The sequence below is a fragment of the Dendropsophus ebraccatus genome, chromosome 11, assembly GCF_027789765.1.
Source record: "Dendropsophus ebraccatus isolate aDenEbr1 chromosome 11, aDenEbr1.pat, whole genome shotgun sequence".
In the NCBI taxonomy this organism is placed as follows: domain Eukaryota; kingdom Metazoa; phylum Chordata; class Amphibia; order Anura; family Hylidae; genus Dendropsophus; species Dendropsophus ebraccatus.
This window is the reverse complement of record NC_091464.1, coordinates 9,375,046-9,519,224: the sequence shown is the minus strand read 5'-3', so window position 1 is coordinate 9,519,224 and position 144,179 is coordinate 9,375,046. Positions and strand designations below refer to the sequence as shown.

At 45.5% G+C, this 144,179-nt stretch overlaps 1 protein-coding gene and 1 long non-coding RNA gene across 4 annotated transcripts; both read right to left on the bottom strand.

Annotated features, from left to right (window-relative positions):
- Positions 1 to 3,560: 3,560 nt before the first annotated feature.
- Positions 3,561 to 31,430, bottom strand: LOC138767898 (uncharacterized). 3 transcript variants are annotated; one of them, XR_011358875.1, is made up of 4 exons: positions 31,361 to 31,430; positions 23,374 to 23,496; positions 23,143 to 23,222; positions 3,561 to 3,635 (listed from the first exon to the last, which is right to left on the bottom strand). It is a non-coding gene; the product is annotated as an uncharacterized lncRNA (long non-coding RNA). The 3 variants fall into 3 exon arrangements; XR_011358873.1 differs by lacking the exon at positions 31,361 to 31,430 and adding an exon at positions 31,144 to 31,323; XR_011358874.1 differs by lacking the exon at positions 31,361 to 31,430 and adding an exon at positions 31,057 to 31,082.
- Positions 31,431 to 65,899: 34,469 nt separating this feature from the next.
- Positions 65,900 to 118,969, bottom strand: CD34 (CD34 molecule). The gene is made up of 8 exons (XM_069945110.1): positions 118,800 to 118,969; positions 88,293 to 88,484; positions 85,782 to 86,245; positions 83,599 to 83,673; positions 78,864 to 79,002; positions 77,817 to 77,857; positions 72,151 to 72,312; positions 65,900 to 66,243 (listed from the first exon to the last, which is right to left on the bottom strand). Exons 1-8 carry the CDS (start codon positions 118,873 to 118,875, stop codon positions 66,061 to 66,063), a joined length of 1,332 nt encoding a protein of 443 aa, XP_069801211.1. The 5' UTR covers positions 118,876 to 118,969; the 3' UTR covers positions 65,900 to 66,060.
- Between the last annotated feature and the right edge of the window lie 25,210 nt (positions 118,970 to 144,179).

The following is a 144,179-nucleotide window of genomic DNA, read 5'->3' as shown; positions in this document are numbered from 1 at the left end:
AGGGAGAAGGGGAAAGCCGCCGATACAGGGGAGCGTGTGGCAGGTCTTTGTTTTTATTTATTTGTTTTGGATAGTTCACACAACACCACCGAGGACAGACCCTCCCACACCGCCACCACTGAGAAGCCCAGCCCCTCTGACCCCATCGCCAGCAAGGACCCCATCTCCCCACAGGCACCTCCAGCATCGAGCTCCTCTTCACATGATAGGTAAAATAATATGTGATACAGATTGAATTTCTTTCTAGAAAACATCGGCTAATTTGCGCTTTTATTTTTTAGCTCCGACCCTCGGGGACTGTCTGGGGCGTTTTTCCCCAGAGCCAACGGAAGCAAGGCCCTTACCAGCAAGCGGTAAGAACCTTCCCCTAATCCTCCAAACTCCTCTAGCATATAGTAAAGGCAGAAACTTGAGAAACTACAGGATGAAAATGATCGTTTTTCATCACCTGTATAAGTTTTCTAATCATCACATAACTCTTTTCTACCTCAACAGTAATAGAGACCCTCAACCAGCTGGCGGAGGGGACAGACAACCTCTCTAGGAGGGCATATGGGGCAATGTGCACCTTAAGGCTGGGGCTGAGAAATCTGAAGGGCCAGATCGACAAGTTGCGCCAAAGGCGTTGATGTCTTTTTTTTTTCTGTTAATTTCTGTTCTTCGGTTTTTGTTTTCCTAATTATATAATTAAAATTTGTTATTATTTAGATCTCTATGCAGTGTTTGTATTGAATTCTTGCATTCGTTTTTGAATACACTATGCTCAAAGGCAGGCACTTCAGATCAGCCTTCCAAGAACTAGGTAACAGGCAGGCACTTCAGCTCAGCCTTCCAAAAATTAGGTTGAGGACCATCAAGCAAGTCGTGGATAAATGAGGTTGAAGCCCATCAGGTGAGCCCTGGAAAAATCAGGTTGAAGCCCATCGGGTGCGCCCTGGAAAAATTAGGTTGAAGTCCATTGGGTGAGCCCTGGAAAAGTTAGGTTGAGGCCCATCAGGTGAGCCCTGGAAAAAATTAGGTTGAAGCCCATCTGGTGCGCCCTGGAAAAATTAGGTTGAAGCCCATCAGGTGAGCCCTGGAAAAAATATATGGAGGCCCATCAGTTGAGCCCTGGAAAAATTAGAAGGGGGGGGGGGCTTGAGTTGAGCCACCGAAAACATTGCCCATAGTAGGCCCAAAAGGTTTCTCCTTTGAAAAATCAATTGGGGGATCTTAAAGCGAACCCCCGGAAAAATTGGGTCTAGTAGGCCCTACAGGTGTAGTCAGGGGTTAAGGAGGAAGTAGGAGGTTGAGGAGGTAATGTGATAGGGAAGTGCACAAGGCATTTCCCTGTTGGCTGCTTTGCTGTGGTGGACAAGTTCGGAACTCTAGGTCTATCCAGTTGTTGTTCATCTTTATGAGTGTGTCAGGCAGTCAGCACTGTCCATGGACAGCCAGCTGCGCTTATCGGTTCGAACACCCCCGGCTGGGCTGAAGACCCTCTCTGATAGCACACTGGCAGCAGGGCAGGCCAGCACCTCCAAAACACATAGAGACAACTCCAGCCATGTGTCCAACTTGTTCACCCGTGCCTTTACTGGGCTTCTGGAACAGTATGTAACACATGCCTACTACTGGGCTACTGGAGCAATATGTGTCAGGTGCCTTTTACTGGGCTACTGAAACAATATGCATGAGGTTCCTATTACTGGGCTACTGGCACAATATGCATCAGGTGCCTATTACTGGGCTACTGGCACAATATGCATCAGGTGCCTATTACTGGGCTACTGGCACAATATGCATCAGGTGCCTATTACTGGGCTACTGGCACAATATACAGGAGGTGCCTATTACTGGGCTACTGGAACAATAACTATGAGGAGCCCTAACTGGGCTACTGGAACATTATGTATAACATGCCCTTAGTGGCCTAAACCAGAGACACTATAAGTCACTTGTACAAACAGGGTACACCTGCTGCTGCTATCATCTATGTCTTAGCACTGAGAAGTGCTTTGGATTCAGAGATGACCTTTTTTCGCTGTATCTTAGCCCTGAAAAGGACTTTTGGGTTCAGTAGTAAGCCTGCCTAACCAAAACGCTACTGCTCCCTGCTCCAAAATCTTTCCCTGGCTAGGTTGAAAGTGCATCTGCGTCGAGAGGCGGAAGTCAATATTCAGGGTCATGTGGTTCAGCTATCCAATGAGGGTATACGCCGTTTTTGCGCTGCGTGCGTACTCCCAGGGTCCCTCACGGCCTCCCTGCATGGTAATTGGATTTAAAAAAGTGCCAAGTGCGATGGGAGGGCTTTCCAATGTTTGCCGCGCATTCGTCACACTACTTGATTGAATTTGAATCTTTCGAATACCGCAATCTTCAATCGAATACCATCTTGATCGAATCGTATTCGCTCATCTCTAGAAAGGAACTCTTCCACCACAATACAGTAACAATGCAGTTACATAACAAGAATCTGCAGAGCTAGGCTTATGCTAAATAGTTGCAAGTCAAATTTATGCGTGAAACAACCAAGATGATTGTTTATAAAATGATTGTAAAAGCTGTAGGGGATGGTGACATACAGTATGGAGCCTTAAAGTCAAAAGCTCAAAACATTGTTACTAGAGACGAGTGAAATTACAGTATTAACAAGCGATGCTATGCGTTAGCTCAGCAGTTGGCTTATCAGCCAGCTGCCTTTGAACTCCGCGTCACTCCTCCCCGGGTGGCTGGAAAAGCTAGATCAAGTCCTGGGAAATTTTTTACCAGTTTCTTAGGACTACATCCAGCTCTTCCTCGCCCTGGAGCAGCAAGGAGATCAAAGGCAGCCGGCTGATAACGGAGCACCTCGCTTGTTAATACTGTATCTCTAATCGTTACACTTGCTAGTCAGTGTAAATAGAGAACAACGCGAGTCCATTGGGTGGTACATTATGCCAATCTTTCAGAGGACACCCCGCTGGGCAGCAGAGGTCTGGGGTCAGTAGGCAGGTTGATCAGCTGAGCTTGTAGTTGACAGAGATTGACCATGCTATGTAAATCCCTTTCCCACATGGCCCCCCTTTTCCTATTTTTTCATCCTATGGGAACTCTTATGATGCCAGCACATTTGTACCATCAGGTTAAAAGTTTGATTATCAGTCTTCTCTTTGTGATTAATACTGCAATGAGACTTTATTGCTTTAACTTTGTATGGTTTTATATGAAAAACTTTATAAAAATAATAAAATGTTAAAAAAAAAAAAAACGTAGTTAGAATAAACAACAAAGCTAAAACAAAATTTAGTAACCAGTTTCTGAACCAGGGAAAGTGGGGTCAAATGCAGTAAGACGCAGGCAAAAGGAGGTTAAACAAACCAAGGTCAATGCCAGTAAGACAAGTAAGGGTTTATCCAGAAGAACAGTCAGTAGCTGGGTCACAATAAGGAAATCTACACATGCATCAAGCAGTATACAAAACACAATAAACAGCAAGAAGGAATGAACAGAGCGAATTAAAATAAGGACTGCCAGGAGTCTGCAGGTCTGTCATCAAAGCACAAGGGGGCTGCGTCGAAGAATCTAAAATATAAAACATATTCAACTTTGCTTAAGATTTTTACTACTTAATTCCATATGTGTTCCTTCATAGTTTCCATGTCTTCAATATGAATCTACAATATAGAAAAAAGGGGGAAAAAACAACAACAATAAAAACCATGGAATATAAAGGCGTGACAAAACTTCTGACTGGTGCTGTACATTCAGAAACTATATGGGCAATGTATAGATGTGTAATCTGAATTTTAGTTTAATGTCTATATGGGCACCGATAATTCATAGAGAAGATGCCCCCCAAAAATAGGGCAAAAAAGTTTTAAAACTTAACTTTTACTATTCTGTTAAACGTACGGGTTCGGACAACACATAACATTAAATCAATGATAGTGCAAACATAATAGTGGGGAAATACTACCTGAAATGAAATACAACACTATAAAGTTGCCCACTAGGTGTCTCAATTACTGGAAAACTGCAGTCGAGGCTCCGTCACTAAGGACATTTGGTCTTTACTTTAACAGCAAAATTAGAGACCAAATGCAGGAAGTGATGTTGTGCCAATGCGCTGCATGGGCCGACCCAGTGAAGATGAATGCTGATTGGCCAGAGGCTGAAACACCCCTGTACACGCCCCGTGTACTGAGGAAGCTGAGTAAACTAAATGCTAAAAAAGTCTCCGCCCACCAGCTCACAGTGAACGGCAGAAACGGCAAAAAAGGACGGCATTCATATGGAAAGCATTAATTATATATCGTCAGGTTTTGGTTTTTCTTACTACGTCATGACATTTTATGTGTGTATATCAGTGTAAAAATTGTTAACATAACTGACAACTTATAACTGAGGAAACATGGTAACATGTACATGCTTCCCGACAATTTTCAAGAGTAAAAAAAATGGCAGAAACTGTCTATTTGTAAGGTTAGGTTCACACTGCATTTTTGCAATCCGTTATTAAAAAAAAAATAATAGGATCAAAACGGATCTGTTTTTTTGGACGGACACAAAAGTAGTGTCAAAACATCCGTTTTTAATCCGTTTTTTTTTTATAATGGAAGTCAACGGAAAAACGGATGCATACAAATGCATCAGGTTTTTTCATTCATTTTTCATCCGTTTTTTGCAAAAAACAGGTTGCAAAAATGCAGTGTGAACCTAACCTAAAAGCCCTATTCCACCAAAAGATCTGCCGACAGATTATCTGCCAAAGATTTGAAGCCAAACCCAGGAGTGGATTTGAAAAAAAGGAGAAATCCAGTCTTTCCTTTATGACCTGTTCCCTGTTTATAGTCTGTTCCTGGGTTTGGCTTCAAATCTTTGGCAGATAATCTGTCGTTAGATCTGTTGGTGGAATAGGGCCTTAAAGGGGTATTCCCCCCCAAAGTATTTTTTAATACGTCCCCCACCCGTAGCTTTCCGTCTTTCCAATATCAAGGTATTAAAGATTCTGCACAGTTTTGCTGTTATCTAGGTACATTCACCCCCACCAAATGCATAGAATCATCAGACCTCAGTCCAACCCCACACGCTCCCTGCTCCTGGCCCGCACCCTCCGAGACGGCAACACGTGTCTTCCTTCTCTCCTTCTCTTCAATGGGCCGGGTTAGCGCTTCTAACCCAGCCAATCTGAAGTGAAGGAGGACTCGGGGTGGCTGATAGAAAGGAAGACAGTGATCAGTGCAGCTGTCACTGTCTCCCTCTCTAACTGCAGCCACACCACTCACCTGTACCCTGTGCCCCCCGTCACCCCTGTAACTCGCGCCCCTCGCCCACAACACCCCCCCCCCCCATGCTCATCCGCGGCACCTCACCTTCCTTACCGGCGGCACCCCTGAACCCCCCCCCCGCCCGTTGGGCTCATCGGCGGCGCTTACCGGCATCCCCCCCCGTCCCCCCCCCCCGGCTGGGTCACCCATGGCTCAATGGCTCACTGTTAACCCCAGCTCCCTCGTGCCGCCCGCTCACCACCGGCAACATCTTCCCTCCGCTGGCCTCTTCCGCTGCACCTCCCGTGACCTGCGGCAGCGCTAACCGGCACCCTTCTTTTCTTCTGGGCTCAATCGCGGCACCCCTCCCCCCTTGTGACCCGCGGCTCACTGTCAGCCGCGGCTCACTCGTGCCGCCCGCTCACCACCCCAGCTTACCGGCGGCATTCCCCCCCCCCCCCCCACTAGGCCCATTCGCGGCACCTCCCATGCCGTCCGCTCACCGTCCCAGTATACCAGCTGCATTCCCCCGAACCCCCCCATGCTGGGCTCAATCACGGCACCCCCCCCCCCCTCACCCGCGGCTCACTTGTGCTGCTCGCCCGCGGCACCCCCATCACCCTCACCATTCCAGCTTACCGGCGGCACCCCCTCCCCCTGGGCTCAACAGATCGGTCTCACCCGTCCACCCACCTATCTCAGCTCAGATGCACCATGTCACCGTCTCAGCTCAGCTGCACCGTGTCACCGTCTCAGCTCAGCTGCACTGTGTCACCGTCTCAGCTCAGCTGCACCGTGTCACCGTCTCAGCTCTGCTGCACCGTGTCACCGTCTCAGCTCTGCTGCACCGTGTCCCCGTCTCAGCTCTGCTGCACCGTGTCCCCGTCTCAGCTCTGCTGCACCATGTCACCATCTCAGCTCTGCTGCACCATGTCACCATCTCAGCTATGCTACGCGATTATCACTATCTCAGCTCTGCTACTTCACCATCATCAGGCATAAGCATTGCATGATGGGAAATGTAGTTTCCTATCTTGATAATAGACCATCTTTTTAAAGTGTAACTCAGGAACGGCAGCAGCTAGAAAGATGGGAGATGTCTCAAAATACTCAGGGGGGTACTCAGCCAGCTAGGTTTGGGAGCATTACATTTTTTTTGCTCTTTGGGGGAATACCCCTTTAAGGGGCAGTCAAATCACGATTTTTGCAGCAAAAGTATCATAGATAAAGAGCAAATTTTTATTTTATGTTCAAATATGTTACTGAGACGTTTTTTAGACATAGTCTTCTGTACCCCGTGCATAGCTGTTTATTACTATTTTAGAAACAGCGACCCCCTACTGGCTGTAAGTATATGATCAATTTAAACATCAGGACAAAAAGATATTATGAAAAGTAGTTTACAAAGATCATTATTAGCACATATTAGGTGGTTTAGGGGAGGGGAAAAAAAATAAAATATATATATATATATATATATATATATATATATATATATATATAGTGACAGTGACCATTTGAACCTAAGACAAGCCTGTGTGAAAAGGCTGTATGTTTCCTTTTTATGCAAAAAAAAGAGCAGGATCTCTGTTTCTTGAATTAAACATCTGTGTCTCTGACTCTCTCTCTAGTCTCTGACTGCAGCTGGATGCTTCTTGTCTGCGTCTATGACTCTCTCTAGTCTCTGACTGCAGCTGGATGCTTCTTGTCTGCGTCTCTGACTCTCTCTAGTCTCTGACTGCAGCTGGATGCTTCTTGTCTGCGTCTCTGACTCTCTCTAGTCTCTGACTGCAGCTGGAGGCTTCTTGTCTGCGTATCTGACTCTCTCTATAGTCTCTGACTGCAGCTGGATGCTTCTTGTCTGCGTCTCTTGACTCTCTCTCTAGTCTCTGACTGCAGCTGGATGCTTCTTGTCTGTGTCTCTGACTCTCTCTCTAGTCTCTGACTGCAGCTGGGTGCTTCTTGTCTGTGTCTCTGACTCTCTCTCTAGTCTCTGACTGCAGCTGGATGCTTCTTGTCTGCATCTCTGACTCTCTCTCTAGTCTTTGACTGCAGCTGAATGCTTCTTGTCTGCGTCTCTGACTCTCTAGTCTCTGACTGCAGCTGGATGCTTCTTGTCCGTGTCTCTGACTCTCTCTCTAGTCTCTGACTGCAGCTGGATGCTTCTTGTCTGCGTCTCTGACTCTCTCTCTAGTCTTTGACTGCAGCTGAATGCTTCTTGTCTGCGTCTCTGACTCTAGTCTCTGACTGCAGCTGGATGCTTCTTGTCTGTGTCTCTGACTCTCTCTCTAGTCTCTGACTGCAGCTGGATGCTTCTTGTCTGTGTCTCTGACTCTCTCTAGTCTCTGACTGCAGCTGGAGGCTTCTTGTCTGTCTCTTTGACTCTCTTTCTAGTCTCTGACTGCAGCTGGAGGCTTCTTGTCTGTCTCTTTGACTCTCTCTCTAGTCTCTGACTGCAGCTGGATACTTCTTGTCTGTGTCTGACTCTCTCTCTAGTCTCTGACTGCAGCTGGATGCTTCTTGTCTGTGTCTCTGACTCTCTCTCTAGTCTCTGACTGCAGCTGGATGCTTCTTGTCTGCGTCTCTGACTCTCTCTCTAGTCTCTGACTGCAGCTGGATGCTTCTTGTCTGCGTCTCTGACTCTCTCTAGTCTCTGACTGCAGCTGGAGGCTTCTTGTCTGCGTCTCTGACTCTCTCTCTAGTCTCTGACTGCAGCTGGGTGCTTCTTGTCTGTGTCTCTGACTCTCTCTCTAGTCTCTGACTGCAGCTGGAGGCTTCTTGTCTGTCTCTTTGACTCTCTTTCTAGTCTCTGACTGCAGCTGGATGCTTCTTGTCTGCGTCTCTGACTCTCTCTAGTCTCTGACTGCAGCTGGATGCTTCTTGTCTGTGTCTCTGACTCTCTCTAGTCTCTGACTGCAGCTGGATGCTTCTTGTCTGTGTCTCTGACTCAGGGCCGTTTCTAGCACCGGGCGGGCCGGGCCACCGCACGGGGCGCCGAGAGCTAGGGGGCGCCCGGCGGCGCCCGACCCCCCGCACTCACCAAATTCACAGCGCCTCCTGCACCGCATCAGAGTGCCCCCCGCCAGGCCCCCTCCTCCCAATCCACCCCCCCTCCTCCCAATCCACCCCCCTTCCCTGAGGTCGGATCCCACGGACCTCCGTGTTGATGATTGCATCAGCCAGCGCGACGTACCGCACGCTGGGCACGTCAGCCGGCACGTCATTCCTTCATTGATTGGACGCCAAGGGCGCCACGCTCCTGCGGCGCCTCTCTCCTGCCTCACTTCACACGGCGGTTGTTCAGTGCCCCGGCGATAGCGGCACCAAGCTTGGATCACGGGCAAGTATTACAACTGGGGTGATGGCGGGGATGGCGACCGGCAGGTAGTGTATGTGTGGGGATCGCAGCGGGGGCATTGGTCTGTTGTTATGGCGGCCAGGTGCTGTTGTGTGTGTGTGTGTATGTATGTAGAGGGAGATATAGTGTGTGTGTAAGTGGGGGGCAGGAGAGAGATATAGTGTGTGTGTAAGTGGGGGGCAGGAGAGAGATATAGTGTGTGTGTAAGTGGGGGGCAGGAGAGAGATATAGTGTGTGTGTAAGTGGGGGGCAGGAGAGAGATATAGTGTGTGTGTAAGGGGGCAGGAGAGAGATATAGAGTGTGTGTGTGTAAGGGGGGCAGGAGAGAGATATAGTGTGTGTGTATGTGTGTGTAAGGGGGGCAGAAGAGAGATATATAGTGTGTGTAAGGGGGGGGCAGGAGAGAGATATAGTGTGTGTGTAAGTGGGGGGCAGGAGAGAGATATAGAGTGTGTGTGTGTAAGGGGGGCAGGAGAGAGATATAGTGTGTGTGTGTATGTGTGTGTAAGGGGGGCAGAAGAGAGATATATAGTGTGTGTAAGGGGGGGCAGGAGAGAGATATAGTGTGTGTGTGTGTATGTGTGTGTAAGGGGGGGCAGGAGAGAGATATATAGTGTGAGTGTGTGTAAGGTTGGTGGTGGCAGGAGAGAGATATAGAGTGTGTGTGAAAGGGGGGCAGAAGAGAGATATAGAGTGTGTGTGTGTGTGTGTGTGTGTGTGTGTGTGTGAGGGGGGGCAGGAGAGAGAAATAGAGTGTGTGTAAGGGGGGGCAGGAGAGAGATATAGTGTGTGTGTGTGTGTAAGGGGGGGCAGGAGAGAGACATAGAGTGTGTGTAAGGGGGGGCAGGAGAGAGACATAGAGTGTGTGTAAGGGGGGGCAGGAGAGAGATATAAAGTGTGTGTAAGGGGGGGCAGGAGAGAGATATAGAGTGTGTGTGTGTAAGGGGGCAGGAGAGAGATATAGAGTGTGTGTAAGGGGGGGGGGGCAGGAGAGAAATATAGTGTGTGTGTGTGTGTGTGTGTAAGGGGGGGGCAGGAGAGAGATATATAGTGTGTGTAAGGGGGGGGGGCAGGAGAGAGATATAGAGTGTGTGGGGCAGGTTTATTGCAGGCAGAGGGGGAAACTTTATTACTATGGTGGCTACAGCAGGTGCATTATTACTATGGTGGCTACAGCAGGTGCATTATTACTATATGGTGGCACAGCAAGGGACATTATTACTATATGGTGGCACAGCAGGGGACATTATTACTATATGGTGGCACAGCAGGGGACATTATTACTATATGGTGGCACAGCAGGGGACATTATTACTATATGGGTGCACAGCAGGGGACATAACTATATGGAGACACAGCAGGGGGACATTATTGTTATATACAGGCACAGCAGGGGGACATTATTGTTATATACAGGCACAGCAGGTGATCCTACATACAAGGGGCACCCACATACCTACTGACTATACTGCACCTAACAGCACAGTTACTACAGTTTGGAGTCTATAAGGTGGAAAAGGGAATGAAGTTGCTGGAAATGTGCAGAGCCTAAGATGTTTGTCTGGCAGGTTGGGAAGAGACGAATTGTAGCTGGAAGAAATCATCACGGTGGTCCGGGCAAGAGGAAGAGGAAAAGGAAAGTGACACCTCAGATCAAAGAAGACGTCACCTGTGAGTCACTGAATGACACTTTTATATTAAGTAGAACATTATTTGGTAGGGGTGCAACACTGTTCTATGCCATAATACTCACACTGCTTCTTCCTAGTAACCCAAGTAACCCCCCTTCCTTCCCCAGGGCTGAATTGACCGGGGGGGGGGGGGGGGGGGGGGGGGGGGCGCTTTTATCAAGATTCGCCCTGTTGCCAAAATGACCTAGAAACTGCCCTGCTCTGACTCTCTCTAGTCTCTGGCTGCAGCTACATGCTTCTTGTCTGTGTCTCTGACTCTCTCTAGTCTCTGACTGCAGCTGGATGCTTCTTGTCTGCGTCTCTGACTCTCTCTAGTCTCTGACTGCAGCTGGAGGCTTCTTGTCTGCGTCTCTGACTCTCTCTCTAGTCTCTGACTGCAGCTGGAGGCTTCTTGTCTGCGTCTCTGACTCTCTCTCTAGTCTCTGACTGCAGCTGGGTGCTTCTTGTCTGCGTCTCTGACTCTCTCTCTAGTCTCTGACTGCAGCTGGATACTTCTTGTCTGCGTCTCTGACTCTCTCTCTAGTCTCTGACTGCAGCTGGATACTTCTTGTCTGCGTCTCTGACTCTCTCTCTAGTCTCTGACTGCAGCTGGATGCTTCTTGTCTGCGTCTCTGACTCTCTCTCTAGTCTCTGACTGCAGCTGGATGCTTCTTGTCTGTGTCTCTGACTCTCTCTAGTCTCTGACTGCAGCTGGATGCTTCTTGTCTGCGTCTCTGACTCTCTCTAGTCTCTGACTGCAGCTGGATGCTTCTTGTCTGTGTCTCTGACTCTCTCTAGTCTCTGACTGCAGCTACATGCTTCTTGTCTGTGTCTCTGACTCTCTCTAGTCTCTGACTGCAGCTGGATGCTTCTTGTCTGTGTCTCTGACTCTCTCAAGTCTCTGACTGCAGCTGGATGCTTCTTGTCTGTGTCTCTGACTTTCTGTAGTCTCTGACTGCAGCTACATGCTTCTTGTCTGTGTCTCTGACTCTCTCTAGTCTCTGACTGCAGCTGGATGCTTCTTGTCTGTGTCTCTGACTCTCTCTAGTCTCTGACTGCAGCTGGATGCTTCTTGTCTGTGTCTCTGACTCTCTCTAGTCTCTGACTGCAGCTGGATGCTTCTTGTCTGTGTCTGACTCTCTCTAGTCTCTGACTGCAGCTGGATGCTTCTTGTCTGTGTCTCTGACTCTCTCTAGTCTCTGACTGCAGCTGGATGCTTCTTGTCTGTGTCTCTGACTCTTTCTAGTCTCTGACTGCAGCTGGATGCTTCTTGTCTGTGTCTCTGACTCTTTCTAGTCTCTGACTGCAGCTGGATGCTTCTTGTCTGTGTCTCTGACTCTCTCTAGTCTCTGACTGCAGCTGGATGCTTCTTGTCTGTGTCTCTGACTCTCTCTAGTCTCTGACTGCAGCTGGATGCTTCTTGTCTGTGTCTCTGACTCTCTCTAGTCTCTGACTGCAGCTGGATGCTTCTTGTCTGTGTCTCTGACTCTTTCTAGTCTCTGACTGCAGCTGGATGCTTCTTGTCTGTGTCTCTGACTCTTTCTAGTCTCTGACTGCAGCTGGATGCTTCTTGTCTGTGTCTCTGACTCTCTCTAGTCTCTGACTGCAGCTGGATGCTTCTTGTCTGTGTCTCTGACTCTCTCTAGTCTCTGACTGCAGCTGGATGCTTCTTGTCTGCGTCTGTCTCTATAGTCTCTGACTGCAGCTGGATGCTTCTTGTCTGCGTCTCTGACTCTCTCTAGTCTCTGACTGCAGCTGGATGCTTCTTGTCTGCGTCTCTGACTCTCTCTCTAGTCTCTGACTGCAGCTGGATGCTTCTTGTCTGCGTCTATGAAATAAATCTCCCACACGCTTTAAATAGTTTGACCTGTAGGGATAGCCTAACCCTCTATTAAAGGCTTTGTATATCAGGGTCAGTACCGTGTCACTGATGTTAGAGCTGTGTGTATGTGTTCTGTGCTTTTACAATCCACACTATTTCACTATATGTATAATGCACTATGCCATCTACTTTACCTACACAGCATTTCGATTTGCACTGTTGACGTTTAATTTTCATTAGGCCTTCTTATTATCAGTGGCAAAGCATGTATAAGATTAATCTCTGTGCACAGTGACCGGGAATAGACCAGCACCGTGCACAGTGACCGGGAATAGACCAGCACCGTGCACAGTGACCGGGAATAGACCAGCACTGTGCACAGTGACCAGGAATAGACCAGCACCATGCGCAGTGACCGGGAATAGACCAGTGCCGCGCATAGTGACTGGGAATAGACCAGCACCGTGCCCTGGAATCGGGAATAGACCAGCACCATGCACAGTGACCGGGAATAGACCAGCACCGTGCCCTGGAACCGGGAATAGACCAGCACCATGCACAGTGACCGGGAATAGACCAGCACCGTGCCCTGGAACCGGGAATAGACCAGCACCGTGCACAATGACCGGGAATAGACCAGCACAGTGACTGGGAATAGACCAGCACCATGCATGGTGACCGGGAATAGACTAGCACCGTGCACGGGAAGCGGGAATAGACCAGCACCGTGCACAGGAATCGGGCCGCGGTTCAAAAAAAAGGACCGCAGCACCGGCATCCCAGCAGCGGCACTGGTCTATTGATGTAAAAATCTTCAAGCGATGTACCTGCTGGTAAATTCACTTTTAGCGTTGTAGCTGTAATGGCTGATTTAGGTTAGACAAAACATTGTTACTATTTTCAGAGTTTTTCCCTTTAAATATAAATACAGCCAGGAAGCATGAAGCTCTAGTACACAGTGACACCTGGGCAGATTTCTCTAGTGACGTGAGCAATGTGTGAAGACTCGGGCTGTATGCGTAAAGTCCACTAATCTTCTTACAGATTATAGATCCTAATATAAACCTTCATTCAGATGAGAGAAACTGGGTCAGAGCAACAAAAGAGCAGGGAGGATTGTGCTCCTTCTCAGCCCCCAGGATCTGTTTGTTTAAACAAAGTTATTCCATGTAATGAAGAACATACCGGGTAGTCAGGAAGAATAATGAGAAAATAATAAACTATCCACTATTATAAATGAAAGAGACGCTATAGGTACTGACTGATAATGGACACTAATAGATAAACCACTGTCATCTTATCCCATTCGTGGCTTTTAACTCCTAACATAAAAGTAACCATATATTACATGTTGTTTCGATAAACTACAAATATAACAAACATACACGTCCAGGAGCACGATTCTGATAGGAGAGTTCTCAATATCAAGGACTGATTCCAGTAGCCCGCCCCCGTGGTCACATAATCATTCACTATTCTGAGGACAGGTGGTAAACGCTGCCAGTTGGGATAAATAAATCTAGAAAATAGCTCAAATCATCTGTGGGATCAGGTTACATGCTGTCCAAAGAAATCTATGGAGAGGGAAGTGATTTGATGACAGAAGAAGACAGAGTGACTGCAAAGAGGTTGTATTAAAGGGGTTATCCAGCATTAGAAAAATATAGCCACTTTCCTCCAGAGACAGCACCGCTCTTTGGGTTTGGGTGCAAGTTTTGCAATTTAGTTCCATTGAAGTGAATGGAATTTAATTGCAAACCACACCTGATCTGAAGACAACAACGTTGCTGTCTCTGGAAGAAAGTGGCCATGTTTTTCTAAAGCTGGATAACCCCTTAAATTCTCAACCCAGTGTGGCTTAGACTGCTCAGCCCTGCTCTATAATGTCCTCCATGCTGCTGCTGAGGGTGAGCTATAGAGATATAGAGGGGACAGGATTTTCTGTTGTGAGTGTGCACTGTAAGGGATAATTATTAAATAATACATAGAGTAACAGGGCTGCAGGATATAGGCCGAGGCAGCTTTGGTTTGGAACTGTGCTTATCTTGTTACATTATACCAAGGGCACAACTCCCACAGGAGTCTTTCTCAGAGTTATCTCTAGGAATAAGGCCACATTCACATATCTGTAGTCTTACCTGCAGCCGCCAACCCACATATGGACGGGACTACAGATGTGAATCCACAGCAACCTGTCTGTGATGTGTGTATGGGGCCACACAATTAACCGATGTGTGGAAGGGGGGTTAAAATAAAATCTTTCTAGGGCTTACCCAGGTGTCTTTCTGGTGACTGTTTAGGAACCACACATAGAAGGAAGAAGCATAAAAACAGGCATATGGATATAAATTTTATTTTGTGAATAAACAGTAAATTTTAAAGGAATCAATCACCCAAAAAATCGATATAAAACTACGAAATGTTGCTAATACTTCTCCGCATACACCGCACAAACATAAATCTATTCCCTGTGACTTTGCTTGATGTGCCCAGCAAATGTGGCCAAACTAGGCATCAGGCTGGTCACAGAGGCCTAACTTGATGACGGCCCTGGGGCTGTAATTACGCCTCTCTAGGCACGATTCACGTGGCTTTATCCTCAGGCCTGCCTCTTTGTGACACAAGGATGCATCAATGTAACTCACACCTGGAGAGACGTTATTACAGAAGGACCATGACAAGTTAGGCCTCTGGGACCACCCCGATGCCTCGTTCAGACACATTTATATACTGTGCAGGAGTTAATTAAAGTACTTATGAAGGGACACAGGATATATATATATATATATATATATATATACACACACACACACACATATATATGTGTATATATGTATGCTGAGTATTTACACATCCTGAAAAGTTACAGGTTACTTTATCCCTTCAGCTTTGAACACCGAAGACTAGATCCTCGTAACCGGCTCTGGAACCTGAAAACTCAGATAGTAAGGGCTTCTTGCACTCCTGTGCAATGGCGGGCACATGAAATGCACTTCTCTGAAGACACATGGCACACTGGCAACTTTTACTCTCTGGGGGACCCCTCCATATAAGCCTAACCCAAGAAAACACTTGCCTTCCTCAATGAGACTGCTGGCAACAAGATAAACACAAATCCTCAGCTGAAAACCGTCCACCTGAACGTCCCCACAACATCTCTTCTTTCTCCTTTCAGTCTGGTGAGGGCTTCTACCACTGTATAGCTGGACAGCAGCTCCATAGCTACCATTGCCCCATATAGGTTCTGTTCACACTGAGCAAAACTGGCAGAATTCGGCGGCGGAGAACCCGCCAGCCTCCATGTCATAATGACAGCCTATAGGCGCCTCCTCTCTCTGCATTAAGGATGCGAGCCTTCCATAGACTGTAATTATGAGATGGAGGCTTGCCGGAAGAATAGTAGGAAACCGGGGAGCGTGAAGAGGTAAAGTATTGCCTTATTATTTTCTATATATGCAGCAAGGGCTGCATGGACATCACTAATAATATACGGTATATAGAGCCCTTGCTGCATGATCGTTTGCATGAGCCCTTGCTGCTCGATGCAGTATAGTAGGCTTGGTATGCGAGCACCAATCTAGTAGATTGGCGATCGCTTACATAAAATATCGGCCTAAGGGCCGTATTACACCAGTCGGTTATCGGTTCGTTATCACTTGGTGTAATAGATCATGTTAAAAGGCAACGGTTTCCAATTTCCTACCGCACCCAAATCATACAAATAGGTGAATTTAGATAGTAAGGGACATAGACCAACACTGACAAACTATGTAAAGTGCTGTGGAATCAGTTGGCACCATACAAATAAAAGCAAAATAATAATAATAATAATAATAATAATAATAATACATAATGTCGTCTGATCGTTGTCTTAAAACGTGAGCTATCAAAACGAAAACGATAGTGATAGTTTGCTGGCTGCTGCTCCATGTAACAGGTTTGACGGCAGCAGTCCACCACTACCTTCTATAGGCCACCTGGACCATGTAAGGACCATCCAGGCAGCCCTTCCCACAGCTCCCTGCTCGACGTCGGTGCGTCTAATAGCGAGCGGGTAAGGAGAAGCAAGCTAGCAATGATCTGACAGGTCAGCACTCCATTGCTCCTTAATATCGGGCTGTGTGATACGGCCCTAAAAGAAACTATGAGTGCAATAATAAAAGAGCTTGAAATGTTAGCTGAGTTACATAAACTACACTGAGGTTTGGTGTTTGTTTTTTTTTGGAGAGGTTCCTTATCCAACAAGTTCTATTAAATATTATGCACACAGCTCATAAATGTCCTGTTTGGTAGAATATTCAAGATGTTTTAGCTACTAAATTAAAACCGATACCAGCAGGGAAAAGTGAAGAGCTGCAGTAACCCAAGTCTCCTCCGACCGTCTCTGGACTGAAATGAATATGGTTCCTTACTCGCAAACTTTCAGACTTAAATGGGCTCACTGCCATTTCAGATGACTAAAGCTGCTTTACCCATATTGATGGATGAGGATAAGGCTGCATTCACACGTCCGGAGATTTTGCCGATGGTGAATGCATGCAGCGGTTCAAATAGTTTCCCTGCTGCCAATATTGATACATCATGGGGGGCAGGGAAACAACCCATTGCATGCATTCACCGTCCGTAGGTCCACAAAATCTACAGACGTGTCAATGCAGCCTAAGGGTTTTTACACATTCACAACCCCCCATTTATCCCTAGTCATAAGCACCAATATAGCTACAGTATTGCACTGCTAAACATGCTAGCACATTTTCCCTTGAAATCAGTCAAATTAGCGCAACCCGTGTTTTGGCATTTTACAAAGCACTGGGTGGTAGAGATGAGCGAACCGGGTTCGGGTTCGAGTCGATCCGAACCCGAACGATCGGCATTTGATTAGCGGGGGCTGCTGAACTTGGATAAAGCTCTAAGGTTGTCTGGAAAAAATGCATACAGCCAATGACTATATCCATGATTTCCACATAGCCTTACGGCTTTATCCAAGTTCAGCAGCCACCGCTAATCAAATGCCGAAAGTTCGGGTTCGGATCGACTCGAGCATGCTCCAGGTTCACTCATCTCTACTGGGGGGTCTTCAGTCAACTGGCTGACAGTGATATCCTGACCTCTATATGAAAGGTTTGGTAGAATTAAAGGGGTACTCTGGGCCGGGGGGGTATTTTGGAGGATCGCCGGGGAGGAGGTGGAAATTGAAGCCGGCAGTCACTTACCTCCCCCGTTCCAGCGCCGGCGGGAGTCCTGCTTCGGCAGATAAATGGCAGAGCTGCCTTTAGACTTCACGTCTCATGCGGCAGCTCTGACCAGGAAGCAGCCGCAGGACGGGAGTACCAGGCGACGCAATCCGGTCACCCCCTCCCCGGCGATCCTCCAAAATACCCCCCGACCCAGAGTACCCCTTTAATCTGGTGTTTCCTTTCGGGCAGCTAGTGATCCCTGCTTTGCCTCTCACTTGTCACCCCCTCCCTCCAATCTGGACTTTGAGAGGCCGTTCAGTGGGTGTTAAGCCATTATATATACATATACACACACACACACACACACACACATACACATACACACACACACACACAAATATACACTCGAACTGTTTTATCATCCAACCATTAGTTGCAAATTATATGCAAAATGTGATGGTTGATACCAGCCAAACAGTGTGTAAGATCATCCACCACTTTTCACAGGCTGTGTTATTTCCTCTGATCTGCTAGTTTTATGGTCCGTTTACACAAAGCGATAATTCACCCAATAAATCGTTAGAAAAATCGTTTTTAAGATCGCTTAAGCCCATCTCACAAATAGGATGAATCGGTGAAAGACTGTTTACACAAAGCGATCTGCGAATTTTTAGCGAACGACCAGCGGCGATTTGAGAACATGTTGAAAGATCATAATGAACAATTTCTCACTCGTCGCTTGATTGTTCGCTGTGTTTACACAAGCCGATTATCGCTCAAATGCCATCGTTATTGCGAAAATTCTGACAATAATCGTTCCGTGTAAACGCACCATTAGTCTGGCATGTTGCAGGTGAGATCACTTGTATTAGTGTAATGTACTAGTAATCACACAGATCACAGTCAAAGAGCCTGTGCACACAGAGCGAGACAGAAATTTCAAGCGGAGCCCACACCGCAGAAACCGCTTGAAATTCTGCCTATCCTATTGACTCCATTGGATTTCTCGTGCACCTTCGCTGAAGGAAATTACTTGTCCGACATGAGCAGAGAGCGGAGGCGCACAAGAAATCTGATTGAATCAATGGGACAGGCAGAATTTCAAGCGGTTTCTGCGGTGTGCGCTCCACTTGAAGTTTCCGCCTCTTTTGCTCTGTGTGCACGGACTCTTATATCAACTCACAAAAAGTTATGGATATTTGAGGGTAGGATTGTTGGAAAATGTAAGAAGTCACTGCTCCAGCGACAGTATATCATGAAAGTAGTGCATTGAGGTAGAAACCGCAATGGGAATTTCCTCAACTCAAACAATCGATTGTAACAAAAGCCTAAAAGCACATTGATAAAATAGAACAGGTCCAAAGATGGCTACAAAAATGTTGGAGGGTGTAAGGCATAAAATATATCAGGACTTAGACTTGGGAATTTAAATCTGTATAGTCTGGATGAAGGAAGGGAAAGGGGGGAGATGATGGAAACCTTTATATATGTTACAGGATGAAGATGGGAAGGGAGAAGATGATAGAAACCTTTAATATATGTTACAGGAGGAAGACGGGAAAGGGAGAAGATGATAGAAACCTTTATATATGTTACAGGAGGAAGACGGGAAAGGGAGAAGATGATAGAAACCTTTATATATGTTATAGGAGGAAGAAGGGAAAGGGAGAAGATGATAGAAACCTTTATATATGTTACAGGAGGAAGACGGGAAAGGGAGAAGATGATAGAAACCTTTATATATGTTACAGGAGGAAGACGGGAAAGGGAGAAGATGATAGAAACCTTTATATATGTTACAGGAGGAAGACGGGAAAGGGAGAAGATGATAGAAACCTTTATATATGTTACAGGAGGAAGACGGGAAAGGGAGAAGATGATAGAAACCTTTATATATGTTACAGGAGGAAGACGGGAAAGGGAGAAGATGATAGAAACCTTTATATATGTTACAGGAGGAAGAAGGGAAAGGGGGAAGATGATGAAAACCTTTATATTTGTTACAGGAGGAAGACGGGAAAGGGAGAAGATGATAGAAACCTTTATATATGTTACAGGAGGAAGAAGGGAAAGGGGGAAGATGATGAAAACCTTTATTTGTAACAGGAGGAAGAAGGGAAAGGGGGACATGATTGAAACCTTTATATATGTTACAGGAGGAAGAAGGGAAAAGGGGAAGATGATGAAAACCTTTATATATGTTACAGGAGGAAGAGGGGAAGGGGGGAGATGATGGAAACCTTTATATATGTTACAGGAGGAAGAAGGGAAAGGAGGGAGATGATGGAAACATTTATATATGTTACAGGACTAAATAAGGGTCAGGAGGGAAGTGTTTTTAAAAAAAAACTGAACTCAAGAACAAGAGGACACAGTGAGAGGTTACTGGGGGAAAGATCAGAAGCTATGTGAGAAAATATTACTTTACTTAAAGAGTAGTAGATGCTTGGAACAAACTTCCAGCAGATGTGGTTGGTAAATCTACAATAACATAATTTAAACCTGCCTGGTATATATATATATTCTATCCTAAGATAATAAGAAGGGGAACACTAAAAGGGAGGACTAGATGGACCCAGTGGTCTTTTTCTGCCGACAATCTTTTATGTTTCTAAAAGCTAACACCAGTGGTAGGTATGCATACCCTAACAAAAATGTCAATGTCCCAATAACTTGTCCTGTGCCCTTGAGCATCAATTCCAGCTGACAAGGATGTCGCCTTATTGTCTGCTGAGGCATGGAATCCCACTTTTCTTAAAAGCGTCCCTCAGGTCACTGAGGTTCTGGGGTACAGAGTTATGGGCCTCCACACAGCAAATCAGCCGATCCCATATGTTTTCTATGGCAGCGCTTCTCAATTCCAGTCCTCAGGCCTCACCAACAGGCCATGTTTTGAGGATTTCCTTAGTATTTTACAGGTGATATAATTATAATCAGTGCATAAGGTTTCTCACAGGTGTTCTTTGTATGGGATATCCGCAAACCATGACCTGTTGGTGGGGCCTGAGGACTGGAATTGAGAAGTACTGGTCTATGGGATTCAGGTCTGGCGAAAGTGCAGGTTACTCCATTTCAGGTTCCCCAGTCTCCAGCATTTGTTCCCTAATGATGTTACCTTGATGAGTTGGATGATATTACACCTGTGTTGTTCATATGCAGGCACAATGACTAGATTACCGATGGCATTCAGATAGTATGGGCCTGTCGCTCTACCATTTACACAGTATAGAGAAGTTCTGTATTGGTTGGACACACCATCTTCATGGACAACAATGCTCCAGCTCATTGAGATCACATCATTAGGAAACAGCTGCTGGAGACTGGGGGATCACAGACCTGAATCCCATGGGATCAGCTGAGTTGCCGTGTAGAAGCTGTGTAACTCTTTACCCCCCCCCCCCTTGCAGTGAGACGTTACCGCAGAACACCTTTATAATTATTCACTGCCGCAGCGGGTGAGCACAGCACTGGGACACTAGAAGAGGGCTACCGCCCTCCCCCCCAGTGCACCCCACAGCCTCATTTACATATGAAAAAAATAAAGTTGTCGGTAACGGAACAGTGGACTTTCTAAATAAAACTATTGCCACACTCCCTGTCCCCGGCCGTATTAAAACCTAGCAGCAGGGTAACTTGCTACAAGAGTCACTTTAAAGGGATAAAATAACACAAGTAGTAGTCTCGCACATAATTCAATTTTAGAAAAAGGAAATCCTACATGTTTCTAGCACTTGAGACTATGTTCATGCAGCGTATAAATGATGGCCGTTTATTTGGCACTAAAAAGTTATGTTGTTTTGAGTATTAAACAACGGTCACTGTTCTAAATTAAAATTGCACTGAAGTCTATGGACAACGTCCAGAAATACTTGACGTGATCATAATTTCAATATTTCAACGGCCATTGCTTGTATTGACTTCAATGCAAATTATTGCATTATGAAAAGAATGGTCGTTGTATAATTTGAAAACAACGGCCGTCATTTTCATAAAAAGTACGTTGTGTGAACAGAGCCTAAAAGGTTATTCTGACAATGAAAACTTATAATGACCTATCCACAAGCGCCCAAGTATTAGGAGACCGATGCAAATAAAAAGAGACGCCAGGGAGAGGGCCACGCCATTCCCCACTAAAGTTATGGAAACAACAAAGCTATTTAAATTAACTAAAATAATAATAATACCCCTTTAAATTCAACAGTATGACAAAGAATTATTCTTAGATATAAATGACAAACATTAATTATAACTGGTAATTATGTGAAAGTCTGCAAGTGGTCCGCAATGGTATCAGAAGCTGTGCACAGTCAGTAGTCGTCAATGGAATGACAGAAAGTAAAGAAGCTCTAACATATTCATGATAAAAACTTATAACGTCTTGGAACATGGATTACTTTACTATAAAAGATGATAATAATGCTTAAAGGGGTTATCCAGTGCTACAAAAACATGGCCACTTTCCACCTACTGTTGTCTCCAGATTGGGTGGGGTTTTGAAACTCAGTTCCATTGAAGTAAATGGAGCGTAATTGCAAACTGCACCTGAACTGGAGACAACAGTAGGGGAAAAGTGGCCATGTTTTTGTAGCGCTGGATAACCCCTTTAAAACCAGTCCAAGAGACTATTGAGACGTTTCCATCAGCAGACACAGCTTATTCACAGGGTTTCATTCCCACTTGGGGTGGGGCCGTGGTACAGACCTATGTAATACACAGCTGGCTCACGAGTAATCGATCAATCAATATATATTGATATGATTATCCTGTGACAAAGACATTACGTCTAATACATGAAAAGGGGTCGGTGTTTGCAGACAATAGAAATAAAAGCTAACAGCTCTTTCTGTATGCAAAGTCTACACGTCAAGCATGAGAAAATTAAGTGGCAATGGATTGTTCCAGTTCTAAGTCCTAGGCGTGAGCTCAACATGGCGACCGAGCCTTGTGTCTGACGCAGCATAGTCCACACCTGATTCAGTTTCTGTAACTGTTTCCTAGCCTCCATACATACATGCCTCACTAGGAATGATGGCGCTAACTACCTACCTGGCCCGGAATCCGATCGATTACTAATATGCAGACGTTTACAATGATGTCTGCAGATCCCGGCCCTGGTATAGCTCTATGCATTTGTATATACGTATATTGAAAAAATAGCCTGTAATTTTCCCTTTCAGTGACACACTAGACAGGACTATAGAAATTAAGCAACAAACATATTTAGGTCTAATTTCGAGGTCTATACTAAGTAGCTTTATTGTTGCTTTTAAAGCCCATCGGACCAATGTCACAGGCATCGTACGTAGCACATTGCCAAATGGGGTTAATGTTTAGTATAAACCTCTGGCACTAGTAGATGAGAAGACTGCGCAATACCATAAAAATATTACCCATAGCCCAACAGTTCAGCTCCACCCCTCCCCGATGGGGATTTTATGGTACACACAGCTCTTTTGTTACACAAATAAAAATCATCCTGAAACCCCTGGCTATATAGAAAACACACAATTACAGTAAAATATAGGTGCACATTCCCTAGAACGAGCTAGAGAAGAGGGGGATAAGCAGCAGACTGGTTCTCTGTCTAGGAACATCATCCAGGCATCGTTCCTCGAAAGCCGCCCAATATAAGAACGGTTGAGCTATACAACTTGAGGTTCAACAGCTGTCAATGCCAAATCTTCCCACAGCCGACATGTTATTTTCTGATCACATACGCAGTATTTTTCATGCTGATTGCTGCAATATTCTCACAAACAGGATTTTTTTTTTTTTTTTTTTTTAGCACGGCTGTAATGTGAACACACGATCAGACAATATATAAAGGCTACGAGTGCGAAGGTGACGCTTTACTCTTGACACTTTAAATAGTTAACCGTTTACTTGCCTGAGATTAACGGAGGAGAGATTGCTCTTCTCTCTTCGTTGCCGCAGCGTGTTTATGGAAGCTCAGTTCAGAATCAGCTTCTACAGTAAAAGACATAATCATTTATTGAGTTTCCTCCCGTAATACTGCAGAACATCAAGACTTTTCAGTCCGAGTGTCTACACAGAAGCTGCTTCAAAGTAACACTTGGGAGATTTAGAGAGAGCGATGAAACCTGCAGCATCTTCCTACCTCTTTTCACTGTGTATCCACCACTCCCTCACTGTGTGACAAGGAAATGCTGCAGAGGACTCTCACAATGGGATTGGCTCGGAGAGAAACACCTCTGCGCTCTCATTGGCTGGCCCCATTCTCCTGTTCAAAACAAACCACAAAAAAAAGAAGATCACTGAACATGATCGAAGGAAACAAAACAGGTCAAAATCTCTGCCTAATAGTTTGACGTTTCGACACAGATCACCGGTATAAAGAATGACAGAGAGATCCAGAGACTAGAGAGAACTGCTGCATAGCAACAGCACCAAAGAGAGAGGGGAAAAACATACACAATACACACACGCCTATGAAGCTAGAAAGTCCTAATATATAGACGTTATCTATGAAGGTGTATCAGGTGATATTAGATTTCCTGAAGTATTCTTCTGAGCAAAGGTGCAATAGCTGCCTCAGCCTAGTTAAAGGGAATCTGTCACTAGGTTTATGTCGCCTTAAATGAAAGCAGCATAAACTAGTGACAGATATGCTGAACAGATCGGTGCATTACTTACATCATTCTGTTCAGCCGTTCTCCTAATATGCAGGAGAATAGGATGCTTGCAGCCCTCCAGCTGCTGATTGACAGGTGATTGCCTATACACTGCATGGATAGATAACTGCCAATCAGCAGCTGGAGGGCGGAGTTTTCTGCTTCTCAAGAATATCCAGGAGTCAGGACTACTGGATATTTCACATTCATCTCAAGGGGACAGACAATGTATATTTTCTTCTATGTCCATGAGTCTTGCTGTAAAGCATGTCACTACTCTTGCTGTTAAGAAACACTCAGGCAAGATTGCTCCCATAACAATGTACAAAAAGTGAAATAAAAAAATAGTAAAGTCAAAAAATAGAAACAAATTCGAATAAAAGAACAATTTTGAGTATATGATTCTAATCAGTAAAAAAAATTTAGGCGATACATTCCCTTTAAAAAAAAACACACGTTGGACTTGGAAGTGGAGCCATGCTGAGGACAAGGACCGAGATGAGAAGCAATGTTGGGGGTGTCATGTTGAGGTCTAGGAATGAGATAAGAGCCATGCTAAAAAATGGTAATGAAATGGAAAGCTATGCTTGCAATCAGAGTGACATGATGAGTTGATATGCCAAGGACTAGGAATGGGATAGGAACCCATGCTAAAGACAAGAAATGGAACAGAGAGCCATGAGGAGAAGAGGAAATGAGATGAGGAGCCATAAATTAAATAAGAAGCTATGTTGGGGACAAGAAATGAGATGGAATAACATCAGTAATGTGTATAGATCGCTGCTTACTCAACCCCAGCCCCACACACACACCAATCTTCCCTGACACCTGCTGGGAGATCAGCTGTTCGGGCCACACTACACAGCGAATGGAGTTTGTCTCCATTCCATGTGTAGCAGTGGCAATGTGTAACTTCAGCTGAGCAGCAGTTACACATCCATACCACTACTCAGTGAACAGAGAAAAACTTCTTTCACTGTGTAGTGCAGTCCCAAACAACTAATCGGCACGCTCACTATGCAGTGCGGTGCTAAACAGCTTATCAGTCTGGGTGCCGGAACCCCGCAATTAGTTAATTGGATAGTTGTGGACAGATCCTGTGGATAGCTCATTAGTACATTTTGCCTAGAATTTCCTTTTAAGTGGGGATGCAAAGGATTTCTACTTAACTCTCTGGGTGCCAGTGAGCAAGCCGTGATCTAGAGGAGTAGAAAACCTGTATTTACAGGCTTAATATTGGTGGCCATTTATCGAACTGTTTCCACTACTAAGCTGGAACTAAGTGTAACAGCCTTGTTACACGGAGAGATAATCGGCCGAATCGGGCCTATTATCGCTCTGTGTAATAGAGATAACAATCTGATCGTTGATTTAGGTTTGGACCTAAAATCGTTGGGCGCCGAACGCACACTGTTACATGTAATAGCAATGTGCGGCCAACAGCTAACAATTGCCCAAACACCTGACACCTTACCTCTCCCCACTCCTCTCTCCTGTGCTCTGCAGCTTTCTGGTCCTGACAGGCCGCTCAGCCGCTGCAGCCGCCGGAAAGCTGCGTAGCACAGGAGAGAAGACCAGGAGCGGGGAGAGGTAAGGTGTCAAGTGTTTGGTCAAGGGCTGCATGGACATCGCTAATGATTTCCATGCAGCTCTTATTGCCCGATTATCGGGCTGTGTAATAGGTCAAGTAAACAAGTGCTGATCTAGCAGATTTGCACTCATTTGCTAAAATAATCAGGCTGTAGTCAGGCCGTGTAATAGGACCCTTAGACCTTAAACAGCTAACCTAATTCCCGCATTATTATCCCAGCACCCACTGGCACAGGAGTACTGGGAAGAGACAGCTGCCATAAGAGTGGTAGGAGGCTAGTATATTAGGTTGGGAATGGCCAAAATAAATAACAAGGTGCTTATTATATGATGGTGCCGTTCTGCGCTATGTAACAATTGGTTTAGATCACCGGGCACTCCAGGTGTCGGCTAGAGGGGCTACAATGGTGAACAGGGAGCAATGTACTGCAATGCTAATATAGTCTATGATATTGTAGCAATGGAAGATACAGGTGGATTGTATCACAATTACGAAGTAGTGGTATGGTATCAAACAGACAGACCTGCTCCGTAATGAGGATGATTTATGTTGAAGATGATTTGTGTGGTAGCTATGTCCCTAACCAGGATCCGTTGCTACTGCTGTGACGTCACGCAGTCTGTCAGTGACTGAACTCACCGCTCGGTAGGAGTGAGCTCGCTACCAACCAGAGCGCGCCATCTGCCAGAAGAAAATACTTGCACTACAATTTGTTCTCTTTGGGATAATTTACTGGAACTACCAAATTGGATGTTATAGACTAATCACTTACCTGCTGATCCCTATTTTAACATAGCTACCACACATATCATCTTCAACATAAATCATCCTCATTACGGAGCAGGTCTGTCTGTTTGATACCATACCACTACTTATCGTAATTGTGATACAATCCACCTGTATCTTCCATTGCTACAATATCATAGACTGTATTAGCATTGCAGTACATTGCTCCCTGTTCACCGTTGTAGCTGCTCTAGCCGACACCTGGAGCGCCCAGCGATCTAAACCAATTGTTACATAGCGCAGAACGGCACCAGTTGGTGCGCAGATAGCCATATTGCCCAATACGCTGCTTCACACATCTTTCCCAGGGTTCTGAACTGCAGCGCTGGTATCTATTTTTAATTTTACTAAAATAAAAAACAAAAAATAAATAAATAATATACCAAATATTTTTTTTATTTGAAATAAAAACACCCCACACCCCTTGTGAACCATTTAAATAAAAAAAAAATATTTGATCATAACTGCGAATAAAAAAAATGTTCAATCATACGCTGCAGAATCTGTTTGCGCAATACAAATTAATATTATTATTATCATCATCAGCCCACCGAATACGATATAGTCCTCAGGATAAACATATCTAAAAAGCAAAAAAGACAGAAGGAAAAAAAAAGAAAAAAGACATTAGCAAATAAAGTGTACTCACTAGCGGCTGTGGCTACTACAAGCAGGTGAGAACTGCAGGTAGGACCTGGACTTGGAAGAACGCCCACAAAAAGTTGAAAGGCTGTGCTTCCATATTGTGTTTTTAACATAAATGCAAAGTGGGAACCCAGCCTAATACTTACCCTCCTCCGCTCCTGTCTGTATGGCCAGGCATCCGATGGTTACTTACAGGGGTTATCCAGCGCTACAAAAACATGGCCACTTTCCTCCAGAGACAGCACTACTCTTGTCTCCAGTTTGATGGTGCTTTGTAACTCAGCTCCATTGAAGTGAATGGAGCTTAATTGCAAACCACACGTTAAAGCGACTATATACCCACAATCTGACCCCCCCCCCTTCCCCCCCCAAACCACTTGTACCTTCGGATAGCTGCTTTAAATCCTAGATCTGTCCTGGGGTCCGTTCGGCAGGTGTGCCCTAACTTTGCACCACCCCTCCGTCCCTCCTCATCATTAGGAATGCCAGTGAAACATTGACATTTTCTCCTGTCTGAACATTGCACATGTGTATGTCTGAGAGTGAGTTGGTAAACTCCCCTTCCCCAGTAAAACTTTAATCCCCCCCAGACACACAAACAAACACTTTCCCATTTTAAATAAAGAACACATAAAATAAGTAAAATATAACAATATTATTCCTGTATGGTGAATGACATAAATGCCAGGATTGCAGATTGTTGTCAGGGTGAGGGTGTACACTTGGAAGGAAGAAATGAGATACCAAGAGCACTACCCTGGGTAATGTGGTCACTGGTTTTAGTAGATTGTGATACATTGGGACTCATGTCAGCTGCAGGGTGGCGCTATGGGAATATGATTAGAGATAGGACTAGAAATAGTGGCACATTGTTCATTTCTGGATGAATCTTGGGCAGGATTTGTACTGTGTAAGTGGCTGCCATCCTGCAGGTGTTCAATGCTTTCCAGAAGTATCTTGAGCTTTCCAGTTAGATTTAGTTGCACTGTCAGCCTGAAGTACAGCAATAGTTTCAACTTTTATGCAAGTCTGGTTGTGCTTAAAGGGAATGTGTCACCTAAATTTTCTTTTACCTATTAGAATCAGATACTAAAAGTTGTTATTTTTTATTCTAATCTGTTTCTATTTTCTCACTGTAATTTTTTTATTTCACTATTTGTGCATTGTTTTGAGGGCGGCCATCTTGTCTGAGCAGTTTTTAACAGCATTTAGTGACATGCTCTACAGCAAGACTCATGGACATAGACGACAATAGGCTGTAGTCTGGAGAGAAGTCTAATGTTTTTAAACATGCTGTGTGTCACACCACTGACAGTAGGATTGAGTGGTCACCAACTGGCCTGGGTCCATTATACTTATACATACAAGTGTCAACTTTCTGTGTAATCCGGCCTATGCGGATAATGAGATGACTGCTGAATAGGAAGTGTCAACTTACTATTAGGCTTAGGAGCCAGACTAAAAGCTGCAAGATTCAATACAGGGACCATGGGGAATATGAAAATATCATATTGTTACCAGGGATGGGGATCCTTCGGCCCTCTAGCTGTGGCAAAACTACAATCCCATCATGCCTGGACAGCCAAAGCTTTGTCACGCTTAAATCATCATCCCAGTGGTCTGCCTCCCCATCCTGCATTGGAGCTGTCATCATCCGGTAAGAGGATATAAGGGGCAGTGCAGTGACCGCAGTCACCAGCATCAGCAGCGAGCCTGTGAGAAGTGCCATGTGGAGTCAGGTGACAAGCAATACACTGCTGGAGTGGATAGAGAGCAGGACGGGGAGCAGCCAAGTGTTCTTCGCATCCTGCTCTTATATCCCCTTACTGGATGATGACAGCTCCGGTGCAGGGAGGGGAGACAGACCACCGGGATAATGATAAACGTGTCGCATCATCCCGCTGGTCTCTCTCCCATCCCGCACCAGAGCTGTTACCCCCAGCCCTCACCTCTATGTAAGACAGCGGGTCGTGATGTCACCATTTTTGTTGGAAATGAAGACTGCGTGCTTTAGTAAATGCAGGAAAAAAGCAATGTATATATATATATATATATATATATATATATATATATATATATGTTATACACACACACTCAAAATTAATGTATGCTGAGAAGCTGTATAACTTTTGTTAGGCTATGACATAATTCAGAATAGGTTTTGCCTGGACTTTTCCTATAACATGATATCCTAATATCCTGTCATTGGTGGGGGCCCAGGTGCCGTGACCTCGCCAATCTCTAGAACAAAGGGGAAGAAGCGCTCAGCAGTGCATGCACTACCTCCTCATCTCCATCTCACTTGTACAGTATCGTTGGACAGAATTATTACGAAGCCTATCGAGGTTATGGTAATCACGTCTCCCGGCAGTTCCATAGGCTCCATTATAATACCGCCTCCAGGTCATTATAATACCGCCTCCTGGTAGTGTACGAGTGAGTGCGGAGATGAAGGGGTAGAGCGTGTTCTGCTGAGCACTTCTGTCTCTTTGTTCTAGCGATCGGTGGGGGTCTCAGCACTCCGACCCCGACCAATACAAACCTCTCACATGTCAGAAGTTTGTTTAAGTGATAAGTGCGCTTTCTGGCCCGTTCACACAGAGTAAAAGTGCCCTCCCACTCCCTGTACCTCGTCCTGTCACTCATCTTATGTCATAGTCTTGTGGCAGAGACACATACAGGAGCTGAGGGGATCTGCGGCCCATGTCAGGCACCTCATCCTCCTCCTCCTCCTCATACATCTCCAGGTCTGTGCTGAGGGGATCTACGACCCATGTCAGGCACCTCCTCCTCCTCATACATCTGTCTGTGTGGTGGAGCTGAGGGGATGTGCGGCCCATGTCAGGCACCTCATCCTCCTCCTCCTCATACATCTGTCTGTGTGGTGGAGCTGAGGGGATGTGCGGCCCATGTCAGGCACCTCCTCCTCCTCATACATCTGTCTGTGTATTGGAGCTGAGGTGATGTGCGGCCATGTCAAGCACCTCATCCTCCTCCTCCTCATACATCTGTCTGTTTGGTGGAACTGAGGGGATGTGCGGCCCATGTCAGGCACCTCCTCCTCCTCCTCATACATCTGTCTGTGTGGTGGAGCTGAGGGGATGTGCGGCCCATGTCAGGCACCTCCTCCTCCTCCTCATACATCTGTCTGTGTGGTGGAGCTGAGGGGAGGTGCGGCCCATGTCAGGCACCTCCTCCTCCTCCATCTGTCTGTGTGGTGGAGCTGAGGGGAGGTGCGGCCCATGTCAGGCACCTCATCCTCCTCCTCATACATCTGTCTGTGTGGTGGAGCTGAGGGGAGGTGCGGCCCATGTCAGGCACCTCATCCTCCTCCTCATACATCTGTCTGTGTGGTGGAGCTGAGGGGATGTGCGGCCCATGTCAGGCACCTCATCCTCCTCCTCATACATCTGTCTGTGTGGTGGAGCTGAGGGGAGGTGCGGCCCATGTCAGGCACCTCATCCTCCTCCTCATACATCTGTCTGTGTGGTGGAGCTGAGGGGATGTGCGGCCCATGTCAGGCACCTCCTCCTCCTCATACATCTGTCTGTGTGGTGGAGCTGAGGGGATGTGCGGCCCATGTCAGGCACCTCCTCCTCCTCCTCATACATCTGTCTGTGTGGTGGAGCTGAGGGGATGTGCGGCCCATGTCAGGCACCTCCTCCTCCTCCTCCATCTGTCTGTGTGGTGGAGCTGAGGGGATGTGCGGCCCATGTCAGGCACCTCCTCCTCCTCCTCCGTCTGTCTGTGTGGTGGAGCTGAGGGGATCTGCGGCCCATGTCAGGCACCTCATCCTCCTCCTCCTCATACATCTGTCTGTGTGGTGGAGCTGAGGGGATGTGCGGCCCATGTCAGGCACCTCATCCTCCTCCTCATACATCTGTCTGTGTGGTGGAGCTGAGGGGAGCTGCGGCCCATGTCAGGCACCTCCTCCTCCTCCTCATACATCTCCAGGTCCGTGCTGGGCGGTCACACTGTATCACCTCACACATCCCTCAGCATGGAGCCACACCTGCTCCTCCCTATTATATATACACCTATAGGAGGCTGCAAAGCACCCTGGGAGCTCATAGGCCACATACATCGTTTGCTGACAGTGCAGGAAACTGGGCGGATTGTGTCAGGAATGTCAGAACCAGCAACCAACCTCCGCAGTGTCAGGGCCTACCACTGGGCCCTCCATCTTGTCACGTGTCCGGCGCTACCCGCCATCTCTTCTACGTCATTACTTTACCTCACACATCGCTCGCTGTCACCCTTGTCCTCTTTCCTCTGTCTGGCCCGTCATTGGCTGATTCAGACGTCAGTCAGTTTTTGTCACGACGCAGCGGCTCTTGTGATTGGCTTCTTTACACATCAATCATTAAAATTATAAAGCCGCTCAGTTTCCTGGGCGTCACCTTAGCTATTCTTGTATCGCACTGGCTTTTTTCCGTTGTCAGTCAGCGTACCGTCTTCTGTTATTGGGCCGAGCGGCTGTCAATCAAGCGTGTGCCCTCAGCTCGTATCACGTGGCCCTGTGACGCTTGTTTACAAACATTGAAGGCTGATCACGAGGTGCTGCACGTGGAACGCAAGGTTCAGCACGTGACTGTGACTGGTGTCGCAGATGGGAGGAGAGCGGCTGAGTCACGTGGGAGAGGAGGTTCACATCATGACGGACACTGGCGTCACTTTACGGCACGCTGCTCTGATCCTTCCTGCTGGATCTTTAATAATATTAAGGGATATATATCAGTCTTATAGAGGGACTGTAACCCATAGCAACCAATCACTGCTCAGTTTCCAAGTATCCATGAGCTCTGGGAAGATGAAAGAGCTGAGCTGTGATTGGTCGCTGTGATCAACAAGAAACATTCCTACTAGAGATGAGAGCGACTCCAGTCTGTCTGAACCCGGACGTCTCGGCATGATTAATGGCAGCTGGAGAAGCTGGATGCAGCCTATGGCTATGTTCACACAGAGTAGTAAGTTCCGCGGTAATCACGGCCGTAGTTACACCAGCCGTGATTTCTGAGGTACTTACATGGCGCTGCAGGCTGAGGGAATCCCGGCCGGAGTGTATACCCTAACGGTGCTGCGAAAAACCGCGAGGATATCGGCCGCAGAAAACCCTGCCAGTGCACAGTGTGGAGCGAGCGGCTTGCTCCATTGTGGGCAGTGGAGAGATCAGAACTCAGCGGCCCTAAAGATCATCCGGCCAGTACTGCAGTAACGGCCAGGATGATCTTTGCTGAGACCGGCCGCTCTCTTACAAGGTGTGAACATGGCCTATGGCTGTATCCATGTTTTTCATGACTCCCACCAGTAATCAAATGCCAAGACTTCCAGGTTTCCGACAGTCTTAGGTTGCGCTCATTTCTAGCTCTTACTATAAGACTGCTTGATAAATCTCCATTGTCATATCTTGCCAACCACCTTTTATATACACTGGGCACAGGTATCTGATATCTGATAGATGAGAGTTTCCCAGACCCTCAATACAACTGAATGAGACTTACACACTAGAGGGGCCACCCTGGTATTTCCCTACTTGTGTCCCAATACTATGTATCAGGGTGGTTTGGTGATCTCCCCCTTGGCATCAGGTTACCTTCCCTGGAGGGATATCTGGCTATTCCCATGTTTTGAGACTCACAACCGAGGCTTCACAGACGCCTTTCTTGCATGTATCAATGGAGACTCTTCAGTGAGCTCTCCACTGACATTTTTTTTTGCTGATCTCCCCGAGCTCAGTGATTATTGTGTTTTGTTGTTCCACTTTCCATTGCCTGTTAGTGGCCTCTCTGCCCATCAATCATCTGTGCACTGACAGAGACCTGTGACTAGTTATGGGCAACTCCCCGCCCAGATGACTAGTTGCCACCCCTTTCCCAGACAATTAAAGGAGAAGTCCGGCGAAAATTATTTTTTTATATGTTATTACTGATGGAACTTTATACAATTTTCTAATGTACATTAATTATGGGAAATGCTCCTATACTGCTATTTCCCTTAATTTAGTGTATCAGGAAGTGTTAGAATTCTCTCAGAAGCAGTGACGTCACGACGAAAGGTCTGTTCATGTATTATAATCCAAGAGAGCAAGTAAATTGCTGGCACAACTTCTACAGGTAAGCACTATTCATGGGGTGCTCTGCTGGTCCATAGAGACCATAACGGTCAGGTCATAATGGTTTTATTTGTATAGCACCCATTGATTCAGCAGCACTTTAAATAGTCTGTCAATTTTGCTTCCTGTCCCCATTAGGGCTCACAATCTAAATTGTATGTTTTGGGAGGAAATCTGCACAAACACAGAGAGAACATACAAACTACATTTCCCTTGGTGGGATTTGAACTCAGGACCCCAGCGTTGCAAGGCCATAGTGCTAACCACTGAGTAGGTTTGTGGCACTCACCAGCTGAATAAAACAATGCTTTATTAAAGGGGTTATCAAGAGCCACAAAAACATGGCCACTTTCCCCCTTCTGTTGTCTCCAGTTTGGGTGGGGTTTTGAAACTCAGTTCCATTGAAGTAAATTGAGTTTAATTGCAAACCACACCTGAACTGGAGACAACAGTAGGGGGGAAAGTGGCCATGTTTTTGTAGCACTGAATAACCCCTTTAAGCTCCATTCACTTCAATGGAACTGAGCAGCAAAACCTGCACCCAAACTGGAGACAAGAGCGGTGCTGTCTCTGAAAGAAAGTGGCCATGTTTTTGTAGCGCTGGATTAACCCTTTAAGGACACAATGGCACGGCATAAATGTGTGTTCAACAGAACATGAGTCGAGACTGCCCAATTAATTGATTTCAGAAAAATGGCAGTGAGATTAAAAGTTAAGAAAAGTTTGTCCTTGATGTCTCCTATTCTATGGGAAGGTTAGAGTCTTCTGTGGTGTACTTTACTGATCACTATTCAGCGCCCAAACTACACAGTGAAAGGGGCCAAAAGCTGTTTCTCTCTATCGCCTGTGTAATGATAGTGGCCTGTAACTGTGGCTCAGCTCCTGTTATAGTCCACAGAGGCCGAGCTGCAGTCAGGGTCCTATTAGACCGGCCGATGGTGGCCTTTAATAATGTACAAGAGTGCTGATCTGCTAGAACGACACTTGTTTACTGAGCCTATTACAAGGCTCGATGATCATTTCGCATGTACTATATATATATATATACACACACACATATACATACTGTATGTATGTATCATTAGTGATGTTCATGCAGCCCTTGCCCTAAACTGTATACATTACCGCTCCATGCGCCTGGTCTTCTCCTGCTGCTTCAGAGCAGCCTGTTTGAGCTGACAGGCCACTCAGCCAATCACTAGCTGGAACCGGCAGTGATCGGGAAGCAAGCAGAGGGCAAGAGTAGACCGGGAGTGTGGAGAGGTAATGTATACAGTTTATTCAACCGTCAGTCGCCGGCCAATTATCGCTCCATGTAATAGGGCCACAGTGAACGGAGAAAAAATCTTCACTTTTTAGTGCCGGTGCCAAACAGCTGATCAGTGTGCATTGCGGGTGCCAGATATTTTGCTCATAAGCCCCATTTAAGCCCAGCTACCACTCATGTCAGTCCTTGCCTTAGTACAGGACCAGGACCAGTTCAGGTGGATTCCAGTTTTGGGACAGGCATCTATCAAACAAATTTTTGCACATCCTGGGGATATGCCACAAAATGTCTAGGGAGGCTGCCTATGTGTCACTATTGAGAGCCTTCCCATCTTGCAAAGAGAGCCCCCCAGGCCTGCTTGATGCTGCCAGAGGTAGCCAGGAGGCCACAAAAAGCTGCTGTTTTAAAGGGGTTTATTTATTTTTTAAAGCACCCAAACCAGACCCGAGGTGCTTACAGTGTAGTGTAGGTATCTGGCCCCTTGTGTGTACGGTCCCCATATTAAATGCGTCTGTGCAGTAGACTTTGTGCAGTCTTGCCAAACCCACTGTAACCAAGAGTCAAAGCAGGGCCGTCTTAACAGCATTATGGGCCCCTGGGCAGAGGTGCGAATTGGGCCCCACGCCCCCCGCGGCCGCCGCCATCAAAACCCCCCCATCTTTGCAACCCCGCCCCTAGCCAGTACAATTACGTACAATAAAAAATACAAATTATTGTTAACATAAACTTTAATTCACAACACAGTCTCTCAGCAGCGCAAAAACAAAAAAATAACCGTGCGTGCCGCTCCAAACCAGACCAGTTTGGCTTCAAAGTATCCAAAAAACGCAATGGAGACAGCACTTCCAACAGCAATCTGCAGGGTTTATTGTCCCACCAGTGCAACATGTCTCATATATACAGAGGGGCAACAACATGACTATTATATATGAGAACCATGTTGTTTCCCTGTATACAGAATACAGGGAAACAACATGGTTCATATATAATATAATAGTCATGTTGTTGCTCCTCTGTCTATATGAGACATGTTGTTTTGCCCTTCTCTATATATATGCCATGTTGTTTCCCTGTATATTGTATTATACAGTATACATACAGGGAGACAACATGGTTCTCATATATAATAGTCATGTTGTTGCCCCTCTGTATATATGAGACATGTTATTTTGCCCTTCTCTCTCTCTCTCTATATATATATATATGCCAGATAACAAGCAACAAATATTACCACCGCATACTGACTAACACCACCGCTGCTACTGACTAATCCACTGTACACAGATCACTATCACCTCATCCAGTCATATAGAGGTACCCAGCTCTACACAGGTTCTGTACACCATATACATTACAGTGCAGATACATCAAGTGACTCACAGGGGGCGTCTTCTCTGATCGGAGTTCTTCCCTTTTCATCTTCTTTTCCATTTGCCCTGTGCCGTTATGAGAACTTCTCCGAGCCACGAATCCACAGAATCTGCCAGACAGACATATTAGGCTCCACACTCTGTCACCATCCTCATCTCTCTAAACACTGCACATCTGTATTGGCCCCTTTTAGATGGCTCCCCCTGTATTACCCCCTTATAGATGGCTCCCCCCTGTATCCCCCCCTTATAGATGGCTCCCCCCTGTGTCCCCCCCTTATAGATGGCTCCCCCTGTATCCCCCCGTATAGATGGCTCCCCCCTGTATTACCCCCTTATAGATGGCTCCCCCTGTATCCCCCCGTATAGATGGCTCCCCCCTGTATCCCCCCCCGTATAGATGGCTCCCCCCTGTATCCCCCCCCGTATAGATGGCTCCCCCGTATTCCCCCCTTATAGATGGCTCCCCCCTGTATTACCCCCTTATAGATGGCTCCCCCCTGTATCCCCCCCGTATAGATGGCTCCCCCGTATTCCCCCCTTATAGATGGCTCCCCCTGTATTACCCCCTTATAGATGGCTCCCCCTGTATTACCCCCTTATATATGGCTCCCCCCTGTATTACCCCCTTATAGATGGCTCCCCCCTGTATTACCCCCTTATAGATGGCTCCCCCTGTATTACCCCCTTATAGATGGCTCCCCCCCTGTATTACCCCCTTATAGATTGCTCCCCCTGTATTACCCCCTTATAGATGGCTCCCCCTGTATTACCCCCTTATAGATGGCTCCCCCCTGTATTACCCCCTTATAGATGGCTCCCCCCTGTATCCCCCCCGTATAGATGGCTCCCCCTGTATCCCCCCCTATAGATGGCTCCCCCCTGTATCCCCCCCTATAGATGGCTCCCCCCTGTATCCCCCCCTCATATAGATGGCTCCCACCTGTATCCCCCCTATAGATGGCTCCCCCCTGTATCCCCCCCTCGTATAGATGGCTCCCCCTGTATCCCCCCCATAGATGGCTCCCCCCTGTATCCCCCCTCTCTTGTATAGATGTCTCCCCCCTGTATCCCCCCCTATAGATGGCTCCCCCTGTATCCCCCCCCACGTATAGATGGCTCCCCCCCTGTATCCCCCCCCATAGATGGCTCCCCCCTGTATCCCCCTATAGATGGCTCTCCCCTGTATCCCCCCTATAGATGGCTCCCCCTGTATCCCCCCTATAGATGGCTCCCCCCTGTATCCCCCCCTATAGATGACTCCCCCCTGTATCCTCCCCCTATAGATGGCTCCCCCCTGTATCCCCCCCTATAGATGGCTCCCCCCTGTATCCCCCCCTATAGATGGCTCCCCCCTGTATCCCCCCCTATAGATGGCTCCCCCCTGTATCCCCCCCTATAGATGGCTCCCCCCTGTATCCCCCCCTTATAGATGGCTCCCCCCTGCACAGCAGATAAAAAAAACAAACACCCAACTCACCTACCAGCGCTCCCCCGTCGCTGCTTCCTCTCCTCTTCCGCCCCCGGCTGATGCGTCGCTCCCTGGGGGATTCTCCGGGAGCGCACACATCCGGAAGCTCAGTGTGCGCCCAGGCCGGGACTTCCGGTACAGGAAGCCCCAGCGACGCGCACTGAGGTTCCTGATGCGTGCGCTCCCTGAGAATCCCCCGGGGAGCGACGCATCAGCCGGGGCCGGATTTCCTCTTGCGACCGCAAGCAAGAAAGTGCTTGCAGTCGCAAGAGAAGGGGAAGGGGGGGGGGGCGCACAGGGCCGTCTTACCCATTGGGCATGGGAGGCGGCTGCCCGGGCAGGGGCCCCCTAGGGGCCCCCAGCGGGCAGGGGCCCCCTAGGACGCAAGGGCCCCCGGGCAGCCGCCTACCATGCCCAATGGGTAAGACGGCCCTGAGTCAAAGAGTAGTGGTTTGGTGTTTGTGCCACACTTCAGCGCACCTCACCAGTACTTCACCCTTATATTTACTGCATATTTACCGCTGGCTCCATGCACGCACCAAGATGGCGGCAGCATGGAACAGGATACCGGCCAACGGTTAATATGCAGTAAAAAGAGAAAGTAGTGGTAAGGTGCGCCGAAGTGTGGCACAAATGCCAAGCCACCACTCCTCTTTGACTCTTGGTTATGTGGCGGTTGCTCAACCGGTCACTTGCTAAATTGTACTGTACTGCCACTACTGTGGTGGTTGGTCGTTGGAATATAGTTCAGCCACTTAGGAGGTTGTCATGATGCCAGTGCTAACTCAGCAAACAGGTGTCATGGTATACCTGCTTCTTGTGTGTGGCTGTCTATACCCTTCCCCAATGGCCACTGTCCTGCCGGGTTGTGATGGTTCCCTTGGGCTCTTATCACGGTAGTCCGGAGTGGAGTTATGACCCACCCGGATTGTCAGTACCACCACCGACAGAAAGGGGAATCGACCCAAGGATGGAGTTCCAGTAGAATAAATAAACTTTTATTTACTCGCAAGTTTCTGGTAATACAGGATAAATAGTGACTGTGGAGGTACAGATTTGCGTTCACTGAATCTGTGCTGAGATACACCGAGGTAGTGAGTAGTATAGCAGTGCGGACTTGGTTACGTGCTGAGAATAGTAGAGAGTTCAGAGTAGTGGAGAGGAGTTTGTCTTGAGAGTCCCAACCCAGTGTACTACTGTTTTCTGCCTTAACATTAGAAAAAGGAGAATAATACTTGAAAGAAGAAGAATACTAGTGCCCGTGTTTCGACCTTTCTTGCTATAGTACCTGGTGCCCTGCAATGTCCTGAGTTGCACTAAGTGTCCAAAATTTTCCAGTGTCACCTGCTCTGCTAGATAGAATACGTAGGTTCTTGGCTCCTTTGCTCTATCTGGATCAGTTCCTCTGCTTTAGGATACTATCCTGCACTGTGTTGAGATGTTCACTGCGTGGGTTAGGGTGATCCCTGACTTGTCCTCTCTTTAGGTGTTTAGCACTTGCAGGTAGAAGTGTTGCTTTAGAAAAGAAAGTCTCTGTGCTCTCCATAAGTGTACACTGCAGCTGGTCTGTCCAGGACAGGGAACCTGGCAGAGCCAGGCTCCTGGCTAAGCTCAGCAGGGATGCCTGATCTATGTTTCTTGCTCCTCAGAGAATCAAAGAAGAACTCCCTTGCACTTCCTCTCCACATGTGACTACTTCCTACAGGGTGTATGCAACAGCTCCTGTGAGTGGTGGAGAAGAGAGTGCGAGAAGAAAGGAGGATAGAGATTGGTAGAAGAAAAGAGTCTCTCTCATTGGCGCACAGAATCATAAGATAAAATACAGTAACCCTTACATGACTACAGCTGTGCAATATACGAACATAAATATACATAGTGACATCTAGTGTCAAAACTTATACAATACTTCATAACCACTTTACTTTTGAGGTACCAGGCTTTTGTGAGGGGTGTTCAAAGTAGAAACACCCATGGTGGGACACCACAGTATCAGTGAGTTTGGCAAGACTGTACAAAATCTACTGCACAGACGCATTTGATACAGGTACTATGCACACAAGGGGCCAGATACCTACACTACACTGTCAGCACTTAGGTAGGTCTTGGTAGTCACAGATTCCATTTAATGCCTTTAATACACTTGCTCTGCCCTTCTAAATTCTTTATTGGCTTCTATTGCTAACTCAGTCTTGTTTGGGGTTCCCCAGGTTGGTCACATGACGTAGTGATGTCACTGATCCGGCAACCTTCTGTTAAACTGCAGTCTCCAGGAAGTACTGACAGCTGGTCTCCACTTGGCTAGCAAGCAAAAAGGATTGTGTGAATGTATCTTCATTGTTGCATGGCAAAAGCAGGGTGACAGGTCAGAGATGAAACCATAAAGTGATTAGAACCAGTGGTGTAGCGACCACGGTCGCCGCCGCGACCGGGCCGCTAACAAGGGGGGCCTTGCCACCGCACTGCCCCCCTCCAACTCCCTCTTGTGACCACAAGCAGTATTTTGCTTGCGGTCACAAGAGGCTGTCCCCCGGCTGACGTGTGGCTCCCGGCTCTGTCCTCGTCCCGATGGTACTTCCGGCACAGAGAGCGTCTATAACAAGCGCCCCCCTGTGCCAGAAGTAACATCCCCGGCACACACAGAGCTCAGTGTGTGCTGCTGGGGACGGGACAGAGCCAGAGAGCCGCACGTCAGCCGGGGACCGGACTGCAGAAGAGAAGATCCACGGCGGGGGAGCAAGTTGTCAGGTGAGTTGTGTGTTTTGTTTTTTTTCTTATCTGCTTTGCAACATAAGGGGGCTAACATGGGGGACAACATAAGGTGCCCATCTATAAGGGGGACAACACAAGGGGGCCATCTATAAGGAGGACAACTTGGGGACATCTATAATGGGGAAACAATACAGATGTGCAGTTTGTAGAGAGAGGAGTATGGTAACAGTGAGGAGCCTAATATGTCTGTCTGGCAGATTCTGTGGATTCGTGGCTGGGAGAAGTTGTCATAATGGCCCAGGGGAGAAGAAGAAGATGAAAAAGGGGAGAACTCTGATCAGAGAAGACGTCCCCTGTGAGTCACTGGATATAACTGCACTGTAATGTATATGGTGTACAGAGCCTGTGTAGAGCTGGGGCTACCTCTATATGACTGGATGAGGTGATAGTGAGCTGTGTACAGTGGATTATTTAGTAGCAGCGGTGGTGTTAGTCAGTATGTGGTGGGGTTAGTCAGTATGTGGTAATATTTGTTACTTGTAATCTGGCGCAGTGTTTTATTGGATTTAGTATACTGGATAATAATATGGTGATGATGGTAGTGGTTGTGGTGGTAATATTTGCCCCTTGTGTACTGGTATTAATGGTAATATTGGTCTCAGTACACAGGATTTGATTAGTAACAGTATGGCGGTAATGTGTATGGTGATAATATTCCCTATATACTGGTATTATAGGTAATATCAGTCTTGCAATATACCAATAGCATCGCTTGGTCAAGGAAGGGGGGGCCCAAGTTGACCTCTTGCACCAGGGCCCAAGAGACATTAGCTATGCCCCGATTAGATTCATGGGGGTAGCTACAGGGATTTAAGCAACTTTACTAAAAAAACAGCACATTTCTACACTTTTACAGATATGTATGTGCTACTCATCTGATTTACCTACTTTGCTTCATGGCAGAATCGCTTTGAAGGGGTACTCCGGGGAAAATCTTTTTTTTTTTCGGATCAGCCGATAATAGAAAGTTATATAGGTTTGTAATTTACTTCTATTTAAAAATCTCTAGTCTTCCAGTACTTATCAGCTGCTGTATGTCCTGCAGGAAGTGGTTTATTCTTTCCAGGAAGTGGTGTATTCTTTCCAGTCAGACAGTGCTCGCTGCTGCCACATCTGTCCATGTCAGGAACTGTCCAGAGCAGCAGCAAATCCTCATGGATAACCTCTCCTGTACTAGTCAGTTCCTGACATGGACAGAGGTGGCAGCAGAGAGCACTGTGTCAGACTGGAAAGAATACACCACTTCCTGCAGGACATACAGCAGCTGATAAGTACTGGAAGGCTGGAGATTTTGAGGGGTCCTCAACTGGCGAACCCGGACCGTGGAGGCCAGCTGTCCAGACCCCAGACCTCCCAACCACCCGGATCCGGCAGGACAATAATGTCCCGATGTATCGGGACGGCCCCCATGTGTCCCGCTCCCCACCGCACTGCATCCAGCCCCATAGGCATACTGTCCTTAGATTGCAGTACGCCTGTGGGGCTGGGGGCAGTGTCGGCCCAGTCCTCGGCTAATACGCGCTCTCTGGGGACGTCCCGGGGATTCCCCAGCAGAGCCAGGTCATGTCCAGGTGACATGTACAAGGGGGCCATCTATAGGGGGAGAGCACACAGGAGGGCTATATACTACAGGGGGGCTATATGGGAGGGGGAGAGTACACAGGGGGGCTGTATACTACAGGGGGGCTATGTGGGAGGGGGAGAGCACACAGGGGGGCTATATACTACGGGGGAGAGCACACAGGGGGGCTATATGGGAGGGGTAGAGCACACAGGGGGGCTGTATACTACGGGGGAGAGCACACAGAGGGGCTAAATGGAAGGGGGAGAGCACAGGGGGGGCTATATACTACGGGGAGAGCACACAGAGTTATATGGGAGGGGGAAAGCACACTGGGGGGGCTATATACTACAGGGGGAGAGCACACAGGGCGCTATATACTACAGGGGGAGAGCACACAGGGGGGCTATGAACTACTGGGGGAGAGCACACAGGAAGGCTATATACTACAAGCGGAGAGCACACGGGGGCTATATGGGAGGGGGAGAGCACGAGGGGGGCTATATACTACTGGGGGAGAGCACACGGGGGCTATATACTACAGGGGGAGAGCACACAGGGGGGGCTATATACTACAGGGGGCTATATGGGAGGGGGAGAGCACACAGGGGGGCTATATACTACAGGGAGAGCACACAGGGGGGCTACATAATACAGGGGGGCTATAATGGAGGGGGAGAGCACACAGCGGGGCTGTATACTACAGGGGGGCTATATGGGAGGGGGAGAGCACACAGGGGGGCTATATACTACAGGGAACAGCGCACAGGGGGGCTATATACTTCAGGAGGGAGCAACAGGGGGGCTAAATACTACTAGGGCAGTCACCCCCTTTGTACCTAATTTGAAAGGGCTGATGAGAGAGAGAAAATCCTAGCTTTCCCACTAATGAGCATCAATTCTGTATGTAAATAGTTGAACAACGTTTGTGAAAAGTAACAAAACACGTTTCCTACTGATGTTCAGCTCGGACTTTCACCTAACAATAGACCCCGGTAAGTGGACCCTCACTAAAAGTTGTTGAGTACCCCTGCTCTAGAGTGACGTTAATGCAGAGCACGAGCTGAATATCCATCAGTGCGGCTAAAGGACCCCCAGTACACAGAGCACCCTCATTTATATACCTACAAAACGGAAGGTTACTCAGTATTGCCACGGCGCACCAATAGAATAAAAGTTGCATGCAGCCTCCCCGTCCCCCGCCATATTACGGTCTATTAGCAGGTTTAGGTTCCCGCAGGGGATCTGAATTCTGCTGTAAGAATAACACGCTATAGAGCTGTAAAAATGAACAACTTAGCTCCCGACATCGTGCTTACCTGTCTGCGTTCCACCGCTTCGCTCCTGCATGCTTCACCGGGTCCCCGCACACTGACAGCCCACTCAGCCAATCACTGCTCTTTCCTGCCGCAGCCAGTGATTGGCCAAGCGGCCCGTCAATAAGCAGGGACCTAGAGAAGCATGCAGGAGCGTAGCGTTGGAACGCAGACAGGTAAGCACGATGTCGGGAGCTAAGTTGTTTATCTCTACAACTCTATGGAACAATACATCCTCACAGTTGGATGAAAATCTGCTGCGAGAATAAAGTGCCATGGACTTTAATAAAAATCAGTATCGCATCGGATTTCACGGTTTCGAGAAATCCTCTGCATATGCGGCACATGTGAAGGCACCATAGACAGGAATGTATGACGTCTCTGGCCCTCTGGTGGTCAACTGTATAATTACTAGTGTCTACTTAGTAGCAGCTTTTAATATGAGATGGAAAGTAATCCAGGAGGGCCAGGGTTTTTATTACACACTATTATAAGTCATTGGCATTTTTCACTATTCATAGGAATCCATTCAAAATTGAATCTATTATGGCTAAGTCATCAGAGAGGGTACAGCTGGTACACTGCTGTCAGGAGCAGGGCCTCAGATGAGAAAAGGCCTGCTCCAATCTGCTTTGGGGAAGAAATAATATTACCTGGTAAAAGGAGTGAGCCCTATTACATTGTCATTTATTACAGGGTGGACTATAGGGGCCATGTGGGAGCAGTGGGGCGGCCCTGTCTTCTCCTCACCTCCTCACATGCTCAGGTACCACAACATTTTAAAGGCTTGAGTCCCACTAGAAAAAAAGTCACATAAAGGCTGCATAATATTTATTGAAAATAATTCCTATACAAAAAATAAAAAAGGAGCAGATAGAAAGGAGACAAGCTTGCTATCAAAGGTAATAGAAAAGAATACTATGTAAAAAAAAAAGTTAAGGGGTTCGGTGGGGGATCTGTGCATATTTAGCACAGATTCAACACTATATGCATTTGCAGTGTGCCCCCTGTGGGACCAGTACAGTACTACATCAGGGAACCCATCTCTGCAATACACTGGGCCTCCTGAGCTGTCATCATACTACCAAGGAAGATGCCTACCATGGGAGACACTATGTGCAGGAAGAGAAAGGGGGGGGGGGGTAGGATGCTAGGGGAGACCCTATGTACATGGGAGATACAAGATGAGATGCCTACCACGGGGGACACTAGGGGAGATGTCTACCACGGGGGACACTAGGGGAGATGTCTACCACGGGGGACACTAGGGGAGATGTCTACCATGGGGGGGGCACTATCTACTGCAGGGGATACCAGGCGAGAAGCCTACCACGGAGGACACTAGGGGAGATGTCTACCACGGGGGACACTAGGGGAGATGTCTACCATGGGGGGGGGGCCACTATCTACTGCAGGGGATACCAGGGGAGATGCCTAATATATACTATCTACTGCATGGAGGGCTAACAAAAAGCGGGATTACCTACATTGGGATGGGGAAAAGTAGGGGGGGCCCAATCAAAAGTTTGCTATGGGGCCCTGCCCCTTCTAGTTATGCCCCTGGGTCGGTTGTCATTAAGAGGGTAAATAAAAATATTTTTTTATTTTTTTACTTTTTTACATCGACTAACCTGACACGGTTACATATTGCGCAGTTGTGTTATGTCGGAGGATCGGCCGGTCACTTGCTAGATGGTGAAGTGTGATTCCACTCAGGTGGTGGTTGGCTGAGATACAGCTTGGCCTTGAGATGTTATATTGTGACGCCAGTGCCGGTTTGGCACACAGGTGTGATGGCACGCCTATTTAATTTTATAAGGCCAGTTGTACCTTTTTCCCCTGTGGTCAGTGTCCTGCCGGGCTGCTATGTGGTCCCTTGGGATAGTGTAGTCACGGTTGGCCAAAGCTATGTGTGACCCTCCCGGAGTATTGGACCACCCAAAGAAAGGAGAAGTGTCCCAAGGTTGCGGTGTGTGCAGTGTCGGTGTGACGTGAATGATCACAGAGTCTTTTTACCATAAATAAGCTTGTTTTTACTATAGAAGTACGTGCTTGCAGCAGGTTACACAATTAGGCTATGTTCACACTACGTATATGTACGGCCGTAGTGCGAGCCGCGAATATTCGCCCGTAGTTTTGAGGTTGATGCGTAAGCTGGAAAGCATACAATATACGGCTGCACAGTGCACACTACGTATGAGCCTACGGCCCGATCGTACACTGACCCGTTAAAAATAAACAAGACCATTGTTTGCGGCCGGAACTGTGCAAATTCATGGCCGTGGATTGACAGGCGGTCCGTACGGAGTACTTAAAAAATAGCCGGCAATGATGCCGAATGCCGATGCCTCTAATAGTTAATATATTAAATTAATAAAACACATTTTCTTTGTAATAAAGTCCCTTTCGTTGTTCAATAATTTAATTCTAACAAATCCATCATTGTGCAATTAAATATACTGTTAAAATAAATATATAAATAAATGTATATTTATATATATATTTATTTTTTGACAGTATATTTAATTGCACAATGATGGATTCATTTAAATTAAATTATTGAACAACGAACAACGATTTTATTACAACAAAAATGTGTTTTATTAATTAAATATTAATTAGTACAGGAAGCTCCATTAAGCCGTTAATTCATATTCCCGGTAAATAGAGCAAACTGTACTAATCAATACTTGACTTTATTTAAAACATCAATTATGTTATCACAATAGCATTATTAGAAGAAACATTTTGAATTATATGTGCGCTCAGCTGATTGGCTGATCGGCTGAGCGCACATATAAAGAGCCGGTCCGCAGTACAGTGACTTCATTGTGCTGCGGACCAGCGAAGAGGACACATCAGGACATCGGATGGTGAGTATAGAGCTCTCCCCACCCCCTCCCCAGCACTGCACCCATCCCAGTAAGGAAGGGGGGTCACTTAACCCCTTCCTTGCTGGGATGGGTGCAGTCTGACATCAGTCTGGCCCCCAAGGGGTTAAGGGGGATGCAATACATCCTCCCTTAACCCCTTGGGGGCCAGACTGTAAGCAGCGATCTGTAAAGATGCTGTATACTGTAAGGTGCATAACACCGCTCACAATGATGGGTGTTGTGCTCCTGTTTGTGTGTTTTTTGTGTGTTTCTCCCTTTTTGTTTTTCAGATATCGGTATCCAGTGGATTACGTCGGATTCGGTGGACTACGACGATGACCAGCGGTTGTTTGTTTTTTTGTTTTTTTTTAATAAAATGGTCAATGAGGGGTGTGGGGGTGTTTTTATTTGAATAAAAAAAAATTTTTCACTTGTGTCTTGTCTTTATTTCTTTACTTTATAGACTTAGTAGTGGAAGCCGTCTAATAGACGGAATCCATTACTAAGTTGGGGCCTAGTGTTAGCCGGTATAAAATGGCTAACACTAACCCCCCATTATTACCCCAGTACCCAATGCCACCAGGGGTACTGGGAAGAGCCGGGTGCCAGTGGTCCTGGAGCGTCAAAATTGGCGCTCCTGGACTGGGCGGCAGCAGGCTGGTAAGATTTAGGCTGGGGAGAATTTAAACGAATCCATTATTGTGCAATTAAATATACTGTCAAAAAATAAATATATATATAAATACACATTTATTTATATATATATTTATTTTAACAGTATATTTAATTGCACAATGATGGATTCGGTAGAATTAAATTATTGAACAACGAAAGGGACTTTATTACAAAGAAAATGTGTTTTATTAATTTAATATATTAACCATGAGAGGCATCGGCATCGGCATACTGCAGAGGATCGCAAACCCCGGTAATAGCGATTCATGTAAACTGTGTTCCCTGCTTTCCCAGATGCATCCAGAGGTGTTTGCATCACTTTCTAAAGATTTTATTTGTTATTTTTAGTTGAACCAGATTTCCAAGTAAATGACCGAATGTTTTCAGCCGCATGTCTATTTTTTCCCACGGCCGGAGTTTCAGCCGCACATTTCCGGCCGCGTAAAAACTTCGGCCGGAAATATACGTAGTGTGAACATAGCCTTATGATGTTTCTCTTGATAAAGCACTTGATAATACACTTGATAACACTTGTAGACAAATACTTGACAATACAGCAACTGAATCTGCGATAGGAATGCAGTGTAGAGCAGGGTTTCTCAACCTGTGGTACGCGTACCCCAGGGGGTACGCGGCGCAGGTTGAGGGGGTACGCGGGGAAGGGGGGAAAAAAAAAATTTAGTTTTCAGTGGCGGGGCACTGCTATCACTCAGCAGTGTCCCGGCACCGATGCCCGCAGCGGCTCCGATCTCCCTCCCAGCTGCAGCAGCTCTGTACACTGGTGATGCTGCTAAGAGGAAGAAGAGTAGTGAGAGCAGTTCCATTTAGCCGGCGACCACGCGATGCGCCGGCAGTGACATCCCCCGGACTCCGCTCAGCCCTTGATAGGATCCCGACTTCCCTTCCCTCCCGGACCACACTCTGCGGATAGCGGCAGGCCGCCCTCCCCCTGGCTCATTATCGATCGGGTCCCGGGATGGAGGGCGCCGGTGTTATGCGCCCTCTGTGTCAGGGGCGCAATCACCGAGCGCCGCATAGCACGTCCGGCGCCCTCCATCCCGGGACCCGATCGATAATGAGCCAGGGGGAGGGCGGCCTGCCGCTATCCGCAGAGTGTGGTCCGGGAGGGAAGGGGAGTCGGGATCCTATCAAGGGCTGAGTGGGGTCCGGGGAATGTCACTGCCAGCGTCTTCCGTGGTCGCCGGCTGAAAGGAACTGCTCTCACTACTATGTATCGACCAGTATCAACAGTATCAACCACTCGCGGGTGCTATGGGGCGATTGCGCCTCCAACAAACCCTCTCTTCTCCCTCCCCCACTCCCTCCTTCACCTCCTCTCTCCCCCCTCTCCTCTTCTCTCCCCCTTTCTCCTCCCCTTCTCTTCTCTCCCCCCTTCTCCTCCTCTCCCCCCCTCCTCTTCTCTCCCCCCTTCTCCTCCTCTCGCCCCCTCCTCTTCTCTCCCCCCTTCTCCTCCTCTCGCCCCCTCCTCTTCTCTCCCCCCTTCTCCTCCTCTCACCCCCTCCTCTTCTTTCCCCCCTTCTCCTCCTCTCTCCCCCCCTTCTCCTCTTCTCTCCCCCCTCTCCTCTTCTCTCTCCCCTTCTCCTCCCCTTCTCTTCTCTCCCCCTTCTCCTCCTCTTGCCCCCTCCTCTTCTCTCCACCTTCTCTACTCTCCCCCCCTTCTCCTCCTCTCTTCCCCCTTCTCCTCTTCTCTCCCCCCCCCCCTTCTCCTCCTCTCTTCCCCCTTCTCCTCTTCTCTTCCCCCTTCTCTTTCTTTTCTCTCCCCCCTTCTCCTCCTCTCTCCCCCTCTCCTCTTCTCTCCCCCTTCTCCTCCCCTTCTCCTCCTCTCGCCCCCGACTCTTCTCTCCCCCTTCTCCTCTTCTCTCCCCCCTTCTCCTCCTCTCCCCCCTTCTCCTCTTCTCTCCCCCCTTCTCTTCCCCCCTTCTCCTACTCTCTCCCCCCTTCTCCTCCTCTCTCTCCCCTTCTCCTCCTCTCTCCCCCCTTCTTCTCCTCCTCTCTCCCCCCTTCTCCTCCTCTCTCCCCCCTTCTCCTCTTTCCCCTTCTCCTCTTCTTTACCGCTTCTCCTCCTTTCTCCCCCTTCTCCTCCTCTCTCCCCCCTTCTCCTCCTCTCTCCCCCCTTCTCCTCCTCTCTCCCCCTTCTCCTCTTTCTCTTCTCTTCCCCCTTCTCTTTCTTCTCTCTTCCCCCTTCTCTTCTCCTCTACTTTACCGCTTCTCCTCCTTTCTCCCCCTTCTCCTCCTCTCTCCCCCTTCTCCTCCTCTCTCCCCTCCTTCTCCTCCTCTCTCCCTCCCCCCTTCTCCTCTTTCTCTTCTCTTCCCCCTTCTCTTTCTTTTCTCTTCCCCCTTCTCCTCTTCTTTACCCGTTCTCCTCTTCTCTCCCCCTTCTCCTCCTTCTCTTTCCACCTTCTCCTCTCTCCCCCCTTCTCCTCTTCTCCCCCACTTCTCCTCCTTCTACTCTCCCCCCTTCTCTCCCTCCTTCTCCTTTCTCCCCCCTTCTCCCCCCCTTCTCCTCCTTCTATTCTCCCCCCTCTACTTTCCCCTTTCTCCTCTTCTCTCCCTCCTTTTCCTTTCTCCCCCCTTCTCCTCTTCTTTCCCCACCCTCTCTTCCTTCTCCTCACAAGTGACCCCTCTACTCTCCCCCTTCTCCTCTTCTCTCCTCCTTCTCCTCTTCTCTCCCCCTTCTCCTCTTCTCTCCCCCCTCTCCTCTTCTCTCCTCCCTTCTCCTCTCTCCCCCTTACCCTCTTCTCTCCCTCCTTTTCCTTTCTCCCCCCCTTCTCCTCTTCTTTCCCCACCCTCTCCTCATTCTCCTCACAAGTGACCCCTGAGATGAAAAAAGACGTCACTTGTGAGTCACTAAATGATGTTTTTTTTTTTTCGTAGAAAGTTATTTAGTAGGGGTGCCCCAAGGTAAAAATAAATTTCCAAGGGGTGACCCCATCACAGACCTCTCTGTTCAGCATTAATCAATAGCAACATCAAATCAACCATCAAAACATCTGGCTACATAGCGAGGTATCTGACTACATGGGGGGGGGAGGTATCTGGCTACATGGGGAAGGTATCTTTTTTACATGGGGAGGTATCTGGCTACATGGGGGAGGTATCTGGCTACATGGGGGAGGTATCTGGCTACATTAAGAGGTTTCTGGCTATATGGGGGAGGAATCTGGCTATATGGGGAGGAATCTGGCTACATGGAGAGGTATCTGGCTACATGGGGAGGTATCTGGCTACATGGAGGAGGTATCTGACTACATGGGGGGAGGTATCTGGCTATATGGGGGAGGAATCTGGCTATATGGGGAGGAATCTGGCTACATGGGGAGGTATCTGGCTACATGGAGGAGGTATCTGACTACATGGGGGGAGGTATGTGGCTACATGGGGGAGGAATCTGGCTATATGGGGGAGGAATCTGGCTACATGGAGGAGGTATCTGACTACATGGGAGGAGGTATCTGACTACATGGGGGGAGGTATCTGACTACATGGGAGGGTATCTGACTACATGGGAGGTATCTGGCTACATGGGGCTGGTATCTGACTACATGGCGGAGGTATCTGGCTAAATGAGGAGGTATCTGACTACATGGAGGAGGTATCTGGCTACATGGGGGAGGTATCTGACTACATGGTGGAGGTATCTGACTACATGGGGGAGGTATCTGACTACATGGGGAAGGTATCTGACTACATGGGGGAGGTATCTGACTACATGGGGGAGGTATCTGACTACATGGTGGAGGTATCTGACTACATGGGGGAGGTATCTGACTACATGGGGAAGGTATCTGACTACATGGGGGAGGTATCTGGCTACATGGGGGAGGAATCTGGCTACATGGAGAGGTATCTGGCTACATGGGGGAGGTATCTGGCTACATGAAGAGGTTTCTGGCTATATGGGGAGGAATCTGGCTATATGGGGAGGAATCTAGCTACATGGAGAGGTATCTGGCTACATGGGGAGTGGTATGTGGCTACATGGAGGAGGTATGTGGCTACATGGGGGAGGAATCTGGCTATATGGGGGAGGAATCTGGCTATATGGGGGAGGAATCTGGCTACATGGAGAGGTATCTGGCTACATGGGGAGGTATCTGGCTACATGGGGGGAGGTATCTGACTACATGGGGGGAGGTATGTGGCTACATGGGGGAGGTATGTGGCTACATGGAGGAGGAATCTGGCTATATGGGGGAGGAATCTGGCTACATGGAGAGGTATCTGGCTACATGGGGAGGTATCTGGCGACATGGCGGAGGTATCTGGCTAAATGAGGAGGTATCTGACTACATGGGAGGGTATCTGACTACATGGGAGGTATCTGGCTACATGGGGCTGGTATCTGACTACATGGAGGAGGTATCTGGCTACATGGAGGAGGTATCTGACCAGGCCCGGACTGATAATCTGGCTACATGGGGGAGGTATCTGACTACATGGGGAAGGTATAATCTGACTACATGGGGGAGGTATATGACTACATGAAGAGGTTTCCGGCTACATGGGGGAGGAATCTGGCTAAATGGGGAGGTATCTGGCTTCATGCGGAAGTATCTGGCTTCATGGGGAGGTATCTGGCTTCATGGGGAGTTATCTGACCACATGGGGAGGTATCTGACTACATGGGGGATGTATCTGGCTCCATTAGGAGGTATCTGACTACATGGGGGATGTATCTGGCTCCATTAGGAGGTATCTGGATACACGTGGGAGGTATCTGACTACATGGGGAGGTATTTGGCTACATGGAGGAGGTATCTGACTACATGGGAGGAGGTATCTGACTACATGGGGGGAGGTATCTGACTACATGGGAGGGTATCTGACTACATGGGAGGTATCTGGCTACATGGGGCTGGTATCTGACTACATGGCGGAGGTATCTGGCTAAATGAGGAGGTATCTGACTACATGAGAAGGTATCTGACTACATGGAGGAGGTATCTCGCTACATGGGGGAGGTATCTGACTACATGGGGGAGGTATCTGACTACATGGGGGAGGTATCTGACTACATGGGGAAGGTATCTGACTACATGGGGGAGGTATCTGACTACATGGGGGAGGTATCTGACTACATGAGGGAGGTATCTGGCTACATGGGGGAGGTATCTGGCTACATGGGGGAGGAATCTGGCTACATGGAGAGGTTTCTGGCTACAAGGGGGAGGTATCTGGCTACATGAAGAGGTTTCTGGCTATATGGGGAGGAATCTGGCTATATGGGGAGGAATCTGGCTACATGGAGAGGTATCTGGCTACATGGGGAGTGGTATGTGGCTACATGGGGGAGGTATGTGGCTACATGGGGGAGGAATCTGGCTATATGGGGGAGGAATCTGGCTATATGGGGGAGGAATCTGGCTATATGGGGAGGAATCTGGCTACATGGAGAGGTATCTGGCTACATGGGGAGGTATCTGGCTACATGGCGGAGGTATCTGGCTAAATGAGGAGGTATCTGACTACATGGGAGGGTATCTGACTACATGGGAGGTATCTGGCTACATGGGGCTGGTATCTGACTACATGGAGGAGGTATCTGACCAGGCCCGGACTGATAATCTGGCTACATGGGGGAGGTATCTGACTACATGGGGAAGGTATAATCTGACTACATGGGGGAGGTATATGACTACATGAAGAGGTTTCCGGCTACATGGGGGAGGAATCTGGCTAAATGGGGAGGTATCTGGCTTCATGCGGAAGTATCTGGCTTCATGGGGAGGTATCTGGCTTCATGGGGAGTTATCTGACCACATGGGGAGGTATCTGACTACATGGGGGATGTATCTGGCTCCATTAGGAGGTATCTGACTACATGGGGGATGTATCTGGCTCCATTAGGAGGTATCTGGATACACGTGGGAGGTATCTGGCTACATGGGGGAGGTATCTGACTACATGGGGGAGGTATCTGACTACATGGGGAGGTATCTGACTACATGGGGGAGGTATCTGACTACATGGGGGAGGTATCTGGCTACATGGGAGGGTATCTGACTACAAGGGGGAAGTATCTGACTACATGGGGAGGTATCGGACTACATGGGGGAGGTATCTGGCTACATGGGAGGGTATCTGACTACATGGGGGAGGTATCTGACTACATGGGGGAGGTATCTGGCTACATGGGGGAGGTATCTGACTACATGGGGGAGGTATCTGACTACATGGGGAGGTATCTGACTACATGGGGGAGGTATCTGACTACATGGGGGAGGTATCTGGCTACATGGGAGGGTATCTGACTACATGGGGGAAGTATCTGACTACATGGGGAGGTATCGGACTACATGGGGGAGGTATCTGGCTACATGGAAGGGTATCTGACTACATGGGGAGGTATCTGGCTACATGGGGGGAGGTATCTGACTACATGGGAAGGTATCCGACTACATGGGGAGGTATCTGACTACATGGGAAGGTATCTGGCTACATGGAGGAGGTATCTGGCTACATGGGGGAGGTATGTGGCTACATGGGGAGGTATGTGGCTACATGGGGAAGGTATCTGGCTATGTTGGAGGTGTTATTTGGCTGCAGGGAGACATATCCAGCTCAATGGGACACATCTGGCTAGCGGCAAATCTGGCTCCATGGGACATACCTGGCTGCAAGAGGCATACCTAGCCAAAAGGGCATATGTGGCTGCAGGGACATACCTAGCTGAAAGGGGCATATTATTACTTGTCCAAGCTTCTGCCTGCTTCCCTAGCTCCCAACTTATTGACTGCCTGCTGCAGCCACTGATCTGTGACCTGCGAGACTGAGAAGCAGGTGGGAGCATTGTCAGGTAAGTATGAGCTGTAAGGCCAGGCAGCTAATACGTTAAATAGGCAGTGGCTACATTCTCGTAATGGAATGAAAATCTGCTGCAAAAATGCAAAACTATGGGCCACAACAGTACAGAGTATTGCAGTGGATTTTGCTGCAAAATGTATGGGTGTATCTTCCCTAGGGCAAAGATTATAATGAATCGTATCCTTGGGGGTACTCGGCTGGAGCTTCTTGTCGCATGGGGGTACTTGGCTTGAAAAGGTTGAGAAACACTGGTGTAGAGTACAGTCGTGCCGACTGAGTAGCGTGCTGAGTGATACAAAGAAGAAGAGTAGGATGAGAGGAGGATGTCGTGAGAGTCTCAACCCAAGTAGTGCTCCACCGGGATGTTGGAGGATGAGGTAGAAGAATACTTAGAAGAAGAAGAACACTACCCGTGTATTGACCTTTTGTTAGTCTTCACACCACCTTATGCCCACTAGATTTGGCCGAACCATCCTAGGGGGTGACACAAGCCCCAGACCTTGTTACCTGGGATGAGCGGAATGCTGAGGGTTCCCTGATGACAACAGCGCTGCGAGATAAGAGATAAGAGTTGCTAGGCTTTGCTCAACTTTGCTCTATCCGGATCAGTTCCTAGCTTACTGCTGTCTGTGGATATTGTCCTGATCTGTGACACTCCTAGTCCACTGCGTGGGTTGAGGTTGTCTCTGACTTGTCATCTCTAGAAAGGGGTTTAGCACTGCATAGTGTTGTGTAGCATTTCTGAGAAGAAAACTGTTAGGCGTGACCTGTCTGACATCCTACCCATAAGGGATTCTGACTAAGACTGAACTGTGTAGGGGACCTGGCAGAGGGCCAGGGCCCAGAGAGGACCACTGTAGAGAGCTGTCTAGCGTGTGTCCTTCCACTACAATGTCCAACACAAAAGACCCATGCACTTCCTCTACCCATGTGACTTCTTTCCTCAGCGTAACTAACGTGCGCTGTGAGTGGGTGAAGAGTGCAATAAAAGAAGTAAAGAGAGAGCTGATAGGAGAGAAGAAGAACAGATTCCTATTGGTTCGCAGATCCATGTGACATACAAAGAAACTATAACCCTTTATACACTTCAGCTGTGCAGCATCTGAACACACATATCTAAGGGCCCTTTTACACAGAAATATTATCTGACAGATTTTCTGCCAAAGATTTGAAGCCAAAACCAGGAACAGACTATAAACAGAGATCAGGTCATACAGGAAAGCCTGAGATTTCTCCTCTTTTCAAATCCAGTCCTGGCTTTGGCTTCAAATCTTTGGCAAATAATCTGTCAGATAATCTTTCTGTGTAAAAGGGCCCTAACACAGAGACATCTAGTGGCGCAAAGTGCTTAGTTTGATCTGTGCTCCGCTCATCAAGCCGCTGGGCTGTCAGTGCTGCTCTGCTTCATGCCGCTCCACCCGGGTGCTGGAGATAAGCTGAATCCAGTCCTGGGAAACTGGGAGAAGTTTCCCAGGATTGGATCCAGCTTTTCCCAGCTTTCTGGGGGGAGCGGCAGAGAGAGGAGCAGTGCTGACAGCCCAGCGGCTTGATGAGCGGAGGACAGATCAAAGTCCTTCACTTCGTTTAAATCTGTGATTTGCTCATCTCTAAAAGTTATATTATATAGTATAATATGATTTTAAAAAATTCCCCCTTTAAAGTTGTTGTTCAGTTGTCCCTAGCAACCAATCAGATTCCACCTTCATAACCCTATTACACACACACATATATATATACACACATATAAAAACCATGGCGTTGTTATTTCTATCATTGCTCACTAGATGTCGCTATGGCTCCTGCATTGAATTTCCGTTACGTACAGATTAGTCTGTGAGGCTTTTGTGCGCTTTTATAAAGTATGACATGTAGAGTACTCTGCAATTGTCCATAATACTGCACAGTAAGAACGCTTATAGTAGTGATAATAGTTTATTTTCATCCATTAATGAAATGCAAAGTAAATTAAGAAAAGAGAAAGCCAAATCAAATCAATACTTGGTGTGACCCCCCTTTCCCTGTAACACAGCGTGGAGTCTTCCAGGTTCACAGCTCTTACAGTCAGTGAGAGGTAAGTGCAGCTGGATCGCTTTTTTCTATCTGATGAGTTTTCCTAACACCCTGACATCCCCTTTACAGGGGAACTCCGGAGACTAAAAATCTATGTTTACTACATTGCTTTGATAACGTTATATTCCCTTGCGTCCCATTGGCATCACAACGATAGGGGTATTTTTGCCCCTGGGACGAAGGAATATTTAATGAAAACACATAAACTTTAATAAATTTTTCCAATAAACCCCTCCCACAGGAAGTATAAATAGATCCTCCTCCCTACAATCATCAGTCTTTTTTTCTTCGTCTCCTCTTAGTCCAAGTCTATGGCCTTATCAACAGCAGGTCGTCGTGCACTTTGGCTGAAACCTTGGGCTGGGGATGCCAACTCTAAATTCCAACTATGCAATATGGAATTTCAGCCAGGAAGAGTGGGTCCTACACAAGAAATCGTGGGTCCTTTCGTAGAGGAAGATCTCCTCAACGAAGTAAAGCCAGGTACCAGCTTAAAGGGAGAGGTAAATACTATAATAAAAGAGGGTCTGGAAAGCAACAAAATAAAGACGCAAATAAAAAGCCAGACTTCTGACGCCAGAGGTACTCCAGTAAAAGGGCGTCTTACCGATTTTCTCCCTGCCTGGATAAGATTAATAAAAGACCTTTGGGTCATCAGCATTATCCAGTATGGTTACGTGCTTCCTTTATCGACGTTTCCTCCCCCAAGATTTCTTCTCTCCCGTCTTCTAGGTTCAGCAAGACAGCCAATCTTAGAAGAAGAAGTCCTTCACCTCCTGGACATCAAGGCTCTGGAAGAAGTTCCTCCTGAAGAAGTCGGATTAGGGATCTACTCTCCGATATACAACTTTATTTTAAAAAAATGATAGTGTGTTTTTTTTATGTGTATAGATACACTTCTGTTTACTAGCAGCAGTAAGGGGCGACGCGGCCCCCTCTGACACCAACAACGTTTGTGCTGGAAACAAACGAGTCCTTACGTATTGCTGGGATCAAATCAGGGGAAATAAAAAGGGAACAACCACTGACCCCTGCAAATTGCCGTGCCAGACGGTCCAGGACCCCCACCGGAAGCCAATTTCCCCCGAGACGTGTCATCACAACTAGGGGGAAAATACTCTACCCTACTCGGGGGGGGGGGGGGGAATGCCCTACCCAGGTGATAGACTGGCCAATCAGCCAATCAGTCGTTGGAGTAGAGCCCCCCCCCCAGTCAAAGACTGGCTTAGCGGGCTGTCAATCAGCTGGGTCGTGGCATTGGCAGCAGAGGAGATCCTGGAGTCGGTGGGAGTCGTGGGACCGCTGAAATGATGGATTGCCGTCAAGGGGGGAGGTAGGTTTGCAGCATTTGTTGTTTTCCCCCTGTGCCCTGCTATTTCAACAATCCCTCCTGGGGCCGGACTTCTCCTTTAACAGAAGTATATACACATGCTTCTATATCATAGGATAAATGTATCCAGCTTTTTTCTTTAGCTTTTTTCTTAAGTGTCATAGACATGACACTTGAAGAAGAGGCCAGTGCGGCTGTGAAACCCGTCGTGTCTGAATAGATTATTTATCTTGTTAGTCGCTCCCCTTTGGATCTGCTTCTGACACTTATGCTTTAAAGCAGGGGAGTTAGTCTACGGTTTCAGATTCCGTAGTGAATCCATGGGAGCGGCGGCGAATCCATTACTAACATTTGTGCCTCTGGTTAGCACAGCACGCTCAGGTAAGAGTTTCCGCATTGTTTGCTTACCTTGTTGGTTTAATAGTCCACGCTATGGAGCGCTGTCTTACCCACACTCACCAGGTCCGCACCATATGGTCCTGATAGTTCCTAACACGGACCTTGTGGTTGCTGCCGGTGGGTCGGAGTTGTATATTGTTTGTAACATCCGTTACTACAGTAGGAGATGCGATGCTAGGCTCTACCAGACAGCTACTCTATTCTACTTATTATGCCACCTTCAGCCAAATTGCCTATGTGAACTTAAATCTATTTGGAAATCTATTCGGAAACGCCTGTTTTGCAATTAAATTTTCGCATCTGGCCCCTTTACGCCCGTTGCACCAGAGGGGGTGGAGAGGGGTTAAGCTCAGGTGTAGATTTCAGCGCCCGCCATACTGCAGGTGCAGGTCAGGCCGCGTGTGCCTCATAGTGAATCCGGAGGGGAAATTGGGGGCCGGGCAGTTTAAGACAATGGTTTTCATAAATGTCCCCCATGGTGTTCAGTTGATTCAATAGGAAATTTCCAAGTAGATTTGTAATTTGAACTTTTTTACGTAAAATCCATTTTTTAAGATTGGGAAATAGAATTGAGCGAATGCCGAGCATGATTAGGTTCATCCAAACCATTCGCATAAACCCGGACTTGCTCGAAGTTCGCTCGGATCTATTGTGCGAGCATGCAGCAGGAAAATCTACCAGAGTTCATAAGGTGGGTGAGTCAGTTGTTTAGTGCCAATGTGACCCACAGTAGACATCGCTCATGGTTTTATACATGATTTTGATCTGGAGCAAGCACACTGGACAGCAGATGTGACAGATGGTCCATAGATCTAGGGCTATGCCCCATTTTATCCTGTCTGATACCAGATCCAGCTAGTCACATTTAGAATTTCGATCTAGGAAAACACAGCCTAAAGGTCCTCATACACATGATACTCACAGCAGCCAAACCCGCTGCCCATAGCAGATTTGGGCATTAGTATAAGGGGTATACAGGTCTCCCAAGACTCCAGCGACAGATGATGTATGTAGAGGGGTCAAGCATTATGGAATTTCACTCCCCAGCCCCTATTTCTCGGATAGATAAACTGTCACAGGAACATTCGGGAAGGTTGTTGCTTCAGAAAATACTTCAGAATGGTGGACACTTGTGGCGGGGCATGGTCACATGCTCTTCCATATCGGCCATTTTATGGACACAGCCACCACAGAGCAGGACAGCATAGCCTGGAGGAAGGGAGTCTGATTTTAGCACTGAGGTACACAGGGAGCTGCTGTCAGTAACAGCTTTGAGTGCACCTACTTAGACCAAGTTCACACAATCTATATTTTTGCAGGTTTGCAACAACAGTCATTTAATCACAGTGGCTGATCGCATTAACCCTTATGGAATCCAGGCCGTAGTATATACACTCTGTATACACTACGGCCAGGATTCCATGCAGCCGCACAGAAAACTGCCATGTCTATTTTGTGTGGCCGCTATTCAGTGAACAGCAGCTGCATGAAATAGACTGTGCACACAATGTAAAGTGTGGCTCCGGCTGTACTTTATATTGTGTGATATGGCTAACTGGAGTGTCGGTACACCCGAATGTGCCTGCATTCCAGTTAAGTTGAAGTGATGTTCATCTCAGACAGTGGCCATTCCGGCAACTCTCCTCCATCTTCACAAAATTCATGTGGGCCCACAAGCCATTTTCTACCATCCCAAGACTCAGAGTGGGGTAAGCCTCCCCAATCTTCATCAATATTACATTTTGGCCCACTTTTCCAAGGTATTAGACTAGAATAGACATGCCCCATTCCAAATTTTGGGTGAACATTGAGGCCGCCCTCTCTCCTATCTCCCTTCTAGCTCCCTTCGGCCCACCTTCTAAACTCCCACCCTACAGTTGTCCCTACATTAAAGATCTGTTATAGATATCTCTGCTCAGGGATTCATCCCTATTGTTTCCTATATTGCGCAACTCAGCCTTTCCAGCAGATCTAGAACCTTAGGTTCCGGAGATGGTCTAAGGCATATAACTTTGGACCTTTCTTCAGGCCTCTTCCTGGCTGTCCTTCTTCTCCCTCAAGGATATCCCAGACTCTTGCCCCTTGAGATTCAGGAGAGCTCTAGAACTGCATTGTTTTCTTCTTTCTCTCCCTTCCCCCTCCCTCTTTGCTCGATCTCTTACTCCTTTCAAGTCACTCTGTCTGGGCTATGGCCCGCTTCGTCATTACCTCTCTCTCTTCTTTACGCCATGTTAGGCTCCCTGCCAGAGCAACCTAGACCCCCACCTAACTGCTTGGGAAGGAGACCTGGGCTTCTTCCTCTTGGCAGTTCAGGTTTCCAGTGAATTCATGTTCATCTGTTCGTCTTCAATTTCTTCCCACCTACAAGAAGCTGGGTACAAGGTGCTATCCCGATAGTACCATGTCCCCACACACATCCATGATGCCTTTCAAATATGTTGAAGGAACTATGGTGAACAGGACACTCTCCTGCATATGTTTTAGAGCTAAAGTGGTTTTCTTCTAGAAGGAAGAGTAGCGAATAGTATCTACCTTCACTGACTACCAGATACCATTCACATTCACCCCAGCTTACCTTCCCTTGTTAGTGCTGCCAGAGCTCGTATACCAGCCCTCAGGCATTGTCCAGACCCTACGCCTATCCCCAGCTGGAGTTGAGGATATCAGGCAAATGGAAGACCTCATTTATCTCAGTTGTGTGACCCCTCTTCCAGCTTTTTCCAAACTTGGCCATTCTTAAAATCCAGCAAAGTGTGTGTGTGTGTGTGTGTGGGGGTGATTACAAGTAGGAACTTACCTCTCTCCACACCCATGGTGAGTGGCGGAACCGGCCTTAGGGCCCCCAATTTCCCCCAAGTTGTGAAGACGTTACGAATTGGGGGGAAAAGGCCTTTCCCGGCTGATGGAACGGTCAGCCAATCAGTGACTGGAGCAGCGTCCCATCCCAGTCACTGACTGGCTGAGTGGCCATTCTATCAGCCAGGTCCTGACATGTGCAGTGCCAGAGGCCGTCAGCCTGTCAAAGAGGAGCCTCTATAGGTCATAACTATAAACCGGTTTATTTGGTCACCTCTTCCTGCTTATGTTGTTACATTGTGTACTGCAGCTCTGTGGCCCCTAATAAATGGCGGTAAAGCACTTCTACGTAAGATCCAAGTAAGATCAATATTAGAGACGAGCAGAACTCGAGCAATGTTCGGTGGCTGAAGAAGTTAGATGCAGCCCTAGTTGGGTACAGCCTTAGGCCCCCAAGTGTCCTATGGTTTGGTACTTCAGCATGTGATTTTTAATTGTTATATACAGTACCTGCCTCCTTGCATTCAAACCAGTGCAGGACTGTTATGTACATATTGGCTGATAGCAGTTCATTGCCACAAGATTGTGCAGATATGGGTCATTGCATGCTGGCATAGCTTCACCCACATGCAAAGATTGCCAGGGGGGTAACTAGAAAGGGCTGGGCTCTAAAGCAAACTTTTGATTTTGCCCCCCTCCCACTGTAGGTAATCCCCCTGTTTGTTATCCCTCTGCTCAGTAGATGGCAAATGTTAGGTATATCCCCTGGTATCCCCCCCTATGTAGGTAGTGCCCTTCCCCCTATAGTAGACATCTCCCCTGGTGCCCTCCATGGTAGGCATCTCCCCTGGCATCCCCCCATGTAGGTAGTGCCCCCCCCCCATAGTAGACATCTCCCCTGGTTCCCTCCATGGTAGGCATCTCCCCTGGCCTCCCCCCATGTAGGTAGTGCCCCCTCCCATTGTAGACATCTCCCCTGGTGCCCTCCATGGTAGGCATCTCCCCTGGCATCCCCCCGTGTAGGTAGTGCCCCCCCCCTATAGTAGACATCTCCCCTGGTGCCCTCCATGGTAGGCATCTCCCCTGGTATCCCCCCTATGTAGGTAGTGCCCCCCCTATAGTAGACATCTCCCCTGGTGCCCTCCATGGTAGGCATCTCCCCTGGTATCCCCCCTATGTAGGTAGTGCCCCCCCTATAGTAGACATCTCCCCTGGTGCCCTCCATGGTAGGCATCTCCCTTGGTGGTATGATGACAGCTCAGTAGGCCCAGTATATTACAGAGATGGGCCCCCCGATGTGGTGGGCCCCATAATGCCACAGCTGCTATGTTGGTAGTTACTACCCTGGCAATAACGTACCCACCCTTATCTCAAATGTTTATACTAAGGGCCCTATTCCACCCGACGATTATCGTTCGCATAATTGTTAACGATCGCGAAAGACCTGAAAACGTTCACTCATTTCCATGGAACGATAATCGTTACTTATGATCGTAATTGCGATTGTTTTTTCTTCGCTATTTCTTCGCTATTGCCTTCGTACCTACTGCGAACGACCGAACAACGTCTTATTCAATGCGAACAATTTGCGAACGTTTTGCAAACGAGCAACGATAAAAATAGGTCCAGGTCTTATAAAGCGATCAACGATATCTCGTTCGGTCGTTAATCGTTAACTGCATTTCAACCGAACGATTATCATTTAGATTCGAACGATTTAACGATAATCTGAACGATAATCGTCTGGCGGAATAGGGCCCTTAGACTATGTAGAGGAAGTGGAAAACTGGGAGTGAGAAAAAGTACTGCTTTTCCATCTTCTGGACGACTCGTGTAGTGTGAAAATTGAGATTTACTGAGACGGGTAACAGAATAGATATAATAAATAATAGACAACATACTTTGTATTTGAGTTTGTCCGTCATTTACTGGAAGAAGAAAAACACAACGTTACTAAGCTCCGACATGGCGAAAATCTCTTTAGAAATGTAAGAGAAGAATAACATCAAGTATGAACATTTAAACCATAAGCTCACGTGTTATCCCCACTTTACAGTTACAATATATAGACTGTGTATATATGTCATTTGCATGTAAAAGGGACACACCTGCACAGTGCACGACTTATCTGCTAGTGGTTTGGTCTTAAAGGGGTTATCCAGCACTACAAAAACATGGCCACTTTCCCCCTACTCTTGTCTCCAGTTTGGGTGGGGTTTTGAAACTCAGTTCCATTGAAGTAAATGGAGCTTAATTGCAAACCGCACCTGAACTGGAGACAACAGTAGGGGGAAAGTGGCCATGTTTGTGTCGCGCTGGATAACCCCTTTAATGAATTGTGTTATTCTCAAGAGTTTCTTACAGAAGTTTTCAGGCTCCAGAACTGATATTTTTAATATCTAGGTACATGTATAAAAGGACATTTACAGATGGACATATTCTTTATCTGTTTAGGACAAGAAAATAGAAAAAAGGCACCAATGACATTCCACATAGACATGTACATTGTAAAAGTTTACATAAAAGACGTTATACACCTTCACTACCACTTTAGTATAATCCAATAAATATAAAATGAGAAACAAAGCAATGTTACCATGGGAGTTAAAGGGGTACTCCGACAAAAATATTTTTCTTTCAAATCAGCTGGTTTCAGAAAGTTATATAGATTTGTCATTTACTTCTATTTTAGAATCTCCAGTCTTCCAGTACTTATCAGCTGCTGTATGTCCTGCAGGAAGTGGTGTATTCTCTCCAGTCTGACACACTGCTCTCTGCTGCCACCTCTGTCCATGTCAGGGACTGTCCAGAGCAGCAGCAAATCCTCATAGAAAACCTCTCCTGCTCTGGACAGTTCTTGAAAGAAGACGACTACATGATCTGTCTACACAGTTTGTTTGTAGTGTTGAGCAGAATTGCCAAACTGTTCCGGTTCGGTAATATTCTCTGAATCTTAACCCTTGGCATTTGACTCCCGGCACACGGAGAAGTTGGATGCTGCCATAGGCTATGTTCCCGCAATATCTTTTTTTGGGGGGGCAGTTTGAAGCCAAATAACGGCCATCATTTTATGACGGACATAGTTATGAAACAATGGCCGTTATTTGGCACCAAACTAACAAAGCAGACGTTGCGGAATATAACTAATGCCTGTTTCCATATTTTCCAGGACCTCCTAAGGCGGCATCCAACTTCTCCAGGCAGCAGGAGTTCAGGTTCAGAGAACGTTGCTGAACCCGAACAGTGCAGCAAGTCCTCCCAACACTGTTTGTTGTCTGTTACCATAGAGCTGCACGGACAGAAGACAAATCACAAAACAAACTCTGAATAAAGACCCATTGATATTTTATTTTCATTTTATATTTATTGGAATTTAATGAGTAGAAAAAAAAAATGTAAGGTGGAGATAAGCTTTGCCGTGTGTCTTGTAGCAATCACTTACTGTTTCGTATTCATCACAAACTGTGGCATAAAAATCCAACCTTATAATCACAACAAGGTAAATGTATAAAAAAATAACAACAATTTTTTCCTTTTTAATCAACTGGTGCCAGAAAGTGCCAGAGATTTGTAATGTACTTCTATTAGAAAATCTCCAGTCTCCCAGTACTTATCAGCTGCTGTATGTCTTGCAGGAAGTGGTATATTCTCTCCAGTCTGACACAGTGCTCTCTGCTGCCACCTCTGTCCATGTCAGGAACTGTCCAGAGCAGCAGCAAGACCCTATAGAAAACCTCTCCTGCTCTCCAGACTTGAGAGAATACACTGCTTCCTGCAGGACATACAGCAGCTGATAAGTGTCCCTGACACAAACGGCACTTTTTTTTTTTTTTTTTGCAGCACAGTATTGTTCCACAATATTTATAAACCTCTCTAGAAGTTTGTTTTAGGTTCGATCCTTAATCAGCACAATGGCAAATAGCAAATGTCCTAAAGATAATATGGTGTCTCCCTAACTTTATGACTATATACAGGTAGTGACATATTGGTAATATGTAAAAATAAATGAACAGGTTTAAAGAAGTTGTTGGATATTTTTTTTTTCTCTCGAATTTTTGTCCAGGAGTCCTCTGCTCTGTGTCACGTGATCAGTTGGACGTGAATGGAAGTCTATGGAGCCCGCCTGATTTTGTTGACACAGTTCGGGTAGAGGACATGCGGCAGCGCATCTTCTGCCGGCTGGTACTTCCAATTGGTACAGGGATAAAACTTTTGAGCTGTCGCTATGATGTCTCTGTGACACGTCAAAAGTTTTCTATAGTAAGAGTGACCCTTTGGGTCCTATTCCACAAAGCGATAATCGACCTGGTTTGGCCGATTATGGCTCCGTGTAATAGAGGCAACGATCGTTTATTTAGGTGCAAACCTAAAATCATCGGGCACCGACCGCGCATCGCTGCGTGGAATAGCGATGCATGGCGGGCGATCGTCGATTCCACAAGCACCATACTTTACCTAACCATGTTGCAGTTCTTCTCCTGCGCTCCTTCTTCCTCCCGATCCCGCGTGCAGCAGCAGCTTCAGTGCGGCCTGTCTTAGCTGACAGACTGCTCAGCCAATCACTGTCCAGGACCGCCACGGCCAGTGATTGGCTGAGCGAAGACAGGCCGCACCAAAGCTGCTGCTGTGTGCGGGATCGGGAGGAAGAGGGAGTGCAGGAGAAGCCCTGCAGCATGGATAGGTAATGTATGGTGTTTAAACAAGGGCTGCAAGAACATCGGTGATGATGTCCCTGCAGCCCTCGCTAAACGAGCACCGATCCAACACATCAGCACTCGTTTACATTAGTGATCGGGCCCCCATCGGCCCGTGGAATAGGACCCTTTAAGCCAGAGCTCATATAAACATTTTTTGGTCAACTGCACTCACTGTACACGCCACAGATATGCCTGAAAGGAATACACCTGGTAACATAACTATGTCCGTGAAAGGTCTGAGTTGTCTTGTCTTTGGGTTTTGCAAAAATGGAAGTTTCTTAATAAATACCATCTGAGAAAGGAAGACTTTGTATATACAGATGGGCAACCATTCACCCTACATACATGATCCAATGCGGGAATTGTCATCTGTTCAGTAAAATGTGGGCCGAGTGCAGAGTTACCATATACCGTAATGTGAGTCTATGGCGGTCTGTAGAGGAATACGCGGGGTCTCACTAAATGATGGATACATTGCATCAATGGCATAGTTTGGAGTTCCCCTTGTTTTCTCACTAATACTGTGACAGTATATAGGCCGAGCTTACACATTATATTATATGTACATAAATACAGACAAGGTTAAAGAACTTTATACAGGTATCAAACTTTTTGAATTAGTTACCAGGCTGAAAGATGATAATAAAGCTGCAGCCCCCCCCCCCCCCAGGCCACAGAGATGGTGGACAAACAATTATGGGGGTTTAAGTGTAAGAATAAAGACAATACAAAAATTGTGCCTGTTTTATACTACTTTGGTAACCACAAATTATCCATTCTACATATATGAAAATGTAGGTTAACAAATTAAATCTTTAGCTGTTTTTTATTATTAAAGAGGTATTCCGCTCAAACATAACTTTTGATATGTTGCTGCCCATGATGAGACTAACAATTTCTTCCATTCTTCCCCCAGTTCTCAGCTGCTGCTTTCTGCTGAAGACAGAAAAATCTGTGTGTGAGCTTTTCTCTCCGTCTCCCACTTCTCCTCCCTCCCTTCTTAGACAGCTGAGTCCCTGGCAGGCTGTATCTACAACATTGTAGCTTCTTTTTAATGCTGGGAGGGTTAATCTGAGGTCAAAAGCTGATGAGCTCACTGCAATTAACCCTCCAAATACTACAATGTTGCAGATACAGCCTGCCAGGGACTTGTTTATATCAGCCGTCTCAATAGGGAGGGGGAGGAGGGGAGACGGAGAGAAAAGCTCACACACAGATTTTTGTGTCCTCAACAGAAAGCAGGAGCTCAGAAGTGGGGGAAGGAGACTGAATGGATAATAAAGAGTCCAGAAGGAATTGTTAATCTCACTATGGGCAGCATTTTATCAAAAGTTATGTTTATGTGGAATACCCCTTTAAAACACATAGTTATTTTTGATAATAGAACATTGGTAAGGTAACAAAGGCACAAAAAAAAAAAAAAATAATAATAATATATATATATATATATATATATATATATATATATATATTAAATGGCCTTTTTCTCTGTGTTTCTAGATTGTAATAAATTTTTTTTTTTAGCAACCCATACCTACCATAATGAAGTAACAATTGGCATAGTCTGTATCTCCCTTGATGTGATGACCCAAGGAAACAGTATGTATTATTGTACCCATCTTATAGTTCAGTATCAGAAACAGTGTGTTTCTTAGTTGAATGCCCATTAGTTGCTGCAGGGAGAACTGTTTGACCTGTTCCGTTTTCCCGGGTCCCATTGTTCGGTTTGTCCTGAGCATGGGCAGATACAGACACCAGAGTGTTTCCTTGGCTATCCGTTTCGGTACAGTATGGGTCTTCACCCTATACAGACACACAAACAGCAAGCAGGGTTAGTATGGAAGACATCACAGCCAATCAGAATTCAAGCCATTCCGAGCATTAAAAAACAGAAAACATGATGGCTGTTAGAAACATTGTGTATCCAATGATCTACATATGACATGACATGCGTTAAGCTTTTACTCAGCAATATTAAAGGGGTACTCCAGAGAAAATATTTTTCTTTCAAATCAGCTGGTTTCAGAAAGTTATATAGATTTGCAATTTACTTCTATTTAAAAATTTCAAGTCTTCCAGTACTTATCAGCTGCTGTATGCCCTGCAGGAAGTGGTGTATTCTCACCAGTCTGACACAGTGCTCTCTGCTGCCACCTTTGTCCATGTCGGGAACTGTCCAGAGCAGGAGAGTTTTTTTTTATGGGGATTTGCTGCTGCTCTGGACAGTTCCTGACATGGACAGAGGTGGCAGCAGAGAGCACTGTGTCAGACTGGTGGGGTACACCACTTCCTGCAGCTGATAAGTACTGGAAGACTGGAGATTTTTAAATAGAAGTAAAACACAAATTTATATAACTTTCTGAAACCAGTCTTTGAAAGAAAAAGATTTTCGCTGGAGTACCCCTTTAAGCATAATAAAATGACAGAAAGCACAATAAGTGCTGCAAAATCAGTTTGTGGTGCACTGCAAGCGACATAGTAAACAGTAAGCTTCACTAAAATATCATCCTCCCGAGCACAGTGCAGATTCTGTTTGGTATGACGCGCTGACAAATCATGATATCACTATCTTCTTTAAGAAGGTTTTATTGCTTCCATATAACTGCATCATTCTCATATGTAGGAAGGGCCAAATTACATGGCACAATTTTCCTAGGGGAGGAGAACGCCGACCTCTCTGCACCTTAAAGTGTCCCTGTCCTTATAACTTTCAAAATTGAAATCCACAGTAGATGTGATATAAAGCAAGTTTGCAATTAACATTCATTATTTTATTTTTTTTTTAGTTATCATGGACAACACGGCACTTCCTGTTTTCTGACTCTTTTCTAAAAAAAAAAACAGGAAACAGTAAAAAAATAGGAAGTCCTGTGTATCCCAGGCCATCTGAGCGCTCACAGAGAGAAGGCAGTCATGTGATTGACAGACACATTGAGCTGTGACTCTCTGTATTGGCCCGAATTTGTGTTTTGTTTTTAACCAACTTATTTTTAAAAGTCTGTTTTTTTTTAACCAACAGGAGTCTGGACCTGGATATAGTAAGTATTGCAGTTATATAGCAGCCTTCAGGAGACTGGACCTGGATACAGTAAGTATAGCTGTTATATAGCTGCCTTCAGGTGACTGGACCTGGATACAGTAAGTATAGCTGTTATATAGCTGCCTTCAGGAGACTGGACCTGGATACAGTAAGTATAGATTATATACAGCTGCCTTCAGGAGACTGGACCTGGATACAGTAAGTATAGCTGTTATATAGCTGCCTTCAGGAGACTGGACCTGGATACAGTAAGTATAGCTGTTATATAGCTGCCTTCAGGAGACTGGACCTGGATATAGTAAGTATAGCTGTTATATAGCATCCTTCAGGAGACTGGACCTGGATACAGTAAGTATAGCTATTATATAGCAGCCTTCAGGAGAGTGGACCTGGATACAGTTGGTATAGCTGTTATATAGCTGCCTTCAGGAGACTGGACCTGGATACAGTAAGTATAGCTGTTATATAGCTGCCTTCAGGAGACCGGACCTGGATATAGTAAGTAGAGCTGTTATATAGCTGCCTTCAGGAGACTGGACCTGGATACAGTAAGTATAGCTGTTATATAGCAGCCTTCAGGAGACTGAACCTGGATACAGTAAGTATAGCTGTTATATAGCTGCCATTAGGGGACTGGATGTGGATATAGTAAGTATAGCTGTTATATAGCTGCCTTCAGGAGACTGGGCCTGGATACAGTAAGTATAGCTGTTATATAGCTGCCTTCAGGAGACTGGACCTGGATATAGTAAGTATAGCTGTTATATAGCATCCTTCAGGAGACTGGACCTGGATACAGTAAGTATAGCTGTTATATAGCTGCCTTCAGGAGAGTGGACCTGGATACAGTAGGTATAGCTGTTATATAGCTGCCTTCAGGAGACTGGACCTGGATACAGTAAGTATAGCTGTTATATAGCTGCCTTCAGGAGACTGGACCTGGATACAGTAAGTATAGCTGTTATATAGCTGCCTTCAGGAGACTGGACCTGGATACAGTAAGTATAGCTGTTATATAGCTGCCTTCAGGAGACTGGACCTGGATACAGTAAGTATAGCTGTTCTATAGCTGCCTTCAGGAGACTGGACCTGGATTTCTGGTAAGTTCAGTTTTTTCTTACAGCATGCTAACAACAAAGAAAATAATGAATGTATATTGCAAACTTGCTTCATTTTACATCCACTGTTGATTTAGATTTTGAAAGTTATAACGACAGTGACACTTTAAGTTATAAGGGGATGTGTTTTCTGGTATTTTTTTGATGCAATTATAGTGTTGCAGACTATGGTATTCTTCAAGAATATAGATACCCTTTATGTTACATATAGGAAGGTATATATATATATATTTTACATAACCTAGTGATACTGTATACGGAGAGGTGTTCTATAACAGAAAGGTTTTGTTCAGCTTCAGTTTAACCCCTTGCTTCCGCAGCCTGTTTTGGCCTTAATGCCCGGGGCCTATTTTGCAAATCTGACCTATGTCTCTTTATGTAGTGATAACTCTGCGATGCGCTTAACTATCGTGGTTATTCTGAGATTGTTTTTTCGTGACATATTCCTCTGTATGTTTGTGGTATACTTTGGTTGATACACTCAGTCATTTTTTTTTTAAAAAGACAACATTTGCCCCAAAAATTTGAAAAATGTACAATCCTTTATATTCAAAATTCTCTTTTCCTAAGAAAGATAGTCATGCCACATGAACTAATTATTACTGCAATATCTACAACATGTCTGCTTTATGGTGACGTCATTTGGTGAACGTCCTTTTACTTGTTAGAATGTTAGAGGACTTCAAAATTTTGCAGCGATTTTTCAAATATCAGGAAAATGTCAAATTCAGATTTTTTTAGGGACCAGTCCAGTTCTGAAGTGGATTTGTGGGGCCTGTATGTTAGTTATCCCCATAAATCCCTCCACTGTAAAAACTGCACCCCTCAAAGTATTCAAAGTAACATTTCATAAGTGTATTAACCCTTTGGGTGTTTTGCAGAAATTTAAGCAAGTTGGAGGAGAAATAATTTTTTTTTTATTTTTTTGGCAGACATTCTATGTTAATCTATTTTTTCCTCTAACACAGCAAATACTAACTGAGAAATACCACTCTCTATTTATTCCCCTTATTCCAGTGTTACTAGAAATCCCCCATATGTGGCCGCAGTGCGTCACCTGACTTAACCACAGGCCGCAGACATGACAGAGACCTGGTGAATTTTGGGGCCTTTTTTTTATTTCAGGTTTTTTTTTTAGCCATTATACCATGTCACAGGGCCTTGCGGTGACAAAATATTTGTGTAAGACAAGTTGACGTTTCCTTTGGTACCATTCTGAGGGACATTTGACACCCTGATCAATATTTATTTAATTTTTTATGAGGTGGTACGAATAAAAAACACAATTTAGCAGCTGTTTTTCACCATTTTTTTGTACGCCGTTTGCTATACATCACCTATGACATGTTATTGTTATTTGTCAGGTCGGTACGATTACAGTGATGTCCATTTTATATAGCTTCTGTTATAGTTTATGGCATTTATACTATAAATACTGTTTGTATCTTGCATATTGTAAGGGCAGTAATTTTTTTATTTTTTCGCCAATGGAGATATGTGAGGGCTTTTTTTTTTTTTTGCGGCATAAGATGACGTTTTTAGCAGTACACCTTTTGGGTACATGTGACGTTTTGATAGCTGTTCTCTATATTTTTTAGAGGGCGGGATTAACAAAAAATTGTCATTTTGGTTAGTTTTTTATTTATTTTTTGAGCGGTGTTAATCTGGCGGTATAATTAATGTAACAGGTTAATAGACGGGGTCATTACGGACGCAGCGATACCAAATATGTGTATCTTATTTATAGGGGAACATTTATAAAGGGAGGATGGGGAATGTGTATATTTATTTTAATTATTTATTTATGTATGTATTTATTTAATTATTTAATTTATTTGTTTTAATTATTTATTTATATATTTGTGTGTGTGTGTGTGTGGGTGGGTGTTTTTTTTTTTTTTACTTTTGCAGGTATATATATAATACATTACAGCACATAAGCTGTGCTGTAATGCATTATACAGTGAATGAGTGTCAGTGACACACACACTGACAGTCATTCAAACTATCAGTGCAGGGACCTGATCGTATAGCACGGGGGGGAGCCGTAGCCTGGGGGATGGGGACGGGGGACAAGGGGAGGGAGTGGATGGAACGGAGCACAGGGAGGTAAGCACGGGAGAGCACGAGCACGGGGGGGGGGGGGAGAGCACAGAGGGGAGCACGGGAGAGCACGAGCACGGGGGGGGAGAGCACGGGAGAGCACGAGCACGGGGGGGGGAGAGCACAGAGGGGAGCACGGGAGAGCACGAGCACGGGGGGGGGGGGAGAGCACAGAGGGGAGCACGGGAGAGCACGAGCACGGGGGGGGGGAGAGCACAGAGGGGAGCACGGGAGAGCACGAGCACGGGGAGAGCACAGAGGGGAGCACGGGAGAGAACGAGCACGGGGGGGGGAGAACACAGAGGGGAGGACAGGAGAGCACGGGGATGGGGGGGGAGAGCACAGGGGAGCACGGGAGAGAACGAGCATGGGGGGGGGGGGAGAGCACAGAGGGGAGCACGGGAGAGCACGGGGATGGGGGGGGGGGAGAGCACAGAGGGGAGCACAGGAGAGCACGGGGATGGGGGGGGGGAGAGCACAGAGGGGAGCACGGGAGAGCACGGGGATGGGGGGGGGGAGAGCACAGAGGGGAGCACGGGAGAGAACGAGCACGGGGGGGGGGGGAGAACACAGAGGGGAGCACGGGAGAGCAACGAGCACGGGGGGGGGGGGGGAGAGCACAGAGGGGAGCACGGGAGAGCACGGGGGAGCACGGGGGTGGGGAGGACGAGCACGGGGAGGGAGCCGAATCCGGAGGGGAGGGGGACAAGTAGAGGAAGGGAGAGGAGAACTGGGGAAGAGTAGAACGGGGGGAGCTGGATCGGGGCGGGGGGAGCCCGGACATTACAGGTTGAAGGAAGGGGGACCTGGGGAGAGCATTACAGCAGTGGCGACAGGAGGGGGCAACGTGCTGTAGCCTCCTCCTGCCTTCCCATCAACCTGCTGCACATAATCTCCCCATAGACGCTGTGGTCACACTGACCGCGGTGTTTATGGGGTTAACTGCCCGGGGGGGAGCACGGCTCCAGGGACGTCATGATGCATTCTGCCACTGCTTTTCATGACGTCCCTGGACGTCATATTGGGGGAAGGGGTTAACTGAGATTGCAAAAGTTTGAATTTGCTTATTTATACATTATTAGCTTTGTGAACAGTCACCTGATTCTGTATGATAGATGATGACATGGGGAACATCAAACGCTTTGACATTAAAGGGGTAATCCCATCATATAAACTTTTGTTAGGTTATGGGAAATGCAAAAAGAAAGGAAGTCTGAAGATGCAATGCATTAGCACAATGGCTTTCTTTCCACATTCGGTCCCTTTCCCTCCTAGTGGTTGCCTATAATCCCGACCATCGCTCTCTTAGCTATGAGAGTGGTGGCTGGGCAGTGCTGGCACCTGGTACATCCTTTGTCCCCCCACACTGAACCTGGAAGTGAGAGCCGGACACGACAGGGCCGAGCTGAACCCCCTTTAACTTCCACTTTGCCAGCTGTATGAACTAACCAGTCTTTGTCTTCCAGGACTCCAGCTCTCTCTGTTGGAAAGAAAGTATCCAGCCAGAATAAAAGCCGCCAACAAGACTCCACAAGTGACCAGGGCGATCATTGTCTTCTGGGATCTTGTCTGATGATCAGAAATTTGTCCCCAGACCATCTTGGCTCGTAACTGTAAACGAGAAACGATAGAACGTTGTTAAAGTCCGGCTGCACAGACCGGTGTCACTCTCCATGCTTCCAGAAGAATACAAATGGACATAATGGAAATGATTGGCACGGTGGCCTTGTACTCTGTAGATTATCCAATCTAGATGAATTACATGACTTATAATCAGTCAAAGTAGATATTAAAGAAGAAGTCCAGACATTTGTTTTTAATTCGGCAGCCGGCAGGAAGGAAATTGATTACAAGTAAGAACTTACCTCTCCCCGTGCCCCTGGTGAGCGGCAGGACCGGCCTCAGGACCCCTGCTGGTTCTTTATTGGACCCCTGCTGGGCTCCAATGGCCAAATGGCCAAACTTCTCCTTTAAAGTTACCTCCAGTTCTACCAGATTTTACCATTGTGAAAGTTTCCACAGTTTATATTTTATTATAAACAGACTGGAGAGGGATGGGAAACCATGAGATCACGAGATAGGAATACCCTGAAGCTTCTCACATGTGACACAGACACGTTAGAAGTTTAGATCAGTAGGGGGTCTAAGGGCCTTAGAGGAAAGGATCCTGGGGGCCCACCAATGAAGATCCAGTGAGAAACGACATGTCAGTCAGTGTTAGAGCAGGTCCTAAAGCCGGGGCCCAGTCCGATACTGGTTATAGCTTCATTAAAGACAATGATCAGCCGAAGAGTCTGTCATCATGTCTCTCAACATGTTAAAAAATCATTGGATGTGTAGCGATGAGTGACCGATGGCTAATGAAAATAATAAACATTATACTTACCTCTCCAGGCTCCTCTGGTCTCCTCCTGGCTTACTGCAGCCCCCACTGAAGCTTCTAAAACCTTCTCTGAAGTGACAGGCTGCTCGGTATATCACAGGCCGCGGCGCTGTCCTTTCTCAGCCAGTGATTGGCTAAGTGACCTATCACTGCAGAGACAAGTTAGCGGTGACAGCCGTGAGCGGGAGGAAGCCAGGAGGACCCTGGGGAGCCTGGAAAGGTAAGTATATACTTTATTATTTTCTATATACACAGCAAGGGCTGTTCGGCAGAGGTGGACATATCACTTGTTCAGCCTGTTTAGCTGCACAGGGGCCCAGGCCAATAGAAGGGCCCACCAGGCTCAGACTCTAAAGTGTCAGCTCAGTACTCTCATTCCCCACACAGCATCCAGTGTACAATGCACCTAGGACCCTCCAAGTACAACAGCTGCAAACACTACAACTCCCAGTCTGCAGCCCTCAGGATGTGCTGGGATTTGAAGTACAAATGAGTAGACATCTACAGAAGTTACTCAAAATACACTGTGGCAAAAACATAACTGTGCTAGATTGTCGCAGATCTTTTTTAAGGCCCTTTTAGATGGGTCATCTCTGTCCATGTCAGGAACTGTCCAGAGCAGCAGCAAATCCCCACAGACAGTTCCTGACATGGACAGAGGTGGCAGCAGAGTGCACTGTGTCAGACTGGAAAAAATACACCACTTCCTGTAGGACATACAACAGCTGATAAGTACTGGAGGGCTAGAGATTTTGAATTAGAAGTAAATTACAAACCTATATAACTTTATGAAATCAGTTGATTTTAAAGAAAAATATTTTTACCCCTTGAATAATAACCTCTCGTGTTATTATAGTAAAAATAAGAATGAACCCTAGGTTTAAAAGAAATGTCAGTAGGATGCCCCGAATTCTGTGTGAAATAAACAAAATGAATCTAGCAGAGTATATACGATAACAAGAATCCGCCCAAATGAAATGAAGTTATGAAAACATGAAGTACTCCGCTCGCAGCCAATGCAAATTGCTAGCAGATTCTCATGAGCTCATTGTTAGCGGTGTCCTTATTACTGTCAGTCCTTACTGCATTGTTCTGTTTGTCTAGCTTCTTGGATTCGTTTGCTCTTTGCACTACGGCCAAAGATGTTGGGTGGATCCATCACATTTAAAGGTTATTAAACTAGTCATACTGTGTCTAATAAAATGAACTGTGTATACAGATGGGATCCTCAGATACAGTGTGCTGACAGATCTCCTACGCTGCACTGACCTCACATGTCAGAAGTACTTTAAAGGGGTAATTCACCCCAAATTCTTTTCTTTCAGACCAACTGTTGTCAGAAAGTGTCAGAGATTTGTAATTTACTTGTAATAAAAAAATCTCCAGTCTTCCAGTACTTCTCAGCTGCTGTATGTCTCGCAGGAAGTGGTGTATTCTCTCCAGTCTGCCACAGTGCTCTCTGCTGCCACCTCTGTCCATGTCAGGAACTGTCCAGAGCAGGAGAGGTTTTCTATGGGGATTTGCTGCTGCTCTGGACAGTTCCTAACATGGACAGAGGTGGCAGCAGAGAGCACTGTGTTAGACTGGAGAGAATACACCACTTTCTGCAGGACATATGGCAGCTGATAAGTACTGGAAGACTGGAGATTTTTTAATAGAAGTAAATTACAAATCCCTGGCACGTTCTGGTATTGGTTGATTTGAAAGAAAAACATTTTTGGTGAACAACCCCTTTAATAGATAACCCCTTTGTCTTATTTTGTAGCCCTTGTTAGTGTTCATGAAGGCGGGCAGGTTTCATGCTGGCATTACGGCTTTAAAGGATATAACAGAGCCTTTTTACGTTAGATGGACAACTCAGGTAATACTGCACCATCACTATCAGCCTATGCTGTGTTACATATTGGCCCAGATTTAATAAAGCAAATTTGTGCTGCTGGAGAGCCCACAAACGGCCGATACTGTTTTGTCATCTTCATCAAGGTACGTCCGATCCCCGGGTCTTCCTGGATCCTGGGGCCGGTATTTGGACTAAAAACAACTTTTATTCCGGTGGCTCAGGTTGGCGTTGTGTCAATGAGGCGGGGCCTACAGCATCCTGAGGCGGGCCTACAGCATCCTGAGGCGGGGCCTACAGCATCCTGAGGCGGGGCCTACATCGTCCTGGGACCAGAACTGCCTTGCTGAAAATTACAAAAACAGTACTAGTAGCTGAAACCCACACAGCAACCAATCACAACTCAAGTTTTATAGCTTAACAAGTTCTGGTAAAATGAAACCTGAGCTGCGATTGGTTGTAGTGGGAAAAAACAAACGGGTTTCTATGATAATTTCAGTGGGAAAAAAAACAGAAGGGTTTCTCTGATAAATGCTGTGGGGAAAACCAGACGGGTTTCTATGATAATTGCCGTGGGAAAAAAACATACGGGTTTCTATGATAACAGTTTATATAATTATAGTAAATGGTCTTATTATAGGACATATAAAGTATACAGTAAACATATAACACCCGTATCATGACAAAGTCAGACTCTTCTATCTTTCGGGAATGAGATGGTACAGAACTCCACATAGAAAACAGAAACATTGCACTTGCTGAAGATTTGCATTCACCCAGAAGGAAGTTATTCTTAGGATAAGATCCAAGATTTCTTCGCGAGTCCCTTACTGAGAAACATTCTCCAACAATGAGTTACTTTTTGTTTATAGAGGGGAAGAGTGTTTTTATTTCCTCCGACCTGTTAGATGTTTTTGGTCTTTGAGAAACTTGGCGTGCGCTGCTGGACTAAAATCCAATACATTTTTCCGATACGTCAGACCTTGAAGAAACATTCTTACAAATGCAACGATAGGGGCTAAACAACCACATGACGGACAGGACAATGTTGTCCATCCTGAGCATGTGAGACTGACCCACTAGCCAAGTATTTTAAAGTGTTGTTATCAAACAAATTAACTTTTAAAAAGTAATATAAGGCAGGTGGTGGCGGCATGGTCGCTACACTTGACAGGGATGGGTGAGTGACATTTGGTTGTAGAACTTCCTGTTGCTAACCTTTTTTTTTTTTGTGCCTGGACAACCCCTTTAAGGCTATGTTCACGCAACGTCAGCGGCTGTTATTTTATGTACCGAAGAACGGCTGTTGTTTAACATACTTTGGCGGCCATCATTGCAATGATGGCCATTGGTCCATTATGTAAGTTTAGGTTGAATGATGGATGTGTTCAACTCCCTTTTGGGTGTGGCTATTTTTAAAGGTCCATTGAATTTTGTTGGAAAGATGGTAAAAGGAGTGAAAAAAAAATGTGTGAACTTAAAATCCGTTGTTTGCTAAATAAATAAAAAAACATTAATTTGACGATTGCTGTTCTGTGCATTGTGTGAACCAATGGCCGTTATTTCCATAGAATTCAATGGAAATCATTAAAGACTGAAAATAATGGCCGTTATTTTAATTAACCCCTTCCCTCCCCAGGACGTACCGGCAGGTCCTGCAGCGGGTGGGGAGGTTCTAAGAGGGGCCGCGCTGAGACCCCACTCTGAACCAGTGCGATCTCTGCTGCATTCTGCGGCTATTAGCGGGTGCTTTGCAGCCCCCTCTTCCTGGTGTCTAGTGGCCAGATCTCCGTTACACTGGCTGGACCGCCTCGGCAATCCATCTATCTGGTCTGCTGCAGACCAGAATAATAGAGCACTGATCTGATGGATCAGTGCTATATTATATATACAGCATTGATCTCAATAGGAGAGTGTGTGTATTTGGTTTTTACGCCTTTCACTTATTATAACTTATTTTAATTGTTTACAAATTTTGCATGTAGTGATACTAAACAAGTGTATGCTTTTTTTTTTGTTTGTTTACATCTTCCTTTTAAAATGAAAAAGTCACTTAAAGGGGAAGTCCGGTGTCAGGCATTTTTTTGTTGTTATGTTCAGCCACCTCCTCCCCGACTGTTTTGAAAAAAATGCCTGAAACTGGACTTCACTTTAACCGAATTTTTATAATAAAATATATTTTTTATCTAAAAAACAAAAAACAAAATTGTCTGTAAAAGATCAGTCACATAAGACACAAAATCTACATAAGGCCTTGAGCTGCCATGGTGGTCTTGGGTCATGGGGAGCAAGTCTAAACCCTGAATGACACGCGGCCATATTGTTGCCGCTGATATTTTTGACAGCAACATTTAAATAGTTAAAGTATCTGCTGGTATTGGCTGTTTCTGGGTAAAACTGGAAAGTGGCATAAAGTTAGGGGGTATTCTGGTATCAGACAATCACACCAATATATATAACTTATTAATATAATGCTATTACTAATAGTCCTGGCTTCAACTTGCTTCTGCGTTATTAACCTGACAGGAAAGTGAAAATAGTAGAGTACTCTCCCCAGCTCCTCCCTTTTGCTCTGTAGACAACGCATCATCCTCCGATGTCACAGGAGGCGTGGCTGGATCTTGTCTTTGAGCTCTAGCTCCACCCCCTTAGTGATGTCACAATCTGACCACCCCCCTCAGCCTACACCTCCCTGTTATATACACAGATACGTATCCTCATTGGGTGAATGAGGTGTGATAACAGGGAGTGAATGCAACAGGTGCTGCAACTTTACTGTTTATTTAGCTGATGTTGAAATACCCCTTCACAATGAGTTTTTAAAAAATGTTCTTAACGTGTCCCATATTTTTGTTTTGTCTACAGTATGCTACAATGTTTATAGCGTACACATACCTGGTTAACAGCGGTTTCATTTTCAAGCACGTCTTTTGCATCTGAAAGAATAACCGTATTGTTATGGTATTGCAGTAATTGTATATAGGAAAATTTCAATCAAAGTTAAATGCCTTTCTTATATGTTTAGTTTTCACTGTTGTCATTGCACAAAAAAATACTTAGTTTGATCAACAATGTTATCAGTTTCTAGTATCATCTACTACTTTAAATTGGGTATTGAAGTAAAGGAGCTAGCCTTAATTTGTATGTATGAAAGAATTATAGACAACAATTGTAGTTTTCATTATAAATTAAAGGGCTTATCATTCTGAAGCATCCCCCCTCCTGGAGACTAACTTTTCCTTCCATGCTTATTATATTTTCTGTCTCCTTCCCCCAGTTCTGAGCTGCTGCTTTCTGCTGAAGACACAGAAAACTGTGTGTGAGCTTTTCACTCTTTATTGGGAAATAACAGGGAAGTTTTTGCATACATTTTTATTAATCCTAAGGGTATGTGCACACAACTATTTTTCAGGTGATAATTACCGTCGAAAATTATGATTGTGATTATTATTTACGGTTGTAATTATGAAACTACGCCACAAAAAATGCTGTGTAAACGTGGCCTGATACCGTCATTAGAGATGATCGAACAGGAGAAAATCTTAGGTTCTACAGAACTCGAACCTTGTCGAACCTTCCGCATTTGATTCCCGATGCCCTCCCGGTCTGTGGAGAAGAAGTAGACTAGGTAATAGACTGAATCCCGGAATTCCAGGCGGTACCAGGGCTGTCTCCTACTTCCCCACGGACCGGGAAGACATCGGGAATCAAATGCGGAAGGTTCCACAAGGTTCGAGTTCTATATAACCTAAGATTTTCCGCTGTTCAATCATCTCTGACCATCATGGCAGGTTTAGGTGACATCTGAATACCAGACACACAGAGTTACGAGGACCATGGTCCCTATTTTTTTTATTAGCCATGCCTGGTTGGCTACACTTGTGGCTGGTAAATATTTATAGCAGCTGGTATATATTTTAGTCATTGTATTTTTGGTCTTACCTCTTGAAGTTGGAACCCAAAGGATACATTTTGGCTGTACCTCTGAGGAGTGGATGGTTATATTACACTGGGGGGTGGTGTTTATTACGTCACACAGAAGAGACTTTAATTCCTCTTTCTTTGTTTTATTGAGCGTTTCCTGCAAGAGAGATTGCATATACCATGTTATACTGACTGCCAGCACAACCATAGAACTAGACGAGGCCAGAAGATGACTAGTGGGATCCTACCTACAGGAAACCATCTGCATGGAGCATGTGAGTTCTCGCTGTACTTGAATGGGTTTCCTATGGGCGCTCTCATTATCGCTCATGTCCCAAAAATATATTTATAGCTAAATCTGCTCCATTCGACACTCGCCTAATCCGCGTGCGTGCCTGGATAACATTTAGAGCTCCATTGGTGACAAGAACGGATTCGTCCTCATTAAAGTTCACATCTAAATTCCGTATCACTCCGACACACGGATCTGCAATAATGATGTGGTCGTAATGTAAAGCAAATGTTTTCTCATTGAACTGTATGTGTTGTTGTTTGGCAGAGTTCTCCCACAGAGAGCCAGCCACTCCCACCAGAAATCCAGCCATCATTCTCTACCAGGGACTTTTCCTGCTCATATAACACAGTAGAGTAGTAATAGTTTTATTATAGTGTCAAGAAATGAAGAATAGCTTTTTTTCTTTTTTTTTTTGGCTCAGGCAGTTGAAGAAAATGATTGGTGAACCCAAGCTCTCCTGTATGAGGAACCTGGTTTTATAAGACTATTAGAGATAGGCCAGCTGAAGCTTATAAACCGAGATTCGTTTACAACTTTGCTAAAAGTTTGGAATTTCTTGTAAAGATGGCAGCAAAAACATCAACAAAAAAAAGGGTATACTCACCTGTCCGTGCTCCTCCAGTGTTTCTCCTCCAGGTCTCCGGTGTCCCCTGCTGATTGCAGCTGCCTCCAGCCTGTTCAGCCCACTCAGCCAGTTATTGGCTGAGCGTACTTGAGATGGGGGTCTGTGGGGAACGCTGAAGACCAGAGAAGGCGGACACCAGGGGAGCACTAAAACAGCGAAATGCCTATGAACATTAAGCTGTTTTAATGCAGTTCACTTATGGTTCTGCTTGGACGAATCCAAACTTTACTTTTGAAAAGTTTGCTCATCTCTATTGACTATTTAAGACATATTTACAGGAAATATTGTAAATGTCTGATATGGATTTCTACTGTGGTCTGGTTTCAGTGATTAGAAATGGCTAGAATGACAAACTATTTCTGTAATTCTCATTGATTTTAATGAGAAACAGCATAGCACCACATGCTGTGGGTAACGGAGAAGATTTATACTAATGGTATATCCACTGTACCATGAGCCCAAGATAAAAATCCCTTTAAAGGAGAAGTCCGGCCATTTTTAAAATCTGGCAGATGGAAGGGGACGGTGGGGAATCTGATAACGAGAACAAACTTACCATTCCCTGTGCCCGCGGTGAGCAGCAGGACCAGCCTTAGAAGCATCGTTGGGCTACGGGATCTCGGCGCTGCACATATTGCGGCCCGGCTAATGGACTGGCTGGTTAGCCAGTCGGTGACTGGGATGGGACGCCCATCAGCCGGCACAGGCATTTTACCACATCACAACTCGGAGGAATATGACATTCCGCAGGGGTTCTGAGGCTGGTAAGTTCCAACTCGTTTTCAAATTCTCCCCTGCCGGATTTTTAAAAATGTCCGGACTTCTCCTGTTACACCTGTTCTTGCTCAGCTCATTTCCAGCCTTTGTTCCACGAGTAAACAAATCATTTTAATGAGAACAAGAAATTGTTTTTATAAAATTTCTATAAAAAATGTTTTTTAAAGATTCTTTAACTCTCCTTTTGTTTGTTAGGATTCAATCTGTTAGGAAACAACACCACCGTGTGCACATAAGACGGCCCAGAACGCAGGAATGTCATTATGTTTCTTTACGAGGGTCTTGGCTTTCTTCCATGTCCTCGTGTCATTTATAGAACAATTATAGGAAGAAGGCAGCGACTGCCACCAGGGAATATTTAGTTGTGAAAAATTGCAAGCGAAAAAGAGCAAGGGAACTTGTGTTTACAATATGTCTGGCAGGACGAGGATCAGACGGTTTTCATTTTTCAATTACTAAATGGCGATCTATCCGAGAAATTACAGCCGGTGCTTTAGTGTAAATTAAAATGAGAGATGAGCGAATCGCCCTCTAAATGAAGCAGAGTGCCCCTGCCGCTCCACCCCTGGTGTAGGGAAAAGCTGGATCCAATCCTGGGAAACTGGGAGAAGTTTCCAGGACTGGATCCATCTTTTTCCGGCACACAAGGAGGAGCGGCAGGGAACTGAACAGAGTTGAAAGGCAGCCGGCTGATAAGCCGCTTGCTGATCAAATGAAGAGCTTCACTTATTTTAGACAGGCAATTCGCTCATCATTAATTAATAAGTGAAGACATTTTTAGTTGTTATAGGTAGTGTTTAGGATTGGGAGTGTCCAGGACTCCCTAGGGGCAGCATCTAGAGATGAGTGAACCTGGAGCATGCTCGAGTCCATCCGAACCCAATCATTCGGCATTTGATTAGCGGTGGCTGCTGAACTTGGATAAAGCCCTAAGGCTATGTGGGAAACCTGGATATAGTCATTGGCTGTATCCATGTTTTCCAGACAACCTTAGAGCTTTATCCAACTTCAGCAGCCCCAGCTAATTAAATGCCGAACGATCGGGTTCGGATCGAACCGGGGACGCTTACTTCATCACACTGGTGCGCACAGATTTATGTAGAGGCCGTGCGCCTCTACATAAATCTCCATAGTGTCGGCGCTGTGGGAACATTTTTAAGCCCGGCACAAAAAACGCTGGACTTAATAAATGTCCCCCCATGTGTATACACTCCGGCCAGGATCCTATACTTTCAATACAAGTGTCTGCTGTATAAATAATGTCCGTCGTTGCAACGGCCGGGATTTCTACAACACATACGTTGTGTTAACATAGCCTTAGTTTTTATTCTCACATTTGCATTCCGAATGTGCCTTAAACCGCTCCTCTATCGCTCCTTGTAATAGAAGGTGCCCGGTCAATGGTGCATATAGAAAAATAATATGTATACTTACCTGTCTGTACTCCCTGGTGTCCTCCTGCCTCATTCCCGCTGACCACAGCCCCTGTTGATGCCTCTACACTAGAGATGAACAAATGTACATAACAAACAAAGTGAAGCACTTTGTTTGCTCAGGAGTCGGCTTATACGCTGGCTGCCTTTGATCTCTGTGCCGCTCCCTGATTCTCCACCCTTGGTGCCTGGAAAAGCCAGATCCAATCCTGAGAAACCGGGAGACGTTTCACAGTACTGGATCCAGCTTTTCCCACCACCCTAAGAGGAGTGGCACAGAGCGGCAGTGAGTTAAAAGGCAGCCGGCTGATAAGCTGATCGACGAAATAACAAATCGCTTCACTTCACCATTACTGTAAATTTGCTCATCTCTATTCTACACCCGTCTTTGAAGCAACAGGCTGCTGAGCCAATCACTGACTGAGAGGGGACAACACCACGGCCAGTGATTGGCTGAGCGGCCTGTCACTTCAGAGGCGGCGGCGATCAGCAGGAAACAGACAGGAAGACACCAGGGAGTATGGAGAGGTAAGTAAAACTATTATTTTATATAAAACAAAAAGACTGTTAATGTAGTCATGTTCCACTAGCGATGAGCGAACGTCCCAATGTTCGGTTCAGATCCCGAACATGAACATATTAAAAAAAAACAAAAAAAAAACGTGATTGGTTTATGTTCGTGTTTGCCGAACATTCCCGAACAAATAAAGAACATATGGTAGAAGCATACGTTTCAGTCTACGGACATGCGTACAGATTATCAGGCGCAAAGCGTAAATTACACAGTTGCATACGTTCGCAAGTTCGAATATGTGTGTGAAAATGATCGTTGTAACTAGAGATGATCGAACAGCGCTTATGTTTAAGTTTGTGCGAACTCGAACCATCGTTATTTGACTCCCGCAGTCTTTCCGTTCCATAGGGAAGGTGGAGACAGCCCGAGTCCTGCCTAGAAAACAGGAATACAGCCTGGGCAATAGGCCGTATCCCTGTTTTCCAGACGGCACTCGGGCTGTCTCCACCTTCACCACGGAACGGGAAGACTGCGGGAGTCAAATATCTATGGTTCGAGTTCGTACAAACTTAAACATAAGTGCTGTTCGATCATCTCTAGTTATAACCATTCCTATCATCAAACAAATTGTTCATGATCGTTGAACGCAAACAATTAGCGCCATGTTTTTACCGACATACGAACATTTTAGGAACATGTTCGCTCATCACTTGCTGCCAGATGATACATTGATTTCTATTGAAACCCGACAAGATGTAACCCATTCCCTAACATTCTTCGTTAGATATCTTGCTAGTTACCATTTTCACGCTCGGAGGGTTGGGATGTTTTTTAGGTGACATTTTCTGGAAATATGCTTTTAATCTATAATAAGTTAATATAAAGAGGCTAACAATTGTACGGACATAGAAAACATATGGATTTACTTACAAACGGAAATCCACAGGAAAAGACGGATGAAAATGCTGCAGTTAATAGCAGTGCCGACAATCACCAAACGTTACCATCAGAACACATAAACACATTTCTAGTTTCATTAAAATAGTTTCCATGTTCTGATGATTTAGTATCAGGAGAGGAGCAGACATTAGCTAATGTAAAACACTCACACAAGCCGTTTCTTCTTCATACTGAAAGCAAACCACCTGGGAATTCGATGGGAAGTTACCGAGGCCAAGGCAAGTCTGTAAATTGAAAAAAGAAAAGGCACTTTATAATCAGTAAGGCTGGGTTCACACCGCGGTTTTGCAGTCCGTTCTTTTTTTTTTTAATCCACTTTATGCATAAAAAACGGATGCCTTTCTGTGCGTCCGTTTTTATGCATTTTTCCATTTACATCCATTGTAAAAAAAGAAAAATGGATGAAATGATTGTTAACGTTTCAGCCTGTTGAAAGGCAAAAATGCAACTAAAACACAGCGTGTAAACACAGCCCCGTAATTCATCAGATGTGCCCCCCCCACCCCACCTGTGCACAGTGATTGACAGGGTGAATGTACAGGGGGGGGGGGGTGCTTCTTTACAGACTATACCAGACTCCTATGTATGAACCTGTTGCTATCTTTACTACCTCCTAGTAGCCAAGTGGCTAATCTTTGTGTGATTTCAGCTAAGGGGATGTTCACACTGAGGAATAGGCAAGGAATTTTAGGCAGAATCCGCACTTAATTTTACGTGTATTCTGCTTGAAGTTCTGTAAAACATGCACAGAGCAATGTCCCATTGTGTTCAATTGGATTTCTGCTCTGTTGTGTACACAGCAGAATTTACATGTGAAATGTCCCACTGCCCTTTCCGTCCAAAAGAATTTCAATTCTTAGGTCAGATTCCGCTAGAGAAATCCTATAGAAGCCATTGGGGCTTTGAATTTCAGATTTTCGCTTGCATTCCACGCCTATTCTGCCAGAGATGAAAGGCCCCGTTCACACTGAGCAAGAACGTCGGAATCCCGCCGTGCTCGGTGTCTCACTGTGAGTGAAGGAGTGGGCGCGCGCCCTCTCCTACACTCAAAGCAGGACACTGAGCACGGTGGGATTCCGCGGCGGAGAGGTCTGCTGAAGAATTCCGACGTTCTTGCTCAGTGTGAACGGGGCCAAAAAGAGAAAATTTCAAGCAGAAAACTTTCCTCTTTGAATCCTCGCCTATTCCTCAGTGTGAACATACCCTAATAGTTTACCTATCCCCATACTATTTCCATGTCTGATTTAAAGGAGAAGTCTGTCGATTTATAAAATCTGGCAGTCGGCAGGGGGAAATTTGAACAGGAGTAGAAACTTACCTGTCTCCATGCCTGTGGTGAGCAGCAGGATCGGCCTCGAGACCCCCCGCTGGAAGGCTGGAAGGCTGAGATGACGTCTCGGCTGATGGACTGGCCACCCAGCCAATCAGTGACTGGAGCAGTGTCCCGCTCCAGTCCATCAGCCGAGTAGCGACGAGTCAGCGTCAAAGACCCCGGAACCCGGTAGGGGTCCCGAAGCCAGTCCCGATACTAACTGCAGATACAGGGAGAGGTAAGTTAGTACTTGTTATCAAACTCCCCCCGTTTCCTACCGGATTTTAAAAATTGCCGGACTTCTCCTTTAAGTAAAAAGACAAAACAAATATATAAAGTCAACAATCAATCATTTGATGGCCTATTCTCAATACATCCTCAGTTATCCAACGGAACCAGTGGTTTGGGGGGTTGGAGTTTGGGTACAGATTGGCTTTAAAGCCGACCTGTGTGCAAGAAAACTGGGGTGTAAAAGGGCCATTGGCAGATTGCTATACTTCTCATCAGGATTCTGGGCAGATCGTTTTACGACCAAAGTTCTTTCAAGTTGAGATATAAACTTTTTTCTTAATATGTAAAAAAAGGCTTAAAGAAGTCCGGACACTCTTAAAATTCGGCAGCCAGCAGGAACAAAGAGGACTTTGATAACCAGTAGGAACTTACCTCTCCCTGTGCCCGCGGTGAGCAGCAGGCCTGGCCTTGGGACCCCCTGCGGGCTTCAGGATCTCACGGCCCAGCTGATGGACTGGCCGTTCAGCTTGTCCGTGACTGGGGCGGGACGCTGCTGCAGTCACTGATTGGCTGAGCGGCCGGTCCATCACCCAGGACGTCATTACAACTCAGAAAATGACTTCCTTACATATAAAGTTTTCCTACCAATTAAGTAACTTTCATAGGTCACGAATGAAGGATTTTAGCATGTCAGGCATCACTGATCTGCTTATTGATCATTGTTTCATCACTGACTATAATTACCATGTAAAAACCATTGTTGTATATGAGGTTTCACCGTATACTCACAATGCTGCCTGGCACCGATGTCGTGTGGGAGGATAATACTTCTATTCGTGAACTGGTAGCCGGTAGCTCAGTTGCATTGTTCAGTGTTTGCACATTTTGAGTTGTGGCTTTGGGCTCTGTAACAGTGCTGGCACTGCTGGGCACACTGGGATGACTGCTGGGCACACTGGGATGACTGCTGGGCACACTGGGATGACTGCTGGGCACACTGGGATGACTGCTGGGCACACTGGGGTGACTGCTGGGCACACTGGGATGACTGCTGGGCACACTGGAATGACTGCTGGGCACACTGGGGTGACTGCTGGGCACACTGGGATGACTGCTGGGCATACTCGCATGACTGCTCTTAGCCGCTTCAGGTGACACTGTTGTGAAGGTTTCTTTAGGAGCCGGTACCGGGGTCGTGTTTCTGTTAGTTGGTGCATTTGTTTTGGGTAATGATGATAACATTTTTCCTGAATCTATGAAATTGCAGATATAAAGGAGCTGTTTAGAACTGCCAAACATACACTGTTATACATATTGCAGGATGTAATGCAACAGCAACATTAAAGGGGTAGTTCAGCCAAAAAACAAAAACAAAAAAAAACATTTAAATCAACTAGTGCCAGAAAGTGCCAGAGATTTGTAATTTACTTCTATTTAAAAATCTCCGGTTTTCCAGTACTAATCTGCTGAACTACCCCTTTAAGTCCGGCGTACCCTTATATGTCTAAACAAGGGAGCTGTAGTAGTGAAACTAAGCAGATTGTTTAGTAAAAACTTATTGAAAATACATTTCACTTGTTTGTTAGACAAATAATGCTGTGCACAATTTTTGATAAATTCCACAACACAACGAAGAATTCAAATGACTAAACCTAGATAGAAAAAAAAATTACAGCTATTCCACTCAACAATAAATTTACCCCATGTCTCTATCTTTTAAAGTTTCAGACTTCATTGGGGGCCTTAACATGTTATATCGGAATCAGTGGTCTGTAACCCAGACAACAAGCTGTAAACAATGGGAGGGAAAGGGAAGCATCAGGAGAAGGAGGCAAGATTGCTTAATTAATGTATTTGCAAAAATATTTTGCCTTGATGTGTCCTACAAGTTAAAAGGGGAACACCAGCTAGAAAGAATGTCTTCAAATCAGATTTGTAATTTATTTCTACTAAAAATCTTAAGTCTTGCCATACTTATCAGCTGCTGTATGTCCTGCAGGAAGTGGTGTACATTACCAGTATGACACAGTGCTCTCTGCTGCCACCTCTGTCCATGTCAGGAACTGTCCAGAGCAGCAGCAAATCCCCATAGAAAACCTCTCCTGCTCTGACCAGGGTACTCATTTAAAGGAGAAGTCTGGCGAAAATGTTTATTAAAGTATTGTATTGGCCCCCAAAAGTTATACAAATCCCCAATATGCACTTATTACAGGAAATGCACATAAAGTGCTTTTTTCCCTGCACTTACTACTGCATCAAGGCTGCACTTCCTGGATAACATGGTGATGTCACTTCCTGGATAACATAATGATGTCACTTCCTGGATAACATGGTGACGTAACTTCCTGGATAACATGTTGATGTCACTTCCTGGATAACATAATGATGTCACTTCCTGGATAACATGGTGATGTCACTTCCTGGATAACATGGTGATGTCACTTCCTGGATAACACGGCAATGTCACTTCCTGGATAACATGGTGATGTCACTTCCTGGATAACATGGTGATGTCACTTCCTGGATAATATGGTGATGTCACTTCCTGGATAACATGGTGATGTCACTTCCTGGATAACACGGCGATGTCACTTCCTGGACAACATGGTGATGTCACTTCCTGGATAACATGGTGATGTCACTTCCTGGATAACATGGCGAGGTCACTTCCTGGATAACATGGCGATGTCACTTCCTGGAAACATGGTGATGTCACTGCTTGGATAACATGGTGATGTCACTTCCTGGATAACATGGTGATGTCACTTCCTTGATAACATGGTGATGTCACTTCCTGGATAACATGGTGATGTCACTTCCTGGATAACATGGCGATGTCACTGCTTGGATAACATGGTGATGTCACTGCTTGGATAACATGGTGATGTCACTTCCTGGATAACTTGGTGATGTCACTTCCTTGATAACATGGTGATGTCACTTCCTGGATAACATGGTGATGACACTTCCTTGAAAACATGGTGATGTCACTTCCTAGATAATATGGTGATGTCGTGACATCACCATTTTATCTAGGAAGTGACATCACCATGTTATCCAGGAAGAGAAGCCTTGATGCAGTAGTAAGTGCAGGAAAAAAAGCACTTTATAAGCATTTTCCGTAATAAGTGTATATTGGGGATTTGTATAACTTTTGGGGGGCAATACAATACTTTAATAAAAATTTTCCCGGACTTCTCCTTTAACATATAGACACAGTAAATGGTTGATGTTCATTTTGTATATAACTACAGAAAGTATTGTGATGTATAAAGTACAATATATTCTGTGGCGGATTACCTGTCAGAGCCTGTGCTGTAGGTCCTGATGGGGAGGTAGCACTGGATTGTCTTATGCTGGTACTCTGGTCTGCCGCTACAGAAGGGGGGACTCCGGCGGAGCTCTGAGTGGAGATGCCATGACTAGGAGCAACTCCTGCAGGAAGTGGCGGAGATGTGTGAGGAGAGGTCTGTGTAGACACTGTGGTGGCATCTGCAAAGAAAAGGTTCCATAAAGATTAACATGAGTGAATTCAGCCTGTGTGTGTATATAAATATATCATGGACATATAACCAATGACTTCAAGTGTATATGTCATTTAATCTTTTTTTTGCTGAAATCAATAGTACAAGTGATTTAAAGAAGCTCTGTAATAGGTTTTATTAGGCAAAAAATTGTTTCAATTAAAACAATGGCCGTTCTTTTCATAGTGAAATGTGTTGCATTGGTCAATGCAAACAACGACCATTATTCACACAGTGTATTGAACAACGTTGAAATAATTGACATGTCCGTTATTTCCAGCAACAACGGCTGCTGTTTGACACTTAACACAACAAAGTTGTTTTTGAGTGCCAAACAATGGCCGTTGTCCATACCTTGTGTGAAAATAGGGGTATTCCACCCAAACATAAATTTTGATATGTTGCTGCCCATGGTGAGACTAACAATTCCTTACATATTTGTTATTATCTATTCAGTCTCCTTCCTAGTTCTCAGCTGCTGCTTTCTGCTAAAAACACAAAAATCTGTGTGTGTATCTTTCTCTCCGTCTCCCCTCCCCCTCCCTTTTGAGACGGCTGATGTAAACAAGTCCTTGGCTTGCTTTGTCTGCAACATTGTAGCTTCTTTTTAATGCTGGGAGTGTTAATCACAGTGCTGTCATTAGCAACTTTACCTCAGAATAAGTGTGTGTGTGTGTGTGTGTGTGTGTGTGTAATGAGTGTTTGTGTGTTTTTCATCATCCTCAATAAAGCAGTACGCAAAACGCGCGTCGGGTGAGTGGTGAGGTGGACTAATATACTGAGGACATGTATGGGTAATGTGCAATATCTCTTTGATGGTATTTATTTTTTCGATTTTCCACTGTGAAGTTTCTGTCTGTGATACGCCCAGTGCCCAGTATATATGGTTGTAGGCTACCAGCTAGTACTTATTTATTTAAAGGATTTGTCTTATCATGTAATGTAATCTACTCCCTTCCACCATATGTTGGGGATATGTATTAGCTTCTAGCTCTTATTATACAGTATGTATTTTAGTGAAATACATTCTTTTGCAATATACCTAATAAAAGACAATATTTTTTGTATATTTTGGTCTTGCATGTTTTTTCTCTCTTTTTTGGTTTTTGTTTATGAACTTTATATGCACTTAGACCTCATACATTGGAGCCTGATATAGGTATGTGCAATGTGTGTGGATTACACAAACAGACCGAAGGACGTCACCAAGCCTACATCCACAGAAGTACAGTGTTAAAGGGGTTATCCAGCGCTACAAAAACATGGCCACCTTTCCCCCTACTGTTGTCTCCAGTTCAGGTGCAGTTTGCAATTAAGCTCCATTTACTTCAATGGAACTGATTTTCAAAACCCCACCCAAACTGGAGACAACAGTAGGGGGAAAGTGGCCATGTTTTTTGTAGCACTGGATAACCCCTTTAAGTTCTCAAAGATGTTTGGAACAATCTCCCTGCTAAGTTCTTCCAAAAATTGCATGCAACTGTATCTAGAAAAATCGGTGATAATTTCAAGGCAAATGGTGGTGACCCCAAATATTGATTTGATTTCGGCTATGCTCACTGTCAAAATATGGTTGTTTTCATTAAACGTGCGCTAATTAAGGTAAATAACAACCGTTATTTTATAACAATGTGCGTTATTTTAGGAATAATGGCCGTTGTTATAACATGAGGGCAGTTATTTGTCAATAAATGACGTCTGTTTAACAAATACGGCTGTTTTTTTTAAGTGTGTGAACATAGGGCGAGATTTATCAACCATGGTGTAAAGTGAAACTGGCCCAGTTGCCCCTAGCAACCAATCAGATTCCACCTTTCATTCCTCACAGACTCTTTTGAAAATGAAAGGTGGGATCTGATTGGTTGCTAGGGGCGACTGAGCCAGTTTCACTTTACACCATGTTTGATAAATCTCCCCCATTGCCTTTCGATTATATTCTGTACGTTTGCATTTTAATGGATAACAAACTATTATATATTATTTTTTACAGCATTCTTCATTTGCAGCATTTCCTCCACCCTCATCTAAAATTTCTTCATAATACGACTGGGTTCAAACTCTGTTTTCACAGTGTTTTGCTGGTTTTTTTAAATCTATTTTATGCAGAAAAGGATGAAAAACTGATGTATTTATGTGCATATGTTTTTTTTACCATTGACTTCCATTACAAAAAAAAAGGATCAAAAAATTAATCAAAATGCATCAGTTTTCTGTTTTGCATAAAAAAAATTTAAATAAAAAAAATGGACTGCAAAAACCCAGTGTATGCCCAGCCTAATGTATATTAAATATATATATTCCACTATGCTTGTGCCAGAATCTCTCTCCATATAACCATAGTCTACCATTCATGTTAATCACTTCATAATGGCGACAACTACTCTCCCTCTCGCTCTCATGAAGGAGTGGTTGTCGCTGCCACATCATGGACTAGTAATACAATCTCGTTTAGAGTCCTGACCTGTAAAATTATATAGATGATTAAAGGATTATTCCACACAAACCCTATCTTTACCATCATGCTGATCTTTGCCAGATGTGTTCCTTCGACATACTCCAGATGCTATATAAACATAGGACCGGGCCTGCTCCATGGAATGCCATTAACCTTCCTCTGACCCACTTCATTGCTCTTTCTCCCCTCCCCCTTTTTTAATTTAATTTTTTTTCTGTTAACTAAGAACAACAATTACTGATCTGCAGCGGATACTGAGGTCGTATCCTGAAGTATAGCGGTATATATATATACTGCTCTGTATACCTTACACTGTTTATACACGATTCATTATATAGTGAAAGGGGAAAAGAAAGTGCAAATGGGGAATAGGAAGGTGTGTGATGGGGATAACGGGAAGAGCGGAGGAGGAGGGGGATGTGCCTGGTATCTCCGGCCCCTCCGATTATTTTTCATACTTTGCATGTTTGGAATCTCTTACATACTGATTTATATTTCTGTATCTATAAGCAGGGAGGTCTCCTCTTGTTCATTATGCAATCTAACGGGAGACAATTACTAAGGAATTCTACAACATAATAAATCATAATTATTTAGGCCCCGGGGGAGATTTATTAAAGGAGAAGTCCGACCATATTCGAAATCCGGCAGTGGGCTGGGGGGGATTTCATCAGGAGAACAAATTTACCTTTCCTCGTGCTGAGTGGCGGAATTGACTCCCGCTGGGCTCCGGGATCTCCGGTGCTCATACGTCATGACCCGGCTGATGGACTGGCTGCTCAGCTAGTCAGTGACTGGCTGGGACGGGACACCGCTCCAGTCACTGATTGGCTAAATAGTCAGTCAATCAGCTGGGACAGGAATTTTCCCCAGAGTCATGACGTCATCGCAACTCGGGGGTCCCGGGGCCGGTCCTGCCACTCACTGCGGGCATGGGGAGAAATAAGTTCCTACTCCTTGTGAAATTCTCCCCTGCCCTCCCCTAGGCGAGTTAATAATAAGGCTGCATTCACACGTTCCGTGAAGTTCATAGCCCATTGCTTTGTAGGGGACTATTCAGATGTTCAGTGTTTTCACAGATTCCCTATCAGTTCTGTAAAAAAACTGGACATGTCATGACTCCATACAACGATGCGGATTCCCCCATACAACAATGCGGATTCCCCCATACCATGGTGCGGATTCCCTCATACAACAGTGCAGATTCCCCCATACAACGGTGCGGATTCCCCCATACAACGGTGCGGATTCCCTCATACAACGGTGCGGATTCCCTCATACAACGGTGCAGATTCCCCCATACAACGGTGCGGATTCCCCCATACAACAGTGTCTGGACTTGTCCTTTTATACTGGTGTAGCATATACATATAGTGTATCGGTCTCCCAGTGCATCATCCCTGTTACTGTTCTGGAGGAGGCGGAAACAACCCATGGCTGGACCTGGATGTTTGGCCCTTCACACCATTAGGCTGGGTTCACACTACGTATATTTCAGTAAGTATTGTGGTCCTCATATTGCAACCAAAACCAGAAGTGGATTAAAAATAAAAGCAAATATTTGCCATTAAATGGCGGCCATCCACTCATCCAATTTCAACATTGTGTGGACAGAGCCTTTCTGTGTTTTTAATCCACTCCTGGTTTTGGTTGCAATATGAGGACCACAATACTGACTGAAATATACGTAGTGTGAACCCAGCCTTAAAGAGGTTACCTAGGCTTAGAAAAAAATGTCAACTTTCTACCAGAATTGTCCTCAGATTGGGCGTAGTTTTGCAGCTTAGCTGCATAGAAGTGAATGGAGCAGAACTGTAATATCACACACAACCTTAGGACAGGTGTGGCGCTGTTTTTGCAAGAAAGTAGCTCTGCCTTTTTTCTAATCCTGGATAACCCCTTTAAAACTAAGTAAGGAGTAGAGGAGGCATTATCACTGAGACACAGTAGGAAAAAAATACAAAAAGGGCAACAGCAACCCACAGGTGCAAGGGCTTACCGTATATACTCCTCCCAGTGGGATTAACACCTGCTCTGTAGATATTAAAAAGTGAGGATCTTAGCAAACTATTTGATCAAACAGAATGTACCATGTCGCCAACGTTAAGGTGTCCTCAGAGACATGGTCCCTACTCTAGCATTTTCACTGTAGCACACTAGATCATTTGGCTCAGTTGTAGGCTTGCCAGTTGTAGGCTTATTCAGCCCAGATCTGCCCAGTTGTAGGCTTATTCAGCCCAGGAGAGGCCATTGCTAATGTGAAAATGCTAAAGAAGGGACCATATCTCTGAGGACACCTTAACGTTGGCGACATGGTACATTCTGTTTGATTAAATAGTTCGCTAAGATCCTCACTTTTTAATATCTACAGAGCAGGTGTTAATCCCACTGGGAGGAGTATATACGGTAAGCCCTTGCACCTGTGGGTTGCTGTTGCCCTTTTTGTATTTTTGTCTGTAATTAAGCTACAAGCAGCGTGCAACCTGCAGTGTGAACAGAGTCATAGATGCGCTGCCAATTTTTTCCTTTCTTCTGTTGAGACACAGTAGGAACACGATAGGGTAATAATACTGAGAGGGGGTCACAAAGTGACAATATTGCTGAGTGAGGTGGCACTAGGCGAGTTAATAATAAGGCTGCATTCACGTGTTCCGTGAAGTTCATAGCCCATTGCTTTGTAGGGGACTATTCAGATGTTCAGTATTTTCACAGATTCCCAATCAGTTCTGTAAAAAAATTGGACATGTCATGACTCAGATTCCCCCATACAACGATGAGGATTCCCCCATACAACGGTGCGAATTCCCCCATACAACAATGCGGATTCCCCCATACAACAATGCGGATTCCCCCATACACCAACCCGCGCCCCCCCCCCCCCCCCCCCCGAGTCGTGAAGGTCGTGAAGTAATCACAACTCAGGGGAAAATGCCTTCAGGTGGGGTCCTGAGGCCGGTCCTAGCACTTACTGCGGGCACAGGGAGAGGTAAGTTCCTACATGTTATCGAATTCCCCCTGCCGGCTGCCAGATTTTACAAAATCTTAGGACTTCTCCTTTAATTTCTGCATCTGAGGCCTTTCATCTAGCATAGAATTTACTATGAAGTATCCAGGTCCCATTAAATGTCAGTCCCCCCCCCCCCCCCCCGGTATGTCCACAACTCGGGATAGGGTAATGAAACATGCCTCCCTCCGTTCACACTGAGGAACCGGAATGGAATTACAAGTGCATGTGAGACGTCCTATTAAATTAACGGGACAGGCGGAACCTCAAGCGGAGTCGGTGCCATGTGAAATTCTGCGCCGATTCCTCAGTGTGAACCGACTCTAACAGGATCATTTGCAAAAAAAACACCCTGGACATTAGTAAAGAATTTCAGATCTGAAAAAAAATTTTTAATTTCTGTGAACAGCGAAACAGAAACCAGCGACATTTCGAGCCGACTCCCTGTAATTTCCAGATAGTTTTAAGTTTCTACCCCTTTTTCTAGAACCTTCCTTGTAATCCAATTCCATCAGTAAAATAAGCCCCCCCCCCTTACATTCTGTGTGGTAACAGCGAAGACATAATAACAACCAGAGAGATTCCAACACTAATACACTACACACACGTTTATTTAATGATTTAATTGTTCTCCAATCCGGGACGTCAATCATATAATACACCAGTGACGTGCGGCACAATGCTTCACCGCTTCATCTACCCCATCCAGTGCTTGACTTATCCATGGTCATGGGGGGGGGCAGGAGGGCACAAGGCTGGGCGGCCCCCAATACTCAGCACCTGTCAGCAGCTATGCAACCTGTCAGTTGCTATGCAACGGACGCTGTTAAACGTTGTGTGACCATAGCCTAAGGGTGCGTTCACACATACAGGATCTACAGCAGCAGTGGCGTAGCTACCATGAAGGCAGGGAAGGCGACTGCTATGGGGCCCTTGCAGGAAAGGGGCCCCAGAAAGCCTTCTCTGCCTTCATGGTATATATGCCTCAGACAGCCGCCTACCACATCCCCCAGGGGCCCAGAGAGGAAGAGGGATCCGGCATTGTACTCTTCAGCCCGCTCACTGTAGTTCAGGGTGAGCGGGCTGCACATCAGGAGAGGAAAAGAGGAGCAGGCCTGCCAGGTCCTGCACCGCACAGAAGGAGAGGACGGAGGACATGGTCACATGACCCAAAGGTCCTCAATACTTCTGTGTGAAGATCAGCGACTACAGGAGGAGGAGGGGGGAAGCCTGGGAGCTGTAAGTGCTGAGTCTGTGTATGTGTATCAGTGAGTGTGTGTATGCATGTACTGTATCTGTGGCTATATATGTATATGTTAATGAGTGTATCTACTGTAGCTATGTATTTTTGTGTGTGTCAGTAGTGTCTGTGACTGGTGTATATGTGTGTATATGTAAGTAATGTCTGTAACACTGGTGTATATATGTGTGTATATGTAAGTAATGTCTGTAACACTGGTGTATATATGTGTGTATATGTAAGTAATGTCTGTAACACTGGTGTATATGTAAGTAATGTCTGTAACACTGGTGTATATGTGTGTATATGTAAGTAATGTCTGTAACACTGGTGTATATGTGTGTATATGTAAGTAATGTATGTAACACTGGTGTATATGTGTGTATATGTAAGTAATGTCTGTAACACTGGTGTATATGTGTGTGTATATGTAAGTAATGTCTGTAACACTGGTGTATATGTAAGTAATGTCTGTAACACTGGTGTATATGTGTGTATATGTAAGTAATGTCTGTAACACTGGTGTATATATGTGTGTATATGTAAGTAATGTCTGTAACACTGGTGTATATGTAAGTAATGTCTGTAACACTGGTGTATATGTGTGTATATGTAAGTAATGTATGTAACACTGGTGTATATGTGTGTATATGTAAGTAATGTATGTAACACTGGTGTATATGTGTGTGTATATGTAAGTAATGTCTGTAACACTGGTGTATATGTGTGTGTATATGTAAGTAATGTCTGTAACACTGGTGTATATGTGTGTAAATGTAAGTAATGTATGTAACACTGGTGTATATGTGTGTATATGTAAGTAATGTCTGTAACACTGGTGTATATGTGTGTATATGTAAGTAATGTCTGTAACACTGGTGTATATGTGTGTGTATGTAAGTAATGTCTGTAACACTGGTGTATATGTGTGTATATGTAAGTAATGTCTGTAACACTGGTGTATATGTGTGTATATGTAAGTAATGTCTGTAACACTGGTGTATATGTAAGTAATGTCTGTAACACTGGTGTATATATGTGTGTATATGTAAGTAAGGTCTGTAACACTGGTGTATATGTGTGTATATGTAAGTAATGTCTGTAACACTGGTGTATATGTGTGTATATGTAAGTAATGTCTGTAACACTGGTGTATATGTGTGTGTATGTAAGTAATGTCTGTAACACTGGTGTATATGTGTGTATATGTAAGTAATGTCTGTAACACTGGTGTATATGTGTGTATATGTAAGTAATGTCTGTAACACTGGTGTATATGTAAGTAATGTCTGTAACACTGGTGTATATATGTGTGTATATGTAAGTAAGGTCTGTAACACTGGTGTATATGTAAGTAATGTCTGTAACACTGGTGTATATATGTGTGTATATGTAAGTAAGGTCTGTAACACTGGTGTATATGTAAGTAATGTCTGTAACACTGGTGTATATGTGTGTATATGTAAGTAATGTCTGTAACACTGGTGTATATGTAAGTAATGTCTGTAACACTGGTGTATATGTAAGTAATGTCTGTAACACTGGTGTATATGTAAGTAATGTCTGTAACACTGGTGTATATGTGTGTATATGTAAGTAATGTCTGTAACACTGGTGTATATGTGTGTATATGTAAGTAATGTCTGTAACACTGGTGGTGTATATGTGTGTATATGTCAGTAGTGTCTGTGACTGGTGTATATGTGTGTATATGTAAGTAATGTCTGTAGCACTGGTGTATATGTAAGTAATGTCTGTAACACTGGTGTATATGTGTGTATATGTAAGTAATGTCTGTAACACTGGTGTATATGTGTGTGTATATGTAAGTAATGTCTGTAACACTGGTGTATATGTGTGTATATGTAAGTAATGTCTGTAACACTGGTGTATATGTGTGTGTATATGTAAGTAATGTCTGTAGCACTGGTGTTTATGTGTGTATATGTAAGTAATGTCTGTAACACTGGTGTATATGTGTGTATATGTAAGTAATGTCTGTAACACTGGTGTATATGTGTGTGTATATGTAAGTAATGTCTGTAACACTGGTGTATATGTGTGTATATGTAAGTAATGTCTGTAACACTGGTGTATATGTGTGTATATGTAAGTAATGTATGTAACACTGGTGTATATGTGTGTATATGTAAGTAATGTCTGTAACACTGGTGTATATGTAAGTAATGTCTGTAACACTGGTGTATATGTGTGTGTATATGTAAGTAATGTCTGTAACACTGGTGTATATGTGTGTATATGTAAGTAATGTATGTAACACTGGTGTATATGTGTGTATATGTAAGTAATGTCTGTAACACTGGTGTATATGTGTGTATATGTAAGTAATGTATGTAACACTGGTGTATATGTGTGTATATGTAAGTAATGTCTGTAACACTGGTGGTGTATATGTGTATATGTAAGTAATGTCTGTAACACTGGTGTATATGTGTGTGTATATGTAAGTAATGTCTGTAACACTGGTGTATATGTGTGTATATGTAAGTAATATCTGTAACACTGGTGTATATATGTGTGTATATGTCAGTAGTGTCTGTGACTGGTGTATATGTGTGTATATGTAAGTAGTGTCTGTGACACTGGTGTATGTGTGTGTTTGTGTATGTCAGTAGTGTCTCAAGTGATTGACAGGTTTGCTCCCAATAATGTTCTGCAGCAGATTCTATTAATGCTGGGCTCTAATAAAAGAACCCATCATTAAAAGAAAATACAGCAGATATTATTTCTGGTTGAGTATTTCTTATTACACTGAGATGATATTCCTGTGTACAGTCTATTCATGGAGTATACATCTGCACTAGTGTAATCACATTACAGCGTATATATGTGTGTATGTCAGTGGCGTATCTGTATATATGTTAATGGTGCCTCTGTGTGCAAATATTTGCATCATTGTGTGTGTTTGGGAGTTGGCCATAAATGGTGGGCGTACAGGATTCATGGGGCCCCATACAGTTTTTTGCTATGGGGCCCCATGAATCCTAGCTACGCCCCTGTGCAGCAGATTTGAAGTTGCAGATTCAAATCAAATCTGGGCCATCAAATCTGCTGCAGATCCTGTACGTGTGAATGCACCAGGGTATGTGCACACTGAGTAAATAGTAAATAGGACGGATCAAGTTCTATGGCACGGACGGAGACACGCGTGCCCACCGCTGTCCGTGAGCGGGTGCGAGCGTCACATTACGCGACAGACTTTCCGTCCTATTTACTCGGTGTGCACATTACCCTATGGCAGGGAAGGAATAGTTTGGCAGGGTCTCATGTGCCAGTTGCAGGACCAATACCATACCTCCCCCCCACACACACACACACACTTCGAAAAGACACCAGTTTACTGGTAAGTCTGAACAGGAGGTGAGAGACTGAAAAAATAAAAAAAAACAAAAAGTTGTTTCCTTCCCCCTGCTCCCTGGTGTTGCCTTAGGCACCGGACCACGGGTGCCTAGTGGTAAATACGGCCCTGACACACACACAGGGGGGTCCAAAAGTAGGTGGACAGTACAGCATATGTAATAGGGTTATGAAGGAGATTTATCAAACATGCTGTAAAGTGAGACTGGCTCAGTCGCCCCTAGCAACCAATCAGATTCCACCTTTCATTCCTCACAGACGCTTTGGAAAATGAAAGGTGGAATCTGATTGGTTGCCGGGGTCGACTGAGCCAGTTTCACTTTACACCATGTTTGATAATTCTCCCCCACTGTGTGTGAATAAGGAGGGTGGGGGCCATAGCCGGGAGGACACAGATTTCTCGTCCACAGAAACACATCCATACACGGACGTTGTTCTGCAGAATGACCCTCAGACCTCCCAGCATCATGATTAATTATATTATAATGACAGTGACACTTTAAGGCGAATGGACCTGTTTCAGTGGTGAATTTTGTAGCATAAAAAACAATAATCTTAAAGCAAATTTACCAGTTAAAGAAAATTCACTACTGGTACATTTGCTTTAAGATCATTGTTTTTTATACTTGTATTGTGTTTTATAGAATTCTCTCATTGACTTTTGTTACATTCTGATTGTTTTTATATAGCAAGTAGTGTGGTTTCTTTATATAAGATATAGTGGGGTAACAATGTGAAAAGAAGGTACAAAAAGTGTGAACTATAAAAAGAGGAAAGCCACATCAAGTAGTTAAGGGGTAGTTCCATTAAAGGGGTAGTTCACAATTTTTTTTTTTTTCTTCAAATCAACTGGTGCCAGAAAGGTATACAGATTTGTAATTTACTTATATTATAAAGTATTAGTAAAGTAATAATAAAGTAATATAAATATAAAAAAAATCTCCAGTCTTCCAGCACTTATCAGCTACAGGCAGTGGTGTATTCTTTCCAGTCTGAAGAGCAGGAAAGGTTTTCTGGTTCAATGTTTTAATTAGGTTTTTTGAAGAACAAATTACAAAAGAGAAAATCTATAAGCACTGACTTTAGTGCCAACAGTATAGTTAACGTTTAGAAACAACAGGAATAACATTCGGTATATTATATGCAGGAGAGGTTTTCTTAGGGGAATTTGCTGCTGCTCTGGACAGTTCCTGACAAGGACAGAGGTGGCAGCAGAGAGCACTGTGTCAGACTGGGAAGAATCCACCACTTTCTGCAGGATATACAGCAGCTGATAAGTACTGGAAGACTGGATTTTTTTTTTTTTTAATAGAAGTACATTACAAATCTCTGGCACTTGGCCGGGACCAGCTGATTTGAAAGAAGAATGACCCCTTTAAAGCTTCTGGCTAGACCCTGAGGGTGAGTTCATTTCTGCGGTCAGGAAGCTGGGTGTTACGGATGGTAAACTCTTATTCCGAATAATGAAAGTGCTGATCCGTGCTGTGGATACAGAGGACTTTGATGAGCAGTCCATGTGTCATATCACCCTGAATACAGTTATAGAGCAGAATAAGCACTTTCTCCGTGTTCTCCGGAGCTGATGGGCCCACATCGCAGCCATGGAGCTCGCCATCTAATCTTACACTTGTTTTTTTATGCACATTTGTTTTCTTAGCCGGGAGATTAAACTGAATCCGTAACAAAGCTGATAGTGAAGGCATGGCGGTGACGTGATGGAAGGAATGGAGCGCCAGGTCTGGGAGAGCTGCAGACTCAGCGCTCTCACAGTGACGGAGGGTGAAGGTGGAGGAGGGGAACAGGGACACCTGCACTCACCCTAATAATAGGGGCTCATTATCCTGCAGAGAGTCACATACAGTATCAGTCATCACTGCCGTAATAATACAAGAGCAGAAGGATGGACAGGATGGACGGATGGTAAATAATAATGGATTCAACCAGTGGGCAAACTCCTGCGTCACATATTTATATATATATACCTTATTACCTATGTAAGAAGTAACTGTGAGGCACTGGTCTGCGGCTGAGGATACACAGGGTGAAACCATGTATGATTTCTCTGTGCTGTAAATAGGGGACAGGTGACACCAGTATATAGATAACACAGACAGGAGTACAGTGACAGGTGACACCAGTATATAGATAACACAGACAGGAGTACAGTGACAGGTGACACCAGCATATAGATAACACAGACAGGAGTACAGTGACAGGTGACACCAGTTTATAGATAACACAGACAGGAGTACAGTGACAGATGACACCAGTATATAGATAACACAGACAGGAGTACAGTGACAGGTGACACCAGTATATAGATAACACAGACAGGAGTACAGTGACAGGTGACACCAGTATATAGATAACACAGACAGGAGTACAGTGACAGGTGACACCAGTATATAGATAACACAGACAGGAGCACAGTGACAGGTGACACTAGTATATAGATAACACAGACATGAATACAGTGACACCAGTATATAGATAACACAGACAGGAGTACAGTGACAGGTGACACCAGTATATAGATAACACAGACATGAGTACAGTGACAGGTGACACCAGTATATAGATAACACAGACATGAATACAGTGACAGAAGTATATAGATAACACAGACAGGAGCAGAGTGATAGGTGACACCAGTATAAAGATAACACAGACAACAAGAGAACAGTGACAGATGACACCAGTATATAGATAACACAGACAACAAGAGAACAGTGACAGATGACACCAGTATATATGTGGTGACCCCCGGATGGTGTTATAGCGGTGGGACAGCCAGTCACTTGCTAGATAGAAGTGTGACGCCACTTCTTGTGGTGGATGGCCGAGAGGTTTTGTCACGTGACGCCAGTGCCTGGCGTTGTACCCTTTTCCCCTGTGGTCGGTGTCCTGTCGGGTAGCTACCGGGTCCCTTGGGATAGTGTAGTCACGGATGATGTCGTTACAGGAGGCCAGAGCAGTGTAATGACCCTCCCGGATAATAGTAGTAGGACCCACCACCCACAGAAAGGGGAATTGTCCCAAGGTTGCGGTACAAATGCTGTGCAGGTGATAGTAAATTATCACACACTCCGTAGATAACGTTGACTTGATTTATTATTGGCAAATGTGCAGCAGGTAATACAGATGAGCTCGGATATACACTTGATAAAGTTCCAATAAATACTGAGGCAGAAAACCGCCAGATCTGCTTGATAAGTGCTGAGTAGGATGTAGTAGAGTTGGTAAAGTTGTACTGAGGTAGCGTAGTAGAGAGGAGGGTGCCGTGCGAGTCTCAACCCATGTAGTAATGTGCTCTGCCGGGATGTTGGAGTGTATAGAAGAATACTTGTAGAAGAAGAAGACAACCTGTGCCTGTGTATTGACCTTTCTATAGTCTTCACACCACCTTATGCTCACTAGCTTTGGCTGTACCGTACTAATGGGTGACACAGGCCCCAGACCTTGTTTCCTGGGATGAGCAGAGTGTTGAGGGTTTCCTGGCTGACACTCGTGCTGTGAGATGGAGTTCCTGGATTTTTTCAGTAACTTTGCTCCACTCAGATCAGTTCCTAACTCTTTGGCTCTTTAGTGGATAATGTCCTGAACTGTGCTGCGTCCTTTCTCCACAGAAGGTTGACTAAGACTCCTCCTTCACCCAAGGGACTAACTTCATATCCAGTGTGTAAGGTGCGCTGTGGTTGGGTGGAAAGAGTGCAAGAGAAGAGCAGAAAGAGAAGAGGTGATAGGACAGAAGAAAGTAAAGATCCTACTGGTCCACAGAATCTGGTACACATAAACACAATAACCCTTTGAGACACTTCCGCTGTGCAGCCTTCCCACTTCAATACATAACATAGCGACATCTAGTGGTCATCCCTTAATACTACTTTGGCTGCAATAAGACCACAAAAAGTACAGACTTTTGCGAAAGGTGTGAACAACAGTAACACCCCTAGTGGGACACCACATATAGATAACACAGACAGGAGCACAGTGACAGGTTACACCAGTATATAGATAACACAGACAGGAGTACAGTGACAGGTAACACCAGTATATAGATAACACAGACAGGAGTTCAGTGACATGTTACACCAGTATATAGATAACACAGGCAGGAGTACAGTGACATGTTACACCAGTATATAGATAACACAGACAGGAGCACAGTGACAGGTTACACCAGTATATAGATAACACAGACAGGAGTACAGTGACATGTTACACCAGTATATAGATAACACAGGCAGGAGTACAGTGACAGGTGACACCAGTATATAGATAACACAGACAGGAGTACAGTGGCAGGTGACATCAGTATATGGCCAAGTTCACAAAACGTCAAAAAAAAAAAAAAAAAAAATAGAAAAAGATGTCAGTTATTGCCGCTATGTAATTCCCACCCAATGCACACAGTGTATAAAATGACAGACATTGTCAGCGTGGACGTCAAAATAAAGATCATGATGATTATTTTCTGGCATCTTTTGCAAACAGCAAATGTTATTTTTTAGTTGTTCACACACAGTTTTGCTTTTTTCACCATTTTTACTATTAAATTCTGTGGACTTTTCAATTAAAGACAAAGGGCTCTCAGTCCGCCTGACTTAGAATAATGGACCAGCAGCCGTCACTGCACTGACGGGCGGCCAAACAGCCAAATGACGCACGTAATTTTAACCTTTAAAATGATGGATATTATTTTAAAAGGAGAGGGAAAAATGTTTTGTGAATATAGCTTATAAATAATAGAGGTATATATACAATAGCTGCTGCTTACAATTCCATCTCCTGTGGAATGAGCTCACAGAGCATGCTCACAAATGTGTCTTATCCAAACAATAGTGGTACATATACTGGTGTAATATGTATATGTATATGTGCTGGTGTAATATGTATATGTATATGTGCTGGTGTAATATGTATATGTGCTGATGTAATGTGTAATATGTATATGTGCTGGTGTAATATGTATATGTGCTGATGTAATATGTATATGTATATGTGCTGGTGTAATATGTATATGTATATGTGCTGGTGTAATGTGTAATATGTATATGTACTGGTGTAATATGTAAATGTATATGTGCTGGTGTAATATGTATATGTATATGTGCTGGTGTAATATGTATATGTGCTGATGTAATGTGTAATATGTATATGTGCTGGTGTAATATGTATATGTATATGTGCTGGTGTAATGTGTATATGTATATGTGCTGGTGTAATATGTATATGTATATGTGCTGGTGTAATATGTATATGTATATGTGCTGGTGTAATATGTATATGTATATGTGCTGATGTAATGTGTAATATGTATATGTACTGGTGTAATATGTATATGTATATGTGCTGATGTAATATGTATATGTACTGGTGTAATATGTATATGTGCTGATGTAATGTGTATATGTATATGTGCTGATGTAATGTGTAATATGTATATGTACTGGTGTAATATGTATATGTATATGTGCTGGTGTAATGTGTATATGTATATGTGCTGGTGTAATATGTATATGTATATGTGCTGATGTAATGTGTATATGTATATGTGCATATGTAATATGTAAATGTATATGTGCTGGTGTAATATGTATATGTGTATGTGATGGTGTAATATGTATATGTGCTGATGTAATGTGTAATATGTATATGTGCTGGTGTAATATGTATATGTATATGTGCTGATGTAATGTGTATATGTATATGTGCTGGTGTAATATGTATATGTATATGTGCTGCCTTCAGTTTGTGCAGCTTAGTGTGAGAATGTGATTCTCTACTCTGGGTATAGAGAAAGATATATAAATCAAGGTCGGGGAGGTGAGGGAAGCCAGTAGGGACCACCCAGATGAGTTGTGGTTAAGGCAGTGATTACAAGTTTCCATTAAAGGAGAAGTCCGGCCATTCTTAAAATCCAGCAGCCGGCAGGGGGGAATTGAATCAGGAGTAGGAACTTACCTCTTCCCGTGCCTGCAGTGAATGTAAGAACCGGCCTCGGGACCCTTGACAAGCTCTGGGACCTCCAGTGCTGACACTTCATGACCTGGCTGATGGACTGGCCGCTCAGCCAGTCAGGGGGCAGGACACTGCTCCAGTCACTGATTGGCTGAGCGGCCAGTCCATCAGCCAGGACAGGCCTCTTCCCACAGTGTTGATGTTATCGCAACTTACTTGGGGGAAAATGCCTTCCGGCAGGGGTTTTAGGGCCGGTCCGACCACTCTTTACAGCCACGGGGAGAGGTAAGTGCCTACTCTGAGTGATTAATATTGAAGACTGTATTGGTATATATATATATATATATATATGTTATTATAATATATTGGTATATATGTTACATATATTGTTTTAATGGAAAACAACGGATGTTCTTTTAAAAAATAGTACATTGTGTAAACATAGCCCAAAACAATTAATGTTTCCATTCACTGACAGCAAGAAAACGAGAAGCAGCGATCCTGGTAAGACAGTGGAAAACAAATCACACAGAAGCGACACTGTGTAACGTTCTATTATACAGCGATAAAGCGTTCTTTACAGACATCGGTGCATCTACTTCTATATGGTTTCTGACCGGACTGCAGGATTAGGTCAGACGTGTTATAGGGGAACAGGCATTAAAGGATAATTTGGTGACGATCATTCTACCTGTTAAACACAACCTACATTGTTTTTTCTTGCAAATATTTGCCGGGGTGGGGTGGGGGGGAGGTATGGAGTTTCCCCTATCTAATGACTAGCCTTATCCCTGCCGCTGCCATTAGTCTCCATCAGTCAGTGTGGGGGATGAATGGGCGGCAGATTTTCTGCTCTTAGTTTGGAGGCCGAGTACAACGCAGCTTTGAGGCCTTAGACGTATCTTGTTTAACGTTTAATATCCTGTAGGCCACCCATGTAAGGCCCAGGAGGTGTTTATTTAGTGTAGGTATCCCCTAATTAAACAGTGCACACATGCTGAACATTTCTGGTATCCAGCTGAAGCCGTCATAGGCCTCTATGTATGTATAAAGTGTAGAATTCACTGATATGGCTGGGTGGTGCAGTCACAGCTGGACGGGTAACAATGGTTCAGTCTTGTAGTACTGTTAGAAAGCTGAAACCACACCTATGGGCCCCCAGGGTTCTCTAGAGTTGTGCCCCAACCACTTTAGTTTTTAAAAGAACCGTGGGTCAGCACATGACCCGCAGCTAATTCTCCTTAAGGAGAGTCCTTCATAAAGACGTGTGGAGACTTAATGGCCATTCCTGCTCCATTGGGAATTCTGGGAAGAAAAGATACACAAAATAGCTCTCACACCACTTAGGCAAAGAGATGTCCCTTTAAAGGGGTAGTGCGGCGGTAAAAAATTATTCACAGACTAACACACATTACAAAGTTATACAACTTTGTAATGTATGTTACGTCTGTGAATGGCCCCCTTCCCCGTGTCCCACCACCCCCACCCGTGTACCCGGAAGTGTGGTGCGCTATACTCACCTGTCACGTGCCGACACCAGTCTTCTATCTTCATTCAGCGACATCTTCTTCGGGCGGACGGCGAACAGCTCCGACTGTTCCGAATGCCGGCCGCCCTCTGCAGCGTCATCTGATGCTCAGCCGCGATTGGCTGAGCATAACTGTGCTCAGCCAATCGCGGCTGAGCAGCTGATGACGCGGCCGCGTCATCAGCGACTGGCTGAGCACAGTTGTGACGCGGCCGAGGGGGGACGGGTGGCAGCGACTTGGCCGTCCGTCCGAAGATGACGTTTGGCACAAGATGGCGGACTGCTCTCGACACGGATCAGGTAATGTATAATGCACCACACTTCCGGGTACACGGGTGGGGGTGGGGGGACACGGGGAACGGGGCGATTCACAGACATAACATACATTACAAAGTTGTATAACTTTGTAATGTGTGTTATTCTGTGATAATTTCTGAGCGCCGCACTACCCCTTTAAGTCCATGTTTCACTTTATCTAGGAGTCCAAGAACACTGACTGGGGATATTTGCCAAACCAAACTATCTCTCTAAAAGGAGAGACTTCCCATCTGCAGACAGCTGTTTCTGGGTTATTTTCCCTTCATCAGGCACAGATTACCAGTCAGTCAATGTTCTAAGATACCTAGATGGAGTGAAACACCATCTTTGCCCAAGTAGTGTGAGAGCTATTTTGCATATCCTTTCATTCCAGAATTCCCAGTGGAAAAGAAATGGCCTTTAAGCCTCCACCCATCTATAGTGATGGACTCTCCTTAAAGGGGTACTCCGGGCTGGGGTTATTTTTATTGTATGGCCGGGGAAGGGGTGGATAAAGAGGCCGGCGGTCACTTACCTCCCCGGGTTCCAGGGTTAAGTCCCGCATTGCGCCACCCTGTTCTGAGCTGCGGCTTGAGACGTGACATCTCAAGGCAGCTCAGCTACTCAGCAGTTGTAGCGGGGTCCCACCTCGGCCGGTGAATCAAGCCTCAAGCCGCAGCTCAAACAGGAAGCGGCAGCAGGACGGGAGAACGGGGTGGCGTGATCTGGAACTTGGCGCTGGAACATGGGGAGGTAAGTGACCAGCGGCCTCTAGAACCACCCCTTCCCCATACAATAAAAATAACCCCAGCCCGGAGTACCCCTTTAAGGAGAACTAGTATCCCTTTAACTCACATCTATAGGCCTCTGAGTACTCAGCCAACACCCTGCTCTGCACTGATGAAGGGACAATAACACTGAAACAGCTGTCTGCAGGTGGGAAGTCTTTCCTTTCCGAGAGATAGTTATACAAATATCTCCAGTCAGGGTTATAAGACTCCAAGATGGAGTGAGACACTGATGTTAGGGGACATCACTTTGCCTAAGTGGTGTGAGAGCTATTTTGCATATTGATTTTTCATACATGATGTTATCCACACACACACAAAAAATCACAATAAATTACACAAATACAATAGATGTGTATAAAGTTTAAAAAAACCTCTATCCCTGGATAGAATAGATAGAAGCGCCTGCTGCTGTGGATTTTAAAATCTACAATGGTGTATTCTATCCAGTCTAACACAGTGCTCTTTGCTGCCACCTCCTGGCCTGAGAAGAAGAGGTTTTCTATGGGGATTTGCTACTGCTCTGGACAGTTCCTGACATGAACAGAGGTGGCAGCAGAGAGCACTGTGTCACACTGGAAAGAATACACCACTTCCTGTAGCACATACAGCAGCTGATAAGTACTGGAAGACTAGAGATTTTTAAATAAAAGTAATTCACAAATCAGTATAACTTTTTGAAACTAGCAGATTTGAAAGAACAATAAATTTCGCTGGAGTACGAAAGACTTTAAAGACTGTAAGGACCCTTTCCAACAGAAATGGGGGGGGGGGGGGGGGGGTTGGAGTGAACACTGTAGTGACTCTACCTTGTCAATTCGTCTACGTTTTACTGTTCTTGGTATTCAGTATGCATATCCTTTCCAACTACGAGTTTTTTCTTATTTTTTTCCTTTTTGTAACAGTCACTGACAGGCAGACAATCGGAGTATGAAAGGTAAATGTTACTAATGGAAAATAAGGATTGTCATAGGAAGATCTAAAATAGACATCATTGTCCCACAATAGCAGCGGCGACCTGGGAGCTTGTTCTAAATTAGTCAGAAAGACTTGAAGTACGACAAGTGGAAGGAACCAGAAGGGTGGGACCTTCTGCCCTCTGGAAACAACTGATAAAATAACGTCCTCTCCTCAGTCAGAGCCAGACAGGATGCGGGTGAAGTGTGTTCAAAGGCACGCAGGAATAAACAGAGGAAATCAATCTGCACCATGACATCACTCCGGCCTGGTCCGCTCTCCCATCAGGCATCTAACCAGGCTGAAATGTTGCTGATAAGATGAAGGAATGTGAGACCGATCACACTAGGTGTGTCAGGCTCCAAGTGCAGGCTCGCACTACTACTAACTTTCCAAAACAGAAAAATTTTTAATTATACATATATGTTTTATCCATATAGAATTGTTTAAACTGTACAAAAAGTACAAGCCGGTATATAAAATTCAGCCGCACAACAGAGATCTGGAAAGGTAGAAGCATCATGTATTTTTAGTCTCTGAATGTCACTATGTGGCACTATGAATTTTAGGCTATGTTCACAAATTAAAAAACATTTTTTAAAAAAGTGAAAAGGCTCCCGCTTTTTCATAATAATTTACCTCAATGCATTGAAGTCAATGGGATGACAGACGTCCAATGCACACAGTGTATAAAACGATGGACGTTGTCTGTGCAGACGTCAATAATGATCATGACAATTTTTTCTGGGCGTCTTTTACAAAAAGCGGACGTTATTTTTTTGTTGGTCACACACAGTTTATCTTTTTTCACCGTCCTTACAGCTTTTACTAGTAAATGAGATGGACTTTTCAATTAAAGACACAACCAAAGGGCAATCAGTCCACCTGAGCTAGAATAATAGACCAACAGCCGTTGCCAAACAGCCAAATGGACGTCATTTTGTGTGTAAAAAAACACTACAGGAAGGGGGCCGGGGGAAATTGAAAAAGTTACTATGCTTATCGTTCCCCGAGCCGGTGCTGCGCCGCATCACGGAGCTCCTGGACCCCACCGGCTGTCATTCTCTCTACGGTTCCAGATATGTCATGACCTGGGATCCACTTCACAGACAGGTGAGATTTAACCTGCTTAACCTATCAGTGACTGCAGCGCTATCCCGCCCCAATAACTGACTGGCTAAGGCTAGGTTCACACTGCGTTTTCAGCATCCGTTTAACGGATCCGTTTTTTTTAACGTCCAGAAAAATAGGGTCAGCAACGTTTTTTGGTCCGTTTTGGTCCGCCAAAAAAAACGGATCCGTTTTTTTTTATAATGGAAGTCAATGGAAAAACGGATGCACACAAATGAATCCGTTTTTTTCAATCCGTTTTTCATGCATTTTTTGCAAAAAACGGATGCGTTAAACGGATGCTGAAAACGCAGTGTGAACCTAGCCTAAGCAGGGCGTCCATCAGCCGGGTCGTGAAATAGCCGGCTGGGAGCTCAGAAGATGGCAAGGAACAATGTCAATGGCAATGTCAATGCTTCTTGTCTTTGTCCTAGAACAGGGGTAGGGAACCTTGGCTCTTCAGCTCCTGCAAAACTACAATTTCCATTGTGTCTGGACGGCCAAATGTGTCCACTATGGATCTAAACTGTATTTATACTATCAATAATGGGGCTGATTTACAAACAATCCATCAATTATAAGCCATTATGCTGTCAATTGTGTCTGGGTTTTTTTGCGCCCAAATCATTCATGTGGTAAATCTGGAAGGTTTTTCACAAGACAAAGTTAAAACCCGACCATCCTGCCACACTAGAACTGGCTGGAAAATAAAACCCATTAAAAAAATGATGGTTTGCTTAGTAAATCTGTCAGTTGTGGCGGATTTGAAAGGACACACCCACTTGGCATTTTTTTGGGGGAAAAAAACTGTCACACACCTAATAGGATAGATTTACTAACGTGTTCCAGTCACAAAAATGACTGTTTTTTGTGCATTTTCCCTGTTGGTTTGGTGTTCCAACATATTTACTAAAGGTGTGCGACACAATTTTTCCAAAAGAAACGACAAACCTGTAATTTTTGTCTAAAAACCACCAAAGGGGTGTCATGGCTGTGTCCTTTAAAACCTGCCACAACTGACAGATTTCATCATTTCTTTGATGGGTTTTCTATTCTAAAAGTTCTAGAGTGGCGGGATGGTTGGGTTTACCAAGGGCGTGCTCCATATTGATGAATTGGGCGAGAAAAACTCGACATAACCGACAGCATAAAGTCTTATAAGACACATTGTTAGTAAATGAGTCCCAGTATGTTTACTCTAGCTAACATTTTCTAGTTTTGTAGACTGGTTGCTAAGAACCTACCTGCATGACAACCTAACTGAAAATATTACGGTTGTCGTGCAAATAAAGCGTAACCATCAGACTGTCAGTCAATTGTGAAGTTTTCAACAGTAAAAAAGATATAAAATGCAGCCGTATTTTGCATCTAATAATGGGCTACAGTAAAGTCTAAGGAAGAACACTGGTCTGTGCACACATTGTAATTTTTTTTTATACACAGCAAGGATTTCCCCGGAATGTCGCTGGCAGACAGCAATGCTTCATTGACCTGCTGGTCACCAGATTAATAGCTAAGCAGTGGGAGCAGTGATTTCCTATGGACATCAGACTCATCTCTTCTAATTTGCATATCGGGTACACAAACGAGAGGGCAGTGATTTCTCCGTGGCAAGACCTGCAGGAGGTGGTAAGTATGAGAAGCTCTATCGGGCGGTCTGGTGGGTTCTGCCCCAGGTGCCAGGGTGGTAGGTTCCCTTTAGGGGAATTTAGTTTTCACAACCCAGGAATATGCAGGATGCACCCCTCACCCATTAAAGCGACTCTGTACCCACAATCTGACCCTCCCCAAACCACTTGTACCTTCGGATAGCTGCTTTTAATCCAAGATCTGTCCTGGGGTCCGTTCTGCAGGTGATGCAGTTATTGTCCTAAAAAAATACTTTTAAACTTGCAGCCCTGTGCCAAACTGGCGTGGCCTAGAGTGACTATGCATTAGGCTGGCACACCCTCTCCCTCTAGGCAGATTGTCTACTATTCATCACCTGTGTGAGCACAGCACTTGGGCTGGATCATTAAGGTAACTGTGCAGTTTTCACTGCAGAGAAATAGGAAAAATCCTGCCAGTGGCATTCCTAATGATGAAGAGGGTGGGGAGGAGGGACGGAGGGGTGGTGCAAAGTTAGGGCACAGATACTCTAGGCCACGCCAGTTTGACCCAGGGCTGCAAGTTTAAAAGTTGTTTTTTAGAACAATAACTGCATCACCTGCCGAACAGACCCCAGGACAGATCTTGGATTAAAAAGCAGCTATCTGATGGTACAAGTGGTTTGGGGGGGGGGTCAGATTGTGGGTACAGAGTCCCTTTAAAGTCTTTCTGCAGTCGCGTCACAAGACATACAGAACCTGAAAGCCTCCATGCCCCGTATCTCATCTTGTATCCAGGCTAGAGGTCTCTATACCCCAACAGGGTGCAGAGACTCTTTTCAAATGTACAGTTCTCCCCAATAAACTTATTATTCTGCTCTAATCTTGTAATCACATCTATCATTTGTCCATTCACTCAAATACATAGTTAGTAACGTTGAAAATAGACGTCCATTTACCCAAAGCAACCAATCAAAGCTCATAAGAAAAATCTGGGCAATAAAGTTTTAATCCGATTCAAACAACAGTCAAAGGGGGAGATTTATCAGACATGGTGTAAAGTGAAACTGGCTCAGTTGCCCCTAGCAACCAATCAGATTCCACTTCATTCCTCACAGACTCTTTGGAAAATGAAAGGTGGAATCTGATTGGTTGCTAGGGGCAACTGAGCCAGTCTCACTTTACACCATGTTTGATAAATCTCCCCCTATGAGTTTAGTACATACTTCCTGAGAGACAATGCTATTTATCGTAACTCGATTTTAAACGATTGCAGTACAAAATATCCAGTAATCCGGATGAGCTGCACTATTGTCCAATTATCACTGTAATGTACTTACAAAATATCATTAAACTGCTTCTCAAATGTCCACATATGCGACATGGGAACCAGCCAGGACTTCTCCTGGGCCGCAATATTTCCACAGCGGAGACACCGCTCGTGCCAAACTTGTTTTAAGTTTTCTGAACTTCAAAAGCAGAGCTAAATTAGTTGGTGCGCGGTGCGTGTTCTGTTCCATTGCAGATTTTTTATGTTCTCCAGTTCTGGCACCGTCTCTGATTCATTTACACATTTGATAGTGTGATGCCAAAGTAAGTTATTGGAAACACTGAACAGGAAGGGAGTGTCTTGACTTTGCACTGTTCTTGAGAAATGTTTGAGACTGGACAATGTTTGCACATGTCTATCCACATGGGCTACAGATTTTTTTTTTTTTTTTTACACAAACCTAAAAATCTTCTTAAACACATAATATGTGTTGCCAGTCATGTAGGCCAATGTCTTACTGAAAATTTCAGTAGCATTTCAGCCCATCTGCCCCATAGTGTACCAGTATGACAGCCCGGCTCCTGCTTTAAAGCAAATTTACCACAAGGTACATCGCTTTGGGCTTTTTACATTAACAGAAGGCACCGGTCTGGGGATGCCTGTGGCACGTTCCTTTTTTTTTGGGAACCGCCACCTGGTTCCTGCCACGGTCTATTCCCGAGCTCTGGGGGGCTCCAGCCTCCAGTTTGACGAAACCCCCTCCTCACTGTCATATGGTTCCATAAGACTCAATCGGACAGGAGATCATCACACCCATTGTTTCGGTACGGGGCTTGGGAATAGACCAGCGCCAAGCACAGGAACTAGGCTGCAGTTAAAAGAGAAAAAAAAAAAGACTGTGCCACCAGCAGCTCCGTGCTGGCGCTGGTCTGTTCATGTAAAAAACACAAAGCGATGTGCCTAGTGGTACATACACTTTAACTACCAGATATGGTGAATAATGTTAAAACAATGGCCCTTTTACACTGGCCAATTATCGGCAAGGAGCATTGCCAGAAACATTGCACCGATAGTTGTGTAAAAGTGTCAGCTGATTGGATCTTTTGAGTCGGCCTAAATATCATTGTCTCCCTGTGTAATTGGCCCTTTGTTTGCTTCTGTAGACACCCCATATTGGGCAGTCGAAAAGGACCCCAACTTCTTACAGGCCTTGGTCAGATTGTGGACACAACATGTAAGGAATCTGTAGGCATCGTTGTACTTTTTGACTTCCTAGTGATATGATGATCGGTGCCGATAGGTTCCTACAGCAACAGGGGCACTTGTCCCCAACACAGCGTTATGTGGACAGGCAGATTACAACTCAATACTTCTAGTGTAGCGTATTAGAGCAGCAATCTGTTGCCCGTTGATATAGTATCCTTGGGGCTATTAAAATCTTTTGCCATACAGTGTAAGGCTATGTTCACACGTCGTATTAGACCGGCTGTTCCGTGACCCGGCCGGGTCACGGAACGGCCGGTCTCTGCCTGGATCATCCCGGCCGGTACTTAAGTACCGGCCGGATGATCTTTCCGGCCACAGGGTTCTGATGCGGGCACATCAGCGTGCGCCCGCATCAGAACTTCCCACAGCACCGGAAATGTCAGTTATTTGCAGCGCCGCACGGGATCCTGACTGGAGCGTATACGATGTGTATACACTCCGGCCGGGATCCTATAGATCAATAGGCAGTGTTCACAGGCGCATAAAGTACGGCCGTACTTATACGTAGTGTGAACATAGCCTAATGGCGTAAATTAAATGCAAGAAAATAAATACAAAAATCACATGTTTTCAATCCCTTCAACAAAGAGTTAAGAAAAATTAACCAATAAGATACATGAACGCCAAATTGGTGCCATTAAAAAGTACAACATAATTTCGGAAACTAATCCCCTGTATGGCTGTCAATAGACAAATGAAAAAGTTACAACCCTTGGAAGGCGACCCTAGAAAAAAGAAATATACAGGTCATCAGTATCCCACAGGGCGGTATATGTATCCACCACATGTGCTTGGATGCATAAAAGACTTGTAAGGGATTGACCAAGAATTCAAAAGTAGAAGAAAGGCAGACTACATACTAAGCCAGTAACTAGAGATAAGCAAAGCGGCCAAGGTACGAACCTGAACCATCAGCATTTGAATCGCACTGTCTTCCTGTTCCGTGAGGAAGGTGGAGACAGCCCAAGTCCGGCCTGGAAAACAGGGATACAGCCCATGACCTAGGCTGTTTTCCAGGTGGGACTCGGGCCGGTTCGCTCTTCTCTACCAGTAACCTTTGGACATAAATGAAGTTTGGCAGTAAGGAGCCGAGGAGGTGCAATAGTGGCGACCCTTACTAGTTCCTCTGTGGAAGCTAAATAATTCAAAAATATATCAATATACCTGCACCTGTGCAGTTAGAGTTACACAGTAAGGTATAGGCCAGAGATGGGGAACCTTCGGCCCTCCAGCTGTTGCAAAACTACACTTCCCATCATGCTTGAACCATTCCAAAGGGAATTGTAGATTACCAACAGTTGGAGGGCCACATGTTCCCCATGACCCCATCCCTCGTGTAGTCTCATTCAGTTTAGGCTTTGTTAGCTTGGAGACAAGAATCCTAGAGCCAAGATTTAAGGGTATATTTTTTAGAGTTCATACAAAAACTCCTGAGTTTCAAAGCAATAAACTTGTTATGATCTGCTTGTTAAGGATCTGCTAGGATCCTTGCCTGGTTTGGGTATGAGGCCTATTAAAGGGTTAATCCAGCGCTACAAAAACATGGATACTTTCCTACAGAGACAGCTGGCTGTCCCTGGCTGGCTTTATCTGCAACACTGTAGCTTCTTTGTAATACCAGGAGGGTTAATCACAGTGAGTTCATTAGCAACTTGACCTCGGGATAACCCTCCCAGCATTACAAAGAAGCTACAATGTTGCAGATAAAGCCAGTTAGGGACTTGTTTACACCAGCCTTCTCAGAAGGGAGGGGGGACAAGGGGAGAGAAAAGCTCACACACAGATTTTTATGTCTTCAGCAGAAAGCAGCAGCTGAGAACTTGGGAAGGAGACTGAATAGATAATAACAAGTATGGAAGGAATTATTAGTCTGATCATGGGCAGCAATATATGAAAAGTTATGTTTGAGTGGAATACCCCTTTATGTCGCAACTGGTGGTTCAAACGATTTAAGGTGTACATGCCCGACAGAGACCGGTGGGCAGCATTACTCTGTTGGACACCTCCCATGTTCTATGATGTAAACAGTTAAAAAAAAAAATCTGTGAAATCAGATAAAGCCGTGGCCGATCTCTGCCCTACAGAGGTTTGGGTTTGATATGGTGTTTGGGATGGGGCCACTCTGTTCTGGTGCGGTGTGTGGTGGGCCAATAAATACTGCACCGACTACTCACTTTCTACTGTCTACTGACTGGTGGGGGCCCCGAGGCTCAGACCTTCCCTTCTCGTCTGGCAGTTGGTGAGGGATCGTTTCCGTGACCCCCGCTAATCTTCTGATATTACACTGTATTATTTCAGGAAATAGACATTGGCGTCTCTCATTAGGGACAGGTTATAGATGTCAGTGCTTCCTTCTCTCACCAAAAGAATGGCCAGCGTTCTATTGAAGTCTATGGGGACAGTAGACATACTGAACCTACAAATAGAGGTCACAAAACCCCAATTCACATAATCGGTAAGGGTCCCTAAAATGGGATCTGCACCTTTCTTTCCTATTATTTAACATGTCAAAAGTAGCGTTGAGCGGACTTGTCTGGGTTCAGCAATGTTCTCCAAACCCGAACGTTCTGTATTTGACTCCGGACGGCTGAAGAAGTTGGATACCGCCCTATGGCTGCCAGAAAAACATAGATACAGCCTATGGCTTATGGGTGTATCCATGTTTCCCAGGACTCCCTAGGGCGGCATCCAACTTCTCCAGCCGTTGGGAGTCAAATGCAGAGAATTCGGGTTTGGAGAACATTGCTGAACCCAAACACTTTGACAAGTCAGATCAACGCTATTCAAGAGTTTTGATTGGTCATTGGAATGATTGAGGAGAAGCGCGGGTAAGCGCTTCACTCTCTGGCTTTCTGCATCTCCATCCTGTTGCAGAAGATGGCTTATAATAAGACGCGACTGCTGCAACTGGATGGAGATGGCAGCAAGCCGGGGAGTATAGGGCCCACGTCTCCCAGCTTGTTCTAATAATCGGTGGGAATCTGACATCTAGACCGCCGCTGAGCAAAGCGCTTGGCATGTCTCTGTGACAAAATTTTTGTTAAATCATATGGACAATACCAGAATATGGCATCAATTTTTTTTTAAATGGGAACATACACAAATAACAGAAATAACAAGTATGAACTTACCACTCCCAGGACCGGCGTTAGGACCCGACCCGGACTCTGGGATCTCACATCACGATTCGGCTGATGGACTGTCCGCTCAGCCAGTCAGGGGGCGGGACACTGCTCCAGTCACTGATTGGCTGAGTGGCCAGTCCATCAGCTGAGAAGTCATCAAAATTCAGGGGAAAATGGCTTCCAGCGGGGGTCACGATGCCAGTCCCACCACTCACCACTGGTACGCAGAGAGGTAGGTTCCTACTTGTTATCAAATTCGCCCCTGCCGGGTTTTAAAGGTGGCCGGACTTCGCCTTTAATGATCATGTGCGTCTTTTAAGCCAATCACATTGTTAATAAGAAACCTGTTATCTTTCCGGACCTGTCTGCCAAGCAGTATGGCTGCCGCCGGCATCATTATTGATGTCTATAAGAGATGCAATGTGCTGTTGGAAATAATCTTTCCATATCTTCACAGACTTCAATATATACGGCTGCATTCGAGCACAGCCGCTTCTACACTAAAGATGGTGGGAAAAGAGGCCATCTTGGCATTGCTTATAGTCTTACACACCCTCTTCACATAATACCAGAACATACAGGAAAAATACTCATATTATTCCCAGACTCCTTAAACGGGTAGTTCACCCAAAAATTTTTTGCTTTCAAATCAACTGGTGTCAGAAAGTGCCAGAGATTTGAAATTTACTTCTATAAAAAAAATCTCCAGTCTTCCAGTACTTATCAGCTGCTGTATGTCCTGCAGGAAGTGGTGTATTCTCTCTAGTCTGACACAGTGCTCTCTGCTGCCACCTCTGTCCATGTCAAGAACTGAAATATGCAAAAGAACCCTCCGGAGACACCATCAGAGTCTCAACGTAGTGAGCTAGCCAGACCTTCCTCCGGGAAGGAACAACCAAGCCAAGGAATGTCTGCAGTCAAGGAAACAACCCAAGCAAGGTATCCATCCACAGACAGCTGTTTCGGGGTATTTTCCCCTCATCAATGTGGAGTAGGCTTCTGGCTAGTGGGAGCAATGCCTAGTAAGTGCCATGTCAGGAACTGTCCAGAGCAGGAGAGGTTTTCTATAGGGATTTGCTGCTGCTCTGGACAGTTCCTGACATGGACAGAGGTGGCAGCAGAGAACATTGTGTCAGACTGGAGAGAATACACCACTTCCTGCAGGACATACAGCAGCTGATAAGTACTGGAAGACTGGAGATTTTTTAATAGAAGTAAATAACAAATCTCAAACCAGTTGATTTGAAAGAATTTTTTGGGTGAACAACCCCTTTAATATATACTGATTTTAAACTTGTTTGGTGTATTGTATGATATTCAGAGTGTGAATACTGATTTATTCATTGGATGCGGCATGTCCACCCATGCAATTACATTGAAAAGTATGGTCCAAGTATCCAAAAGATTTTACCCGCTCACCCTGTGCACAAAGTAAGATGATCTATGTACATTTCAGCTCAACTCAATAGCTGTGCTACAATTCCCCATCGGTTTCTCTTATGTTGAGGAAGACACTGCACAAAATCTGCACTAAAACTGCACAAAATCTGCACTAAAACTACACAAAATCTGCACTGAAAAACTGCACAAAATCTGCACTGAAGAACTGCACAAAATCTGCACTAAAACTACACAAAATCTGCACTGAAAAACTGCACAAAATCTGCACTGAAGAACTGCACAAAATCTGCACTAAAACTGCACAAAATCTGCACTAAAACTGCACAAAATCTGCACTGAAAAACTGCACAAAATCTTCAAAGCTTTTAAAGAGCAACTTGTGAATTTTTTTCCACTTTAAATCACCTGGTGTCAGACAATGAAAGAGATGTGTCTTCCAGTACTTATCAGCTGCTGTATGTCATAGATATAGATATGCAGGACATACAGCAGCTGATGAGTACTGGAAGACTAGAAATTTTTTAATAGAAGTAAATTACAAATTTAAAAAAAAGTTCTCTTGCTGGAGTTGCCCTTTAATGCAAATAACCTGCTTTCTTGCTTAGCTTTTCTATGTAATATTAACAAGCTCGGTAACGTTATCCTATGTATACTCTTTACTTTTCTCCAGTAATTTGACTAAAAATCTGTTATCCCCGACCACCAACCTCATCCAAAACTTTACAATCAGTGCGAGACAATAAATGAATGGAATATAAAGACAGGGAAAAATATATGACATATTCAGCAGAGTGTATATATATATATATATATATATATATATATATATATATATATATATATATATATATACACATACACAGCCTGACAATGAATAAGTGTGTGGCTCCCCAGGCTGCCCATGTCCATGTACTCACCCAGTACAGCCAGGATGCTGATGACATGGAGCAGGATTTGCCCCTTTGTCCAGGCTGTGTGATGGCCGGGCAGCATCTTTCTGTCTGTCAGGAGTGGCGGAGCCTTCTGTGCCCTGTAAGGTCAGAGCTGCAGAGAGGAGTGAGTGCTGGATGGGGCTCAGCCTGGAGCACTAGTGAGGTGGAGTCACAAAGGTCCAGTGTTTCCTATGATATGTTTAGGTGCCCCCCTTCCATGCTATTACGTAAAGTAGGGGGAGGATAAACCTCCAAGGGAATCAACTTCTTCTCCGACTTAAAACAAACCATGGAAATGTGAATATCACTACAGGAATGAATGCGATGCGATATATATATTTATATATATTTAGATATATATTGTAAAGTTTCCTGGAAGCTTTATTTTAATAATTCATATAAAAATAAAAATTTTATAAAACAGCTCATATCTTAAAGTTATATAGATTTGCGATTTACTTCTATTTAAAAATCTCCAGTCTTCCAGTACTTATCAGCAGCTGTATGTTCTGCAGAATGTGGTGTACTCCCCTTCAGTCTCTATAATGTAGCTATGTGATGGGAGACGCTCTGTCTGAAGACAAGACTGAAGTATTTTGGTAGCGATACCTTTATTTACCAACCAGAAAAATTATATGCACAAGTTTTTTTGACTGAGGCCCCCATCACATGTCCGTGAAATTTATCTGGATTTCCTGAGAAGTAATTTCCGGACCCCTATGGTTCTGTTGGGTGGGATTTTTGTTGAAGGCGGAAAAGTGTGCATCCAGAGTGTGCATCCAGAGTGTGCATCCAGAGCTGGGCACGGATACCCAATAAAACCCTATGGGGGCACCCAGAATTCCGGACAGCTCTGGATCCACATCAGGAATATGACTGGAATTCTGGATGCATAGCATGGCGGCCCGGGCCAGCACCCAGGTAGGTGCACCGGGTGCTGATGCTGGCCCTTTAACTGTGATTGACTGGGCCAAGAGCCATTGGTTCCCTACCCTGTCAATCACTCTTATCGCTGGCGGCAGCATTATACCTCTGGCCACAAGTGATCGCTATTCCCGCCCCAGCATTGCACCACATGGGTGACATCACTTGTGCGTACACAGAACCATAAGAGCGCAGGAGAAGCTGGAGGAGGACGCCGCTGCAGTCTGATGCAGGTGAGTATGATTTTTTTCCCCCTCCTCCGTTTCTACGGCCAGGAAACACTGATGGTTTCCTGAAGCTTCCTGATCACTGTTTACTGACTGTAAAAATAGCCATGGACGTGTGAAGGGGACCCAGCACGCCGTGGCTCTTTTCTTAACAAAATATTAATGTATTATCGTTTATTCTAAAATTCTAAAGTAATCGTTACATTGTATCTTCCTCATAGCGTTTTCCAATAGAGCTTAAAGCTACAGACAGAGGCCGGGTCCTAGAACATGGCTGAGCTCCCGCTATAGCCAACAGTCAGGGTATATGCACACAGGGTAATCCTCGAAGAAAACTGCGGAATCCACCGCTCACTCCCCCGCGCTCCCGTTTGATGATAGCTGCCCGTCACATAGGCTCCATTATATGTTCGGGCAGATTCATGTCAATTCTTTGGGCGGACAGCGGAATCCACCTGACCATTGAATGGAGTCTATGGAGCTGGCAAAGATGGAAGCAGAAGCGCCCGGGGACGAGCAGCGGATTCTGCAGTGAGTTTTCCGGGAGAATTAGGGTGGTATTACACAGGCCGATGGGGGCCCGATAATAACCGTAACCGAGCGCCAATCTGCTAGATCGGTGCTCATTTACTGGGCCTATTACACGTCCCAATAATTGTTTAACAAGGGCTGCATGGACATCGTTACCGATGTCCTTGCAGCCCTTGCTTAAACTGTATACTTTACCTATCCATGGTCCAGGGCTCCTCTTGCGGTTTGCTTCTCCCGCGCCTCCAGCTGCAAAGCGGCCTGTCTCAGCTAACAGGCCGCCCAGCCAATCACTGGCTGCGGCGGTCCCGGTCTGTGATTGGCTGAGTGGTCTGTCTGCTCTGACAGGCCGCTCTGCAGCTGGAGCGCGCGGGACCCGGGGAGAAGAAGACCACAAGAGGAGCCCTGCAGCCTGGATAGGTAATATATACAGTTTGGAAATCATCAGCCGCCGATTGTGCACCACAATTACACATAGCGATGCGCGGTTGGCACCCAACAATTATAGGTCCAAACCTATATCAACGATCAGCCAATGATTGTCATCAGCTGATCGTTTTGTTTATTACATGGATAGAGCCGATTATCGCTCTGTGTAATAGGGCCCTTACTCCCCCCCCCCCCCCGCCCATCACACGAGTGGGGGATACGGCTGGTATATGCAGTGAGAAGGGGCCAATCTTACCCTTTCCCTTGGCATATGCCAGGTGTGCCCCGCCAGGTTTAGTTTCTGGCTGTGGAATCGTGCTGTATTTCTCAGAAAGCGTCCCCCATCTTTTGGTCGCATGAATTACTTCAAGATGCTGGATACTTAATGACCCTCTGACTGACACACGACCTATGGCAGTATAGCAGTGGAGGACCCCCGCTCCGGCGGCAGAGACTGAGCCCTCCTTGTAACCCAAGAAGAAGTCATTATAGAAGGATAAACAATGCTAACGAGCTTCCTGCATTTCCTCGGGATCCGGTCACCACGTTAGACACAATACCGAGGGCTGAGGAGCTGCACATTGCCTTACAGTCCGCTAGTCGCTCAGCAACACAGCCCAACGCTCCTCATTACCGTTACATGTAGGTTGTTACAATCCTATTAGGACTGAGAAATTACCGGGAAAAAAGTGACGTTGTATCTTGTTCTCTTCTGTAGAACGTTCCTGTTCTAGTAATACTGACCACAGGGTTTTGTTGATAAAGTTATGTGCACACTGTGTATAAACAACGGCCGCTGCCTGACATGTTCCTGCGGCTGATATTACCATATCGGCCGCAGGAACATCATTTTAGTTGATTTGGATTGCGGGAACATTTCGGCGGTACCTGCAATCTAATTAAACATTGAAGTCCGTGCAATGTACGGCCATCAGAATAGGCATACATTGCATGGACAGAGCAGGAACAATGGCTGTTGTTCCTGCATTACCGGCCGCAAATAATTGTGAGCAACGGCCGTTTTTACCCATAGGGAGAGGTTTATCAAAGGGGGTAAAATTTAGACTGGTGCAAACTGCCCACAGCAACCAATCACAGCTCCTCTTTCCTTTCACCAGAGCTGGGAGCTGAGCTGTGATTGGTTGCTGAGGGCAGTTTGCACCAGTCTAAATTTTACACCCTTTGATAAATCTCCCCCATAGAGTTCAATGCAGTGCCTTATTTTAAAGTGAATGTACCACTAGGTACATTGCGTTGTGTTTTTTTTACATGAACAGGCCGGTGCGGAGATGCCGATGCCGTAGTCCTATTTTTGAACTGCTGCCTGGTCTATTCCTGAACACCGGCCAGACGTGAAGCAGTGAGGGCGGGCCCGCCGTCGCCAAGTGTTCTGATCTCTCCTCCCATCCGTGATGGGACTCCATTGATTCTAATGGATCTGTGTCACAGGGGTGGGGGTTTCGTCACACTAGGGGTCGGAGGGCCCATCCTCCAGTGCTTCATGCCTGGCTGGTGCCCGGGAATAGATCGGCACCATGTGTGGGAACCAGGAGGGAGTTAAAAAAAGAACCTCGGCATCAGCATCCCCGCTATGGCCTGTCCATGTAAAAAAAAGCCTGAATTTACCTATTGTTACAGTCACTTCAAGGCAAGAACGTCCATTGTTTTAATCGCCAACAACATCTGTTCTTGTCTTTAAAAAATACACTGTGTGAACAAAGCCTTAAAGTGAATGTCGTATTTCAATGCACATATAAACCTTTTCATATGACCTTATTAGCGCCACTGCTCTGATACTTTTTAAATCCGCCGTCCGGTTCCTGATATCTTTGCTCGAATCTTTAAAACCCAACATATAAGACAGCATTTTTGCTTGACGCGTTTCGGCTACGGTGCAGCCTTGATCCCAGCAGTAAATGACTTCTTTCGCCTGGTATGAGTCTATGTACCCATGAACTGGCAGTGGTGGCCGCAGAAGGCAGGACTGAAGGAACAGAGAAGGCTCGCTGCGCCCAGGGGAGGATATATCAGTGCACTGTGGAGACTGGGCCCGCCTCTAGTGCACCAAAAAGACCTCATTTGCATATTGGCAAAAAACAACAACGATATTGGGAATCGGCAAAGGATTGAAAATAGGACAGCACCGGCAAAATCGGCCTGGCGGTGCTAATAAGGTTGTATAAAAATATGGTGACCTGGGACGGGCCCTCTAAACCTTTATTGCATCTGAGTAAGATAACACAAGTGGGATGAGGTTTCCACGTCAGTCAGTGTTTTACCACTAGGTGTCAAAAGAGTGTTTGTTGTTTACTCTGCACATCTGAAGGAGATTAAGGGTTAACTGTTGCATGTCACATGTTGTTGTTCAATCACTCACAGGTGCAAGTGCTTTCGCTCCTTTTGGTCCTTTTACACTGAACGATTATCGTTCAAATTTGCACGATAACGATCAAATTCGAACGATAATCGTACGTGTAAACGCTGCGCTGCAATTTTTTCGTACGATGTATCGTTCCGTCTAAACGCTGATCGTTATAAAAAAACATTGTTCATTCAAAATCGTTAATCATGCGATCGGGCGAATTATCGCACCATGTAAAAGTACTATTTCTCTAACCTGTCTTCTGCTTTCTCTCCACACACATACACACCACCAATCACGCCCCCCGGACCAAGGATGACATTTTAGTGGCATTTAGCGCTTGTCTCCCTAGGTTACTGCTCCTGTTTTGTGTGTATTTTGTGTACTGTAAGGCTATTTAAATAAATATTTTTTTTCTTGATGTGCTACCTTTTTGTGCATATGCTTTTTCTTCATAGTCCCTCTGTTTCTTATATGCATTGGTTTAGCACTCAGGTATAAGGTGGTGCCCACTATACTCTCTGGTTTGATTTACCTCAACTACAGGCACCTGAGTCACTGGCAGGATTGTACGCTTTTTGTATTGCACTGAACTGTATGCCTACCGTGTACTGTTGGATTGCACAAAGTTCTTCCAAGTAAAGTATTCTATTTTTGATTCTAAGCATTGGACTCTAGCCTGTCTAAGGGCGCTTTTACACAGACAGATTATTGAAGCCAAAGCTAGGAATGGATTTGAGAACAGGAGAAATCTCAGTCTTTCCTTTATGACCTGTTCCCTGTTTATACTCTGTTCCTGGTTTTGGTTTCAAAAATGTCAGATAAATCTGTCTGTGTAAAGGCACCCTTGCGCACCCACACACCTGCACACTTGGGTTAACTTTTCTTACTGTGCTGCCGCGGTGCCAAGCTATCCGGGGTAGGCCCTACACCACTCCAGGCTACCGTGTCAAGTGCCCAAGTTGCAGTGTCCCAGAACAGAGTATTTATTTGTCACTTTATCTCTGCACCTTTATTGTAGCCAGTTCTGTTCTGGAAAGCTTTGGTCCACTGCAAACTGAGTGTATTGTGTCATCCCCCTCAGTGTTCAGGTCTGCTATTCCATTAATTTCTTGTATGCATATTCAGTTATCAGTGCCTAATGGTATTATGTCGCCTCCCAGTGTTCAAGTATGGTACTTCTCATGTATATTTGGTCCTATATGTCCTAATGGTGTAATGATGCAATGGCTGGATGTCACGTGACTGCCCCTGCTTCCATGGTAACCCCAATGGCCATCGAGCTTTGCCTGAGGATACCATGTGACTTCCTCTCTGCCTCAGTCTTGTCTTCCACCTTCAGGGGGACAGGTTGTGTGTGTGATCTCTCTCCCCTGTCAGGAGAGAGATATGTGTGCTCTGCTGCTCCAGTTCCACAAGAAGTGTTCCTGGCTGTGTTCTATTCTCAAGTTCTCCAAGTCCTCAAGATTCTCATCCTAACCACAAGATCTGGGTGCCGTTCTTCAGTCATTCCTCTCATCACCTTCTCTAATCATCAACAGCAAGTATTCATCTCAGTTCCATTCCGCCCAGCATCTTATCCTCAGTCTCACTACTACTACTCCCATCATTCACAGCCTATTGCAGCATCACCCATTACTCTGCCTTATCCAAGTTTGCCTTATTCCCGGTTGCATCCGGAGAGACTGTTGCTACTAGTTACCACCGTTACAATAAATACACAACTACCGTTGTTTCTGAACCTTGGCATTGGTGTAATTATTGGTGCCCTGACTAAGGACAACGAAGAATTGCTCGGGCTCCGCATGGTCAAGTTCCTGCTGGTTAGCTGCATCCCCTCGTGCCATAACCGTGACCTAACATCTGGCAGGCAGCTGCCCGGCATCCTACCCGATACTACCATCTACCACTACTCTCAGCGGAGTGCCCACTCAGACCCACTCAGCTACCGCACCACCGCACCAGCTGACCCGGCAGGGAGACCACCAGAACTCCCCTTAGGCCCGCAACACGCGACACCACAAAAAGGTTCATATTGTGTCATGTCAATGCACTCACTTTAATAGAACAGTTGTAAGGCTTTATGTGTGCGGCTGTGTGATATAGTTGTATTTGATATGCGGAGCTATTTAGTCATGCAACCAATGAGAACACTGTATTATTATGGCTTATGATTATTATTATTATTATTATGGTGCGGGTGTGGTTTCTCACAGATAAACCATATGGTGGGACGCAGAGTGCCTAGGAGTTAAGACTGTGTTCTCATTGGGTGGTGTATGAGGCCTGCTCACCTGAAGGGCGGGGGGAGGGAGGAGGGCTGGCCTTCTTCTGCACCTGACTAATCATGGCTTACGCCTGCTAGTAGAGCTGGTGCCCATTTCTCTGACTACTTTGCGTCAGCCTCAGATTCCCCCGATGCCCCTGCATGGGGCTTTATGTTACGTACTTGTACACCAGTCTTTGTTTTTGCTGTCCGTTTTATGTACCTGTTTTTAAATGGTTATTTTTACACAGTGTGAACCCCGCCTTATACAGGTACAAATAGATATGAACTGTGCAGCATGTTAACTTGTACATGGTGCTGAGAACTGCTCACCTCAATAGGAGGGTTGTTAAAAAAAAATCAACTGGTGTCAAAAAGTTATATAGATTTGTAATTTACTTCTATTTAAAAATCCCCAGTCTTCAAGTACTTATCAGCTGCTGTAAGTCCTGCAGGAAGTAGTGTATTCTCTCCAGTCGGACACAGTGCTCTCTGCTGCCACCTCTGTCCATGTCAGAAACTGTTCAGAGCAGGAGAGGTTTTCTATGGGGATTTGCTGCTGCTCTGGACAGTTCCTGACATGGACAGAGGTGGCAGCAGAGAGCACTGTGTCAGGCTGGAAAGAATACACCACTTCCTGCAGGACATACAGCAACTGATAAGTACTGGAGATTTTTAAATACAAATAAATTACAAATCTCTGGCACTTTCTGACACCAGTTGATTTGAAAGATTTTATTTAATTTTTTTAATGACCCCTTTAATGCAGTTTATGATGGTCTCATGGGTGATTGTATCTGGAAGTTGAAGCAGCTGATAAAACTGATGTTCTCAGTGCAGCTTCAGCTGGTAAATCTGGTAAGTTCTGGCTAAAATCTGTTTTCCTTTATCCATAACAAAGGGAAAGAAGAAAAGCTTTGCAGCTTCTTCCCTCACTTTCCCGCCCTCTTCACAGACGCCAAATTGCATCACGCTGTAAATGAATCCATATGCAGCCGCCTGCGGGGAACGTCTCTCACGCCTCCTCCTTGTCACTTCATTCATCTACATGGGCAGAAGACAAACTGAGAAAATCACTGTACAGTATAACCCAGATGTATCCAGCTGCCTAAAACCCACACTGTCTGGTTTATCCCACAACAGCCAATCACAGCTTATTAAAGGGGTACTCCAGAAACTAAGGGTTGTTTCATTTACACATTGCTTCATTAACCCCTTAAAGACAGAGGCCATCGATGGACGGAAGTCCGGGTCCAATTAGTGCAATGTTTCTCCCCGCCTTCTAAGAGCCATAGCAGAAAAATTATGATTGCTTTTTATTTTTTTTTCTGATATATAATTTTAAAAAATCAGCTGCGTGTCATTATACTGATGTGTGCAGGGCCGCTCTCACTGCAGCGATCCTGCACACATCTAACCCCTCACAGTCAGGAACGTGTATATAAACAGTACAGACCAAAAGTTTGGACACACCTTCTCATTCAAAAGGTTTTCTGTATTTTCATGTCTGGAGGATCCCTCAGAAAATTGAATCCGTGCCGTGCGGTACTGAGGAGGAAGGCTGGCGCAGACATGTGAGTGAGACAGCTACACCCACCGCTGAGACAGCTCCGGGGTCCGCGGTCCATTACACCCACGCCCCCTCTGCACCCCCTCCCGGCGGAGGGCGGTGTAACGGACCATGGACCCCGGAGCTGTCTCGGCGGTGGGTGTAGCTGCCTCATTCACATGTCTGCGCCACCCTTCCTCCTCGGCACCGCACGGCACGGATTCAAACCTCTGAGGCATCCTCCAGCACGCGCAGTTTTGCGTTATTGCGCCTGCTGGTGGATCCCTCCGGCAACCGACAGGCTGAAGAGGCCAGAAGAGAGGATAACCAACTCCATGACACGATTAGGTGAGTATTATTTGTTTATTTTTAATTTTTTTTGGTGGGGGGGATACAGGGGGCACGTTATTACTATATGGGGAACAATGCAGAGGACAATATTATTACTATATGGGGGACAGTGCAGGGGACAAATTTTTATTACTATATGGGGGACAATGCAGGGGACATTATTATTACTATATGGGGGACAATGCAGGGGGACATTATTACTATATGGGGGACAATGCAGGGGACATTATTATTACTATATGGGGAACAATGAAGGGGACATTATTATTACTATATGGGGGACAATGCAGGGGACAATATTACTATATGGGGGACAATGCAGGGGACATTATTATTACTATATGGGGGACAATGCAGGGGACAATATTATTACTATATGGGGGACAGTGCAGGGGACAATTTTTATTACTATATGGGGGACAATGCAGGGGACATTATTGTTACTATATGGGGGACAATGCAGGGGACATTATTACTATATGGGGACAATGCAGGGGGACATTATTACTATATGGGGGACAATGCAGGGAACATTATTATTACTATATGGGGAACAATGCAGGGGACATTATTATTACTATATGGGGGACAATACAGGGGACAATATTACTATATGGGGACAATGCAGGGGACATTATTATTACTATATGGGGGACAATGCAGGGGACATTATTGTTACTATATGGGGGACAATGCAAAGGGCATTATAAGTATATGGGACAATGCAGGGGCATTATAAGTATATGGGACAATGCAGGGGGCATTATAAGTATATGGGACAATGCAGGGGGCATTATAAGTATATGGGACAATGCAGGCGGCATTTTAAGTATATGGGACAATGCAGGGGGCATTATAGGTATATGGGACAATGCAGGGGGCATTATAGGTATATGGGACAATGCAGGGGGCATTTTAAGTATATGGGACAATGCAGGGGGCATTATAGGTATATGGGACAATGCAGGGGGCATTAAAGGTATATGGGACAATACTGGGGCAAATTATACGTATATGGGGGACAATGCAGGCATACATTATAAGTATATGGGGGCAATGCAGGGGGACATTTTAAGTATATGGGGCAATGCAGGGGGACATTATTATTAGTATATGTGGGCAATGTAGGGGGATATTTATTATTAGTATATGGGGCAATGCAGGGGGACATTATTATTAGTGTTTGTGGGGCAATGCAGGGGGACATTATTATTAGTGTATGTGGGGCAATGCAGGGGGACATTATTATTAGTGTATGTGGGGCAATGCAGGGGGACATTATTATTAGTGTATGTGGGGCAATGCAGGGGGACATTATTATTAGTGTATGTGGGGCAATGCAGGGGGACATTATTATTAGTGTATGTGGGGCAATGCAGGGGGACATTATTATTAGTGTATGTGGGGCAATGCAGGGGGACATTATTATTAGTGTATGTGGGGCAATGCAGGGGGACATTATTGTTGTTGTTATTATTATTATTATTATTATTATTATAGGAGGACATAGCAGGGGACATTATTACTATATGGAGGTACAGCAGGGGATCCTACATACAGGGGGCAACCCACATACCTAGTTACTTTAGTGCACCAAACAGCAGAATTACTACAGTTTGGGAGGCTATAGGGTGGGAAAAGGGAAGGAAGTTGCTGGAAATGTGCGGAGCCTGAAATGTCTGTCTTGCAGGTTCAGAAGAGATGAATTGTAGCTGCAAGAAATCGTCACGGTGGTCCGGGCCAAATGGAGAGGAAAGGGGAAAGTGACGCCTCAGATCAAAGAAGTCGTCACCTGTGAGTCACTGAATGATGTTTTTGTATTCAGTAGAACAATATTCAGTAGGGGTGCTACACTGCTCTATGCCATAATACACACACTGCTTCTTCCTGGTAACCTGAATCTTGATTAAAGCTCCCCTTCCTTCCCCAGGACCGAATCAAGATTCGCCCTGTTGCCAAAATGCCCTAGAAACTGCCCTGGTAATAGCTACGTGTGATAGTGATGCGCGGCCAATCGGCACTCATTTACAATATTGATCAGGCAGTCCCTGACCCTTCTAATATTATCCTACGACTATGTGAAAATATTGATAGAATGGTTGGCCGGAGTGGATGGCCCTGCTGCTGCACTCTCTCCCCGGCTATATCTCCTGATCAGAGAAGGTGTCTGTAGTGAGACCCGCTTTGATCAATAACTTTTGACATATCATAAGTTATTTGCAATGACAGTGCCAATTTAAAGCAGAAGTCCGGTAATTTATAAAATTCAGCAGGGGGAGGCGGGAAATTGATTTTAGGTACGAACTTACCTCTCCCTGTGCCCGTAGGGAGCAGTGGGACCAGCTTTGGGACCCCCGCTTAAAGCCATTTCCCCCCCCTGATGACACCACGACTCAGGGGAAAAGGCCTGTCCTAGCTGATGGGCTGGCTGCTCAGCCAATCAGTAACTGCTGCGCTGTCCTGCACCAGTCACTGATTGGCTGAGAGGTCAGTCCATCAGCCGGGTCACGACATGTGCAGTGCCGGAGATTCCAGCGGGGGTCCCAAGGCCAGTCACAGTGTGCACAGGGAGAGATAAGTATTTAAATTCCTCCCTAACGGCTGCCGGATTTTATAAATCTCTGGTCTTCTCCTTTAAGAATACTGTGTAATATTGCATGGATGAAGAACTCCTTTTTCAAAGAGACAGAAGAAGAACGCTGCACTTTGCTGACCCAAGAAAGACCTGTACGTCTCCTGGATGATTGTATTTTAAGCTTTATAGATTGGTGGCCCAATCCTCTCTCCATCGGAAGAGGTGCGGGCATGAGATGGGCTAGTAGTGAATAGAAGGAAGCAGGAACTTGGAGAATAGGAATCTGAAAATATTTGCTGTAGGACCTACGCCAGAGTTTTTTTTTTTTTTACATCCGACTCATGTATCCTACTGGTGTCTGTTGGATGTGACACAGAGTCTGTATATAACAGTCACAGTATACAGTATAACTGTCTGACAGCTGCAAAGACATAGAAAGAGAAAAATAGATCAGCTGTGTGGCAGTCACGGTGGTCTCACCATGGGCAGCAACATTTAAAATGTTATGTTTGAGTGGACAGTGCACACTACGTATGAGCTTACGGCCGGATCGTATACGGCGCCATGAAAAATGAACAAGACCATTGTTTGAGGACGGAAATGTTCCAACTCACAGCCGTGGATTTCCATGCGGTCCCGTACGAAGAACTTATTTCAGCCAAACTGAACTTGATTTTTCGATCCAAAAGGTTCTGTGTGGTTTACAGGGCTGGGCGAAGATTTCCAAGTAAATGACCTGCCTCAGATCGCTTCGAAACAAGCTAGGGAAGCATAACTGTACTACGGGCGTATGTTCGCGGTTCGTACGCATCCGGCCGCATGTCTATTTTTCCCACGCCCGTAGTTTCAGCCGCACATGTACGGCGGCGTACGATCTACGGACGGATTCATATGCAGTGTGAACATAGCCTTAAAGTGTGGGGCACAGCACAAAGGAAGCCTAACTACAGCAAGAGAGGATGCTAACTACATTGTGGGGGTGCAATGGGGACCTAATTACATTGTAGCGAGTACGAGGGCCTAAATACAGTGTTGAGGGTCCAAAGGGAGCATAAATAGGGAACCGTTACTGTGTGTGGGCACGAAATGGGACACTGTGTGGGAAATAAGGGGGGAACTATTACTGTGTTGGGACTTAATGGGCATTCTTACTATCTGGGGCACTATGGATGGGGAGTTTGTATAGAGGGTGCTAGAAAAGCATAAAGCCTAAATTGTTAGTCCAGCAGAAACAGGGTCATGGCTGGAAGAAATCTTCATGAAGCAAGTATACAACATAACACCCAGTGCTGTCTGATGGTATAGGCTGAATATCTAGGGATTTGTGGGATAAAACTATCCTTCTATATAGAAAAAACAACACAGGGCGCTTCCTGGTGTAATCAGTGGTGGGCCCCCCAGGTTGGGAGGACCAGTCACGTACTGGGGTGAGTGGGTACTTCCTGCCGGGACATGACAATGTAGGAACGTGAGGAACAGGATAACGGCATCTGTGAGAGAGCTGGGGCACAGGGAAGTATAGATTCTTTTTTTTGTGCCCCTTCCCCGCAGGATTTTTATATGAGGCCAGAGTGTAATCTGCTTTGGCTTGGACTGTACCTGGTATGGACATGGACATTATACTAGTGCTGACCAAACCCTGTATACTAATATTGCCAATAATACTAGTATAAAAGGGACAAATACCATGTACCACATACTACAATCACATAGTAACTACATTATAAAAGGTTACTTAATAGAGATTAGCGAACCTGGAGCATGCTCGAGTCGATCCGAACCCGAACTTTCGGCATTTGATTAGCGGTGGCTGCTGAAGTTGGATAAAGCCCTAAGGCTATGTGGAAAAAATGGATATAGTCATTGGCTGTATCCATGTTTTCCAGACAACCTTAGAGCTTTATCCAACTTCAGCCTCCCCCGCTAATCAAATGCCGATTGTTTGGGTTCGGATCGACTCGAACCCGAACCCAGTTCGCTCATCTCTATTACTTAATAATACTGTCACAATATGAGCATTACTACTATACAGGTACTACACTCCACCACACAGGGGCCAATATTGCCCCATACAGTGAACAAATAGAAGTAGACACCAGCTGTACACAAGCTCTGTATGCCATGTAAGTACAGTGCAGACAGATCCAGTGACTCACAGGTGACGTCTTCTCTGATCAGTGTGGGTCAGGTTTCCTTTTCTTTCCCATTATGAAGACTTTTTCCAACCACAAATAATCACAGCAGTATCTGCCAGACAAATATCTTCAGACCCTTACTTTTACAGCACCTTTAACCACCTCTATACAAACTTTCGATCATAGTGCCCCTAAACAGTAAAAGAGACCTCTGTGAAGATCAATTTGTAGTAATTGTAGTACCACTGTCCCCTCTAATGTACTGTACCACTGTCCTCTCTAATGTACTGTACCGCTGTCCCCTCTAATGTATTGTACCACTGTCCTCTCTAATGTACTGTATCACTGTCCTCTCTAATGTACTGTACCACTGTCCTCTCTAATGTACTGTACAGCTGTCCTCTCTAATGTACTGTACCACTATCCCCTCTAATATACTGTACCATTGTCCTCTCTAATGTACTGTACCACTGCCCCCTCTAATGTACTGTACCACTGCCCCCTCTAATGTACTGTACCACTATCCCCTCTAATGTACTGTACCACTGTCCTCTAATGTACTGTACCACTGTCCTCTAATGTACTGTACAGCTGTCATCTCTAATGTACTGTACCACTGTTCCCCTAATGTACTGTACAGCTGTCCTCTCTAATGTACTGTACCTCTGTCCCCCCTAATGTACTGTACCACTGTTCCCTCTAATGTACTGTACAGCTGTCATCTCTAATGTACTGTACCACTGTTCCCTCTAATGTACTGTACCGCTGTCCTCTCTAATGTACTGTACCACTATCCCCTCTAATGTACCGTACCACTATCCCCTCTAATGTACTGTACTGCTGTCCTCTCTAATGTACTGTACCACTGTCCGCTCTAATGTACTGTACCACTGTCCCCTCTAATGTACTGTACCACTGTCCCCTCTAATGTACTGTACCACTGACCCCCCTAATGTACTGTACCACTGACCCCTCTAATGTATTGTACCACTGTCCTCTCTAATGTACTGTACCACTGTCCTCTAATGTACTGTACCACTGTCCCCTCTAATGTACTGTACCACTGACCCCCTTAATGTACTGTACCACTGACCCCCCCCCAATGTACTGTACCACTGACCCCTCTAATGTACTGTACCACTGTCCCCTCTAATGTATTGTACCACTGTCCTCTCTAATGTACTGTACCACTGTCCTCTAATGTACTGTACCACTGTCCCCGCTAATGTACTGTACCACTGTCCCCTCTAATGTACTGTACCACTGTCCCCTCTAATGTACTGTGACACTGTCCTCTTATGTACTGTACCACTGACCCCCCTAATGTACTGTACCACTGTCCTCTAATAACTGTACCACTGACCCCCCTAATGTACTGTACCACTGTCCCCTCTAATGTACTGTACCACTGACCCCTCTAATGTACTGTACCACTGTCCCCTCTAATGTACTGTACCACTGTCCTCTAATGTACTGTACCACTGTCCTCTCTAATGTACTGTACTACTGTCCTCTCTAATGTACTGTACCACTGTCCTTTAATGTAATGTACCACTGTCCCCTCTAATGTACTGTACCACTGTCCCCCTAATGTACTGTACCTCTGTCCTCTCTAATGTACTGTACCACTGTCCCCTCTAATGTACAGTACTGTGCCACTGTCCCCTCTAATGTACTGTACCACTGTCCTCTAATGTACTGTACCACTGTCCCCTCTAATGTACTGTACCACTGTCCTCTAATGTATTGTACCACTGTGCTCTCTAATGTACTGTACCACTGTCCTCTAATGTACTGTACCACTGTCCCCCTAATGTACTGTACCACTGTCCCCCTAATGTACTGTACCACTGACCCCCCCCCCCCAAATCATTGTTGCCCAACCAGTGTCTCCTCAGCTGTTCCTAAACTACAACCTCCATTATGCCAGTAGCACATAATGGGAGTTCTAGTCTTGTAGCGACTGGAGGGTCACATGTTGGAGAACACTATAAGAAATAAACTGCCCTCCTACATTATTGTTCCCCTAATAGTGGCAAAACTACAACTCCCATTGTATCCTGGTGGCAGGGCATGATGGGAGTTGTAGTTTGGTAACAGCTGAGGAGACACTGTTAGGAAGTAATGATTTAGGGGTACAGTTTATTTAGTGTGGTCTCCACCATGTGACCTTCCTGCTGTTCCTAAACTATCAGCCCCATTATCTCCTGCCACCAGGGCATGATGGGAGTTGTAGTTTTGCACTAACTGAGGAGTCACAGGTTGGAGAACACTACTAAATAAACTGTACCCCTAAATTATTGCTTTCTAACCAGTGGCTCCTCAGCTGTTGCCAAACTACAACTCCCATCATGTCCTGCCACCAGGGTACAATGGGAGTTGTAGTTCTGCAATAATAGGAGAGTCACATGTTACAGAACAAACTACAATGCCCTCCCTCCTTCCCAATATACTCACTAACAGGTCCCGTGGTGCTCTGCTGCTCTGGCCTCTTCTTGTCAGGTCTGACCAGAGCAGAGAGGAGCAGGCAGGGCTAATCACACTGCAGAATCACCATGGAGACGCTGGCTGGCGGGACAGGGAGGTGAGTGTCCCCTGCTCCAGCCAGTCCTAGGCTATTGTATAGTATTGGGGTCTTACAGACCCCAGTACTATACAGTAACCCCCCCTGACCCCCTCCCCAGATACCAGTCAGGTGGTGGGCGGCTCCTCTCCCGGCCGGCATCCTCTTCTCCCTCCTGCATCCTCTTCTGTGGGCTGTGCTCCTGCGTCCCGCCCACCTGGAGCAGCGTACAGCCGCAGGGGTCAGGGAGCAAAGGATGGAGGGGGAGTTCCCGCAGGCCGCAGCCACCAGGCAGGGCATCAGAGAGAGGAGGCGGCGCCGCAACAGACACCAGCGACAGCGTGCCACAGCAGAACATCACTTGGGGGCCCACTGGGCCCCGAAAGTGATATGCTGCTGGCGCTGCACTGTAATATCTTAATGTGGGCGGCGCGGCATGGGCCCCCCCGGAGCTTTGGGCCCCGGGCGGCCGCCCAAACCGCCCACATTATAATCCGCCATTGGGTGTAATAATCATAGGTGGGTAATCCCCATATAGAGAACAAAATGAAATGTGCTCACCTGAGGGGGTTGTGCAATGGACACTGTATGGACAAAATGCATTGCAAATATATACTCTATTTGCATGCTACTGTATACATTGCTTTTCGATCATGGTGAACTTTAACAGTTGCCAGTCATTTGGGATAGTTACCTAGTTAGTTACATAGTAAAGATAAGCATTGCTTTAAAGAAAAGAGTCTCTGTGTTCTCCATGAGCATCTGTACATCACAGCTGGTCTGTCCTGGAGGGGGAACTCGGCAGAGCCAGGCTCCTGGCTAAACTCTGCAGGAGACTCTGGTCTGTGTGTCTTGCCTCTCTGAGAAACAAAACAAAAACTCCCTAAGTGTGGGTCTACACTTCCTCTCCCCATGTGACAACTTCCTACAGGTTGTGTAACAGCTCCTGTGAGTGGTGGAGAAGAGAGTGCAAAGAGAGAAGAGGATAGGAATAGGTGGAAGGGAAGAATAGCTCTCATTGGTGTGCAGATCACAAACAAACAATAACCCTTTGTTCACTACAGCTGCGCAATATACAAATAGTTATACATATTAGCGACACCTAGTGGCAAAACTTATATTAGTATATATAGTATTTTATATCATACGTCATGGTGCTTGTTCAAGTAAAAAGCGATCTTTTATCAACTGCAGATTGTGCTAAGCAGGCTTCACATCATCGGCACATAGGCCTAGACCTTTAGGCCAGCCTGTTCCAATGGTCGTTGAGGGGTCGTGGCTTTTTCTGCCTATGAGTCATGGAGGGCGGGGCAAGCACCATGACGTATGATATAAAATAAGGTATGAACACTGCTAAATTTACCCTTTACACCTATGTAGAGAAATCAGAATGCAAGAAGGGGGTGACAGTGTCACTTTAAGCATGTCCCCTGGCAGGCCTTATCTGCAACTTTGTAGTTTCTTTGTAATGCTGGGAGGGTTATTGTGAGGAGCTCACTGTGAATTTCCATCCGGCTTACAAAGTTGCAGATAGGGACTTGTTTACATTAGTGACATGGGGCTTTGATTTTTCATAGTCTAGACTGCAAACTTTGCAGCATTGTCTAGGTCTCCTTCCACGTTTCTGTGAGAATTCCCAGACAGCTGATTCCGGGCACAAAGTTTTCCTTGCGGATTCCTTGCCTTTTGCTCAGTGTGAACTGGCCCTAAACGAGCGAACGACAAACACAAAGTTGGTATATTCTTGTTAATCATGATATTTCAGCGTGCCGAAAAAAATCGTTGATCTTTCAATTATAATTCACTAATCTGTTAGTGTAACAATAAATCTTTTGGTTGTTCGTGAATAAAAACCTTCAGGATTAAAGGCGGTAAAGAATTATTCACAGACTAACACACATTACAAAGTTATACAACTTTGTAATGTATGTTATGTCTGTGAATGGCCCCTTCCCCGTGTCCCACCACCCCCGCCCGTGTACCCGGAAGTGTGGTGCGCTATACATACCTGTCACGTGCCGACTCGTCTCCGATCTTCAGTCTGCGATGTCGTCTTTGGGCGGCCCGGGCCGAATCCTTCCGAGCGTCCTGAGTGCTGGCCGTCCTCTTCAGCGTCATCGGCTGCTCAGCCGCGATTGGCTGAGCATAACTGTGCTCAGCCAATCGCGGCTGAGCATCTGATGACGCTGAAGAGGGCGGCCGGCACTCAGGACGCTCGGAAGGATTCGGCCCGGCCGTCGGAAGACGACATTAATCTTATTATAATCTTATTATCAGGGTACAAACACACACACCGTATACGCAGCAGATACGCAGCAGATTTGATGCTGTGTTCAGTTATTTAGATCTAATCTGCTGCGTATTTGTTGCGTATTTGGTGCGTATCGCAACAGTAAATACGCGCTGCGTATACGGTGTGTGTGTTTATACCCTAAGACAGCACCATAGATCTCCCCCATTGTCCCTAGCTGCGAGGAGGTGATTATACAGGATATGGGAAGAGGGAATTCTCCGGAAACTGGAGAAACTTGTGATGACTTCCCTCTAGTGCAGAGGAATAATGGACACTTCCACCAGACATCCCTCTCTATCAATATATATGTATGGTACACGGTGATACATTTTGTGAAGCAATTGAGAATATCATCTGGAAACTATCTTGAAATTGGTTTCCTGTGTTAATTGAAAGCATTTCCCCACTTATTTTCTATGCAGAAAGTCTCTTTCCCAGGATTTCATAGTAAGTTAACTGTGTGTACAGACGACATTGGAGAACCCCCCCTATAACTTACTGTGTGTACAGATGACATTGGAGAACCCCCCTATAACTTACTGTGTGTACAGACCACATTGGAGAACCCCCCCTATAACTTACCGTGTGTACAGACGACATTGGAGAACCCCCCTATAACTTACTGTGTGTACAGATGACATTGGAGAACCCCCCTATAACTTACTGTGTGTACAGATGACATTGGAGAACCCCCCCTATAACTTACTGTGTGTACAGATGACATTGGAGAACCCCCCCTATAACTTACTGTGTGTACAGACCACATTGGAGAACCCCCCCTATAACTTACTGTGTGTACAGACCACATTGGAGAACCCCCCTATAACTTACTGTGTGTACAGACCACATTGGAGAACCCCCCTATAACTTACTGTGTGTACAGGCCACATTGGAGATCCCCCCCCCCTATAACTTAGTGTGTACAGACCACATTGGAGAACCCCCCTATAACTTACTGTGTGTACAGACCACATTGGAGAACCCCCCTATAACTTACTGTGTGTACAGGCCACATTGGAGAACCCCCCTATAACTTACTGTGTGTACAGATGACATTGGAGAACCCCCCCTATAACTTACTGTGTGTACAGACCACATTGGAGAACCCCCCCTATAACTTACTGTGTGTACAGACCACATTGGAGAACCCCCCTATAACTTACTGTGTGTACAGACCACATTGGAGAACCCCCCTATAACTTACTGTGTGTACAGGCCACATTGGAGAACCCCCCCCCTATAACTTAGTGTGTACAGACCACATTGGAGAACCCCCCTATAACTTACTGTGTGTACAGACCACATTGGAGAACCCCCCTATAACTTACTGTGTGTACAGGCCACATTGGAGAACCCCCCTATAACTTACTGTGTGTACAGATGACATTGGAGAACCCCCCTATAACTTACTGTGTGTACAGACGACATTGGAGAACCCCCCTATAACTTATTGTGTGTACAGGCCACATTGGAGAACCCCCCTATAACTTATTGTGTGTACAGACCACATTGGAGAACCCCCCTATAACTTATTGTGTGTACAGATGACATTGGAGAACCCCCCTATAACTTACTGTGTGTACAGGCCACATTGGAGAACCCCCCTATAACTTATTGTGTGTACAGACCACATTGGAGAACCCCCCTATAACTTACTGTGTGTACAGACCACATTGGAGAACCCCCCTATAACTTACTGTGTGTACAGACCACATTGGAGAACCCCCCTATAACTTATTGTGTGTACAGACCACATTGGAGAACCCCCCCCTATAACTTAGTGTGTACAGACCACATTGGAGAACCCCCCATATAACTTACTGTGTGTACAGACCACATTGGAGAACCCCCCTATAACTTATTGTGTGTACAGACCACATTGGAGAACCCCCCTATAACTTACTGTGTGTACAGACCACATTGGAGAACCCCCCTATAACTTACTGTGTGTACAGACCACATTGGAGAACCCCCCTATAACTTACTGTGTGTACAGGCCACATTGGAGGACCCCCCTATAACTTACTGTGTGTATAGACCACATTGGAGAACCCCCTATAACTTACTGTGTGTACAGGCCACATTGGAGAACCCCCCTATAACTTACTGTGTGTACAGACCACATTGGAGAACCCCCCTATAACTTACTGTGTGTACAGACCACATTGGAGAACCCCCCTATAACTTACTGTGTGTACAGATGACATTGGAGAACCCCCCTATAACTTACTGTGTGTACAGACCACATTGGAGAACCCACTATAACTTACTGTGTGTACAGATGACATTGGAGAACCCCCCTATAACTTACTGTGTGTACAGGCCACATTGGAGAACCCCCCTATAACTTACTGTGTGTACAGACCACATTGGAGAACCCCCCTATAACTTACTGTGTGTACAGGCCACATTGGAGAACCCCCCTATAACTTACTGTGTGTACAGGCCACATTGGAGGACCCCCCTATAACTTACTGTGTGTACAGACCACATTGGAGAACCCCCCTATAACTTACTGTGTGTGACCACATTGGAGAACCCCCCTATAACTTACTGTGTGTACAGACCACATTGGAGAACCCCCCTATAACTTACTGTGTGTACAGATGACATTGGAGAACCCCCCTATAACTTACTGTGTGTACAGACCACATTGGAGAACCCCCTATAACTTACTGTGTGTACAGATGACATTGGAGAACCCCCCTATAACTTACTGTGTGTACAGACCACATTGGAGAACCCCCCTATAACTGTGTGGTAGAGAGACAGTAAGCTATGGGGGTCCTCTGTGCAGAACATTCATTTGTGAAGAACCTTGAATCGCTGGACCCCAGACCAAAGGAGATGTTAGATGCTGTGACGTCCATCTGTTACAGTGTTTGCTATGCTGAAGAACGCTCCCTGGGCTCTTGAGCCTCATACATTACCGTATATTAATGTGAATGTTCCATCATTACATTCACTTTAAGTTATGCGCACGGATAGAGCGGCACCGGCGTGGGGAAGCCGATGCTGTGGTCCTTCTTTTGAACCAGAGTCCAGTTCCCATGTACAGCGCCGTTCTATTCCCAGGCACCAGCGGGGGGGGGGTGAAGCTCTGGAGGCGGGCTGACCCGCCCCAGAGGGAGGAAGCCCCCGCCCCTCTATGATGCGGCTCCATTAGTTTCCTCCCGTTTTCCCAGCTTCTGCCTTATATATATTGTGATAATCTGGGGGTTACTCACCCGCTGGCATCACCATCTCCCGGGTCTGGGATGGTTCACACACCATATACTTCAGTACAGTCAGTGCTGTATGTTTTATACTGACCACAGTCGCTTTATTTGTCCAGATAAGAAATACATGTACGACATAGGCAACACAGTGCACATAAAATAAAACCTAGGCCATCTAGCCTCTTACTATACACCACAGCTTCCCTGGCTGTCCCTTCTGAGCCTACTGCTCACTATCACCAGTTCCACTGGTCTTCCCAAGTCCTCTTGGCTGCAGCTCCCACAGGCCTAGTGTGGTGTCCCACCACAGGTGTTGCTATTGGTTACACCCTTCACAAAAGCCTGTACTTATTGTAAGTGGCGATGTAGTAGTGATAAAGTTTCACCACTAGATGTCACTATTATAGGTATGTGTTGTCACACAGCTGAAAATGGGTTATTGTATGCGTATGTGTCACATGGATCTGTGAACCTATGGGAGTCTCTTCTTCTTCTGTCCTATCATCTCCTTATTTACTTCTTTTTATGCACTCTTCACCAACTCACAGCGCACTTTAGATATGCTGGAGATAGGAAGTCACATGGGTAGAGGAAGTGGAAGAGTCTTTTGTGTTGGACGTTGTAGGGGACGGATGCAAGCTAGAATGCTCCCTACAGTGGTCCCTTTGGGCCCTCACTCTCTGCCAGGTCCCCAGCCTTCCTATGAGGACTTTGGTCACTAGACGTTGTACAGCTAAGACGCACACAACAGTTTCTCCTCAAGCAACTAAGCACTATGCACTGTTAAACCCTTCACAGGAGAGGACACGTCAGAGATCATCTCAACCCACACCGTGGACTAGGAGAGTCACAGTGCAGGACGGTATCCACAAACGGGTTTCAGAGTCTCATCAGCTCTTGGGTTAGAGTGGAGTATATGGATCAGGAGCTCCACCTGAACCACAATCCCCACTCCAGTGCCGATTGCCCGTGCAGTAGCAATGTGTATGCAAATGCCTGACATAAAGGGGTATTAATGTGTACAGAGCTGCTTCATTGTGATCAGCCCCTCACACATACATGTCCCAAGAGCCGGAGATATAACGTCCACCTATCACTGACTGAATACTTACTTCCATCCTGTCGCATCGGTGATCTTCTCATAATACTGATTAGTGCTATGCAATACTAACTGCACGGGAGCTGCGGCGAGGAACCAGGTGCACAATAAGGACATAGCAGCAGGTTAGAGTTGTCTAACTTGCCAATAGTTAAACAGAAATGCTTCAGGGCCCTGGTATTCTAGTAAACGCCTTTAAACGGCTTTCATGCTTTAAATTAACTCCGAATGACTTATCGCTGGGTGGGACTCCACTTTGCCGGATTCCAGCTCCACCATTCAGCACTGTGTCAGTATGATGAAGCGGGGGGGGGGGAGGAAGTGTTACAAGTAACAAGAAGTGAGTCCCGAGATGTTTCCTTATCTGCACATCCCAGAAGAATCAGCCGCTTCCTGTATATGAGAAACTCTTAACTCTCCTATAGATCAGTTCACTCTGTTCCCAGCTCCACCCAGTGGATTACACGCACAGAGGTCCTGGGGCTCCATCAGTGCGACCAGAAGGAAGATGGAAATAAATACAGACTTACATTCATCATACAACGAAAACCATACAGCATCCATCATACAGGATCATTATACAACATCCATCATACAGCAAACATTATACAACATCCATCATACAGCATCCATCATACAGCGATCATTATACAACATCCATCATACAGCATCCATCATACAGCAAACATTATACAACATCCATCATACAGCAAACATTATACAACATCCATCATACAGCATCCATCATACAGCAAACATACAACATCCATCATATAACATCCATCATACATCCATCCTACAACATCCATCCTACAATAAATATCATACAACATCCATCATACAACGAGCCGCTGCAGATGTGTTTACTGCATTGCCACAGGTTCTCTGCGAGGGATTCTTATAATGAGAGCTAGAAACTCTCTAAGGCTCTGTTCTCACACTGTTGAAATTTAGTGGATGGCCGTCATTTAATGACAAATTACGTCCATTGTTTAGAAATTACGGTAATTATTTGCTGTTATATGACGGCCATCCACCAAACATAACAGTGAGCGTAGCCTTTCTATTTTCAGTCCACTCCTGGCTTTGGCTGCATAATACTATGCAAAAATACTGTGTCGAAACATAGCCTTAGGGTATTGGCACACTATGGAATCCGGGCGGATAACCCACCACCGATTCTGCCGCTCGCCCCCGCTTGCATCTTCGCCCGTGCCATAGACTCCATTCTATGCATAGGTGGTCTCCACCATCCGCCCAAAGACTGAACCTGTTCATCCGCCCGGATTCCGTAGTGTGCACATACCCTTAGGCTTGGTTCATGCTGCGTTTTTGCTTCTGTTTTTGAATATTTACTTTTGGTCAAACACGTTTTTGTGTACGGGAAAAAAAAAAAAGACACTGCTGCGGAGTCTCCAGTGTCCCCCCGCTGTCCTGCTGCGACTGCATCTCGCTGGGGGATCTATTAAGAAGAGCATTTTTTGCGCCAATCTTAAAGCAAATGTATCACCAGGTACATCGCTTTATTTTTAACATGAACAGACCAGCTCCAACGTGGGGATGCCGGTGCCAGGGTCTTTTTATTTTAACCACCGCCCAGTCCTCATGCACAGCAGCAGTCAATTCCCCAGCAGCCGTCTATTCCCCAGCAGCGGTCTATTCCCCAGCAGGGGTCTATTCCCCAGCAGCAGTCTATTTCTTAGCAGGGGTCTATTCCCCAGCAGCGGTCTATTCCCCAGCAGCGGTCTATTCCCCAGCAGGGGTCTATTCCCCAGCAGCAGTCTATTTCTTAGCAGGGGTCTATTCCCCAGCAGCGGTCTATTCCCCAGCAGGGGTCTATTCCCAGGCAGCAGTCTATTCCCCAGCAGGGGTCTATTCCCCAGCAGCCGTCTATTCCCCAGCAGCGGTCTATTCCCCAGCAGCGGTCTATTCCCCAGCAGCGGTCTATTCCCCAGCAGCCGTCTATTCCCCAGCAACCGTCTATTCCCCAGCAACCGTCTATTCCCCAGCAGCGGTCTGTTCCCCCGCAGGGGTCTATTCCCCAGCAGCGGTCTATTCCCCAGCAGCCGTCTATTCCCCAGCAGCGGTCTATACCCCAGCAGCGGTCTATTCCCCAGCAGCCGTCTATTCCCCAGCAGCCGTCTATTCCCCAGCAGCCGTCTATTCCCCAGCAGCCGTCTATTCCTCAGCAGCCGTCTATTCCCCAGCAGCGGTCTATTCCCCAGCAGCCGTCTATTCCCCAGCAGCGGTCTATTCCCCAGCAGCGGTCTATTCCCCAGCAGCGGTCTATTCCCCAGCAGGGGTCTATCCCCAGCAGGGGTCTATTCCCCAGCAGCCGTCTATTCCCCAGCAGCGGTCTATTCCCCAGCAGCGGTCTATTCCTTAGCAGGGGTCTATTCCCCAGCAGCGGTCTATTCCCCAGCAGCCGTCTATTCCCCAGCAGCGGTCTATTCCCCAGCAGCGGTCTATTCCTTAGCAGGGGTCTATTCCCCAGCAGCGGTCTATTCCCCAGCAGGGGTCTATTCCCCAGCAGCAGTCTATTTCTTAGCAGGGGTCTATTCCCCAGCAGCGGTCTATTACCCAGCAGGGGTCTATTCCCCAGCAGCCGTCTATTCCTCAGCAGCGGTCTATTCCCCAGCAGCGGTCTATTCCCCAGCAGCCGTCTATTCCCCAGCAGCGGTCTATTCCCCAGCAGCGGTCTATTCCCCAGCATCGGTCTATTCCCCAGCAGCCGTCTATTCCCCAGCAGCGGTCTATTCCCCAGCAGCGGTCTATTCCCCAGCAGCCGTCTATTCCCCAGCAGCGGTCTATTCCCCAGCAGCGGTCTATTCCCCGGCAGCGGTCTA

Coding starts and splice junctions, on each gene's coding strand:
- CD34 (XM_069945110.1), bottom strand. CDS start 118,875: ATGCTGCCCGGCCATCACACAGCCTGGACAAAGGGGCAAATCCTGCTC. Junction 83,674..85,781: donor CATCGGTGCCAGGCAGCATT/GTGAGTATACGG, acceptor TTCAATTTACAG/ACTTGCCTTGGCCTCGGTAA. Junction 72,313..77,816: donor ATGAAACCGCTGTTAACCAG/GTATGTGTACGC, acceptor TCTCGTTTACAG/TTACGAGCCAAGATGGTCTG.